A 118,858-nucleotide genomic window follows, 5' to 3' on the forward strand; every position below is an offset into this window, starting at 1 on the left:
TTTTGCCTGGAGCATAGAGGATGTTAGGTGAAGTTAGCGGTTGTAGATGCAGGTTTTCCTCTTTAACCATCTGGTTTGTGAATTGATGGCAGTTTTTGTTGTTTGGAAGGAAATCTCACGCATTCTGGGATTTTGTTTTGGTCTCTCTCATACTGCAAGCACTCTTCAGAGCTATTAAGTTGAACAGCCACTAGTTAAGCACTTAAAGATGGGCTCTGACAGGTTTCCCAAGCTGCTTCTGAAATGTATTTGGCAAATAAATTCCTCCTCATCTGCTAATTTCAGATTTTTAAAATAATTTAGCTCTCAAGTACATAACATAATGTTATTATCTTGTTCTTTACAATCTGAGGGCAGAATCTATTTAGAACGTGAGCAGGCTGGCTATGTGCAAGTGACAAGCTTTAGATAAAATTCACTTGCCAACCCAGAGCAGTGAAACAAATTCACCCTCCACTCTCCACACCTGTCACACTAGCCACATCCAGCCACATCCCACATACACATTCACAAACACACCTGAAGCTGAATCCAAAGTTGTGACCTGACAGGGAGTTTTCCTGGGTCTCACTGGGTTTGCATCAGGCCCCATAGGTGTAAAGCATGAAAACTACCAAGTCCCCATCAAAGGAGTTTCCACTGCCTGTTTCATGTCTTACCCACAGCCACCCCCATAACAGCTGATTCACACAGACAGCCTGCTTATTCTATACAGGAATGTACATTTGCAGCTTATATACATGTGCCTCAATCCACAAAACACTACCAAAATAGCAGAAAAGAAAGAAATTGACACACTCCAGACTGCTCCTTAAAACAATTCTGCAAGGTGCATTGCTGCTCTCAGTACAGAGCAGAGTATCGTGTCCCCAAATAGCTATGCCTTTATCAGGTTTAAAAAGGAGCATCTGCATTACAGCAAAAAACATCCAGTCAATAAAAAAATACCAAAAACATTCCCATGACATTTTTTCCTTAATAGAATCTATAAAAGCACTTACGAAAACACAGCAGAAGCTCACATAAAGAGAAATACAATCACGTTTCAGAAGAAAACCGAGATTATTCTCCTGAACATTTTCTCAGGAAATTCTCAAAGAAGTGGTCTGATGCTTACAAGGCCTGTCAAAAACCAAGGCTTCATGTCCCATTCTTCCCAGTTCAGACTGCAATTTAGAATTTCCATTGCACCAGGTGAATGTCTTAAATGACAACTTCTGGAGTATTTCTTATCTGAGGATTATAAGAACCTCACTGGATCAGCCCAGAACCTATGTCTCCCATAACCTAGAAAACTGATTTAATTAGGGCTAAAATCACCTCAGTTTACCTCACAAGTTGTCCTAACAGGAGACAGAAATACAAGAAACTTCTTCAGAAGCATTCACTTTCTGGATAGTGTTGCTTATTTTAGCTTGACATTTCAAATGAAAGAAATCTAAATTGATGAAGAAATCTGAAACTTGAATTCTCCCTCTCCTGTTCCCCTTTAATCCTTAGACTTCCTTGTTCATGCTCCAAGTCCTCATCCAGCTGTGACTGGTACTTTCTCTGGTCTCTGGCAGTCACACTACTGTCACTGTACTACCATGTGATTTCCCAGCTGGAGAGCAGGAGGTGGAATCTCTCTTTGTGCCCTGAAAAGCTGGAAAGGACACCAGAATGCCCCTCATTACTTCTGCTACCCCAGAATCTTTTCTGATTATATTATATTATATTATATTATATTATATTATATTATATTATATTATATTATATTATATTATATTATTATATCTTTTATTAGAATATATTCTGTACTACCCCCAAAAGGGATATTTCCTTTTCAAGAACAAGAAGAAAAAAGAAAAAGAAAAAGAAAAAGAAAAAGAAAAAGAAAAAGAAAAAGAAAAAGAAAAAGAAAAAGAAAAAGAAAAAGAAAAAGAAAAAGAAAAAGAAAAAGAAAAAGAAAAAGGGGAAAAAAGAAAAAAAGAAGAAAAAAAAAAAAGAAGAAGAAGCTGTTATCTTTAAACCAATGGTACTATGTGAAGCAGCTGGTCAGAAAATGTACTGGCTACTAACTCTAGTTCTGTCTGCCAAGCTTGTGATCGATGGAATCTGTTACTTCAAGCAGTGTTTTCATCATAATTTAGATCTTGAAGGACAATTCCCATTGGATTAATGACTTCCCATGTGATAAACAGTCTCCTGACACAGGCCTGCTCTAAACGACTTGTCCATCATCTCACATAAAAAACTTTGTTGCAGAGACATGGATTAAGTCCTCCAGAACATAATTCAGCTGTTTTAAGGATCATCTTCCTTCTTCTACAACAACTGAGGTAAGGCTTCCACAGAAAGCAACCTCCCTCACCATGTCAGCCCCATCTATGCCACAAAGGAATTTGAAGCTCTGCTGCTGTAGATTGCACAGCTAACAACAGGCAAGAAATGCACAAAACTTACACCTACGAGCATCTAGCCTAGAGGTTACACACTGTAGACTGCAAACCCCAGCACTCCACCAAACCACAGTCAGAAAAGCTTCTTGGTCTAAGTCTATCAGCCACTGCTCATTCTTCTAAATGCTTTAAAACGTGTCAAGTCTCGCACACAAACACAAAACAAAACAAAAAAACAAACACAAAACAAAACAAACAAACAAACAAAAAAGGAAAAAAGGAAAAAAACAAACCAACAAACAAACAAAAAAACCAAAGTGGAGAATTGTCAAGAAAGTCTGAGAACCAACCCTGACATGGGACATCCACATCAAGGCCTCAGAAATCAAGAGAGTATCAAGGATAGAGTTAGGCTCTCAGACTTCTGTATTAGGTAGAAATAAGTCATCACAGAAGCAACAATTTTCTCAATTGTCTGTAAACTGAGTCTTTAAAGACAGGCTTAGATGCAGATATCAACCAGACACATGCCGTAAATCAAGTGAGGTGAATCCCATCTCTGGAACCAAGAGACCTGTGAAAGGGAATAAGGAACACAAAACTATCGCTAATGAAGTGAAAACAAGCAGAGTGATAAAGCAGGGAAAAAAGAAACTGCTTAAAGTCCAAATTCTGATTGTTCAACAGAAAGCAGCTGAGATGCTCAGCTAGGTATAAATGAGCTGTTTTGTTCTGGCTCAAAGCATTTCAACAAGTTTGTGCATCCTTTTAATATTTTCAAATCGCTTGTCTCCGCTGTAAACAATAGCTCGAGGCCTTAAATAATTTAATTTTAGTCCATTCCAAATTATTTTTATGTTGCCAAATTTAGACATATATCCTGTGTATTTTGATAAAAGAAGTAGAAGTGTTTCTCAACCATGTGTTTTGGAATAGTTGAAGGCATTCAGCTTTATGAGTGATTGACATGAACAACATGGTGGCGTCATCTCCAATTGTATTCATAGCTAAAAACCCATCAGGAGAACACATTACTGCAATTTTGCCAAACTGGACACTTATTTTCCACAATTGTTTCTACAATCTAAAATTTGCAAAATGACTGGACAATAAGCTTTTGGTGACCTTTAACTAAAACTGTCTTTCCCTGGAATCATCATTTGCAACGAATATGTGTGCACCAAACTCAAACCAGCACAGAAAACACTTGCACTCCAGTAATCAGACAAGAAAGCTGGGTGACTTTTGCTGATCTCTGGTGAAACAATTAAGTACATCGTTGGGATTTATGCTGCAGTACACCACAGCACTATTCCACATTATCAAAAAATGCAAAAACTATAGGTTTTTGAAACTGAAAATTACAGACTCATCTCTTCAGAGCTAGTATTAAAAGTGATATTTTTAAAGGCATCCAACCTCCAGTTTTAGAAGTCAGAGACAGATTTTTCTGGGTATTCAAGTGCATCAAATGCAGTAGACACTTAGTCCATTTTCCATAGTACTTCACTTTCTTTTCCTGGAGAAAAGGAGACTCAGAGGTGACCTTATCACTCTCTACAACTTCCTAAAGGGTGACTGTAGTCAGCTGGGGGTTGGTCTCTTTCTTCAGGCAACAACAGACAGAACAAGAGGACACAGTCTCAAGCTGTGCCAAGGGAAATATAGGTTAGATATTAGGAAAAAGTTTTTCACAGAAAGAGCGATAAAGTACTGGAATAATCTGCCTGGGGAGGTGGTGGAGTCACCATCCCTGGACATGTTTAAAAAAAGACTGGATGTGGCACTCAATGCCATGATCTAGCTGAGGTGTTAGGGCATGGGTTGGATTCAATGAACTTGAAGGTCTCTTCCAACCTAGACATTCTGTGATTCTGTGATTTAAATATGGAGCCTTTCAGCTTTCTGAAAATCCCAACTGTAGCCTTGTAATATCTTCAAACAATTTTTATGCATATTCTACACATCTAGCTCCTCCCTTAGAAGCAGTACGTAGTGCCTCGAGTCAATCAGCCCATTCACAAAAGAAGTGAGCAAAATGACATGGAATAGTTCCACACTTACATTTCAGACACCTGGCACCAGGATCCACGAGGGCAGACGAGGGATACACGTGGCCACATGGCCTTTAGGCTCCACAAGCTCAGCAATACTTCATCCCAAGACATTTCACCCCAGCTACCCAGGGGAAGGAATGACCATAATACAGAGACAGAACTCAACTAACTTTGACTACATAACCAAATTTTAAAGACTAAATTCGGGTACGATGAATCAGAAAAATTAGTCATTCACAGTGGAATACACCTCGCTTGGCATCTCTAAGTCAGGCTTCTGGCTGAAATTGGTTGTCTGGCTCCTGCTGAGAACTGATGGCGAGCAACGGCCCCCAGCAAGGAGATTCACTCCATCCTGAGAGAGGTGTCAGATGGGCACAGAATGAATCACTCTCTGCAGGTGTCTCTTGTTCTCTCTTCCCACTGACTGTAGAGAGATGAGACATAAAACCTCTAAATAGCTAAGATAAGGTGAGATGAACCTCACCCTCAAGAATGGGTGCGTCTGCCAGGCCAGCAGGCCCAGACTTCAGGCTTCTTGACATCCAGGAGATGCCTTTACCCCTGAGCTACAGTGTTAGGCTCCCTCTTGTTTATAATGCCTCTGGCCCTCTGAAATTTGCATCTGTTTCTTTACTGTGGCAAGCTTGAACAGGATGGGTGGGTGTCCTCCACCTTAGCCTTATCTCTGGTCGTTAGGGTTGCTTTGCAAGCAGAAGGGAGTTTATATCACCTCTGATGAGGAGAACATTGAATCTGCATCACTCACTTCCAGGACAAGTGCTCTCATGAGAAAAATTGCTTATGAGAAAGCAGCAGTTCTTTTCCTTCTTTGCCCCTGAACTTTGCTGCAGCTCCAGCTGCTGCGCCTTGTGCTAAGCTCCATGCTGTCAGTGTGCATTTAACCATGATCCTGCGCACACCTCCTGGACCGGGCCTCTCCAGAGATTCAGGCACACACCGATTTTGTGTGTCCCAGGTGGGTTTATGCAGGCAACAGTCACTAAGAAAGTCAGCTTAACCTAGATAATGCTCGTTCTGGGCCAATAAAGACGTAAGGTTTTAACAGCCCAGGAAACTTCACTAGAACTCTTGTGGTTCAACAGGACTCATGAGGGTGCATACGCATTTGGGATGCTGCGCACATATTGTGTTAAACTGCACTTCCAGTACCCAAACCCCGAGTGGAATTAGGCTTTCCAGACCAGATAAAATTTTTTCTGTACATTAGTCAAAAAGGACTGAGAATGCTGTGGGTCCTGCGTTGACAGAACCTATAACAATAGCTTTGGAACAGTTAAATTAGTACTGCCTGCTTAATATTACAAAGCTTTCCTCCATGGAACTGAAGTATTCTTCCTGAAGACAACAGGAAGGCCGGCTTGGCCAAAAATTAGATGCCAGTTGCAGAACAGACTCAATTCTCCTCTTTGTTCATGAAACATTATTATTATTGAGGAAAAACAAAACACACAGAGCATACTACATAAACACACTTATACTTGAAATTATCATAATTTTACAGTTTGGGGGGTGGAGTGGGGTGTGCGTGCGTAAAACCATACCCTGAACAGATTTGCAAAATCTTCTCCAATTCCCAATCCCTCCTTTTTTTTCAGTGAAATTAAGCCAAGTGTTTTGTGATCTTATTCCCACAGGCCAGAACCAAAAGATCAAAATTGGGCCAAAGTGGGAGACTGAGGGGAGCTGGACCAGCCAGCCAGATAATATAAAAAAACAAGCCCACTTTTTACTCCTTGGTTTATTCCTTATTGCATGTGAGGTACTGTCAGTAATCTGCCGCCTGGCCCCTTCTCCCTTTTCTATCCTGAACAGATTTTCCAGAGAAATGGCGGGGAGTGCAAAATCTGCAACATTTTAGACCTACATTAATTTAAAGGTATCACTAGAAAAGCTACACTAGATGAAAACCATCTGCTACATAAGCCATGCACTAATAAGTGAACTTGCTTGATCCCAGATTTTAGCACAACCACGCTAAGTTATAGAGCCACCTAAATGGTTCACTATAAGCACTTACAGAGGATGATATGCAACTTAATTAAAACATAGATGTTGCGTTAATAAAATAGTTAAGGATTTTTTTAAAAGAAATGTATTTGGCTTTGAGTAAAAACATAAGAGTTAATACATGGATCTAATACCCCTTATACCAGTAGAACTTACTATGCCAGAGAGATGCTGCTCACAGAAAGATTTCACGGCAATTTTCTTCAAGCAGAATCAGGTAAGCAATAGCCCTTTGCAGATAGCAGTTTATGTAGCAAAGCCTTCAGGGCACTGGTCCTACTTAAAAAAAAAAAAAAAAAAAAAAAAAACCTACAAAACAGAAATGAACATTAGAACTAAAGCATCTGGATTTGGGTTTGATATAAATGTTGCAGCAAAACCATGCAATTCACATGGAAACACCCCTCTTTGCAGGGTGGTGCTGGAAAACACACTTTGAGTAAAAGTCACTTTACCGCACAGCAGCAGTTTAGGAATATGATCATAAAATGATACACATGTCAAAACAGAATCCAAACAAAGGCCTGGCCTTCCTATAGTCCAACACTTCTAGTCAAAATGGAGATGTCTCAAAAGAATGAAAAAACATTTATGTTTTGCCAAAATACTTCCAAAGCATCCCAACAACACACGGCTCGGGATTACCAGAGCCAGATGAGAGATGCTTAAAAGCCGGGATGAAGGGAATGATACTGTGCGAAAGCAACATTATTCAAAAGCTCAACGAGGAAAAGAGGTCTAAAAGGTTGGCGGATATGTGGCATTTGCAAATACGGCCCGGAAAAGAATGTAGTTTGGAAATGGGTCTCGGAGAAGGTGTATGCATACGTTCCTCGAAGCAGCAGCCGGCGGGGTTCGGAGCGGGGCGGGTGGAAACGGTGGGCAGGGCATTCTCGTGCCTAGTGAAGGACCTGGAGGCGAGGGAGCTGCGGTGCCAGCCCCGCTGCCCGAAAGCCGCTGCCGGCAGAGCGGGAGGCGAAGAGCCCCGGGAGGAGCAGCAGGGGTGCCGGGAAGCAGAACTCCTGCTCCCAACAGCACAGCTGTTCGCAGACCGCCGCGGGAGCAGGGAGATGACACCCTGCCGCTGCCGCTGCGGGGCTGCCCACGCAGACGGAGCGCTCCGGGGCCCCGCTCGGCGGCCGGGGGGGCACAGCGGCGCTGTCCCACGCACGGCAGCCGCGCTCCGCCGGGCCCGGCCCGGGTGACAGCGACTGCGGTCGCACACGCACGACACGCGAGGCGTGGGACGGTGGCCGCAGCCTGCCCCTGCCAGCCCGGTCTGCGGCGCTGGGGCCGGGGGCACGAGGAGGGCTGCTGCCGGCACGGCGACGAGGGGGGAACTGGGAAAAGTAGAAGGGGAAAAAAAAGAAAAAGTCCCTTCCCCCAAGGCAGCTGCGGAGTGTGCTGAAACCCCCTTTTAGGCACAATCAGCCCCGAGCATCTGGGCAAGGATGAGGTGGGTGCAAAGTGCACGGGGAGGAAATGTGTCAGCTGCAGCATCCGAGAGCAGCGGAGCAAGCTCAGACGGGAAATGAGCTTGCGAAGTGCACCCGACAAGATGATCGCGGGGATAAGTTGCTTCTATGGAAACTGCAGCCCGATGAACCAAAAAAACAGTTTGATGGCAAAGTTTTAGCAGGAGCCGGCTCATGCCTGGTTTCAGCCACATTCCCCACCCCCTGAAGAAAAAAAAAAAAATGAAGAAAAAGCTGCACAATATGTTTCTTGTTATGGACAAGGGAAAAAAAAAAAAAAAAAAAAAGGGTGGGGGGGACGACGACACAGGTTTTTTTCCTGTATGGGCTACATCATATTAAGCTGTAAGTTTAGTTCTGGACAAACAATCTCTTGTTGCATCTCTGGGATGGAGGTTAATGAATTCCCACAGATGATGTTGGCCAAACAGTGGTCGGCTTGTGACTTGATTTCCAGCATCATGATGTGAGGGGATCAGTATAGAAAAGCACTTTGAAGGGAAGAGGCTGCCTACAGCAGGATTGTTTCTACAAGCTAATTGTACTGAGTGCAGCTGCACAAAGCTGGATCAACAGTAATAGAAGGCGGCGCAGACTTCCTGACGCCAGCCCCGCAGAGCTCCCACCAACAGCCTGGCAATTCCAGATTGTTTTCCAGACCTTATCTCTCCCCCAAGTTTTTTTTGGTTTGTTGGGTTTTTGGTTTTCTTTTTCCCTTCTTCTTCTTTCGTCTTTTTTTTTTCTTTAATTTTGTGACCGGAACAAAAGTAACAGGAAAATCCTTTGTGAAAGTAGAAAATGCTGTTACAGATCGGTGCCTTTCGCAGAAGTTGTAACTAAATATTTTGCATGCATTACTCTCCCTCCCGCTCAAAAGAAAGAAAGAAAGAAGGAAAGAGGGGGGAAAGAAAAAAAAAAAAAAAAAAAAAAAGCCAACCCCCAAACTTCTACAACTTTGAATGAATTGGAACCGTGAGGCAAACAAAAGGGAGCGGGTAGTTAAAAGCGGCCGGGTTTAGCGAAATATTTTACCTGGTACATTGAAAAGTCCTGTATCAAAACATATTTGGACACCTCGCTTAGACAGGCTGGATGGTGTCAATGACTTGGAACCGGGCCAATTTTAACAGTTTTTTTTGTTTGGTTTTGGTTTTTTTTTTTTTTTTTAGTCTGGTTTGATGGTTTACGCGGCAATTAAAGCTATTTACATTATTACTGAACGTTTTAGATAGATTTCATTAGAGGCAGGGGACGGGGCCGCGGAGGAACGCCCTGGTCCCCAAGGGGGGCGGCAGCGCCATCCCGCAGGTTCTGCCTGGAGCCGCTCGCCCCGCACATGCACCGGGGGGAGCCTGGCCGGGGGGTGACTCTGTGACCCTGGGGCTGGGCTGAGAAGACCTTCAGAGGCGAAAGACCCTTCAAAAAACAAACAAAAACGTGAAAACACACTTTATTTTTTTTTTTGGGGGGGGGGAAACGGAGGGCGAAGGGGTGAGGCAGGAACGAACCCCCCACTCTCCACTCCACATCGGAGCCTGGGCAGCGCGGCCCAATCCTTCCCACCCGGGTCGCGGCAATCCGGCCCCGCAGGGCAGCCCGGCTGGGGGGCGAGCGGCGCCGGCACCTTCCCCCCCCCCCGTCGTCCATCCGCGACTTTGCCCGTTTTACACTCTCCTCTCTCCTTTCTGCGGGCGTCCCCCCCCCCCCCCCCCCGCCTTCCCACATTCCCTCGTCCTCCCCCCGCGGCATGGCGGGGCGTCCGGCGGCGGCCCCCGCTGCAGGTGCGCCCGGGAGGGGGAAGCGGGGCCGGGCCGCCGCCGCGGGCGCAGCCCCGGTCGCCATGGCAGCCGCCTGAGCGGCGCCGCCGGGCCCGGGCGGCGCGGGCGGGGGGGGCGGCGGCGAGGGGCTGATGTCACGGGGCTGGCGCCGCGCAGTCCGGGCCGGCCCCGGGCGCGGGGCGGGGCGCGGGGGCGCGGGGGGGGACGGCGCCCCCGGGGCGGCCGCGCTGCCGTCGGCGCTCCGCGCACCCAGAGCGGCCCCGGGCCGGCGCCGGCCGCGGGGGAACCCGCGGGGGAACCTGCGGAGCGCAGCCCCGGGTTTGTGATCCCGGCGGTTCGGAGGCGAAAGCGGCGCTTTGTGGCGGAGATTCCTCACAGATGTTGGCGGCGGCGGCGTTTCGGGGCCGGGGACCGACCGTAAAAGTCCCGGCTGAAAACTAAGAGGCGGACGCACCGCTCCCGAGGCACTCGGAGCTGCTTGGGACGGGTCCTGGAAAAGCCCCCGAGGAGTAGCTCGCAGCTCCCCCACCCCGCTGGTTTCGGGCTGCCTCCCTGCCCCGCAGCCCCCCCCCCGGCTCTCCGGGCAGCGCGACCGCCGCAGCTGCGACGCCGCTCGTGGGGCCCGTGTCAGAGCGCAGGAGCTCCCAAAGCTGGCCAGCCGCTGCCAAAGCTCAGTGTAAAACAGCAGAATTGAGGGAATGAAATGTTAGGGAAAGCCACTTCAGCCGCTCTCCTGGGGGAAGCGGAGCCTGGCTGCTCGCCGGCTCTACTTCGCGTGCAGAAAGCACACATGACAGTCATTTGATGACAGAGCAAAGAGCCAGGTTAGCCTCTCCACGCAACTTCCCGGGGTTCCAAAAAGCGTGCTAAACCCTTGGTGCGGAAAACCGAAAGCAATAATACGGGGTCTTCTGCAGCCCCCGGCCGGCCGGTGCTGCTGCGCTGTCCAAGAACGACCAACAATGATGGGAGAAGCATGAGCATATTTTCGTTGGCTACTATTACACCAAAACCACTCAGCATTTCTTCCACTGGTGCCTTCATTAGACAGAAACGCAAGCATGTTGCAGGACCAAAACCTGTGGCCGCAGGTCAGGTACCACCACCAATTGATACCTTAGAGATGTAAGGGTTGAAGTCGCCTTACGTCGTGATTTTAAGTCGTTAATTGGCAGGGTGTTTTTTATTATTATTTACTCTCTGTAACTGCACTTGAACAGTGACTTGTCTTCCTATCAGATTGCATGTCTGGATTCACTTTCACCCTTCGCGTTTCAAAACGCGTTGAATTGTGCTCCTGTCAGCCTCGGCACCGCCTCCAGTCCACCCTGGAGAACAGCCCCGGGACGAACACCCTGGTGTGACAGTCACCAAAGTGCCCTGTTAAAAGAATAGCCAACCACCAGCTCAGGAATGCCACGTTAATTGGGATAAAAAAAAAAAAAAAAAAAAAAAAAAAAAAAAAATAAAAAAAAAAAGCGCCCCACACCCTGATGTGGCTCTTCGCAGCTTTGTTTCCAAGTGTCCGTAATGTTCCTCTCTCACAGCCCCGACCCCCTTCGTGTAGCTATGCTGTTGTTGCGCAGATAAATCCAATATTTGTCTGCTTTTCATATTTATGATTGGCAGCACAATCCTCACTGATTTTATGGATGTATGCGTTTACTACGGGTTTTGTTTGCAATGAACACTAACGTGCTTTAATCTGCCATACAGATGCTCATCTGTATGGTTTTACAATTAGAAAATTGCTGCGATTTGCGCAGAAACTCATTTATATTGTTTGTGTATATACGTTCACGCTTTTCTAAGTTGAACTTTCCTTAGGTAGTGTGTGGAAAGGAAAGTGGAAGCTGTGTCCATTTGTTATACAGCCGGTAGGATAAGCAAAATATAGGAAAATACAATGGAACTAAACTTAAAAAAAAAAAAAAAAAAAAAAAAGCCACTTCTCCAACTCAACAAAACAAAACAGAAAAACCCCGAAAACTTTTTCCTCTGGAATGTTTCTGGAAGATGTTTCATTGGCTGCAACCAAAAGCTGCTAAAAGTACATCGTGTAGTAAGCATTTGCATTTGTCACCAGAAACAATCTATGCATAATTAATGGCAGTACTGTGTCAGGAGCACTGATAGGGCGCAGATGAGCAGCCTTTCAAGGGTAATACATGTAAATGCACTTCCAGTATGCAGATTTGCTTAATGATCTCCAATTAATAGCATCATCTGAAGTAGCCCTGTTCTCAGGAAGCAGGGTGCTACGAGTGACGCCTGCCTGGCTGGTGGGGTGCTCAGCGTCCCGTTCTCACCAGGATGGAAAGTTGCCGTGGGGTTTATAAGGCTTATTTTATCTTTAAACTTGCTTTATTTCACTCCTGCTTACAGCCGCAGCCTACAGCGCTGGCTGCAAACCCGGCCGTTGACTTTGGCTGCCGTGCGCTAAGTGGGGACATGCGAACACCGCCGGGACGCTCCAATTCACGGTGACCTGGGGAAGGCTCAGCCCTCGCCACCTCTCGCTGCAGCGGGAACTGCGCATCCCGCACCGCGCTCCCGGCGCGCCGCCAGCCCCGCACACCGGTGCGAGCCCGCGCAGAAATGGGGGAGCGGGCTGGGAGGAGAGGAGGCACGGGGGGAAGCCTGAGGGCCGGGGACGATGCCTGAGGGCCAGGCAGGAGCGCGGAGCTGCCGCCCCGGGCCCCGCACAACCCCGTGCACTATTTACTCCCTCAGCTGTGCGCGCGACCCCGCCCCCCGCTGCCATTGGCTGGCCGGGCGGAAGGCCCCACCACTGAGGGCGCCCCGCGGTGATGGACGTGCCGGCGGCCGCCAATGGCAGCGAGCGCGGGCCGGGCCCGGCGGCGGCCGCCGTATAAGAGCGACGGCGCAGCGCCGGCTTTCAGTGCGAGCTCCGGCAGCGCCAGAGCGGTAACGCAGCGCTCCGTAGGCTCCAGCCCGTCCGCCGGTATCGCGCTCTCCGTCCGCTTGCCAGCATGAAAGCCTTCAGCCCGGTGCGGTCCGTCAGGAAAACCGGCCTCTCGGAGCACAACCTGGGCATCTCCCGGAGCAAAACCCCCGTGGATGATCCCATGAGCCTGCTGTATAACATGAACGACTGCTACTCCAAGCTGAAGGAGCTGGTGCCCAGCATCCCGCAGAACAAGAAAGTGAGCAAGATGGAAATCTTGCAGCACGTCATCGACTACATCCTGGACCTGCAGATCGCCCTGGACTCGCACCCTAGCATCGTCAGCCTGCACCACCAGAGACCCGGGCAGAACCCTTCCTCCAGAACTCCTCTGACCACCCTCAACACAGACATCAGCATCCTCTCGCTACAGGTAAGTGCCGGCTCGCCGCCGAGCCTGGCTCGGGAGCTGGGCGGCGTTAGCGGTGTCCCCAGTGCGGGTGGCGGCTGACAGACAGCGCGCCCTCTCCCGCGGCGGGGCTGGAGCCGGGCGCGCCACGGGGGAAGCGCTGCGGGAGCCGGGACAATCCACTCCCGCCTCCCTGGGAGTGCTCGGCCACCTCGCCCTTACCCTGCTCTTGTTCTCTCGCAGGCGTCCGAGTTCCCCTCAGAGCTCATGTCAAGCGATAGCAAAGCACTTTGTGGCTGAATCAAACGGTGAGTGCAGTGCGCCTTTTCCCTAAACTTCGGGTAAAAGCTCCCTCCCCGGGGAATGGGAGGCCTGATGGCATGTGCTAAAAATAGCTCCTAGAAGTTGATTAGGAGATGCCTTTGTAATCAGTAAGAAATGAGACTAACAACTGAGTCTTGAGGTCCTAAGCGTGTGTGTGTGTGTGTCGCTAAGGTTCACCCAGCAGCACAGGCTCCTCTGATCCTCTCTCTGCTTAATGCATATTCTTATCTGTTCTTGGAGCCTTAACTTCCCGGGCCAAAGTGACTGATTAGGTTGGGAATCTTGGCACAATTCCTTGAATTCTGTGATGTGGGATTGTCTGCGCTATCAGTTAAATAAGCGACTGCTTTTAATCAAATAATTGCTCTAAGAGGCAGACTGGCGCCTCTGAACATTGCGTTTACAGAGATCTAAATAAAGATTGGACTGAGAATCCTCTTTCTAGCCTTTCCCTGGAGTGTATGTTATTTTTATGTTCAATTTGTGCTCTTGAGAGCGAGTGTGTGAGCGTGTATGTGTTGCATCTGGACGCCAGGGTTTGCCCAATCTCTGAGTGTTTGGTTAAATGTTCAAACTGTGGCTTCCTCTCTGGCGCCAGTCTGTCCGGATCTCTGCCCTGTTAGCATTCTCCTAAATATGCCTCTTTTCAATCTCTTGCAGGTGTTCCACTGATGAGATTTTTTTTTTCTTTTGCACAAGAAAATGTCTACAGGATTTTTTTTTTTTTTTTGAGGTGCTGAATTTATTTTTCAGCTGTATCTGGAGGGGGAAATCCACGTTCAAGAAAAAGGACCTTTTAAAATAATTAAAGAAGAAAAAAAAATCAAGTTTGATCTTTATCCCCACCCCATTTTTCAACTTGGACTGAACCTAGTTATTTATGAAGAGACTCTTAAATACCCTTTCCCTAGTTGGAAGGCTTCCTTTATATACTATTCCCAACGTGGGGAGCGAAACAAAAATCTCACAAGGAGTTGCCCATTTTAAAGCAGACTTTGCCTTTTTTCCAAAGGTGGAGCGTGAGTACCAGAAGGATCCAGTGTTCAGTTTTTTAGGAAAGTCTGTGGTCAGAAATTACCTTTTTGACACAAACCTAGGACTGAATGCTGTGTATATATTTATATATAAATATATATATATGAGTGAAACCTTGTGAACTCTTTAATTAGAGTTTTCTTGTATAGTGGCAGAAATATACATTTCTGCAAAAAATGTAATGATGTACTTAATCATGCTAAACTTTTTATAAAAGTTTAGTTGTAAACTTAACCCTTTTTATACAAAATAAATCAAGTGTGTTTCTTGAACTGATTGCTTGCTTTATTCTTTGGGGACCAACTGTTTGCTGGCTTTGATTTGTGTTGTTTTTGTTGTTGTTCTTGGGTTTTGGTTTTTTTTTTTCTTAAGTACTTATACATTGTTATGAATTTATCAAGTAAAAATTCAAATATGTAGAGACTATAAAGAATAAAATTACCTGAAGTGAATAATTCTTGTAACTTGGAAAATCTTATTTGAGTGTATATTGCAATCTTGTAAGTCATCTGCCTGTAAACAGTGTGAAAGGAACTAGAAAAGGAATTTATTTCACAAGGGATGCTATTGACAAAAGTGCTTGGAAATGTACAAAAGCAGTTAATCCTGAGGCATTCCCGTGGAGTATCGCCTTTTTTCTTCCCTCCCACCCCTCTGAATGATTCAGTTCGAGGTAGTAATGGCCCAGATCTGTTAATTTGTGCTTAGAATAATCACTCAGAATTAAGGGTTGTGGGTGGTTATTAGTGCCCCAACTATTAAATTTCTCTAAAAAGGCTTTGAATGTGAGAGTTGGTGATGCGTTAACATGGGATCTAGAATGATGAAGTGACTGTTGCCTTTCCTCACTGGAATTTTCATGCTTCCATGCAGTATTTCAATGAAATGGGCTTTCTAATCAGTTGCAGCAGCTTCTCCATATGACTAAGATACTGCGAATTGAGTTAAATCGCTGTTGTGTTACTGATTAAACTTTGGCTGCTCCTACAGGGACTCTCTCCATAAGAATTAAATTAAATTTGAAATAGGAGTCTAAATTCCTGTAAACCAGAAACGGTTTATTTCTTCTTTCTCTTGTGCCCTCAGAAGTGATGCGGTGTCCTTTATTATTCCAGGGACACTGACTGTACCCTATGGAACCACTGTTCATTAAATATGTGTAGCTGTCATAAGACAGTGGATGTGGGAACTGCGCCTTATCAGATGACATTCTAATTTAAGCACACGCATAAACTTCCCCGAAATGAGAAGTTAAGTTGTGGCTCCTACTTGGGATTTTTAAGAGAGTCACTTGTAATCTGAAAGAAAGAAACTTCACTGGTGCTCAGGGTGAGTACAGCTCTGGCAGGCGCTACACTTGGGGCCCCAGGGAGCGTGTTTAGGGTTTCTGAGCTCCGGGGACTCTTAGTGTGAAAGGCCGCAGCCTCACCTGGGGCCAGTAACACTTTCCCTAGCGAACAGGTGGGTGGGTGGTGCTCTGGGGCAGCAGCAGCTGCCTTTCCTTGCCCTTGACACCAAATCCATTCACGTAGGCTGGGAGAAAGCCAGCCCTGATCTCTTAATACTGACGCTGCCCTGCCCGAGCAGAAGCGCGCCCTCTCAGAGGATCAATGCAATCAGAAGACAAGGAGGGTTAGCAAAAGCTGGGACGGGCCGGGGGGTGGGGAGGGAAGGACGCGGCCCGGAGCTGATCTGCATCTCCCCGTGGCCAGCCCGCAGGGATTAGGGAAAGCTCCGCGCGGCGCGCACCGGCTGTGCCTCCTGTGGCCGAACCTCGCTACTGTCTCAGCGCCCGGAGCGCAGGGCTTGCTCCAGCTTCGTGCCATCGGCCTTTACCCCTGACAGCCCAGTAGTGAAATACTTCATTGCCGCAAATCAGCACCCCTCGGTCCCTAAAACACTCTTTTTCCTGTATGTTTTACCCAACTCTTAACAGCGGCACATTCGGGGTTGTAATCAGTGTTGAGATCTTCCAAACCATTAACAATCCAATGCGATCACCACCAAATTTCACCGTCAAAACTAATTTTTCACCCTGCTGCACATTTCATTACTGTGAAACAACAGTAAGTCACTTTAAACCCATAGTTCATTCTATAAAATTAAAGAGCTGCAACGGTCAGATCACTGTAGTTATTTAAGATCAACCCCTTTAGAAACTACGGCGTTTACGCTTTGGTATTTTTAAGCTCAGGATGATTAATACACTTGTAGAATGAAACCGTTTTGCTTATCGTACATAGCCAAAAGAGAAATTCACAATTTACAAGGCGTGAGGAGCTGAGCAGGAAAACAAACAAACATGTTTTTAAAAATGTAAATTCAGAAAGGAACACATTTTTCCTCTTCCAGAATTAACTAATCCCGCAACTTGACAATGCGATCCTACGATGAGAACTGGGGGCTTGAACTAGGTCCTCCCTTAGAGATTTGTTTTTGTTCTTAAGATTTTGTCATTCAAAGATAAACAGCAAGGTCAAAGCTGAGTGCCCAAAGCCTTAATATTAATTCCTTAAGTTTCCTTGAAGAAGTGGGATTTCTTTACTCCATACCATTGTCATTGTCCCTCCAGAACACATCAGAAGAATCTGACATTTTTAGCACTTTCCCTGGCCCATTTACTGTTTCTGTACACAGCTGTTGTCCATAGTCCTGTTAACTGAGTAGCTGAACACAACAGATCAAGACGACCTGCAGTCAAGTACGTGACAGCAAAATAGTTTTGGTGGCAATCATATTTAAACTCTGCATCTTGTTTTTGAGTAGGCTATGCATGAAAGTTGCAAATGCACCTACAGACAATTCCACACGGCGGTGGGGGGAGAAACAGAGATACAAGAGGATTCTCTCATCTGGAAGAGAGGCTTACAAACCTGGCTTTTCTTGTGTATCGCCCTTAATAACACATGGCCCAGCTCCCAATCTTATCCCAGTCAGAAATCGATGGGCTCACACCCACGGGCGGTGGGAGTCCCTCCAGCCCATCTGCAGGTAAGGGAAACGCAGAGAGCAGGCTGGGGTTTGTTTACTCACCCCCGGGCAAACAGCATTGTGTCTACCGCACCGAAACAATTCGGGAACCAGTCGCAGAACCGGTGCCAATATTTTGACAAAAACATGACCGAGGGCGCTGCCTCGGAGCGCGGGCAGGACGCACCCTCGGCCGCGGGGCTGGGGCGGGCGGTGCGTGGAGGGCCAGTGCCACCCTCCGGGCTGGCCGCGCACGGCACCGCGCTCCCGGCTCCGCGCTCCCGGCTCCGCGCTCCCGGCGCCGCGCTCCCGGCTCCCCGCTCCCGGCACCGCGCTCCCGGCTCCCCGCTCCCGGCTCCGCGCTCCTCACACCGCGCTCCCCGCGCCGCGCTCCCGGCTCCGCGCTCCCGGCACCGCGCTCCCCGCACCGCGCTCCTCACACCGCGCTCCCCGCGCCGCGCTCCCGGCTCCGCGCTCCCCGCACCGCGCTCCCGGCTCCGCGCTCCTCACACCGCGCTCCCCGCGCCGCGCTCCCGGCTCCGCGCTCCCCGCACCGCGCTCCCGGCACCGCGCTCCCCGCGCCGCGCTCCTCACACCGCGCTCCTCACACCGCGCTCTCGGCACCGCGCTCTCGGCACCGCGCTCCCCGCACCGCGCTCCTCACACCGCGCTCCCGGCACCGCGCTCCCCGCACCGCGCTCTCCGCACCGCGCTCCTCACACCGCGCTCTCGGCACCGCGCTCCCCGCACCGCGCTCCTCACACCGCGCTCCCGGCACCGCGCTCCCCGCACCGCGCTCCCCGCGCCGCGCTCCCCGCGCCGCGCTCCCCGCGCCGCGCTCTCGGCACCGCGCTCCCCGCACCGCGCTCCCGGCGCCGCGCTCCCGGCTCCCCGCTCCCGGCACCGCGCTCCTCACACCGCGCTCCCGGCTCCGCGCTCCTCACACCGCGCTCCCCGCGCCGCGCTCCCGGCTCCGCGCTCCCGGCACCGCGCTCCCGGCACCGCGCTCCTCACACCGCGCTCCCGGCTCCGCGCTCCCGGCACCGCGCTCCCCGCACCGCGCTCCTCACACCGCGCTCCCCGCGCCGCGCTCCCGGCTCCGCGCTCCCCGCACCGCGCTCTCGGCACCGCGCTCCCCGCACCGCGCTCCCGGCTCCGCGCTCCCCGCACCGCGCTCCTCACACCGCGCTCCCGGCTCCGCGCTCCCCGCGCCGCGCTCCCCGCACCGCCGCCGCTGCGGAGCGGCATCGCCGCCTCTGCGCGCTCCGGGAAATCCCGCTCCGGCCAGCTCGGCTCTGATGGCTGCGGACTTCATTCCCAAGTAGTGACACAGTTTGTAAAAACCTGCAGGGAAATCAGCTTCGAAACACCAAACACTTTGCCCGTAACACAATGAGAAAAGCACCGTTTGACAGAACTAATTTGTATTTGACTCTGGAAAGTGAAACACCTTCTCTAAACAGTCTAGTGTGTGTTAAGGATTCTTTTGTAGAACACTTTACAGTCTGGATCAATTAATGCAATATGGGAAACGGATAAAAATACGATTTTCTATTGAGAATTAGCTGCGACTAAGAATCTCTTCCTGTGTTTACCACTGCCCTTGCTTACATACAAGAAACGATTTACAGCTTTTACTGGAAGCTGTAAAGCAGAGGGATAGCATAATGCAACTGTTGCGTGGCAAAAGGAAACACCGGCATTAAATTTTGCTCAGAAAACGGTTTTCACAAAGGTACTCTGTAAAACTACATCGGATCTGTATTTTTCGATTCTACAGATAAATTAAGATGTTGGATCCTTGAAATCAAATTTGTTTTACCCACGTTAGCATATTCTTCTCTAAAGCAGCCATTAAGTTATCATAATTCTAAAGTGTATGAGCCAAATGCAAACAGTATTTCAATAAAACAAGCTGATATTGCAACCACCACTATTGTGTGAGCTACTAGCTAAGGTATATTGAAGGAGAAAAAGGACAAAACAAACAAATGCAATTACTTTTGGAGTCAAGTTATCTTGAAAAAAAAATTTTAAAGGGCTGTCACTGCACTGGGCAAGAACTATAAATAGGGCCAAACTGAGAAAAATTAATTGCACAGGAAGCGCTGCAGTGGACTTACTGCTGTTCGCTGCCTTACAAGACAGCACTTTACTTGCTATTTCACAAGAACACGATGAATGGATAGATAAAATGACATTACGTGAAGCAACAAGGCCTATCCAGATTTGAAACAATTAAACTAACTGTATTATCTGCCAAAAAGAATACGTTTTTATAATTTCTAGTAAGTATCACCACAAATTACACCCTGTCTGTGACTAACAGTTTTATGAATAGATCAGGTATTTCTCCTTAAAACTAACAGCCTGAAACAGCTCTTCAGTTTTACTGCTGATGGCAGAACTTCAAAAGCTCACACATAGTTGTTTGTGGGGTTGGGGTTTTTTGTGGTGGTTTTTTTGTTTGTTTGTTTGTTGTTTTGTTGTTTTTTGGGGTTTTTTTCAGAACTAAACTGTAAACCTGATGAATTTCTCTTTCATTTGGGCAAGAACAAATTATTTGGATACTTACCCTCTTGCATCTGGGCAGACACAGGACCAGCAATATTGCCTCTCTTAAGCCCACCTCTTGCTAGCAGCTGCAGTGTCTGATGCTGATGGAAGCGTGCAAGATCAGCTTTGGGTGGTACATCCTCCATATACTCTCATCATCTCACAGGCTCCAGGATCAGCTTTCCTCATATTTTTGGCATGGAGGTTCACTTTGATGCACTGTTTCTCAATATAGAACTTGCATACGCTATTGGAGTTATACCTGTCACCTTGCTTTTCTCTTGTCCTGAGAAGAGATGTAGTGCTCTGAAGGGAGAGAGAGAGGCAGGAAGAAAAAAGGACAGAAGTAACATAAGACTAAGTACCTCCTGCATAATAGACTGTAAAAGATCAAAGGAGCGTATCTGGCCTTTAAAAAACAATGAGGTTGAAATTTGAGTTGTGTTTTCAGTTTTGTGCAAGTTTCTTTCACCCGGAGTAGAGACCCGAACCTCCATCCCAGACAGACCCACTCACTCAGGCACCCCACAGAACTGAGCTATACCAGCACCCCAGGGAAATTCAGTGTCTCAGAAAACCTCTAGCAGTGCCCTTCAGCCAGATTTTCTGTTAACCTCATTGCCCTTTGTGACCTTTTAGAATTTGTGCAGTACTTGAGGAGAAGGGATGTGATAACAGTCTACCAATGTAGAGAGCAGAGAACAGAGACCTGGTGCTCAATGACAGATGCTGCTGCTGCGGAGATTTCTGCCTTGTTCAGACCAGTAGCTTCACACCATATTAATGTCTCTAGAAAAGTCTCACACAGCATCAGAAAGACACACAGACTTACCTCGGTGGAACTGGAAGGAAATGTTTCTCATGGACATCGTTATGCAGGAGGTTAACGACTAGAGATTCTTATTTTCCATTCATTAAGGGCAGGAGAGGTTTGCTTCAAGAACAAGAGTAAACAAAACAAAACAAACTCCCACAAATATCAAAACAAGTAAAAAACCCAAACAAAACAGAAACAAACGAACAGAAAAACCCAAACGAAAAACAAAACCAAACCAAGAATATTAATATGTAAGTATTTTTTTAAGGTCAGATTCAGTGTCTACCTGAGTTAATATACAGGAATGAAGTGATGGGCAGGCTATTTCAGGGAGACTGGTCAAGGTACATAACCACATTTCACAACTTCTTGGAAAAGTATCTTCCAAATGCTTTTGTATTTCTTTCCATAAGTATATGAGAACACAGTGCCACTACAAGGGGTTTGCTTCTTTGAGTTAAAAAAGTTTCTGTAAATTGCATTAAGTAAATCTTCCATTAGTACTTTTCAAAAGACCTAACAGTTAGAAGCTGAGTAAATCACATGCCAAATCTATAAACTCAGTCTAGCTCTTGTTAGAAAGCTGGTTTACAGCACATAGGTATTTCCACCCAGCAGATGTGAAGGTGCTACATGTGGACACATTTTTTGCTAATCTTTATTAATTCTGATTTTGCTCTCATTATCACATCATTGCATTTACCACTCTTTCAGAAAAAGCAGGGAGTGTTGGTTGGACCTCATCCTGTAAGTATCAAGACATCACAATACCTATAAAATTAAATTCTAAATTCCACTGTAAATCTGATTCCTCAGTCATTCAAATGTTAAGAGTTCACTGGGGATTTAATTTTTTGACTGAATTACTTTAATTCATGCACCTATCTAAGTTTTAAAGGTTTAATTTAGAAGAAAAAGCTATGCTTAGGGTTTAAAAAGGGTAAAAGTTTGGACCCTAGTAGTATACATATACATAAAAACTGTGTGTTATATACACACCACATCCAAAATGCAATTCACAGTTTATTGACAGCATGAAAACAATTTTCCTAATCTGAATATCTGACACAGAGTATCACTAATATTTAATGGTATGTTGGTTTTTTTGCAGCTTTGAATACTTACTAATATTTTTATTTCTATTTTACAGGGTTTTGAGGTAAGCAGTATTTCCAAAAAAGATAAAAGAAATGTGGCTGAACAGTACTTGTAAGGGGAAAGAGAGCACTTCTGGAGAGATATCCAAAGGCAGAACCTTCCTGGACCATGGCAGTCCTGCAAGGAAGCATATTTGTTGGTTATGAGCCTAAAAATAACCAAATTTTTTCAAATAGAAAAAGAAACTCAGAAGCCAGGCATCAAAGTGAGAAAACAAAGCGAGTACTTTAGGATTTATTGGTCTTCCACTGAAAAATATGATGTAACAACACCCTGCTACAAAACAATGGAAATGTGCCTACAAGTGGAAGAATGAGACGAGAGGGATATGCAGAACAAAAAGAATAAGTGATATCATGTACACACACACAAGAAAATGCTGAAGAAAATTATTCTGCCAGAGGAAGAGAGGAGAAGTAGGTTTTATGCAAAGAATCCCAGGTAATGAAAACATGGAAAACACAATGAATGGGGTAAAAAAGTAGTGTCCATGTAAGAAAGAGGCAGAACAGAAGAAAGTTTATTTGCAATGGAGAAAGTGAATGCAGTCACAAATTCTACAAGAAAAAAAAAAAAAAAAAAGAACAAAACAACGACAACAACAGCAGCAACAAAAACTAAACACAGAGCTATTAGAAAAAAAGTATGTAAAACTTACTTGTCTTGTGAACTCAGGAAGGACATGGACAGGTTTATTCTTTAGCCTCTCTGAAGAGTTTTAAGAAACAGCTAAAAATCTCTCTTCTAATTTCACAGTATTTACAAATATTAAATGCTAGTTCCAGCCAGCCTTGTGCCTCAATCAGAATATAGATGTGGGGATTTGGGGGTTTTGGTGTTTTTGTTTGGGTTTTGTGGGGGTTTTTGGTTTGTTTTTGGTGGTGGTGGGGGGGGGTATTATTCACACTGCATAATAATTTCCACTGCATGGAAAATAAAGGATTTTAGTGCTTAATAACTGTACCTCCCATAACAGACTAAATTTAACATTTTCCATGGAAAAATAAGATCACTAGCTGTAGAAGTATTTCTTTAAAACTTCCTTTTGCAGGTTCAATTGCTAGGAAAATTATGAATGAATCACCTTCAGTAACACAATTCCTGCCAAGCATACAGTAACACCAAAATATTATCATAGGAAGCGTGTAATTCACTAAAAGTAGGGAGAACAAAAAAGTAGGTCAGCTTTGAGAGCTTATTTTTTTTTGATTCCATGTTGGGGTTTATTAGATAGTGTTATTTCTTATTAAATGCCATGTATATATAATATTTATGACCTCACATATGATTTCAGGGGCTTACCAATAAATATGTAAATAAATAATGAGCATTTTTTAATATTGTTTACATTAGGAATAAAATGTGGTTTCTCCTTCAGAACTATATGCAGGAAAGGATAAAAAGGACTATGATTATGTCAAAACTAACATGGTGAAGAGAGTTTAATAAATGACAAAGGAAAGGAGGACTGACACTAAAACCAAGAGTTCTGTGATCTGAATTTCTCCATCAATCGGATTTTCCAATGAAAGTCATTCACTAAGAAAAAATAACAGCAGGTTCTTCTGAGATACAAGTTTCAGGCTTACACAGGAAAAGCATCTCTGTAAGTGCTAATTTTGAGGGCATTAATTCATGCAGTAACTCAAAGAGAGGGAGTGGATGTTGTCCTGGGGTGATCCAGCATTTTTCCGGTAGTACAAGTGGGAAGCGTGACTGCAGTATGTGAGCAAGACCAAAGCAAACTTCCATGCTCTTAAGTTAGGTACCAACACCAAGGAAGATTGCCCAGTACAGACTTCAGTGTTGAAGACAGCCGTGGAAGATACACTCGGCTCTACTGACACCTAAATCTTTGCAACCTGACTGCTCCTGATGCTTCAAACACCTTTTTCAGTCATCCCCATCATCTGCCTGAACTGACCTAAAGGCATCAGACTGAAACACAGACATACCCCAAAACAAATGCCTAAGGGCTTCAGTGAAGGTATACCTGGAATTATTACATGGCATAATCAATTACTGGATATCTGTCCTTATCTTTGAGACAGTGTCACATGGGACCTAAAGGGAACTGTGTGGCAATTTGATGTAATCATCACACAAAAAGGTCTCAAAAGAAGTGCACTTCCAAAAAGATCTTCAGAGAGAGATGCCTCTAAGCAGCTGAATGTTTTGCTGTAGAGTTATTTATAGATATTATTCTGTTTCCTGGAGAGAAAGGAAAAAAAAAAAAAAAAAGCGCTTTATAAATGTAATCAGTTTAAAGTATTTAAAAAGTAGTTTACTATCTCTTAGTCTCTGAACTATTTCTGAAATGTACTTCTAATTTTTTGATCAACTGATGGCTTCCACAGCTTTCTTAAGCACTTAATTACAAGTCAGGAAAGAAAGTTAATTTCATTAGTTAGTGAATGATTTAAGGTGTCCATGAAAACACTTATAAGCCACAAAAACTTCTTACCTTTCCCTTCAAAGTTCTGGCATTTCAGCAGCTCAAACCAGTAATTTATCAGCTGTTGAAGGTGATGAAACAGGGCTTCACTGATGTGGGGGGAAATACGATCTTGTGGTTAAGATCTTGAACTGGGAGCTATAAGACAGCTCTTAGCCCAAATTTCCCACAGACTTTGTATGCAACCTCTGCAAGTCATTTCACTCCTTCAGGTTTCTATCCATCTGTAAAAATGGGGAAAAAAAATCCTCCCACTCAGGAATTCTTATGAACTAGCATGTCTCATGCTGGGCTACCTTTGTAATACTATCAATGGGAGCATCTTGGGCACTAAAATTGGTCATTTATCATGTGAAATTGTACCTGCCACACACTCAAACAATTGCCAGTCACAAACTGGGAGTTATAAGGCCCAGCAGTCCTCCCAGAGTAGCATTATGTTTTACAGAGTATCAGTATCAATATCAACAGGAGAGATTCCATTGCAGTAAGTCAAAGAATGGTCCTTATGATGCCTTAAGTTTTAGATTTCATATTTTCCAGGTTATGTACTGCATTCGTATATAACTCTGAACTTCATATAAAGTGTTGGCAAGTTCTCCTCACAGGGTAGTTGGACAAAAGAATCCTTTTCTGGCCTGAGAACCAAGGACACCGTTGCAGCTTCAGGCCCAAAAATACAAACAGCAAATTGAGGAGAGCAAACTGGGAGGATGGGACTTCATAACCTGAAGCTGTAATTGGGCAATTAACCCCAATATGTAACTGAACCAAAACTTATAAAAGTGTGAAAACTCGTGATCCATTGTCCATCTTGGGTGTAGCCTCAGCCAGGCTCTTGTACTGCCCAAGATGTGTCCTTTGGAGGCCTTTTAATAAATACCTACTTTATTCCTTTAACACTGTCTACCCTCTGTTCTGGGTAGCCTCTTAAGGCATCACTTATCCTGGTGGAAGCATTAATGTAGGTTTGAGCCTTGGGTTTGTTTATATCATTAAGAAAAAAGAGCCGGGGAGAAAGCATAAACACTGGGCAGCCACAGATCTCTGGGTGAAGTAAAAGCAGTTTCTTTGGCCTGAATGCAAATCAGGTAACATGGTTTTATGTCAAGTACTCAAATTCTTCCACGAATACATTTAATTATCAATGTTAATAGCATTGTAACACGAATGCAAACACCCAGCATGACAGTAGGCTGGGCATGATGCCAGCGTGCAAAATCCAGGAGTCATCCTTGTGACCGAAGTCTGCCCATCAAGCCATGAACAAGGAGCCACTAAGCTGACATGTACAATGTACTGGTTTGCTCCTCCATTTGAACTGACAGCCACTGTATCCCAGACAACTAAAAGGGGTTCCTCTTGTCTTTGCCTCCAACCAGTTTTGCCTTGCCTGGCTCTTTCTATTTCAAAGCAGGACCTTCTGCATTTGGACTTCTGTTCATGGACCTGCTCCAAGGGGACTTTGGCAACTTTTCTCTTTCACGGGTATTTACACTGAGGCCTACTTCATCAGTGAATTTCCCAGGAACACATATCGTTTGGCTCATGCTGGTTTTCCTTTGGGAGTCCCATTGGTGCTGAACGCAGTCACAGCTGATGTTTGAAACAGATTTCTGTGCATTTTGCAAAATAAAACCAAAAAGCGCAAACCAGAGTGGCAGGATGTCATCTTATGATCCATTCATTTATACTACTCTAAAACACGCCCAGTGAATGAAATTCCACAACTTAGCATCACTGATACTGCTTTAGTAGAAAGCTTTTATTTTCAGAATACTGGGGAGGGGTTTTCACCACAAATTAGAAGCAGATTACTTTGTGCTTGACTGATGGAGCTTATAATGTTTTTGTAACAATATTTTACATCTGAAGAAATCACGTCCATTCAACCTTCCTCTAAATCCAGCTTTTCCAATATTACATACCTGTAAAGTCATATTTTCTGTATGTTTTTGCCATTCTCCTCCATTGCTTAATGAAGTTGCTCAGGTCTGGACACAGTACACCTTCAGCAGCAGGATGTACCTCTCCTGGATTAGATAATACTCCAATTAATACACCCATCAGACATTTCCCTTCTTCCCTCTCACTTCCACTGTATCATTTATCTTAGCTTATTACTGCTTTAGTAGCCACACTAAAACCCTGTTGTCCTCTGCAGTATTTCAGTGGCTTATAATCAATTTTATATTAAATTTGATTTCACTTTCATAAGTGCAATACTTTATACTTGCCTTTACTGAATGTTAATTTACAGTCTTCTGTGTATCAATAATTCTGTCCTTTGAGATAAGGCAGGTTCAGACAATAGTCAGCTCTGAGATTCCACCAATAAGGCTGCCAATTGAGGTACTGAAAAGGAATGGACCAAACAGACCCGCAGGTGACCCTAGTGTGACATGAGGTAACTGATGTTCACTCCAGGTTTACCTTTTCCAGCAGTCTGCTTTCACTCCATTGTATGATTTATTCTAGCTTCCATGATAAAAGTCTTAACTGCAGTCAAACATATCACATCTGCTGTATCCATCTTCGGCAGGTTGGTTACTCAGACACAGGAGGAAATTGGAGCAATTTGATAAGGGTCATTCCTGAAAACTTAATATTAACTTTCAAACTTGCAGTTTAAACACCTGATGAATAATAAAAGCTTGATAAATAAAGTTCTTCCAGATGTCAAAGTAAAGATAGTTCCCCAGGCCCTCCCTTTTTGCCTTGAATATGATTCCAGACACTCCTCTCCTATCTTGTAGTAGCTCTATCTCCATGATACAGCTGTCTCCCCACTTCTCCAAGAAAATTGATCATGGTTTATACACTGTTTTGACTGGAACCATAATTTCAACAGGAAGCACAGCTTGGCCATACTGATTTGAGGCAGTCACTGAAAGAAAAATAAGTATGCTTAAGCTACTATCTGCACAAAAATTCCTGGTATGTGAGATAGGTCTAAATGTTCAGAACCTCCCATTTCTGATCTCAAAAGTTTGGTTGGTTGGTTTTTAATAATTATTGATTTCTTAGTATTGCAGAAATCCCCGTAATAATTTAGCTTTGTAAGATAACTGGAGACAAGAAAAATACACAAGCCAAACAATTATGTGGAGTCAATTTATCTTGGATTTTTTTTTTCTGTTTCTGCTTGTTTCTCTTCGGAAAGCATTAAAAAGGTTGTACAACAGATAAACATGAATTAAATTTGAAGATATTTTCTTACGAATTTTCAAATCCAGATAATTCTAAGATATCTGAATCAAACACATTTCAGTGCTACATAGCATCAACATGGAAGATTTTAATGACCATCCTCAGTAACTTTTTCCTGAAATCTCTCTTCTTTAGCAGTGATTTACTTTCTTAGAAGTGTTGTTCATTTACATATTTATATTGTAATTGCACATGTTCCCAGGCAGTTAAGAATTTTCAACCTTTGCACTACCCACGGCGTGTGTTCACACCACATCCTCACACATACTGCAGATACAGGTGCTGTGTCATCTCAGTCCTGGCTCCGCTACAGAACTCAGAGTTCTCAGAAAGACTTGCCCTTTGGTGCAACCTATGAATATTTTTTCTCCATTTTTAAATGTATATTTAAACATCTCTGTGCATTTCCCTCAGTGACCTGGAAAGAGGTGTCACAGTCCTCATTTTAAGGCTGACAGATCAATCTCAGAAGCTCAGCGGCAACCCCCAGATTCCTGTGTGATGCCACAACTCTGGCTGAATATCAGCTCAAACTCTGCTCTCAGCAGAGGAGAGCTTCACAACTATCTGCAGTGGAGACTCTCAAGGGTTGCCAGAGCTCTGATGAATTGCACCACTCTGGGCAAGTTCCACTATAGACATGTCATAAATCATCATCCTGTTCAGCACCCTTTACAGAAAGCATTGCTTTGCTACTAACATGGTCCTGACTTGATCCTGTGAAGACAAAATCATCCCCTCTTATCATCCTGGTCATGAAAGAATGGTCTGGGAATGCGAGGCTATACAAAACTGCATTCCCTAGTTAAAACAGAATTGTTTGGGAAGAGGGAAAGCTATAGGACTTCAGTTTATCCAGAAAAGTGACAGTGACAATGACAGTCCTAAGTGTGAATTTCACCTGCTCTCCAAACAATGTTACAATCTGAAGAGACATTATCATGAATGACGACGCTGTAAGCTCCACTGAGGTTCTGTCCTGCAGCCCTAGCCCTGGTCATTGCCTGGTTTGCTTCTGTTGGTCTTCTACACTGGAAACAATTTAATTGAACCTAGAGAACCTTTGAGAACACAGAATGGAACATCTGTGGCTGGTGCACCAAGGTAACGCTGCCAAGTGAGTGTGGAGCACACAACAGGAATAGTTGAGCTTCTTCAGCTCCAACAGAAAGTCCAAAGTCTGGACACTCAGCCTAGAGAGAAGAAACAGAAGGCTTTTTAGAGCATTCTCTCAGAGACGTTTATGCTCTTGATAAAGATCGCTCCCATAGCACAGGAACATCAGTACCCTAACCCTGACAGACACCCAGTATTCACACTGAAATAGGAACAGTGAGTGGACTAGAATAGGTAAAAATTTCTTCATCAGATCAGACATCAGATAGAGATGTTATTATAAGATTTGTTACTGACAGATAGATATTAAATATATATATAAACTGAAGGCTACTTTTCCAGAACTACTAGAAAGGGAGCTCATCACAGTAGGAAGATCACTGTCTAAGTACTCTGTCCAACTTTCCACAGCCTGAAAAGATTCCTGAAGAGAAAAAGCTCTAATAGGTTTCTGCCCTCCCCTGAACTCCAGGGGCTATTTAAATATAGGTGATTTTTTTTTTATTTCTTTTCATCTACTGTTCCTGAAACAAAACAAAACAAACTTTGAAGAACCATAAAGGAGTTGACAGAACCTGAGCCAAGTGATCTTATGTCTTAGGAGGAAACTGATCTTATGTTTTAAAAGCCAGTTACTCAAGCAAAAGAGTCATGGTCCATCTCAGATGAACATTGGCAGGTCTCTGCTAAAAGACAACTAGTCCCAACAAAAGTAATCTGCATTTCTTTCTGAAAGTTCAAATAATTTCAAGGATGAGAATAAAATCACTGTCCTCTTCTTATACTGGAAAATTACAGAAGGGGAACTACTTTCCTGAATTTGAATTTTAAGCATAAATACCTTCTCTTGCAAATCTAGGATGAATCACCATTGTATTTTTTGCTTGAGAGTAAAGGGTCTAGGCAGATAAATTAGTTCTGTGGATCTCCGTTTTGCAAAGTACCACCAGGTGCTTAAAGAAATTACTGTACAAAGAGACCTGAAATTTGATGTGAAGACAAAAAATGAAAAATAAGAACTACTGAACACCGTAGCCATGGACAACAAAATTAAAGACTCTGGTTCATATTAGCATATAAAAAGATCTGATGAAGCTGAGCTAGCCTGTCATCAGATGGAAGAGAGGCAGAAGGTAGCACAGATGGTGAAAACAGAGGAAATTATTCATGGTTCCTCGTCACACCTTGAAAGAAGCTACTGAAAAGATGATGTTGAAAATTAAGACCAGAAGGCATCCTGGAACAACAAAACCTCTAAACCCTCCTTTATATTCCAAAGGTGTGTAAATATGTCCTGAGGTTAAATAGGCTTATGGTTTGATGATTTGTCTGTTACAGAAAATGGGGAAAAAAATAAAAAAAATAAAAAATCAAGATTTCTTTTTATCTTTCAGAGTAAAAATATCTGAACACCAAAGGTTGACTCTTGAGTCTTTAAACGAATGTAGAACCTTTCAGATTCTTCAAATTACTTGAAAGCAAGTGCTAAAATGTCCTGCACATTTGCAGGACACTATCTGCAGTGCCACTCAGACCTGCATCATCAAGCATAATTTAAAGAACCATGAGGAAAATTAACCCTTCCTGAGTGCGACTATAAAGTTCTTCTGGAATTTTAACAGACTACTTAGAATGCAGATGAGCTGACAACTGTCCTTATCTTATGAGCAATCATTTCCTGATTATTTACCAGGAACAGATGCAAGGAAACAAAGAAGCAGATTTCCCCCCGACTAAATAAAGTTTGAAGGTTTATTCCATTGACAGATATAAATTAGTGCACTTTTTTTCAGATGTGTCCACAGTGCAGGTATCAGATAAAATGTATTCTAAAATCAGCTTTGTGGACTGTGAATATATATATATATATATCCTGTGAATTTTCCAAGACCTGAGGAAGAGGATGGAGAGAAGTGAGAGAAAAATTTATTGTAGAACTTAGAACCTACTTAGGCTGTAAAACCTTCCTTGGGTAAAAAAAAAAACCCACCAATTAAATATCCTCACCCAAGCAAAAAACCACCAGCACCACTGCAGTGCAACAGCATTTTCTGCCACTGTTGAAGTGGAAAAAATTGCAGAGTACAGCAGTTCTAAGGTTATCATGAAAAAGTTTGGGAAGGTATGTCACACTGTCCGCAAACAAAGCCTCAACTACCAGTCAGGTGTTGAGGCAGAACTGAAACCGTTCCAAGGACACGATGTTCCCGTGCACCGAACACAGACAGGAGCATGTCCAGCAACAAGGGAAAGCAAATACATACCCAGTCCCAAATGACAATATTCATGCCTAAAGCTAGAATCACTCAAAGCTAGAATCTTAGGTTTTGCCAAAAGGAGAGGATCATAAACAGTCTGCAATGTTTATAGTCAAACAGGGAACATAAGGAGGATAGGAGGAAAAATGCTGGGTAATGAGAAAAAGTCAACTTAATAGGAGTCTTCAGTTTAGGCTTCAGGACTTCTTATTGTTTCAATGAACATAAAATAAAGGTGGTCTCTCAAGAAAAGTCCATTTTGACTGGCAGATGAAGGCTCAGGACTCTCCTAAAAAATACATGTAATTCTGTATTCTATCACTGTTGAGGTGGAAAAGGATTTTTGGTGTCTAAAATGAACCTAGGGAAGTTTTGCTGCCTCTCAAAAGTACTACAACAAATGAGGAAGATTTGACGGTACTGCAATATCTAAACATATTCAAGAATATGGATTGCTTTTAGCCAAGCACAAGCCATCACATTCTTTCAGAAGAAATATTCAAAACCAAAAAAGTTAAATCTCTGCTGATTGCTTCCCTGTGGTTTAATTAGTGAGGCAAGGCAGTAAGGCATCACAAAATTTCCATTTTAGTTTAACTGTTCCCTACAGTCAATATTTTATGCCTTTGTTTTTATTTCTAGGTTCCAGGGACATATACAAACTATTCAAACTTTTCCTTTTGTTTTCTACCATGAGAAATCCTAGAGACAAAGAAAAAATCTTATAATGGACCACTAGCATTCCTTTCCTCCCCTTCTCTTTCATAAACAATAAACTTATTGTACTCCAGTAATGATATACAGACACTCCGGTTTACTCACAAAGATAATTCTGCAAGCCAGGTTACTTCAGGATATGCAATTTCAGTACTCAGATCTGAAACGTGAAAGAACCCTGAACCCTGCTGTGTAATGGCAGCTCTAAGAATTCACGTAACAAAAAGTACGCTCCGTTACTGGAATGCCATCTTTACAAGAAATATACACCAACTCTCCGTGAGAGACTGAAATGGTTAATGGCTTAAACACTGTAAAAACCATCGGAGGACTTCTGCCCGCTCTAGCAAACTGCAAAGAAGCTGATCATCAGAAACCAGCGCAGCCCACCCCACCCCGATTATGCCTACAGACAGGAGTTTGGAAAGTGACAGGCACTTGAGATAAGATAAATGAGCGCTATTGTCCAATCAGCCCAGGTCTGGGAGAATTTATCCACAAGCGATCCTGGAGGGAGACCGGAATGCTGATAGCTCCAACATTCCGGATACCCGCCCAGGTGCAGAGGGCGAGCGCGCTCCTCCAGGCTACAGCTGGTGTTGAAGCAGATAAGGAAAGCTCGGGGAACTCTTGTCCCCACCCAAGTGAACCCGGCTGCGGTAGCTCCCTTGCCGGGGAACTACTGCGACACCCGCGCTCAGCCTGAAGGTTTTCATCTCTGCTGATGGGCCACAATGGACTGACACACAGACAGCTAACAGACAGCTCTGAGGTCTTAGAAGGTTTCAAAGGCTTCCGAAGTGTCCCGTGAACCACATTAATTCACAATCATCACCCAGTGTGAAACTCCCCACCCCAGGAGAGTTACCTGGGCGTTCCCATTCCCACCCGAACCGGCGCAGATAAAAACTCAATAGGTGCAATGTTGTAGGGGATTCTGTGTGACTTCTCCCACCACCTGATGGTCTGCAACCGCCACTTTGACCAACAGACATTGTAATTGCAACTACCAACTGTTGTAAGGATGCCTTTTGGTGATGAGAATTTTCTACGTTTGTCCCTTCCTTATACATTTTTAAAGCATGTATTGTCATATTAATATAGATAATAATAACCAAAATGGCTACATACCTCTTTCCATTGCAACCAAATTGTTCTGCAATAAACCCTACATAGATTTAGAAACACCAACCACTCAGTGTCTCTCTCACTCTAAGCTACCCCAAGGCATCCATTAACAAGAATCTGCATTACCCTGGACTTTCTAGGGGTGAGTTGTAACATTCTCAGTTATAACCTTTTACTATATAAAATGTCACACACTCTCTCTTTGTCTTTTGTTTCCTCCAAAAGATTTTGTTTGTCTGAAATATCCCAGGGATTTTTTTTTTTTCCTTCCCCTTAGAAGAAGGTGACCCAAAGATAAACTAAGTGAAGGAAATTGGCCAACAGAATTTCCTTTAGAAGTTTATCCACTGCCATCATCACAACAATTTGGGGGGAAGAACACCAGCTGTTAATGCATTTTAGTACCCAAATATTTTGTGTTGTCAGTATCAATCTTCTTGAAGAACTACAATCACTTGTGATTGCAAAAACCATTGCTAAGAACCCTGTAGCTCTGAGTCTTACTTCATGGAAGACAGGGCATGAATTTCTAAAACAAAACTTCACCAAAATATTAAACATATCATGTGAGTCAAGACCCCCACATGAAAATATAAATGGCAGACTCAAAGCTTGGAAACATAGTGTGGTATTATTAATACTAAGAATTTTTTTCAAGCACCTATTTTCCCTTTTTTTTCCCTTCGTTAAAATTCAGAAACCTGTGAGAATATGTCAATCTTGTGAAACTGTTCTGTATTCCCAAGGAAAAAGATTCTAAGTAAAATTTTTGCCCACCCTGCCCTTAATCTAATGAAATGGGCCTTAAGAAAGATAACTGAAACCTAGAAAATACAATGCACAAGGCTGCCAGAAAAGTGTGTAAGTTGAGCACAGTCTTCCAGTCTTCTCTGCTAACTGGAATTAGAATTTTGCTCTAAGTTCTCCTCACTACAGCTCCTAAACAGCACAGAAAAGACCAAAATCCCAAAAGCAATCTATCTCACACTAATTACTACAACATTTTTCCCTGATGTGTCTGAAAATTCACTAATTGGTATGAACACTTCTATTTTACTACTACTGTAGTTTTCATTTATGAGACCTCAAATATTCAGGTATTATTTTTCTTTAGCAATTTCTTAGTAATGTGTTTAGAAACTTAAATAAACCTCTAACAGATGATAAAGCTGATCAAAATGATCAAACCCACAGGCTGAACTGTGGCTCCTCTGCTTGTGTTATCTTGTAGCTGTACAAAGAACTTCCCATATTCTTACAGTGAGGTCCAGAAAGTTTCCCATGAGAGCTGCACATGTAAAAAAGGGGCTTTGTGGACTCTGTTGACAGAAGTGAGCAGTTGAGCCCCAGACCACAAAAGAAACCACCTACACTCAGCATTCTGTATAAACCCATGCAAAGTGTCTCTCAGGAAAATTTCCCAAAGATTACATAAATAAAAAAGGGGAAGAAACAACAACAACAACAACAACAAATTAACAGTATTTTAAAAGAAAGTTAGGGTCTGAAATCTTACCAACATCCCATACCTATTCTGCTGTGTGGGCAAAGTCAAACAGGGTGATCAGATATCCCAGGATGACCAGGACAGGCACAAACGAGAAACTTTTTTTCCAGATCTCCAAGAAGTTTACCAGGCCATCATTTTGTTTCAAGTTTTACAAGTGAAATATAAGAATTTCCCTCTCTCACTTCCTCAGAAACTGCAACCCTGGGAAAGGCTGGCAAATAGCCACAAGAGTCTCATATAAAACCTGGAATGTTACTTGCATCCAATTTCTCCTTCCAAAAGCAGTTTATTTTCACCCTACCATGCAATCTTATCCAGGCATCATAACATGAGCACAAGTCAAACTGTGCTCTTAAGATTCAGTTAGACAAAGTAGTCATGGTTTCAAGTTCCTGTATGTTCAGCCATCCAAAATTAGAGTGGATACATAAACTATAATTACAAGAGTTCTGGAAAGAGGTGAGTACCAGAAATAAGTTTGCAGTTGTCTTATTGTTTTATACTTTTCATTCATTTCCATTTTCCATGGAACTCTTAGGTTCCATGATTCCCAAAAGTCACAGAGCTAACATTAAGTATTTCAACACTGGAAAATGTTTATGGTGGTTTCTTAACTTGAAAAATTGTGCAACTATGCAAGCAAGTAGCCATAGAAACTGTGGTAGAGAAAAAAAAAAAAAAAATCAGCTAGGAAACTGCAGTGTATTTTTAATTCTTGCAAATGTTATTCCATTATATTCTACATGTGAAAAAAACATTAAACATTTACAGTAACTAACATATATTTCTGTTATGTACTAAAGGACACTTCCTACTCTGTTGAATTAAGTATTCCATTTCCTTCTTTGTTTTCATCTCTCTCCCTTTATCATACTACCACAGTTTCTTCTGTTAGCTTACGAACATCTGTATTAAAAAAAAAAAAAAAAAAATCACTCTGTCTAGTTATTTTTATACAAGTAGATTCTGAGAGTCAGTTATATTTACTGTCCTGTTAAAAGCCAGGTTTATGGCATGCTGTTCTTAAAGGGGCTATGAAGCATTCGTATCTCCCAATTCTAGGAACTTTGCTAGGAAAGCATTAAATAAAAAGTCCATGAACACATTTGATGATACAAACTAGAGCCTGCATTACTATACATTACTATATAATGCAGTTGAAGAAGTCCATGAAACTGGACAGAACCACTGTTTGGAACTGAAATGACTTGAGGTACCCACGTCCCATGTGCAGCATGGATCAACATACCCAAAGGGAGAATTGCATTAAGTCCTGTGACATCTTACACAGAAACTTTCCCTTGCTTCTTAGTGGTGGTAAGCAATTCCACTGGTATTAGTGAACACAAGACAAACACTGAAAAGTTTTCCACTCAGCCACCTCTTTCATCCCAATGTTGGTATTTTATGAAGACTTGAGGGATAAAACTTTCAGGAAGAATAATATCTCAAAACCATATGACAATTTGTCATTCATCTATTTGGAGGACTTAAGATAAAATGATTCAAAATAATTGGTATCTTCTGTCAATACTCTATGTCTAAATGAAGAAGGCTACACTTGTCTTCTCTTACAAAACAATTATGTTTCTGTCAAAAGCTTTTACATCCCAAAAATGTCTGACAGCATGTCTGTCTCTTATTTTTAAGAGAAGAACCCAACCAAAAGAACTGTTTCCCAAAGCCTTGGCAAAGTATTATGAAGCTACACAGGCATTGGGGGCTTCTTATTTTGTTTTGGGAGGCTTTGGCTGAACTACTATTTCAATAGTGCACACAAGTTTCCAGTACTTCTGTAACACCCTGATAAGTAAAGTCTAATTCAACCAAATAACACACCAACCAAATCCAGAAACACAGAGATCACATCTCCAGTCCTGTAAGTGTAAGTCATCCATGGAATGAAAAAAGAGAAAGCCTAGATAAAGGCAGAAATAGTTCTGTTGACTCTGGCATAGAAATGCATCCTTTAGATTTGGAAAACAAAGGCCTAAGACCACAAGGTCTCTTGGGAAGCATGTGGTTGGAGATGCACTGACACACAAGCAAAGCTGTGCAGTTACCAGCACATGTGACTGCCAAAACAGCAGGAATACTGCTCTGGACTAGTGAGAGGTGTCCACTTCCCTGCAGCTCAAAGCACTTCATTTGGAAATGTCTGCTTTGACAATTTCATTTCTCAAATGTATTTTTTTACTTATTTAGTATTATATTAAAAATTACATTGTTTTAATGCATTTTAAAACATTGAATCTGTGAAGTACTTTAACCATAACAATATGCATTTAACATTTTTTTATCAAGCGAAGAAACAAAATACTGCAAATAAAAAGAAATTGGACACAAGCTCAACATGCCAAATTATTTTTTTATTTTCTTTCTACTAGCAGACTCTAGCTTAAACAATTCTTCCTCAAAACCATGCAGATTTCACTGGACAGCACAAGTATTTCCTATAACACCATTCAGGTACATTACCTAGATGATAAAAAATATCTTCAAACACTGTACTTCAGAAATAAAGAAGCTGAAGTACAGCTTTGACAAGATTTCAAAAGGTATTCACTAGTTTTAAAATGGCAAACACTGCTAATTTTTCTTTCCAGAACCAAATTATAAACACTGTACCAAGGAAAAACCACCCACGGCCACAAATGCTTCATAAACTCAAATATTATATTCATACTTCATCCTTACAATATTTTTATGTGGTGGTTGCATCTACTGAGACCATCTATTCAGTGACTGCAAAACTGCGTACCTATAATAAATAACGGATCCACTGTCAATGACAAGGTATTACCTTATAAATAACTGCCAATTCCAGTGACACATCAAGACAACGTTCCTTACAAACCTCATCACCGCTCCACCCAAAGTTCACAAATTCAACAGTAACTACTGAACGTACAGAGATCAAAAGCATACTTATAGCCAAACAAGTACCTTAACACTCAAATTTCCACATATATAATTTATGTTGCACACATTAATTCATAAATTAATGCAAAGTTTGGTAAGGGTGTCACAGGCTGTAATATTTAATGTTCTGTCATCTTGTACATCAAATGACAAGGATGGACAGTAATAATTTCACTTGCAAATATGGAGAATTAACTGAATGCTTAGACAGGATAAGTAATACATATCCCAAGAGAAAAGCAAAACACATTGTACTTTTCATAATTAAAACACACTTCTGTAAAATCTGCCCCTGACCAAACCTTTGCATAGTGTTTTAACAAAGAACTGATTTTCCATGCTGACAACTACTGCTTTTATATGTGGGGAAGGTCTAAAGTAGTTTGCTTCTTGTAAAAATGGCTCCTCCTTTCCGAGAAAATGACTGAAAATAATCTAGGCCTTCCTTTACAATATTGAAAGCTTGAACTACAGAGATCAATATAACCACAGACTGACAAAGAATTCCAAGCTACAATTCATGAACATACTCCTTTTAACCTGGCTGCTTTTCACAGGATACTCTCTCTCTCTTCTCCAAAACCAGCCCCCTCTGAGGCTGCAACGGTGTGCAGCTCTGAGGAATCTTTTGAAAGCCTGGTATAACTTGAACGCTGGCCTCGCTTGTGAGCAGCCGTCTTCAGGTTCTCATTCTGAACTGCAGTTGAATTGGAACCCGAGCCAGGGTGCAGGATAATTTGAGATGGATCTCTGATACCTTGTATTTCTTCAAAATTTTGATTAGCTCGATTGCTTGGAGCACTGTTGTTGTTTAAGGTGACTGTACTAGGGGTTCTGTTTAAATTGTAGGCTTTCTGGCAGGCTGGCCAGCTCTCTTCAGGGCTACTTGCTATCAGGCTGCTTTCAGAAGGGCTCTTCTTATCTTCTGAGCAAATGGACATGCGAACCACAGCTGGATCTTGAAGGCCACTAAGGCTGTGTGGAATCCCTCTTTTTGCACTGTGACTGTCATCTTCAAGCTCAATGAGATTCGCCTTTTCAAGCTGTGAATCATCTGCTCCTTCATTGTGGAGGGAATGATTTGGAGAACTTTCGTTGGATCTTACACCAGAGTCGGACGAATCTTTCTTATCCAAAAGGGCATCTGTCAAATACTCCTTTGCTTTGATGAAGGTTCTAATAGGTTCAGAACCATGTTCTGGAGATTTGGGCTGCTTCTCTATTTTGATATCTGTTTTCTTATCTTTACCTTCCTTAAGAAGTGGAGTATTATCTGATTCTTCAGTTCCTGACTCATCTTCGTCACTGGGAAGTTTCTGATATCGGAGAGTAACTCCCTTAAGCTTTAAATCTGCAGCCTGGAAAATACTTGCTCTTTCCAAAGACTTCTTTCCTGGGAGAAGCTTGGAACCAGACTGATCAGATTTTTCATCTTCTTCAGTAATAGGATCCAAAGGAGATGCATCATTAGTAGAAACACCTGAAGTACTGTAATCAACATCATTCCTCTTCAGCAAAAAGGACTTTCTCCCATCATCTTGCTTCTGTTCATCTTTTCCTTTTTCCTGTTCTGCACTGGAGTGCAGAGAGCCCCCTGACGTGCTCTGGCCCATATAGAAAGCACTTGAGCTATGAGGGGAGGACCTCCCACTTACTGTGGTGGAACTGGCACCTCCTTCCAACTGTGACATTTGAGCAATATACTCTCTATATGCATCTCTGTACTCTGCCTGCACCTTGTCTGTAAGCTTTGATATTTCAATACTAGAATCTTGAGAGTTAAGGCTTGAAAGACTTGGAGTTCTACGAGTTTGTGACTGGAAAAAAAAAAGAAGAGAGAAAGGTAGCAGTTAAATGAATTACTTATTTTTACTTTTATTGATCTTCTTAAATGAAATAACTCAGTGTATTAAATATGTGCTAAAATTATTCTTTTCCTTGCTGCAAATAAGATTATGCAAGTGAAACTGTAAACACTATAATTAAAATATGCTTACTATAAACACATATATGGAATCACACACACAAACTAAACTTAGAAAATATTCTTATTGTTGGTTCCATAATGGAAAAATTCCACAAAATAAGCATCTTATCCAGCACATTTGAGACTAACTCTTTTGAGTATATAATTATAAAAACTGTATTTGTATGTCAAGATGGGCTTTTCTAATACATTTCATACATTTACAACATTTGCATTTTATATTAGAAAGACAGCAAGAATTCATCTACATGTTGAACATCTCTCAAAAGACTCCTGCCACACATACTTCAATATATCCTGGCAAAATTCCATTGCATATATCTGATTTCAGAAAAATCAGTTTTTTAGACAAACATAACCCTCTTTGCCCCTGTGTCTGCTTTTAGAATTCGGTTTTATTTCTCGCTACCCTAATCTGATTTGATTGGTAACAAATTAAACTAATTTCCCCAAGTGCAGTCTGTTTTGCCAATGATGGTCCCTGGTGAGTGCTCTCTCCCTGCCCTTATCTCGTCCCATGTATTTCCTAATTGTCCATAATATTTCCTCTCCCCTGCCCCGCTGACGAGGGCAGTGATAAAGAAGCTTTAGTGAGCACCTGGCATCCAACCAGGGTCAACTCACCGCAACAGAGAAGCTACAATAGTAATCACTATTGACTTAAATAATTCCAACAGGTGAATTCTACTGTTTTTCTTACGGACAAACTACCTTTCTCATTACTTGATTCAACTTCAGATAACTATATAAGTATCAGAAACACTGTTTATTCAAATACATCAAATGTGTGTAATGTCCATTTGGTCTAGAAAAAACATACATTGATACTCCATGGCAAGGGGCAGTAAGAATAATCAGTATACTACACACAAACATACACAAGCATGCATGCAAACACTCAAAAGTATCTGGGATAGAAACCTATCTCTGGGATAAATATGCCAAATCCACTTTCACAATGTTGATTATTAAAAATCTCACCTATAGTTAGGAATTTGGGGTGTCTTTTTACTTTGTTGCACCTTCAGGATTTTATAATTTACTTTTAGAAATTAAAAGGGTGCACCCCACTGGGTTTGCTGTTTTGTTTTTTGTTGGGTTTTTTTTGTGGGTTTTTTTTTTTTTTTTTTTAAATTCTAACCACTACTTAGCCACCAACTGATTTGTCTCATTTCTTAAGGACAGACAAATGAAAATCCAACACTTCAGGTGGTCTCACAAGAAGCAGAAGAAAACTAATCACAACCTATGGCAGAAACCACAGCTGGAGAAGGATGTCAGTTCTGGAATCTAGGAGCAGGTTATGCATTGTAAGGACAAGGTTTTGATGTCATGGAGCACCGTAGTTGTCTGTTTTCAAAAACCTAACAAATATATTTGTTGAATGGGCTAACCTCTGGTTAAGCGCATAGCTAAAATATTTTATACACAAAGCTTGAATAATACAGAAATACAGAAGCCTTGGAAGACACCACCCTAAGCTAGATGAGAAAAGCATGATAGCTTTAGGTTTTTTTGTCATGAAGAGCGATTACTGGAACAGATGGATAGGTTTCGGATGGCGAAGACCAAAGACTTCAACTCAGAGTATCGTCAGAGTTTACATCACTGAAGAACCAGGCTTTATCAAGACTGAGAACTGTAAGCATCTGAACTGTCCTAGAGACTTATTTCTTGACTTGTCTATATCCAAGACTGGGAAGAAACCTCTTTTTCATACAGGCAAGCAAGCAGAACATATTTCTCTATTAAATACCTGCCAACTTAAGTTACTATGGCGTGGAGGAGCTTCATCAAGTCCAATTGTGTTGAGTTCTTCAAAGCTGAAGTTCAGTGTGTAGGGAGCTTGACCAGCAAGACCTGTCAGCTCAGTGTGGGGCAGCTCGGTGCTATGGCCGGGACGGCGAGTAAGCTCACTGTGAGGAATCGCACTTGTGCCGTGCTCCGTTGCTCCACGAGCATCTTCCTGAGCAGCCTGATTTTCTGAATTTCTCATTTCAAGTATCTTAACATGCAAAAAGAGACAGTTTAAATGTAATTACATAAATAGAAGAAGTTCTCGAAACTGATAAACAAGAATTCCATTAAAAATAGGGACGAGGAATCCACAGCTGTAAAAGTGTACCTGTATATGCAGTTTTGACCACGGAAAAGTACAAAGAAAAATCATTTAATAATTCATTGTATTTACAAATTATTCTTATTACTGCTCAAACCCTTGAAAGAACTCATATGCCACAAAAATACTTAAATTTTTGTACAACTAGTAAGTGATAAATTACACATTTTAAAGCAAAACCAAATACTTTGTATCTAACAATAAATTTCATCATGCAGTGTTTTCAAGACTGACTTACAGTTGAAAGACATACTGTTATTTCAAGAAAGAAAACTGGCAACAGTCTAAAAATACTTTAGAGAAAGCTCAGTTCTCTGCAATGTGTAATCCTCACTGTAACAGCTTGACTGCCCAATTCCTTGCACTTATCAATACACATGCTTTGAATTCCCTGACTAACTTCAACAGTAGGACAGAGATTTAGAAGAGTTCAGTTCTGAACACTTTATTAAAATAGGCTAATTTGAAAAGGGAACCCACACAGGAAAAACTAGATGCCCCCAAAAAAGGAGGCAAAACTTCAGAGTTCACAATCAAGATGCAAATCCATAGGCAAATAGTTATTCATTACTGCTGAAGACAAAAAGACAAAGTAACAAAATAGCAGATGCGTTCATGCTTTAAGACAATACTTACAAACTTAAAGATGATGACAACAAGAAAGAAAAAAAAGATTCATATTGAAAAAGACTAATTTGTCATGACCTGAACACTGAACAGAAGGTCTTACCATGCTCCTGAACAGGTGCCAGTCACCAAAATTCATATTCATTTCTTTTTTCAGTTCATCAATGTTGCACTGAGCCAAGACACGGCCATTTATATTTGCCTAAAACAATAAAACTAAATAATGTAAATGATGGATACAAGACTTATGGCATGGCAGTAACAGACTTAAAAGGAAGAGGTAAAGCTGGATGCAGACTACTAGTGAAATTTCCCAAAGTCACTATTAAGTCCAGTTCTGTATCCTAACCATGTGTTTTTATAGAAGTATATTTAGTGATGATTGCTGATGTACAAGAAACACCTATGTGTCATGGAAAAAATGGAAATATTAAACCCATTAAAAATGTGTATATGAAAGGCAATATGATTGTGTCCTATATACAGACATAAGGAAACAACACATAAGTGGTGGAAAATTTCAGGGACAATAAGCCACATTATTCTGCTTAAATTTCCCCAACTCAGAACACAAATGGACTGCAGATACCCAGGCATTTGAAGATAATCTGACAGTGAAGTCCCAGGCAGCATCTGACCCCTGGCTTGAGGCATCTAAGATCAAGTACTACCTCCATTAAGTTACCTCTCTACATAAAATAGGCTTACATTCCTCCCATCATGAGAACTATCCAGGGACAGAAGATTAGACTTCTTTCCAATGTTCATCATCAATCAGCAATCAACACAGAAGTGTTTAAAAAACATCTATATTTTAGAAAGGTGATTCCTTACATTTGGCACGTTTATATAGTGTTTAACTTCCAAAAGCACCAAATTCAACACAGAACCATATTCATTACATAACAACAAGATACATATACCATGTATCAGTGCATGGACAGAATGTAAAAGAGGAATCATGTCTTAGGAGAGCATCCAGAAAATGAAGACCCAAGATGAGAGCTCTGCTTATACTGAGGGATCTCACTGGTTTTGTTCCCATATCCCAGCAGATGGTCTTAGTCAAACCAGAAAAAAGACCAGGCTGAGCCATTTTCATCCTTCTTTTTTACATTATATCCCTTGTAAGAAATGCAAGTATATAAATAAGAGGAATCTCATTAGAGATAACTAATGAGCACATTCTTTTTGCACTCTAGAGCAATGGAAGTAACTAAAATTTCTTGCAGCTTCACTTAATGACCTGCAATCTAACATCCTACTTCTTGCTTTAAGTAACTTTGCTGAAGCTTCCTATGATAAGCCTGTCATAATAATCCTTGAATCAACACCCTTCCCATATTATTTATACGATAGATTCCAGGACAAAGCGAGCTCAGCAAAAACACTGACTAATGACCACAGAATAGTGATAAAAAAGTTAAAGAGCAAAAAATAATTCTGTATTTATGTATCTATCAGAGAAAAGAGGAGAGGCAGAAAAGCATACAGTGACCCTTTTCTGAAGCAAATATATGTGGACTGTGATAAAGAAAAGGAACCATTTTCACCACTTATTTACAACAGGAGACATGTGCCAAATTTTCACAGAGAAAAAAGAAAGCAATATTGCTACCTAGATATAGAACAAATTTGCAACCTTTTTTTTTTTTTATTACACATGGCAATTTTGAAAACATTTTTCTTGCTTCTTTTCTCAGAATAGCCAGTCTTATCAGCATTTATATTTCTGACTGTACTTTTCAACAGCGAGCACTTTCTCTGAAAAATGAATGCTCGTATTAAAATGTCCTCCAAACTTGTCATGCACAGAACTTAGGATGTTACTTTAACATCTGATGTGTTTAAATAAACATTTTCAAGAAAAGAGGCAACTAAATATTTTCCTTTCCTTGTGTATCTCCATGTTTAGGAACTAAACACAATAACTAAATTCAGCTGGTACCTTTTTTATAGTTGCAGAGTACTGAGGTAGCATGCTCTGGTCCAGACCATCTATCTGCTTTAGCTTCTCACACACAGCTTCCACACTCATTGTGCTCAGAGACACATATGATACTCCTGTGGCTGACCCTGTGCCTGCTCCTGCTCCCTGTAAGTGAGAAAATGTGCACATAAGACTTGTTCCAGTACTCAGTACATCCAGAAATTCACAATACACACTAACACAAATCAAGCTGTGTTCAACTACATTTTAAAATTAAGAGATGAGAATAAGAATGCACAGGCATTTTTAATTACTATGAGAATATCTATATATTTGGAAACATTCATTATACGTATTTATAGGAGAAAAAAACCCAGCATCTTGAGTTCTGCCTTTGTGACAAAATAACCCTCTTACGTAATTTTAAGAAACATAAAAATCAGAAGTATTAAGTACAGGTTAATCAATTTACAATGCAATTTCACACACAAGTTTCCCCCTAACTCTAGAAGTTAGTTTGGTTTGCGGATGTTTGGGGTTTTTGCTCAAATAATGCAGATACAATTTAGATTTTTTCTGTCTTAAAAACTCCTGGTTTATTATCGGACAAAGATGAACTAAAACTCAAAGACACTCAAAACAAAGATAACTCCTCAACTACTTCAATTAATTGGGTAATTTTAACAGTATCTGTTGATTTTCCAAAGGTTCCTTCAGCTCTATTTATGCAAAATCAGCCAACACACTGTGTACCACAATACTGAAACAGCAGCACTGCAAATGCCTTATGAGATACTATAAGGAAGCTTCATGTACCTCAGACTGAGGCAAGATTTAGGTAGAAATTATTTATAATTCCGCTCTGTAACACAAGAATTGTCCTGTTCATGCTGCTAGCTTTGGGGAATTTCAAAGAAAGGGTGGAAAACAAATGCATCTGCAGGCAGACAGAATATTAGGGCAGTATGTCCTTTAAAAAAAACCCAAAAAACGTTCCCCCTGGATGGGAACCTGTGCACGGTTACACTAGTGATTCCAAATTCCTAAAAGCAAAATCAGAATCAGTTCTATCAGTTAGAAAATATTTGTATGCTCTCTACTTGTGAGGGAGGTTGCACCCTCCCTTTTTTCTGAACATGAAGTCTTTGGTTCAGCATTGTAGACTGTGCACCAAATAACTCATTTTGGGAGGATGCAAAAGAGCTTCTAAGCTTCAGAGGTAATCATCACATACACAAGCCCTGGGATGTAAAAGTGCATTTTGACTATCCAGTTAATCAAGTTTTATTATATCCCTCAAATCACCAATGAAGATCGATTCAGGAGTTGTAATATTGTCTCCAATTTTTATTTAATTACTTTGAAGGTGTTTAATCTTTCAGAATTAATATAAATTACTAGATCCCAATATATTGCTTATGAAAACCAAGAGTTTCACAAAGAATGCCATTAACCTTATCTGAATTATCTAGACCAGGATATTTACAAAGAATTTATTCAACTAGTAACTCCAAGGCAGCAATCCGAAACCCCATTATCAACTACCTCAGAGTTATTTCTGACTTACTATTATCAAAGATATCCTGATCTGGGGAGCTTGGCACACCCCCTACCCAAGCTACTCTGAGTTTCAAAGTTGAGATGATATTACATGTAATCCCCGCAAAGTTCTCCACCAGATGTCCTTGAAATGGTCTTTAAACTGTGTAACTATCAGCTTCATTTGAGAACACTACTGGGGGTTGTGGGGAATTTGAATCTGGCAGCTCACACGCCCTGAAATAGCTGTGGCACCAATCTTTGTTTCTTTAACTGTTCCTAATTTTTTTAATGTCATTTCAACTGGATAATAAACAAGCAAAAGATATATCCCACTTTCTGGGAAGGCAATCCACCTAAACTACTGCAGAAAAATTAAACATTTTAATTCCACTTGAGTCTAGGCACTCATCTAGTGCTTGGTATTCCTTTAGAGGACATGCCAGCTACTCTTCAGATTCTGCAATGTCTCCCTAATTAGGTGCCTACAATACCTAATTAGTTATCATATAGGCACATAAAGGACAAATTTTAGGTCTTGATTTAGTCTGCTTTTTAGCACATCTAAAATCTGCATCATGTCAAGGACATAAGTCAATCATCAAAACTGTGAAAATGACAGAATGAAGTTTCACCCATAATCTAGTTATCATATACCTATTTTATGTACATTTTTAATTTTCCTCATTAAGAAATCACTGTGGGTCTTTCTTCAGAATACCAGCTTTATCCATTACTTTCTCATAAACACACTATTTACTATTGGCATGAGTTAGGTAATACATCAACAAAGACAACATATTAAGTTAATTCAAATCTTAATTATTTCTTGAAAGAAGGCTTATCAATTAAAATAAAAGAAACTGTTATAGCCAAAATTACATTGTGGCACCACTAAAATAAATGATCCCTAAGCAACATGTGTTAGCAATTGCCTTTGTTCTCAGAATCTATTAAATACATTATCTATGATATACCCAAAAATACACGAAGAAAAGTTTTAAACACTTCTAATTTGACAGATTCTCATTCAGATCAAAATATTTTTCTAACAGTCAATTTTTCTAACAAGTAATTTTTTCTGCATGCATTAACACCTAGTTTAAAAACTTTCCTTTGATTGTATAAAAAAGATACATGAAAACTGAAATATTTAGACTATTTTTGTTAAAGTGTGAACTGTTTGAAATACATGCACATTAATCCAAATCATTCTTTATGAAAAGGGCTCTCTGAAGAATAAGTAATGTAATAGCTTTAGGGATATTGTCATCATGTAAGTGAATTAAAACTGTACTTAAACTGACACATTTTTCAGCCTTAGTGGTTTTGTTAGGGATGCTTAGAGAACATTAGTCTGAAAAGTATTTGCCATGCAAAAGCTAAAAAGCAGCTTGTCAAAACAAACCTCAAGGCTAGTAATGAGCATTAGTTTACAGACAGCCCAGCATGAAGCACCAGTATGATAGCTTCTGGAATGACTCTGAAACGAGTGAATGTGAATTCAGAGAAAGTGCCTGTACCTGTCTGCTTTTGTTTAACTCAGACTTACACAGCTTTGAGAAAAGGACAAAACAGAATTAAAATAAACAACAGCTTAAAGTGATATCACAAAGGTTGAACAAACAGAGAACATGCTTTGAAGTAAACAGAGGAAATCAGGGTTAGGATAGACACAGGATATTTTCATAAAGTGATGAAACTGTTAAAATAGGTCTTCAAAATGTACATTTAGGATATGCTATACAAATGCTATTTTTATGAGCAGACTATTCTGTTTTGCATTTGTAAAAAAACCACTTGCTATATTCTGTTTTGCATAAAGGTTTTAGATTATGCTTCTGACAGAAAATCCTCCTTTTAATGAAAAACATTCTCCTGCCATTTCAAGATCACATTATACTACCAATGTGCCTCAAATAACTTTTCAAACTTCTGTCTAACCAAATCTGCCAACTCCCCTCACCCCCACCCCCCTGAAAAAGCCTCAGAAACAAACCAGCACCACCCACAGAATAGAAAAGTTATTTCTTGTTAGCAAAAATATTCAAAGCACAAAAATGCTACACAAAAGCATTGGAAAATCCATAAGAAAACTTCCAGGCCATACATTTTCATTCATGCACAAACTTTTGAAAAGTACTTCCAGTTTCTTAAGAAGTAGTCTATGTTTATCTATACTACATGCTCTGGGCCACGTTAGTCATCATTCAAAGCACACACACTACATCTTAAGAGATTATATATTCAGTGCAGTATGAAAAAATGTACTTAAACAAAGTAATTACATTGGAACAAGCTACTTCCTAAGAAGTCAAAATTAACAATGCAAACTAAAGCACAAAATTAAGTTTATTTTTTGCATAAGCACTGCTAATGCTAGCTTGATTCCTAATATAAAAAGTGATTCTGTGAACCATTCCATGTTAACATTTCATGACTGGTAACGCTGCAATCTACCTACAAACTCTTCAAAACGGCACTCTGGAAGTTTTTGAAGTTATTCAGAAATAAGCTTTTGTACAATAAAACCAGCAGAAATGCACACTTGTCTCCATCACAGATGTCAAAGACATCTTAAGACTATTTTCATTAGTGATTCAAGCTGATAACCCAAAATTTGCAATGCACCTTCATGCTGATACAGCCAAATAGGTGGTATTTGGTCAACTTACCCGTTTGACATCTATGTTTTGATCCATTCAGCAAAGAACAGTAAAATATGGTCTGAGATAGACAAGTTTTATCATCAGGAACAGAATCGAAGTACAGAAAGTGACTGAAGTAAAATTCTTGATACAGGATGACTACTCTCAAAATATTCCTGATTTCTATTAAGCTAACCTAGACTTATACAGATGTTATGAGACTAATGATCATGGTCTGTAATTTCAGAACTTGGTCACTCCAACATCCGACTGACAAGAACAGCAGAGCCATAACTAGATCACATAACAGCCTCCACACAGCTCTGTCAACTCATGCAATAAACAGAAATTACGATCTGTATGAAAAAGAAAAATTTTACTCCCGAGGAATCCTGTTTTTTCGCCCTGTTATGACTCAAACATTCAAAACAATGATTATTCTTTATTTTACACAGGAGTTGCAACATTCCTGGCTCCTTGCCAATTTAGCATGAAAGACAATTTTGATTCTACATGCTCCTCTTGTTTTCAATCACCAAACCAATTACACATCTTGGCGTTCATTAACTACTTTGTGGAGATTTTTTTTAGTTTATTTAATTACTCTGCGTGCACCAAACCATTTAATAAGTTGGATCACTTATACAGTAGCAACGACCCATCAATTAAGATCTACCTAAATAGCTGGATGAAATTATTGTAACCATCATCTACAGATAATTGTAGCACATAACACAAATATAATATTGTTTCCTTTCATAGAAAATTCAATAAAGTTGACAAAAGAAGTGGATTTAGAGTAGATGAAACCCTGATAAGACATCGTGTATCATATCCTGACTAACAACTTTCTAGTCAACCTCCCAAGAGACTTTAAAAAAAATTCGAAGTTTTAGATTTACACCATCTGTTAAACATTGCTAAGTCTTAGAAAAGTATATGATCTGATACGCTGCATTATAGACTCACAATAGTAAAAATTAAATAAAAGAAACAGATCTAACAAAATCTTCCATTATCATTATCCCAAAGGAAGTTTCTTTTTAATGTTTTAATTCCTGTATTTTCTTACCTAAAGGCAATAGGTTACTTAACTTATAGGAGTCTTAAACTGCTGTTTGAAGCTGCACCTAAATGTGCATTAAGATACACTCAGCAGCAAGCAGAAGAGCACCAGTTCCAGTTCTGCTGCAGAAACTCATTCACTACTTTCCCCCAAGACTAAATCCCACTTTTCCAGGCTTGTGTCCCTTCTCACACTCACAGGGACACACACTCTTCAGCCAACACACCAATACTTTTGAGAAAGTCCTTAATTTTCCTTGCACTGACAAGTCTCAAAGGTCTGGGAAACAAATGGGATACTGAGATAAGGAATCAAACATAAGGATGGCATTTCCAAAGGAAAAATTACTCTAAAGTCATCCCTTCACACAAGGTAGCAAATTACTTGGCAGAGAGAAATTTAGTGTACCTTTTCCATTGCACTGTACATACATGGTTTCTCATTGAAAGTTATGTACAGTTTGGAATTTGTGTGGGGTTTGATTTTTGTCATTGCACAATAGTAGAAAGACATTTTTTCAATGATATACTAAAAGAAAAAGTAAATGCAATCAAACTATAACAATTGCCAACAACTATTGGCAGCAAATATTAAGAGAATCATGACAGTCACACTAAACCCTTTGTTTTGGCATAAATCATGATTACCATAATTACAGTTAAAACATATACCATAAAGGTCACATCCTACATATGAATACATAGGATAAAACAAAACAAGACATAGAAAAGGTAACTGTTAACGTTCTGACTCAAAAATAAACTTATGACCAGCAATGTTTTGTTTTTCCATTTTTATCAGAGCTGCCTTATACTGTGTTACCTGCAATAGCTTTATGTCACCAACTAAAGAAGTCGGGTTCGGGCGAGAGAGTTGACTGAAGCAGAAAAACACAATTACTTCTAAAACTTAAGCACTCAATGACCAGCTGTCATTCTACACTCTGTTTAGCTGCCACGACACTTACTGAAAGCTCACCACAGCTACTGAGAAAGGCAAGGGGAAAACTACAGGGAAAACAGAGTATGTCTTACAAGTGAAATATTAGCTTTTAAATTCATTCACGAACTACATTAGTTTTCAACTACTCTATTTGCTCACCAAAGCCACTGATGCAGTGTTAGTGAACTGCAGTTATGATTAATGCAGACTCATTACTGCTGAAAAAGCAATGAGATGCTAAAATTTCCACACCACATGACTACTCATTTACCATTGAGGGGTCTGTGGGTGAAGGAAGCCCCTCATCAGCATCCTCCTTGATAACATCCTAACAACAACAAAATATTATGGTTTGGGTAAAAATGATCAAGGCCTCAACAAAAATTATGAAGTAAACAGTGAATGAGAATGATCTCATAATAATGCATAATTCAATAGAAACACATTTGTTTTTTATAAGTGATTAAACCTTTCACCACCTTTTAACAGCCTTGCTCATTGTATCAATACCCTAGAATTAAAGCAACCAACAAGTGAGGCTTTTACTTTTTTATCTTCCCTTAGTTCATAATTCCATTTGAACAGCCATCTGCCAGTAAAATAAATACCGTCAAACAGGAAATTTATTATTCTATAGGAAGCTAGAAAAGTCTGCTAGTTTTGCCCTTCTAATGGGTAAAGTTAAATTATATATACTTCCAAAAACACTTAAGATAAATGTATTTTGTTTTATTTAAATATTAAAAGTATTTCTTTTAACGTTCTTCCAGATCTTCCAGTTTCTAGCATTCTTTACAACATTAAAGGATGTAATTTTAACTTCTCCACATACAAAGAATTTGTATTATTAAAAAAAAAATTGAACATAAATTTACAAGTAGCACTCATTTTCTTATATCACTACATCTCTTTTGGTACTATAGTACAGTTGGCATTTTCATTAATATATCTTTTGCCAGTATCACAGGTCATTCTCCTCTAATCTTTATACATGGATGCTAGAATTGGTTTTCCTCTGTAAGGAATTTCTAAAGTTAAAACAAAATACATTTACATTACATGTTAATAACATCTTTGCTTAAAATATTTATAATATAAAGCTTATACTTGTCTAAAAGAGAATCATCATTAATAATCCTCATTTTCATTACTCACTATATTTATTGTCTAGGTTAGTATTTGAATTACCCTTCAAAATACTTACTAGGCCATTGTTCTGATCTCTGGACAAACTCGTTTTTAGTGGTGGACGTGAGATGAGATGAGAACTGCCAGGGTAATACCTTGGCATGTAAAGATATGGGGCAAAGAATGGCTATGGGAAAAAAAAAAGGTGTAACAAAAAAGGGACAAACAATTACACAAATCAAGGTGTAATAATAAAATAAAAATCATTACAACAAAACACATTCTCTAGTTGAGTTTCATAAAGTAAAAAAGAGCAATTACTAATAGCTTTCTTTACTTTTTGCATTGAACCATTGAACAGAAGTCAATCAAAAGTTCTGGAGTGAGTTCTTCAAAATCCCTCAGTAAATGACCCTTTTTTTTTCCTCTGAGCCAATGGGTGCTCTGGTATAGTTTTCTGGAGGAACAAAGTCAGAATGGTTTTGGTAGCTACACTCTAACATCTGTTTATCTGTTCCAAATATGGAAAAAGGATAATTTAACAACAATTCTGGCAATTTCACTCTCTGACCTTCTAACCTAAAAATCAGATGCTCAGTAAAACTTTGAGCCATTCATAACAGCCGAGACAATTGTACCAAATAAAGAAAGTGTGATACATAATTGCATCACTAGAATTTCCCATATTTGTGGCACCCATCCTGGGGAGTTCCACAAACACTAGATTTTATAAACATATGAATAGATGCTTATAGCAGACACTATTGGAGCTTTGTTTTGCCGGAAATATATTAATGCATTTTGTTCATACTATTTTAAGGGACAGTGTTAATTTAGACTTTAGGAAAAGCAGAATTACAGCACTAATTGCTTTCAACTCATTGCACAGTTCTTAAAAAAACTCCCAAAATAAAATAAATAAAAAAAACCAACAAACCAACAAGTAAAAAACAACAAAACACCATAAAAACCTAAAAAAAATCTCAAAACAATGGCTGTATTACCGATTTCTGATGTTTCTATGTGTAGCATTTTCAAAATTGCACTATCCAGATACTTTAGAAGAGAACATATTATCTGATTTGTGTTTCTGCACATGACAAGATTCTGATTAGTCTATAGCACCATATTCAGCATAGAGTAAATCATTCTATGACTCAAGGGAGAATCTATGAGGAAGGAGAAAAATTTGTTGAAATATTCCACTTTAGATCTGGCAATAAGACTTAAAAACTTCTGCATTCAGAAGCAGCTCTAAATGAACTGAGAAATTCAAGTTTAGTTTCTGAGTATATCATTTATGTAGACAGCATATGCTACAATTTCAAGCTCTTTATGGAAAATAAAAATGGTTCCATATTCTTAGCTGCTAGAGGTAGATTCTGAGCACTTTCACAACTATCACAAAAATTTCATACGCTTTTCCAGCATAAGAAGTTACACAATATTTATTGTAGCCATTAGTCTAAATGGGGAAGTTTGGTTACCTAGCCCTCGCCTTATATTATCTGGCTAGTATAGAATGATGCAGGAAAGTTCACTGAATTAAAACCATTCCACTGTCATAAGGCACATTCTACAAATAATACAAACCTTTTTTTAAAGAGAGATTAATTTCCAGAAAATACCACAGAATAATTTAATGCCTCAGTTTTCCACTAACAGCTTAAACCATGTGGAAAACCCCCAAGCATGAAATGCTTAACGATCAAACTGCATTCAAGTGCCCGGCTCTCACTGCAGAGCCTCTCCTCTGAAACACACAGGGAGCTTGCTGGTTGCATGATATCAAACTACAAAGCAATGGAAAAAATCTGTCCACTAAGACAATTATCCCACAATCCTCTCATAACTTCTAATCAACCCCTGAGACCATTTCAGCTACTCCACTGTTTCCCAACTGCAGGATTAATTCTCCCTTAGAGGCCAAGCACTACTTCATCTGAAGTACAATACAGGTATCCTGAAAACATGAGATCAATATAAATATATATTGGGCATAAACCAGTGCAGAGTTGCTCTTCAAGTCTGCAGATAGCGTACAAAGCTTAATGGATGTAGCAAAACATCGTTTTTCAAGATAGCAAAGAATTTTTCTCCTCTTTTGTGAAAAAAAAAAAAAAAAAAAAAAAAAAAAAAGTATTCACCTACCATAATTTCTTGCTCCCACCCAGGAAATCCCAATTAGACTTGCCTACTGCTCTGGCCTTCCCTGTAAGAAACATCCTCTCCCCAATGATCCATGGGAGCAGCAATTTTGAGAAGCTGAACTTGAATTCAGCTTTCAGCCAGGCCCATTAGACAGTGGCAAACAGTACATGTCCAGCTTAGTCCTATACTGAGCCAGAGTGCTAAATTGAAGAGCTTCTAAATGGGACCATAATCTTCCCTTTACAGCTAACCAGAGGGAGAACTGGGTTTTAAACCAAAAGTTAAAGGATTACATCACTGGAAGTTCAAGGTCCGTATCATAGGAGAATCTAAAGAAAAAGAAGAAACATACATAATAAAAAAAATATGTATTTTCCAAAAATAGTGTTTTCCCCAAGAGCTCAAGGGGGGTTTTCTTAAGCATAAATGAATGCTTAAACTCAACAAGGTACCATTTACTGGTCAGAATATGGCACATATCCCCAGAACTGAGGGTGTTTTTGAATAAAATCCAGCCATTTCGACAGAAGTATTTGAATCCACTGTGTTGTGTCATACCAGTATGCAAGACATCTCTCAGAAACTTCTACTGGGGAGAGTCTATTCTTCAGCTGCTATTCTATTTTTTAAACACTACTTCAACAAAAAACCTGAGAAATTAAATATGATTGAAAATGCTGAAGGAAACAGATTTTCAGGATGACTTTTATACTTTTAAAAGCTTCTCATCACTTATCTCAGTATGTGGTGTACATGACAGTACCTTTATGAGTTCAAAGTAATGAATACAGTTCTCTGACAATATTTATTAAGTGACACACTAAAAACAATTATACTTTAGAAGGCCAGTATAAAATTCCAGTGAGAAAGGTCAAAATTGAAGCATTTTAGTCTTCAGCAGGCAGAAAATGACACACACCTGTAAACCTTAACACAAATGAACAAATAAGCTCTTTGTCAGAACAGCTTATGACTCACCAATAATTGTTTCTCTAATGTTTATTGGAGCCAAAAACCCCCACACAGGTTTCAACAGTTTATCACCCCTGGCTTTAAACCTTGTCATGTACAGTAACACAAAACAGGGTAAAACAACAAAAACAGGGCTTCCGTGAATGAAAGCTGCCAATGAAACAGCTACTTGGACTAATCCGAGTTAGTATCAGCACAAATATTCATGTGTCAAGCATTTATCAGTGTTGGAGTACTTCAAAATATGTTATTTTACGTTATTTTCAACAAAACAACATACTGTCACTGTCTTTAAGGCATATAAGAATAATTTTAGAATAGATAAAAAGTTCTGGCCTACATATACTTTTTTTGCCTTGGTTAACAAACACTGATTTAGGAATAACTCAATTTACTTTTCACCTTACTAGGTTATATGTTTATCTACAGTCAAATCTACTTAATGTTGAGGCTATTTCCTGTATGTAGAAGTAAGCTATGACTTATATCAGCTCTCTGTGTTTTTTTCATTATAATATTGCAGAAAAAAAAAATGAAAAATAAAGATTAAAAATACTGAACACATCCCACAAAACCAGAAAGCTTAGACTCTCTCTGACTCTACAGTGAAGCCTGCCAATTTTCACGTGAGCCATTGCCAGGACTACTTTCTGAGGCCCACAAATAGCTCAAAAATGTATGTTTTATGCAATTCATGTTAATTCCTTTAAACTAGTACAAGCTTAGGTAAAAACTACTAGCTCAAGTAAAAGATCAGGGAATAACTTTAAAAAGAGACAAAGGGAAGACAGACATACATTCTTATAATCTATCTCCCCGCTTGAGTTTCTGTATGTTTTACCAAAAGTCACCGAAAAATACAGGATCCCTTCCAATGTCTGTGAGCATGTGAATAACTCAGCACAGTTTACCCCCCACCCCCACCAAAAAAAGAAATAAGAATAACAAACAAAAACCCCTGCAATACCAAACAACTGAGCGGTTTCTCAAAATTATTCTTTCCCCTTTGTGACTTGTTTTTCTGATGCTGTTGACCATGTTTCTTCCCCAGACAACAGTGACTGAACATTACTGCAAAATTTGTCAGCTCTTGGACTTTTCTCCACTCCTAAATAAAACTTGCATAGGTATTTTAATATTTAATAGATGACATCTGCAGTATTACCAGACTAAATCAGAAGAATGTTAACTGGATCTCGATTATTTACCCGATTGTAGAATGGATGCTGAGGTCCTGTCATACCACTGTAGTAACTGCTGTGAGGCTGTGGGGATAAAACTCCGCTATTGAAAGGCCCATTGAAAGAGGTTGTAGAAGAGCAAGCTGAGGAAGGCTGACTGAACAGAGATGTTGCTCTAGCAGGTGCCTCATGTAAAGGCAAGGTGGGATAAGGAAGTCCTCCAATATTCATCTGATCTCTTGCAGCACGAACATCTGAAAAATAAATTTTTCAGAAAGAAAAGATTTTACTTGCAGTATTTGGATTTTTTTTATTTGTTTGCCAATTCACTACAGTACATTTTTGTATATTTAACTCCAATCAGAATTAAGTAGAACATCAAGAAGGTCAAATTTCAGCTGGATTTCATTGATTTTTCTTGATCAGATCTACACAGGAGTCTTTAGGAAAGTTAGCATGGCTTATTACATAAACCATAGCATATGGTAGCATATTAAATTTCTCTAAACATCTAGATTTTTTTTAAAAATGTGGCATAAAGGAACCTAACAGTCACTCTCCAAGAGAAGCTGCTCCAAGGCTGCTCTGTACCATGGCAGAGTGACAAATCCCAGCACACAGGGGCCACTTCTGATCCACCAGGGGCTGTCAGCGCTCTCACAGCAGGTGCTAGAGAGATCTGGGAGTTGCCAAAGAAACAAAGGTCCCCAACAAGCCTCAGCCCAGGCAGTTTGTGCCTCCAGGGGTGCAGGAAGGGTGTAGACACCCTCCTCAAAAGGTAAGCTCCCTTGGTAGTCATCATCCTCTCAAAAGGAGCTCAGACATGACGTCCACAAGGCACAAACCTATACTCCTCTGCACTCACCAGAAATGTGACAATGCAGACAGAGCTCCCATCCAGATCTCAAGCTGCTGGGAGGGGCCAGAGCCTGTCACCAGCATCAGATGGCAGTAGAGACAACAGCTGTGTGAGACATGACCAGGCAGACAACCCTGGTCCAGCCTGGTGGCAGAGTTAAGTAAGTAAGCAGAAAGATTAAGAAGCATGAGAGAGTCAGAGGACAGAGACTGCTGGAAACATGCTCCAGCCTCCCTGAGACAGAACAGCCACCAGAGAAAAGCCAAGATCCAGGGGACCCTGTATTCTCCCCATAACAGGCAAAAGGCACCCATGTCAGGGGACATTCATGTTGGACATCAGCAAAAATTTCTCCAATAAAAGTGATATGGAGATCAGCCAGGAACTCCAGAGGTAACAGAAGCCAACAGGAAAACACCACTGAAAATACTTCAAAGAAATTAAAGGGTGCTCCTCCAAGAAGGTGACACAGCTGACAGCCCAGCTGAGGTGCCTCTACCCAGTGTACACAGAGTGGGCAACCAGCAGGAGGAACTGGAAGCCACCGTGCTGCCGGAAAGCTATGACCTAGCTGCCATTCTAGAAACCTGGTGGATGAATCCCGTGACTGGATTGCAACTATTGATAGCTTCAGGCTGTTCAAAAGGGGCAGGAGAGGAAGGAGGGGAGGAGAAGCTGCCCTCTATATCAAGAGATGGAGAGATTGCAAATTCTTAAAAACAGTAGCAAGGAAGACTCCAGGAACTAGGAGACTGTCAGCCTCACCTCAGTGTGTCTGAAGATCATGGATCAGATCCTCTGAGAAGTTTTGCTAAGGCACATGGAGGACAGAGGTGATTCAAGACAGCCAGCAACAGCTTCACCACAGTGAAGTCCTGTCTGATCAACCCCGTGGCCTCCTGTGATGGAGTGACTGCATCAGTGGACAAAGGCTACAGATATCATTTATCTGGACTTCTACAAAGCTTTTCATGTCGTCGCCCACAATATCCTTCTTTCTACATTGGAGATGCATCTGATGATAGGCTGTTACACAGACAAGAAATTGGGTGTGGACAATTGCATCCCAAGGGTAGTGGTCAATGGCTCAGAGTCCCAGCAGACATCAGTGAACAGTCCCTCCGGTCCGTACTGGGGCCAGTGTTACTTAATATCTACATTAATAACATGAATGAAGGGATGAGTACATCCTCAGCCAGTCTGCAGATGACACCAAGCTGAGTGGTGCAGTTGACAGACCTGAGGGATGGGATACCACCCAGAGGGACCTGAACAAGCTCAAGACGTGGATCTATGGGAATCTTATGAGGTTTAATAAAATCACCTGGGTTAGGTCAACCCTCAGTAACACTACACACTGGGGGATGAACAGATGGAGAGGAGCCCTGCTGAAAAGGACTTGGGGGTGCTGGTAGATGAGAATCTGGACTTGGCCAAGCCATGTGCCCTTGCGGCCCAGAAAGCCGAATGTGTCCTGGGCTGCATCCACAGCAGCGTGGGACGCAGGTGAGGGAGGGGATTCTGCCCCTCTGCTGTGCCCTGGTGAGACCCCACCTGCAGGGCTGCATCCATCTCTGGGGTCCCCAGCACAGGAAAGACATCAATGTATTTGAGCAAGTCCAGAGGAGGCCACAAAGATGACTGATGAAGGATGAAACAATTCTCCTAAAAGGAAATGCTGAGAGAACTGGGATTTTTCAGAGAGAAGGCTTTGGGGTGACCTATTTGCAGTCTTCTAGCACCCGGAGAGGCCTATAAGAAAGGTGGAGAAAGACTATTTACAGGGACAAGAGAAGGGGGAAGGGCTTCAAACTGAGAATAGGTTTAGGTTAGATGTCAGGAAGAAATTCTTTACCATGAAGGTGGTAAGGTACTGGAGGTTGACCTTATGGACAAGAACTTATGGATGCCCCAACACCGCAGGTGTTCGAGATCAGGTTGGATGGGGTTCTGAATAATCTGGTCTAGTGAAAGGTGTCCCTGCACATGACGGGGGGTTGGAACTAGATCACCTTTAAGGTGCCTTCTGACCTATGCCATTATAAGATTCTAAGCAATAACTCTCCTAAGAGGAAAGGCTGACAGAATTGGGGTTCTTCAGCCTAGAGAAGACTTTGTTTCACTGACTTAATTTCTACAGAGTTTTAGATATATTTTCAAAACCATTAATGAAGATCTGAAGTCAGCTTGCATCTCTTCCACTAAAATATCATGTGTATTGGTTTCCTTCATCTCCTAAAGCACTCTGCAAAGAACAGTGGACTTCACCCTCCAAAAAAGAAATTTTAGTCTAGGATGGTCTGGCTGTTACAGCACAACTATTAAGTGAAACTGAATGGCCTCTTACTGAAGTCAAATCAGACAATCTGAAGGTATGATTTCATGAACAAATGAGTGTTCTTGTGTGACATGCCAAGTAGCTCTATTTACAATAAATAAGACATTTGTCATTTTCCATTTATTTGAAAGCGCACTTGCCTGCGATGATTTCTCGTAGCTTGGGATCCAAGTTCACTGTACAAGGCAAAAAGGTTCTTACATCACGTGCAACAAGGACAGGTGTTCGTGAGGATAAAAATACTTCAAAGTTCCGTATATCTGCATCAATTTCAAGTAGAGGTTCAACATCTTTAGTTGTAGGAATATTCTTTGAAATTCTGGGGGGTAAAATTACATACATCATAAACCATATTTATTAGAGTATGACTTCACTTTACTAAGTAATATTCTCGGGTGAAATACTAGTACAGTTGCAACCATCCTCCCTATTCTCTGAAAAATAAGAGAACCCATAAAGTACTGCACTGTCTGCAGAAAGATCAATTTCTAATATGCAAAAACCTCAAACTGCTGAACAATATGACCTAATAGTATGCTTCAGAGAAATGTCAAAGAAGCCATACATCAGTAATGTCAAATCCAAAGTAAGGGGAAGTTAATGCTTGTGAACTTTAACCCCAGATATCTATTCAAATTCCTATACCCAATTCAGAAATTCCACAGGAAAAACAATCTTGTTTTTAAACTAACTTTTTGTAACAGGAACAGGCATCTTAAAAGTTGATCAAAATCTAACAGTGCATCCATTGTAAAAAGTGGGAAAACAAACACCTGCTTTCAAGCAATTCACCTTCTAAGAAAAAGCCACAAACAAATGAAAACAACAAAACCATGAGACATGATCAATGTAAGGGACTGTTCATGCATTATGACTATTGTCAAGCAACAGTGGGGGTTTTGTGAGCTCTAGTATAAAGGGGAGTTTCAGGAAGGGACAAGTAGAAGGATTAAATGTTAGTCTTGTGAAAGTTTATGAAAAGCTCCTACCAAGCAAGTGGTGGAGGCTGACATTGTGGTTCAGATGGACCTATCTTATTTGATGTTTCATCTCATAATACTGCTATCTCATATCAAATGAGGAATGATAATCTAAATTAAAGATTGCTAAAATGAAAAAGCATTTGTCACACCCAGCATAATAAAAATGAAAACAGTGAAAGAATGCACTGATAATGGTGGACATAGTTACAGTAATGGCTATAAAGTGATACCACTCTATATGGATACCAGTGAAGTAACCACACTGTACATAAAGTAAAAAGAGAAATAAAATTATGAGGAGGAAAAAAAATATATATATTAATGTAAAATTAATTGTGATTTTTAAATGTTTTTTTTCAAAGACATGTTAAGACTACAACTCCATGATAAAGGGGAAAAGCACAAATATGTTGGCTGCTCTGTGAGCTGCTGCAACTTGCTTAAAAGAAGAATGTACAACAGAACAAAGAAAGTGTAAGCAACTTCCTGACTACTGGACAACTTCTCTGACTACTGGACAATTAAAAGAGCTAAGGTACCTACCAATGCTGTCATGGGGGAAATGAGTACACTGGTACATGGATGGGAAGGGAGACAGGAGACTCATGCACACTCAGCAAATCATCAGTACACCAGGAATCTCTTACATTAAATAAATTTGAACTCACATTGTGTCTTTGAAAAAAAAAACAACAAACACTTAAAAGAAACCCCCAACTGGTTGTAATTGAATTGCATTTTTAATAGAGCTAATGAACTAAGTCTACCATTAGCTGAACAATCGTATCCTATTTCACAATTTGTCTGCTTCTTAAAAGCAACAATCTTTTTTAATCTTTATTTTTAGATCCTCCATAGAGAGTAGAATTTTATGTACCATGGGATTATTCCAGAGACAAAAGTGGCAGATTTACACAGAATACTTAGCATTTAATGTTAAGAAAGATAAAAGAACTGAGAGTCAATGCTACATGCTTGAAGTAAGTGCAACTCTATTGCATTAAAAATGTATTTCAGCTGTGTTAATCTTTTAATCTGATCTTTTATGACATTCTTGCCATATACTAAGAGTAGAATTAACAAATTTCTATAAATTTTACTGGAAAATAATGGACCATGAACCTAACAGATGAAGGATACTGCCATACCACGCTGTCATAAACAGCGTCTGTGAATAACTTCATTCACAGAGGTTACTTTATAGCACAGGAAAAATGTAACAAATATAAAGCATAAAAGCAAGTGTAGGCTATTCTAACAAAGGTTCTGATTCTGCAAATCATTATGAGACATTGTCCAGATGGCGGCTGGATTATCCACTTTAGGGAAGCTCAGTGTATGTAATACTTCAGAGACTCCAGCCTTAAGAGAATAAAAGGTGGTGCTTCTGTGAGAAGACAAACTCAACACTCAAAGGTTGCAATTTCAAATAATGGGAACAGTTCATTCTTTGGCAGAGTTTAAACAAATCCAGTAGAAGCTGAAAGTAGTCCTAACCTCAAGGAGAGTACAGCCCAAAGGAAAAATAAGAACACTGGCAGTATGAAAATAAATCTTGTATACTCCACAGAATCTGAGAAAATAATATTTTACACTAATATTTAGCTACTACCTTAGGTTGTTCTATTTAGCCTTATATAAAACTACAAGTAAACTGACTGTAAATGTGTATGCCATCTGATGTTAATCAAATATCAGATGGTAAAAAAACCACAAGATCCTTAATGCACGCTTTACTTATATATATTTCTTATATATATCTACTGTCAGTATTTTAGACAGGAGTTCAACAGTGGAAAAGTAAAAATTAAGTCACTTTTCAAGTCAGGAATTGAAGAGTTAAAGAGTGGCCTACTTCAACACTTCAATCTACAAAATAAAAAGCCAAAAGGGAATGTGACATAGATTTAAATAAAACACACAGCTGATGAATCACATGAAACAAATTAGCTGATTTTTAATGCCAGCTCTACTTAAGTCTGAATGCGAACAGTGTTCTGAATACGATGAACAAAGCTACTGTTCAGAAGCCAATAGCCCACTGCTGGTGTGCAGATTGAAGTCTCTATTCTAACCTCCTGAGCTCAATGTCTTAAACTACGCCTTTGAAAGAAATATTTATGTAAATGATAATCTTTTGGCGAAGAGCCACCAAAACCATACGTGCCTGCACTTCTCAGATAAAAAAAATAAAAGGTTAGCATTTAAAGCACTTTAGGAGTTACTTTTTCTAAAAAATAAGCATTCAGATCTAAAAATAAAGCACTGTGAACACACTATTCTCATTTTGAAGCTAGATTCCTAAGGCAAAATAATTATTTTTTAAACCAAAAAACATCAAAAAGTGTCAGTGTTACAGACTGTCTGTTTCCAGGAGAAACTATTTGAATTTAGAAGGAATGAAGCTAAAACAAAACATTTCATTGATTGAAATGAACCTTAAAAATTCATTCCACTACTCTTCACAACTCTTTCCCATGAGCAGCTGAAATTAAGAAGTGCTTTCATTGTGAAGGAAGTTATATTGCAACAATGATGAATTATTTCTAGCTTTCTCCTCAAATAAAGATAACTTACTGCAAGTACACAGAGGCACATCATCTCATCTTTCATTCAAGAAACTGTAAATTAAGACTCAAATGTGTTCTAATTACGTTCACCTTGTACTTCACGTCAGACTTAGAAAATAACCACCACGGTCTGACAGTGTGTCCAGCACTGAATGTTGCCAGCATAGCTCAGAGGAAGGTGCTAAGCTGTTGCATCTATTGACCATTTCCTTCACTAACCGGCTAGGTGGTGGCAAAACGGCAACAGCCAAAATCAACCACCCCCATCTGCACTGGAGATGCCCACATTGCCTATGCCATTGGCTACGTCAGGCCCTGGAACATGCCAGCAGGATTTACCCACGTCTTCCCCCAGCCAGGGGTTTTGGGACAGGCGCTCAAGGCTGGCTCTGGCACGGTGCAGCCGAGTAACCAGGCCGTGGTGACAGAGCTGTGAGAAGCCTCACTGCAGGGCTCTCACGCCTGAGTTAAGAACAGCTTTTAAGCTCGGACCTTTGCCCTTGGTCCTCCTCCAAGCTACATCTGTGCACCTTCGGTCTTGACCTTGACCACTGGCTTAACTTCCTGCCTTGATCTGGGCCTTGTGGCTACACACCACAGGCCTGTTTGCTGTCCCCGGTTACCGCTCTTCCCGTCTGACTCCTGAGGGACTGCTCGCCCTGCTCCCAACGCCCTGCCTGCCGTGCTGCCCTCCTCGGCTCCCGGCTCCCGCTCTCACGGAGCAGCCTACTCCGCTGTTCCCGCGCTGGTGGGAGCTTGACTTCTTTACGTGTCCTCATACTGCCAAGGGCCACTCTCCCAGCTCCTTCCAAACCTCTCTCCCTGAAGCTGAAAACAAACAAATGCTTCAAATGAATCTTTGCACACCTAATTTTTTTTCTCATGTGTTTTACAGGAGCAAGCAACTGCAAGGACAACAGTCATTTAACTTTTTCACTTCATAAAAAGCAAATTAATTAATTGCTATTAAATAATGGAACAACAGAAGGCATGAGCACGAAGGCATGTCATGTTTTATCTATCATGCACTTTTTAATTTTTTCCTCTCAATACAGTACAAGTCAAAAATGTTGCTTAAAATAATGAAATAATTTGTCATTAAAAATGAGAAAAAAACTTTCTAGAGGTTTGATACTGAGAAACACAAAACTAGAAAATCTTGTCCACTATGGAATGCAATATAAAATTTTGATGTGTAACAGTCTGCGAATTAGACGTCTGATCTCTAATACCTAATAATCAAATCCTACCAACGCCATGCTTTGCACTGAAGTTACTTATCCTACTCCTCTCATGTTTGCTCCATATAGTGACAGTGTTAAAGGCTCCCACACAAATCTCTCCAGGAACTTTGCAGTACTATCAACATATCAGCAACTGCGCTGCAAATATTCTCTCAATTTGAGAATTGCAACAGGTCATTTGGACACTGAAAAAGAACATTCGCTTATACGCCCATTTGGATAAAGACAGGATAAAAAGTCATCACACACTCAATAACATAACATAAGGGAATAAATGCTTAATCTTAATAAAGACCAAAAAAAGAGAAAGCTGTAGTTTGATATATCTATGTGGACAAAAATTCAAGTCCCCACAGCACACATTAAGCAGAAGAGACTTCACTGAACTATCAGATGCAACAGCTATTTAAAAACTTCTATTACCACAGGTATTCAGGAAAGCTCGCTTTGCAAAACTGACTATTCAAGTACCAGCAGATAAACCACATCTCCTCAGTGTTCCTGCTTTTGATCATTTCAGAAAGCAAAAAACATTCTGATGCTTAAAAGATTGATATATATTAAACTAATCTCCTGCACCCAGTATCACATACTGTCACTGAGCCATATTAAAAAGTTCTGTTCTTTAAAAAACTCTCTGGCATAGTTTATGATTAAAATAAAGTGTTAAAGCAGTTACAAATGCCCAGATTCATTCACAGCTTTGCAGCGCTATTTGAATTACAAAAGGAAAAGAATTTTGAAAAAAGGTGGGCATCAACCACCTACTACTCAACTGGTACATTGCCTTTTAACACTGAGACCGCACTATTAGAACAGTAAGAAACATAATAACTTTATGTGCCCTGCATTTTAAGTAAGAGACAATAAAAGGAAACGGAAAAACAAAAAGCAGGTTAAATACTTTAAAAGTAATGCCTCACTGTGAGGTCTACAAGAATACTAAATTGTCTGCTTAAAGGAAGTGATTTATTTAAACCTGGCCTGGGCAAAGATGATTGCAGAGAACATTATAATCAGAGTAATGAATGTGGCACCTTCCATGGCTTTTTCATTTTTAATTTCTATAATCACTAAATAGCTACACTTCTTAAATTAATACATCAATAGGCATTAAGCAACTCACAAATCCCTCGAAAGTTCATTTCACCCTTTTTCTTAAAACATATTTTAACAGTGTCAAAACTAGAATTAACATAATCACCTTCCAGAAAAGTTACAATTCAACGATCTCACTCAATTTTAACATTTAAAGTATCTACAGATTTGCTGAAAGCACGTAACATACTTTTCTAAAAGAATAATTCAATAGATACTTGTCTAAAGCACTGTAATGAAAAAGTAAACAGATAATGCTTATCTTCCGTTTTTATTTTACTTCTTTTCTTCTTACTTATGTATATTAACAAAAAAACCCTCAAATGATTTAAACAAAAGCTTTTAGCTCAACACATAATTGCAACAAAATTACAATAATTGTACCAATTAAAATAATCCTGAATGAACAGTTTGTCATCTTAATGTTCCAATGGTTTATAGAAGGATCTACTTAATTAGCTGAAATTGCTTTCCAATGTTAGTATCAAATGTCATTTGTTAAAAGTTGAACGATTTTGAAAATAATTTAACAAAGCAATTTTACAAAACACCAAGAACCAACATTTTCTTTTCAGCTGAATAAAGCAAGCAGATGTGTCATCAAATTGCTATAAAAATAAATGAGCCTTTATATAGAGAAAAATAAATTTTACTACTAGTGCTACAGAATACTATTTTTTTATGAAATCAAATTCTTTAATGAAATAATTTCATATCATTTATATCTTGGTGGTATTTTTAGTATGCTATAAATATACTTTCTTAAATTGAAGTAGTAAACAATCTAGGAAAAATATTCCACCATACATGAAACAGAAAAATGTTTTAACCTGACTAAGTGATTTCTTAATTTGATTACCATGGGTGTATCACACAAGAGATCCGAATCTCTCAGGAAAACATGGCACCAATGAAACCACGTTATAGAACTCCAAATCTATAGTAATGAACTGCTGTTTCACTTATAACTAAACTAGTTTTTACCAGTTTAATTTCAAGAAAAAAATGAAAAAATAGAAAATAGAAGAAAAACAGTTCTGTGGTTGATTTCAAGAAGGGGTAACTTCAGTAAAGACTGAGAAAAAACCCAAGCAAAATCATATACCAGTGCTGAAACTGGACTAGAACTGAAGAAATTAAGAAACATTCTTTCTATTATTGATAAATTCTTTCTATATTGATAAATTAGACAAAGCATGTTGTCCTAGGGTGACTTTATGATGTCAGGGATACTTCTCTGCCTTAGCTAGCTGAAACTAACTAAAAGCAAAAAAATCTCTCTCCTGCAGTCTCTCCAAGCCTCCGCCAAACACCCCGTCCAGAGAACAATGTGCAGGAGTCAGACAGTGCTCTCAAAACAAACTCTGCGCTTCTCCTTGCTCTTAGAACCAGTCTTAAAGGCACAGGACTCAATATACAGCACAAACAGAACAGACGACTGGGGATACAAGTATCATAAAGTCACCCTAGAACACATGTATATTCCAAGATTCATCTCTTTGGTTCCCTTCACCTCCTGCAAACCACCCCCCCCGCCCGTCCGGCCGCGAACCAACCAACCAAAAAAAAAAAAAAAGGCTGAATTAAAGAAAGAGCTGTTATGCTGTTCTTCTAAATTTGGTGCATTCTGCCTCGGCATGTTGTATTGCCATCCAATTTGCCATCCATCATAGGTAGGCATGCACACATATGTGCACAAAGACTTTATCACAGAGGTTAAATTAAGCTCAAGTGATGGATGAATTACACGTTGCTAAGTTTTAAATAATGGTTACCTACAACCATTATTTAAAGTATAACCATTTTCTTGTCCTGAAAAATCTCTTTTTCAAAAATCAAAGAGTTCTTGATTTCCAAGTTTCCTTCAGCTTCCCAAAACGCATATTTTCAAGGAGATTAAGGAAGGGTGGAGATCATAATCTGAACAGATGGCTCATGAGAGTTTCTTCTATCCTGAGCCAAGCTCTTCTGTTCTAATATTTTTAATAAATATATAAAAATAGTCACAGAAATTTAGGGACCATCAGCTATTTGCAAATACCCTGATAAAAAATCAGGAAGTTCTGTCTTAATACTCTGGTTTGGTTAAAGTCTCTGTCTTAACACCCCAATTTAGTCAAAGTCTGGGCAAAGAATGACAGGGAGCACTGTCCCTTGTGACATCAAGCCAAACAAGCAGATTAACATCAAAAGCAGCCAGTAGGACACACTTGAATAGAAGGCTGTGCAAATATCTGAATTCTATAGTGTTAAATAAATTGTATATTCAGTCATATGGGACAAGTACCCTCTCCTTCCCAGCATCTTTAAGCACTGATGTCATGGTCTCTCTTAGGACTATCTCCTTAGATACACCAGCCCTACATTTCTCCCAGTTTCAGCAGGTAATAGCTAGAATTATATTCAGAAATATATAGAACCGAGATCCTAACCCCATAAGAGAAAGGACAATATTTACCACACATCTACCTAATGCCTGGATGAATGTTCTACCTATGTCTGGGATCTGAGCATGACCATGAGGAAATTCTCATGGACTGTCATGAACTTCATACTGACTTTTTCCTTTCCAAAGGCTCATTGTAGAATACTAAATTGCTCTGGTTAGCCTGCAGTGCATTCCCTGCCACCTTCTTTGCAAAGACCAACTGGAACTTTTCTACAGTGGCCTTGCCTGCCTGGACAACACATCTTGTTCACCAGCACCAGGTTTCTGCAGCTTGTCACACAGCCTGTCCCAGCACTTCATACAACTAATTTAGACACATTTATCTTAGAATTAAAGTAGCCTTTGCTGCTGTGCTTTGTGCTGGACCTCATTTTTCCCTCCTGCTGCAAATATGCTCAAACCGCTTTTTTTTTTGTCCTTCACTTGGCTTTTTAAGGGCTTCAGTTACTGACTAAATAGGTTCTAGGTGCAAGGTAGCCTTGCTTTACCAATTCTGTGCATTCACAACAGCAGAATTAACAGCAGAACCGTTAACTTCACAGGAACTTCAGGGGTAAAAATTCAGACTATCCAAAGTTTCTCAAGTGTCTAGAAATTTATAGTAATTTTATGAAATGCCATACAAGACATTCTTGAACTCAAGAGACACATGCGTGCCTGAGTTTCACTTTTAATTGTATAGATCTTACAGTCCAGCTACTAACAGCTCTAAGAAGTGGCAGACTGGTCAATCTGCCATATACAGTCTGGTTAGCTCATAGATACAGAAACTCCCTAATGCCTCTGGAAGAACAAAAGCCTCCAGAAGGACAGGCAACAGAGTTACAAAATTACTTCAGTGATTTCTAGGAACATTTTCGAATTGACAAAGTACTGCAGAGTTTGATTTCTGCCATGATAAGAAGGATACAAGAGGTAAAATGTGTTCAACAGATTATCTTATTTAGCAAGGCAATTTAATGAGGACAGGGACTAGAAACACATTTCTTCCCATCCAATCAGCTGTAATAGCATCATTTTTGTTGAGAAAGGTGATAAGATCAATCCCTGACATCTTTAATCTTAAGACGCAAAAAATACCAAGAAACAAAGATGACCAAGACTCAAGAGGCTCAAACCAAAATGAAAAAAATTAGGACTTTTGGGGAAAAGAAATAAATTAATCAAATGTCTTAAGAATGAGGAGAACTGGAGAAGAAAGGAGAAAGCAGTCCAGCAAAACTGGGAGTTGTCACTGCTTGATGTAAGACTACAGTTTCCTCAGCCCCTTAAATATATCTGCTTTGGTACAACCATTTTGAAATGTGATGATCAGAAACTCAGTCTTTAGAACTTAGAAAATCACAGACTTGTACAATACAATACATTCTGCCCTTCCATTGATTTGTTAGGAACTCCTAAAGACACTGTTTCATTTTCTGACGGAAGTGGGGCACAGAACATTTTTCAGAGAAATCGGCAACAATTTATTAATTCCTTCCCTTAGTGTAGATTTACCCTCACTACTGCGCTAGCAGGATTAGAGATGAGATTATTTTCCCCAGTAGGGTATGATACCTATATCCACAATGACTTTGATCTGTAACTTACTCATAGCTACTTCCACAACCCTCTGTGAAACAGTTATCCTGGTTATACGCCCACATGACATCTCCTCCCTCTGTCAGAATCATTCACAGGAATGTCAAATAGCACAAGAATTATCCTTGGAAACCTCACCTACAAGTTTCTCATGAGACACATACTCCTAACTTTTGCTTCCTTCTTTTGTTTTCCTGGGGCAATCCTGCCTGTTATTATCTAAGATTTTAATACATTTAGATATTTCTAGATTAAGATCTTGCTTAAAATGTCTTAAATTTCAAAATACTTCCTTATCTTCTTCCTATGTTCATTGACTCTGTTGAGAATTCAGTTTCTTGAAATGTATCTTTCTACAAAAGGCACAGTGACTTTTCCCAAGATATCATTTATTTAGATCTGGCACTGTCATTTATTCTGGTGTCATGGATGCTTTACTTGCCTTCACAAGAGAGCACATTCCCATAGCTGGCTAATTTACAAGTCTGAGAAGTCTCAGTTGGAAACATTCAACAGAAACTTGCTTTAATCTGACAACTTAATTCTCTTAGAAATTTATTTGCAGAAAGTCCACATATTTTATTCTACTTCAGGGCTTTAAAAATTTGCCTTTTGCAACTTCTGAAAACCACTTTGGCATAACACAAAATTGACTTTAGGAAGACTCTTAGTAGCATGGAAGAGAATGCAGCACAACATAAATATAGATTCTATGTCATAGCTGTAAGTAAAATTGTAAAGATAATTAAATTAGACCAAGATGGAGTGATGGGTAATGACAACAGTGAGCTTGACCACTGACTAACCTAAACACAAAAGGGGAAGGAGAGACAAAATCATAATTAAGACCTTAACCTGGTAAGGAGAGAGACTACACGAAAATCCTGATGATGAGAAAAGGCAACACATAACCTGAAGGAGTAAATACTACTACAAATAAATATACCAGATGGAAAGCAAGACCAACCAGACCAGCACAGAGAGAAAGGCTGAAATGAGAGGACAGAAGTGAGATGATACAGCAGGTCAGCTTAAGGAAGTAAAAAGAGTAAAGACATTTTTCTCAAGTATATAGACTGAAAGCCAACAAAGCAGATTCAGTATTTTCTTTTCAAAATTTGCCACAGGGACAAAGCATGGGCTTGTTCCCCTCTATAAAAGATTGAGAGCATAGAGCCTCTACCTGTTACTGTAAGAGCGACTCCAGATCATAAAGATTCTTCACAGAGGTGTACCTGTGTTGTAAACTGAAGCCTAATTTTGTTTAGGGGGTTGTGGAAGGTTTTTAGCTGTTTTGGATTGGGTTTTCTGTGTTTTTTAAATTGGTTTTATGGTTTGTTGTCATTTGTTTTTTTGTGCAGCTGTTTTCTTGTGGTTGGTTTTGGTTGTTGTTTTGGCAGGGGGAGTCTGCATTCTTTTGGTTTTGGTGGATTTTTTTGGTGAGGATGTTTTTTTCATTTGTTTGTTGGGTTTTTTGTTATAGACCCAAGACAAAAGTTTCCAGTATAATATTCAGCAGGTTTTTCATCTTTGCATAGTATATATAGAAAGATACATTTCTCCTTACAGACCTAGTTTCACACTCATCAATACGGTTTTTGACATTCTTCACAATATCTATAGAAAAAGACAAATTTACTTTCCCCAACAAGCCTTCATAATAAGAATATATTAGTTAACTTTATTTTTAATGACAAACTGAAGCACAGAGATATAAGTATACTTATTTAGTTACGAAATTGAGGTATCCCTTTTTTTCATAATACTCCACCAACTGAAAACAGAGCTCTCGGGAGCTCCATATACAGCTCTGAACATTGAGTACTTAGCAATGTCAGCCTACATAAGCTGTGCACCACCTCCCCATGGAGGCACGAATACTATCCAAGTACAAGGTACTATAGAGGCGACTAGTCCAGCATCACACAAACTAATAGCTGTGAAACAGCTTTACTTGTCCTACTTTGGTTATTGCATTCTTTTCATCTCCAACAGATAGCGCTGCAATGTGACAGAAAATGGCCCTCTCCTTTACCAGAGTTTGCAAAATTAAATTCTGGACATTATCATAAAGACAAAATAGCATATAATCACGGAAATCATATATCATTGTGCCTGCATAGACGGGAATTAGCTAAAGACTATATTTATTCTTTCGCTTCTTAGCGCTTGACTACTCGATTCTTTTTATTTTCCTGAGCTTTGTAAGTTGTGAAAGTATCGCTCTCTCCCGGAAACACGGAAGGCCAAGGCTCTGGCGCCAGCGCGGCCCGCGGCTGCGCCGGGCAGGGAGCGCCACCTGCCGGCACCGCGCCGCGCTGCACAGTCCCTGCGCCACCCACGCTGCCGGAGGGGACAGCCCGCCCCGGGGACACAGGAGGGGACAGCCCGCCCCGGGGACACAGCTGGGGACAGCCCGCCCCGGGGACACAGCTGGGGACAGCCCGCCCCGGGGACACAGCTGGGGACAGCCCGCCCCGGGGACACAGGAGGGGACAGCCCGCCCCGGGGACACAGGAGGGGACAGCCCGCCCCGGGGACACAGCTGGGGACAGCCCGCCCCGGGGACACAGGAGGGGACAGCCCGCCCCGGGGACACAGGAGGGGACAGCCCGCCCCGGGGACACAGGAGGGGACAGCCCGCCCCGGGGACACAGCTGGGGACAGCCCGCCCCGGGGACACAGCTGCGGACAGCCCGCCCCGGGGACACAGCTGGGGACAGCCCGCCCCGGGGACACAGGAGGGGACAGCCCGCCCCGGGGACACAGGAGAGGACAGCCCGGCCCGGGGACACAGCTGGGGACAGCCCGCCCCGGGGACACAGGAGAGGACAGCCCGCCCCGGGGACACAGGAGGGGACAGCCCGCCCCGGGGACACAGGAGGGGACAGCCCGCCCCGGGGACACAGCTGGGGACAGCCGCCCCGGGGACACAGCTGGGGACAGCCCGCCCCGGGGACACAGGAGGGGACAGCCCGCCCTGGGGACACAGGAGGGGACAGCCCGCCCCGGGGACACAGGAGGGGACAGCCCGCCCTGGGGACACAGGAGGGGACAGCCCGCCCCGGGGACACAGGAGGGGACAGCCCGCCCCGGGGACACAGCTGGGGACAGCCCGCCCCGGGGACACAGGAGGGGACAGCCCGCCCCGGGGACACAGGAGGGGACAGCCCGCCCCGGGGACACAGCTGCAGGGCAACACGGGGTTAATGCCCGGCCACACCCTCGGCGCACACAGCGATCATCGCTCACAACTCTCCCGCTGGCGGCGGCTGCAATGATCAGCTCAGGGTGGTCACCCTCTGCTCCGCACGTCTGCAGCGGAGGGGAAAGGAATGGAGTTCTCACTGTAAGGGAATCCTGGTGATTCAAAAGCTTTTTAACACATGATATTTAAACATTTGGAAAATGAACTGTAATATCAAAGTATTCTCCTTACACAGAGAATGTGATCAACTGTGAAACTCTCATATTTAACACAGAACCTAGAAGATTCCTTTCAGCAAAGAGAGAGTCCAAGCAGCAACTCAAAGGCTGCAGTGTCACAATAAAATGGAGCTTGACACGAACTATTCAATACTAGGAAAATCACATTCTTGATTCTGATCTAAAATATCAATATATTTTTAAAACCCCTTGAAGAATAAAAAGCAGACAACAAGTAACAAACTCAGTACAGGAACAAGGTACATAATTATCAAAATATGGTATCTACTTATGAGACTCCAAATGGGAAAACTGCTCTACAAACTAATAAAACTTAGAAAACTGAAACTGAAGTTTTTAAAAGAGGAACTAACTATGATACTGAAACAGTTATTTAAGCCAAGTTACTTTAAACAGTTGCAGATAAAAAGAAAAGCAATGACGCAGAAAGGATTACTTTGGATGAAACAGAATTTTTAGAGCTCTAGATAATCCCAGAGAAGAGTTCACAGACCTTTACACACTCAGCATATGGTAAAGACAATCACCCAAATCACCAGACAGATGAGAACTCAGCTTTGTCAATACTTCAGGGGTGTTTTATATTTAGCTCCTTATACAGGTTCAACAGAAGGGGCTGAGAGACATCAATTCTCTTCCTGAGCACACAACATTATTGTTATGAACCTTTTTTTTTTTTTTTTTAATTGTTATGGTCTTTTAGCTTTATCATTTTTATACCAAATAATCCCATTTGTATTTTCTTGCTAAAGAGAAAATCCTGAATATTGGTCTTGTTTTCCTTTTCCTTGTTTTTTTGGTATTGCAGGTAGAATATAAACAGCTTTCTTTAAAAGATTATGATCATCTTCCCTTTTCCAAAACATTGTACAGGGTTCTTTATTACTTCTTCCCATTATGTACTCTGGTTTTAAAAACAAAAAATTACCTATATACTTGTAATTGTCAGTATGAACCAGCAGTCTACTCCAAGTGGCTCTCTATCACTTCCAAACAACCTGCATAGCAAGAGGTACAACATAGCAGCAATCATGAATCTCCTCCACACCTTAACTAATAAACCATGACACGCTCCACCTGGCACTGAGCATCCACAGCTTAAGTGTTTCTGCTAACAACAAATAATCCGTAACCCAAAGTCATTCACATTCAGTTGTCAGTGTCATTTTCTTTTATTCATGATGGTTTACTACAATTTAACATCCGTTAATACTGCAATTGCGAGCATCCATTTGTGAGAATAAATCAGGTCTCCAATACCTCCTCTGGTTTATCATAAAACATTGTTATGTCTTGAAGACAGCTTTGGACTTCAATCACTCCGAAGTGATTTATTACTGTAAATGCCAATAATCAGAAAACTGTAATGAGTTTGTTGGACAAATACTGGACATACAAAATTGTGAAACATGCCATACAGAAATCTAAATAAGGAGAAGTTTGAATGAAAAGTATGACAGGAAAGGGAATTCCTTTCATGATTCTGAATTACTGTACTTAGCCAATCGCATAAACATTTGTGACACTTAGTTGGGTGAATGCACAGTGGAAAGATGGGTTTTACCCAGGGCTTTACCTTTGATTTCACAGGTATATTATACTCACAGAGGAAATGCAAAACCCAAAAACTGGGTCTGTACTCTAGAGGAGAGTGTTTTCTAACCATGCACTTAATTTACCTGTGAAGTCTGGTATCTCTAAAACCATCTTCTAGCTCAAAGCCACTTCAGTCTACTACTTGCCCTCTTCATCTCTCCTCAGTCCTCCACCTCATTATGCCCAATCTACCACTGTCCCTTTACCTTCTGGGATTTCTGTGTTCAGATCTTAACTGCACTTCAACTTTTCTTTCCTAATAAAACTCATTCAATCTTTCCCGAACAATCCTAATTCCATTCTCAACACTTCAACCATTTTCAGCACACCCCAGACCCTTGCACAGTTCATCTCCTATTCCTTGACTTCCAGTGCAGGACACACTTCCAATACTTTCTCCCCAAGTTCATTCCCCCGGACCCTGCAAAAAACCTCTAGATTTTCTGGTAACTTATTCAATCAGTCACCATCTTCTCTCTTTACCTCAGCTATACTTTTCATCTGATCTCAATTATATTTTATCCAAGTCAAACCTTTCTTTCTTCTCCTTGACTCTGATTCTCAGATTCTGCTTTTCTTCTATAGGCCCCACTGTCAGTCACATTCTCTCTCTTCCATTCCTACCACTGTCATCGGGTCACAACCCACAGATCCTTTCTTTCAAGCAGAAGGTTCTGGAGAGAGATGTTCACTGGCAACATGGGGCAATTTGCTCTCAGTAGCAATACCTAGACAGCTCCATTGGACAGCAACTTGTAGCAGAAATGAAGAAAGTCATGCCTCTTTTTCACATCCCTTAACTGCAACACACAGCATTGCCATAGCACACCTGCTAAGCACAAAACCTTCAGAGATTTTTATCGGTAAAGGCCAGCTTCTGCTGGGCTTATTTCAGATTAACAAAGAAATGGAAAAAATACCCAACTTGTAGCTTGGCCAAGGTAAAAATGAAAAGGATATCAAGAGATAAAAGTACAGCTAGCTGCCTGTGAAATAATTCCTGTACGGTTCTCTTTGGTTTAAGTACAAAGCATTTATTCATACATGGTGCATCAAATAGCAATGAAACTTCATTTAGAAGTTTTCAAAAGTTAGCAGAAGAGGGTAAGACTGTGGGAATTTTAGATTACAACCTGATAAATGTTTGAAAGCCATGTTATTCTACTGATCATTAATAATGGTCATTATTTTAACCACTGAAAGTACACACTATTACCAGAATAATGACTACCTCTCATAGATGGTTTTTAAAGTCAGGTGATCTGGAACACCTTCAGTCTCTTCAAGATGCAGGATGAGCCATGATGTTCTATATGGCCACTGCTCTGTGAGATTGATCCAACTTGCCAGTCTGTCCCAATTGAACGTGATCTGATTAGCTCTCAATAAACGACCTAAGAGAGTAAGGAAGGAGAAAACAAAACACAGAAGATATTTTTTCTACCTTTTGAAAGACACCTTTTTCCCCTCAAAGTAACAGCTATGTTACTTTCTTATTATCTGATCTGTGAACTTATATTTTTAGCTCAGTAAATTCAAAATCATCACAAATTGCATCTAAAAATATCATTTTACAATCTAATAAAAACCTAGTCATTTTACAATCTATAAGACCTATCTCAAAATTTGCAAACCCTGGTCAAAATATGAAACTCTCCAAAACTGTCAACTTCAGCCACAGATTAAACACTAATTACTATCATCCTGCTACTGGTGAATCTTACCTTCAACAAAATTCAATAAAGCATTTCATACAGCATTAATTTCTCCATCTAACATAGAATTTCACATTAATACTTTGATAGATTTCCTACACATTGGCATATGAAATGTGGTCAAAACAAGTTAAACATACAACTGCCAATTTCAATAGCCAATATAGTAAAATTCAAAGCTATGAAAAAGAGTGCTTTAAGTTAGTAAGGCAAAGTGTAAATTACAAATTAAGTTACTTTAAAAAACAGGAAAAGATATTGCTACAATTTATGCATTTGAAGTCTCAGCAAATTTTCTGTAATTCCTTTATTAATATCAGTAATGACATGTAACCTACAGCCTGAAGGCTCTATTCATAAAGCTGTTTATGAAATCATGTCTAACCATAGATTATACTACACTAAATGTCCTTGCAAGGCCTTCTATTTTTAGTTTAATTTTACAACTAACATTTTGCGATTTTGTTATACTTTCATAACTGCTCTATAACTTACCAAAACAAGATAGGTAACACGCTACAAATTGCAGTGACAAGCTAAGAGACAGCACACTTATTTAAAACATTAGCCCAGAACTTGAGGTCTGTTTCAGATTTAGGCTCTTAACTATATCCAGTGTGAAAAGTAACTCAATTTCTTTGTTCTGGGCAGCTGTAGGGCTACTCAGTGCCTTCTAGTGTCTGGAATAGCAAAGACAGTACATAATCATTCCCCATTCACTTACTACGTGAAACATGTTTTTATTAAACCTCCATAAGCCCCTTTCCAGTTATTTCTAGTTTTTAAACTTCAGAGATACCAATGTCTTGAGTGCGTTTTTCTGAAGAAAATCAAGTGAGAAAATCCTTTCATCAGCTTCACACAATCACTTAGGGAAAAAGGACTCCAAATATTCATAGCAAAAATGAACATGATATATACCTGGTTTTCCCCTCACAGCCTACCTTTTCAAATGTCATCACTGCAATCTTTGTTCACACCACTGGAAAACAGCATTTTCTTATCCCGTGTCAAAATCAAAAAATACAAAATTTCATAAAAATGTAGACTGGAACCATTTGCCTCCCAACTGAAGTCAATGAAACAACAAATATTATGTATCTTTCAAATTCTACATAGAATGGCCTATAATTTTGTCCTGCATTCTGGAAGAGTTTGCTTCAGAAGGATTTTTAAAAGCAACACATGGACTGACTTGTTTGATTTAGTTTACAGACTAAAAAGTCAGCAGCCAAAACACACTCCTGTTTATTGCACACGAGCATATCACGCTTACCCGTCACTGAAACAATATTTAGCAACCTCCTCATGGTCTGAGGGCTGATATCACTGAACCAATCCTCTGTAACCAACAGCTTGGTCAAATCAAAAGACATTTGGCGGGTAATGGTTCTCTGCATCTGGCGTCTTCGGTAAGTATCCTGATAATGAAACAAAAACCCAAGGAATACTGATGAGTATCAAAAGCTTTTATGTATTTTCAGCTTTACTTGATGATCAAGTTAAAGCCTTTGTAAGTCTGTGAGGCTGACAGGTAATATCAAACATAAAATAATTTAATTCTGATTTAGCTGTGTAAAAGCTGAATATTATTTCCACAGAAGCCAAGAAGTGGTAAGAGTTACACATTTTACTTCCACATCAATTCTGACAGGGCAAAATAGAGTGACATAGCAAAATATTTTGTAAGATTACTACTTTCAGCATTTCCATCATCGCTTCCTACTGTCTCCCCCAAGGGTTGATACAATCCATTTATTAATTACATGTAAAAATTAAGTGACCATCAGGTTCCTCTGCTACAAAACTTCCAAAGTCTCTACCAACGGCAGCTCAAAAACCTCAGAATCCTCAGACTGTGTCACTTTTCACAACTTTCTAGATACTTTTTATTCAACCAGATGAAAGAAAAAGCAGGAAAAATGTGGTAGACATTGCAGTACAAGTCTAGTACTTAATACTTGAAATTCTTTGATTTACTCAATTACTGCCCCTTGTTGCAACATCCTGCAACAAACTGGTACCATGCTTACACAAAAAACCCCACAAAATATACACATATACACACACATCATAGCTCCTACCAGATTTGCTGCATCATCTCAGCATTCATAGAGAGCTGTATTTATTTTTTTGTGGAAAAGAATACTTTGGCGAGCAAGCAAACTTCTTCCTCTCTGACGGAGCATCAGTCTACTGATTTAAAAATGGACTTTTCCTACATGGATCATTTTACCAGTATCTCTATTTAGACTAAAAATCCTTCTCACCCGCCTGTTGAGAGCAGTTTTGCTACCAAGTTTGGTCATGTCTCCAAGACTGTTCTGAGAAACTCTCCTGTCAACCTCCTCATGCAATCCTATTGAAAGGAAAACAAAGAGGCATTTTCTCCAGTCATATATATTTGCCTGACCTATAAAAATAATATTAATAATCTGTCAATTATTTAAACAGTTTCTTCCAAAACCCAGATTTTGGATCATCAGTTTTGTAATGTGTGCGAGAGAGAGAGTGGGGATGACGATGAAAGATCTCTGGAGTCCAGGGCAGCTCTTGAAACGTGGTTTATTGCATAGTTCATTGGTGCAAGAGCTTTACTTAAGCTGCCAGCCACAGCTAAAAGCATGCCTGAGCAAAAAAGCTCAGTTCTTGTTACAATACGTTATATCTCCTTCTGTGTTGAATATTCTAGTTTACACTAACCAACCAGTACAAGACATAAATGCTACAGAATTTACATACAGCCTATAGGAACTACTACATTACCATACTGTGCCACATTCCAAACCCTAAAAGCTAGTTTCTAGACTCCTTTTCCCTGCCACCTTGGCAGGGCCCCTCCCCCTCAGACCCTTGGCATCCTTTTGTCTGTTAGGGGTATTGCTCAATCAACAGGGATCTTGGCCTTCAGCTAACGCAATCACTGTCTTCAAGCCTGGCATCCTACAACTCAAAGCTTGCTTTCATTTCTATTTCACTCATAGGTTTCATGCTGTTAGGATCTTTTGCCAAGCAATCATATTTGTAAAGTTTTCTTCTTTCATCCTCTCCAACAGTAATGCTCTTATCACCCTCCTGCATAACCTTACCTGCATTATCTGCATAAGGAATATCCCCATTGGTTGTTGAAGCTACCATCAGTTTTTTTGCATTACTAAGCCCTCGGCTGTTCAGAAAAACAGGCAAATGGACAATATTTCGCATGTAATCATGGCCATTTATGTTTGAATCACGTAGAACACTGTTGAGATTTTGGTTAATTGCCTTTATAATGATGTGTGGGTCACTTGCAAAAATTGCAATGAATGGGCCTTTTGAAAACAGGACTCGCACCTGTAAAAAAACAGATAGTACACCTTGTTAGTAACAACTAACTGTAGCTGCAGATCATTTGAACATTTGGATCCACATTTTATATTCATTCTGTTCAAGGAATAAACCTGACAGGCCAAGAGATGTATAGAGATGTCAGCTTCTTCTGTATGAGCTCTCTACCATTAGGAACTTATCCACAGTTAGAAACAAGCACACTCGACAATTTAACAGCAGAATTTACAGGTGGAGTCATCACCAAGGATGTATCATGCAGTAATGTCCCAGCCCCCCACAAATATCCAACATTTAGGTATTTTTCCTCTAAACTACTCCAAGGGTAAATATGAAAAACTCTCCAAACATTTTAAGTTTGTCTCACCAGAATAATTATTTTCCATAATTTATATTTGATAATTTCAAACCTTTTCAGAAGTACTAAGATGCAATTTAATTTTTAACTTTTAAAACCCATCACTCTTAGCATTATGCCACTGTACACAAATATTAATTACTACAACACAGCCTTCTTTTTACAGAGAACACACGATAACTGTATGTATCTGAGTTCATCTGTGGAAGAGATCGTGCATATAATCCAGTGGTTATCTTTATAAAATGATTCAACTCACAGTATCAAGCATCTGTAAAACCTTGTCCTGTTCACAAGCATCCAACCCATCAATAATTACAACAAGCCTTGTCTGATTCTGAGTGAAGCTGTCAATGGTTTTTGCCATTTTGGCCATCAGTTCCACTTCACATTTCAAAACCTATAAAAATAAAAAATAAAGAAGGAATCAGTATTATCTCTATAATACTTAAAACTGATAAAAATACATATATTTCCTTTTTGCAGATTGCTATTTTTCCCAAAAGTACTTCAGTAAGATTACAAGAATAAATTTACAAGTACTCGAAATGAAAAGTCCTAAAATATCACTTCCAACATATTAATATCCCATTTGAACAAAAATGTACAGCAGAAACATATATGCAACTTTGATGTAACAAACAATCCTTATTTAAAATCCATTACAATGTTATTTATGAAAATAATAATTATGCACAGTAAAACATTATTTCAGAAGTAAATAAAAAAGCATTTGTAGCTTCACCTAGTCCTCCAAAAATTGCTTTGCATAAAATGTACAGCAAAATTTTCCATCTGCCTTCCAGCCAAGCACATTATGCTATTACTCTAATGCTCAGTCATTGCTATTCAAGATACACAAGTCAAGATTTGTTAAGCTTTTCAACATTGTTACACATGTAAGAACCACCCATAACATAGAAACTAAGGTGGAATTTGCCTGCCCTAACATCGGCAGCCAACAGGCAGACATAAAAATCAGACCTCTTAACCAGTAGATTCATTAGAATGCACACAATGAGATGACATAAAACAGATGAACAACTCTCCCGAAATACAAACTTCTCTTCTTTGATTACAAAAAGTGAACCTAACTACTAAAAGGCTGAAGTTATGTCAGATAAATACCACTCAACAAACAACTGTCAAGAAGCACAGTGTCAAGACATAATCAGGTCTTCTGTGCTGTAAAAACATGGCACCAGGCACACTGGCATCAGAAGGGATTCATCTTTCTCAAAGGGCAAAGACAGCCTTTGACCAGGAGCCAGCAGGTTTAACTGCTGTCATGTCTTTCAACAAGACATGACAGGGGAGAGGGATACTACCAGGCTTGCCCATAGCAAACTATGGCATGATGCACCAAGGTTAGAGGGGTACAGTGCCAGATACATGAGCACCCTCATCTGACATGTGCTGGCCACACCAGAGCACACTTGAAAGTCTTATGGAGATCAGCCAGGAACTCCAGAGGTAACAGAAGCCAACAGGAAAACACCACTGAAAATACTTCAAAGAAATTAAAGGGTGCTCCTCTAAGAAGGTGACACAGCTGACAGCCCAGCTGAGGTGCCTCTACCCAGTGCACACAGAGTGGGCAACCAGCAGGAGGAACTGGAAGCCACCATGCTGCTGGAAAGCTATGACCTAGCTGCCATTCTAGAAACCTGGTGGATGAATCCCGTGACTGGATTGCAACTATTGATAGCTTCAGGCTGTTCAAAAGGGGCAGGAGAGGAAGGAGGGGAGGAGAGGCTGCCCTCTGCATCAAGAGATGGAGAGATCATAAAAAGATGTCTCTGAGAAGCAGCCACAAACTGGCGCAGTCAGTGTGTAAAAATTTGCATGGACCAGACCAATAAATGACACCTTGGGGTTTGTGTCTGTAATAGGCCAGATCAAGGGGAGCCTATTGATGAAGCTTTTGTGTCCCAGCTACAGGAGGCATCACGCTCATGGGCTTGCATCCTCCTGCAGAACTTTGATGACCCCACCATCTGGAAATACGGCCTCATGAGCTGTCAGCAATCCAGGACACTGCTGGAATACATGGAGATAACTTCTTCAGCTAGGTAACAGGCAAGCCCTACCAGAAGGGGAGCAACACTGGACCTGATGGTCACTAATGTCAGGGAGCTGACTGGGGATGTCAAGCTCAGAGGCAGCCTGGGCTGCAGCGATTACACACTGGAGAAGCTTGCAGTCCTGAGGGATATGGGTCAGGAAAGGAGTAGTCAGCATACCGCATTTTAGGAAAACAAACTTTTAGCTCACCAGACCCCTGGAAAACTGCAAAGGGACAACAGAGCTGGCAGATCATTTAACGATGCTTCCCATGGAACACAAAAGCCTGTAATCCCCAGGTACAAGAAAACTGGCAAGGAAGACTAAAAGCTGGCTGTGCTGAGTAGAGACCCGCTGGTCAGACCTAAGACCAAGAAGTAAATGCACAGGCAGTGGAAGCAAGCACAGGTATGGTAGGGAGAGTATAGGGAGACAGTCTGGTTGTGAGGGGAGGTGGTAAGGAAGGCCAAGGCACAGCTGAAGCTGAACTCGTCAAGAGATGCAAAAAATAAAAAAAGGGGCCATGGCTCAGTGTCCCAATGGACATCAGTGACAAGTGCTATCCCTCAGAGGTCTGCATGGGGCCAGTGTTATTTAATAGCTGCATTAATGATATGAATGAAGGGATCGAGTGCATCCTCAGCAAGTTTGCAGATGACACCAAGATAAGTGGTGCAGTTGACACACCTGAGGGACAGGATACCATCCAGAGGGACTTGAACAACCTCAGGATGTGTGTTCATGAGATTCAAGGCCAAGTGCAAGGCCCTGCACCTGTGTACTGAATCCCTGGTATCAATCCAGGCTGGGCGATGAACAGATGCAGAGCTCTGCCAAGAAGGACTTGGGGGTGCTGTGGGTGAGATGTTGGACGTGACCAAGCCATGTGCCCTCACAGCCCAGAAAGCCAAACGTGCTCTGGGCTGCATCCAAAGCTCCGTGGGCAGCAGGTGAGGGAGGGGATTCTGCCCCTCTGCTGTGCCCTGGTGAGACCCCACCTGCAGGGCTGCATCCAGCTCTGCACTCACCAGCACAGGAACAACACCAACATATTGGAGCAAGTTCAGAGGGGTCCACAAAGATGATTAGAGAGATAGAGTATGTCTGCTGTGATGAAAGGCTGAGAGAATTGTGATTATTCAGCCTGAAGAAGATTCTAGGGAGATGTTTACTGTAGCTTTCCAGTACCTAAAGAGGTCTCTAAGTAACACATGGACAAACTTTCTAGCAGAGCCTTTTGCAAGGACAAGGGGGAATGGTTTTAAAAACTTTGCAGGGAGATTGGACTGGCTGACCTTTAAAAGGTCCCTCTCAACTCAAACTATTTTATGACTGTACGAAAAATATTTGTACAACAGATTTTTATACAATACAATGGCTGTAATCTACAAAGTGAATAATCATGATGCTACATTTTACTTTCAAATAAGACCATATAGCATATCTGATGACAGCCTGAGCGTATATTTATCAGTTTATAGATACAGGACAGCAAAACAATAGTATTTTCTACCATTTTTCATTAAATATGTGGAGTGTTTTGGAATGCTCTTTCAGTGCTACACTTACTTTCCTAGCAAAGAGGTCTTGCACACAGACCAAGTTAGGCTTGTTTTTACACCTTTAGAAGATTCTCAAAATCATTCTTTCTAATCTTATGATATAAAGTAAGCTTTTACTAAATAACGGTATTTGAAAATTGTTTTCCAAGTACCTTCTTCCCAGCAAAAATAAAATCAGAAAACTGAAACCCCAAACTTAACATTCATGATTAAGCAGACAGATCTCATATACTAAGCATTATTACCATGGGCACAGAAGTGTTCCATGCAGTAAAAGCTCACCAAGTCTCATTCTTCTGTTGTGACACTTGGACTGATTAAGTTAATGGTGCCCCAACTTAGTAATGCTCCATGTTTGGGCGGTTATTTAATTCCTTTTAAGGGCCAATTCATAAAAATGCTCACCTTCATGAACCCCTCGCTTTTCAACTTGTGAAGCTTGGAGGCAGCACTGTGAAGGCGTTTCCTCTGAGAATTCAAAACTGAATCCATCACCTGCCACCACGTGCGGCAATTCAAGAAAAAGGCCAAACCAACAATACAGGTCACTGTTATGAGAATAACATTCACTGTCATGTTGGCTGATTCCACATTAAAAATCGCCAACAGGGCGATCGCAGAAACAACGCAAGACAAGATGAACAGGAAAATCACAAAGGATGGGAGGCAGCAAGTTTTCTTCCATTTCTTTTTACCTAGGAAACAAGTATTGCCATTAGTGTACAGGTGAGTGAAGAATCTATTCACTTAATCTATACTTCTCATAAAACACTAACTGGCACAAAAGCTTACTGCAGTGTTACCACCCAGTCACAAACCAGTGGAAAGAAAATCTATTATTTGCCAAAATTCTTGGAAATGACGAAGCAGAGATGTTCTTTTAATCTTCAGTTTATTTCCATCATTTCAAGAAAACCACACTGGATGGAAATTGTAGTTTTGTATCAGTGCTATCATCCCTTTTGTGGCATCTCTGTGTATTTATGTAAATAAACTGTAGGACAACAGTAGAGGAACTACCCAGTTTTTAACTGGAACCTGGTACTTACATAATCTAATAGTAATGGTACCATTGAAGAACTAAACCAAAATTGCAAGCTGCAACCTGAGGCCATCCTTTCTTGCAGGCTAAAACACACATGAACAGGAAAACTGCAGCAAATATGGTTTGGTCAGTTCACAAGGGCCCCAGAGGAGAGTACAGAACTCCTAACTTCAAGAGGACTGATAATAAAGAAGCAAATATTGCATCTGGAGCTTAGCACATCTAAATCTGTGACCAAAGAAACACCATTTTCCAAGGCAGCAGTCTCTGTCCTTAGGACCTGTACAGATCCAGATCCACTGGTAGATCTAGATGATTGCTATCCTCTGGACACATTTGTTAATAACAACAGAATAGCAATCAACTGAAGCAAAATTATGACAGCTAAAAATCAGTATTTGAACTGCAGGGGGAAAATCAAAATTTTAATATGCTAAGTAGAAAGAATACCCAAAGTTGATACGTGGCCCCTATTATTCTCTACACCAAGGTATGAGCTGCAAAGGTTTTTCACATTGCTGGCCTAAGTGATTCATAGGATTGTGCCGCAGGACAAAGCAACAGAAATGCATAATGACAGAAGTGAGGGGCAAGAAATAAAGGGGAACAGCTCAGATAACTAGATTCAGTTCTAGACATAAGTAGAAATGTAAGCATCCTCTTACTAGAAAGAGACAGAACTGGATTAGAGAGACATTTAAATACCCTGAGCAATGAAATGATAGTGTAAAGAGGTGGTGAGTCTGCAAGTTTACAGACATAAAAGAAATTAACATACAGAAGGTTAAAAATAAACCTCTGGAATTTCTGTGAACATCTACAGGTAGTAAACCTATGACCCTGGACCTGTAAGCAACTGGAGAAAAGGAGAGAATATGCAAAATAATCAAATAGATAAAACAGATAATTAGGCAAAGATAGATAATAGATAGATAGATAGATTAGATAAAAGGAAGGCAACGGAGCAAAGAATACAAGTGAATGTAAGATTACAAATGAAAGGGAAAAGACAATGACTGCAAATAATCACAAGAAGCCCACACTTCCCAAGCACTGCTATTCCCAAGACAACTTCAGGAGAAATTACAGCATCATGAAAACTGTTTCACTGAGATTAAGGAGAGGAACTGCAGAACCTAACATGGAAAAAAAGGGTGAAAAAATCCACACATCCCTTCCATAAAGAACACTTAGTGAATTTGAAAAGGAACAATGAGGAGTAAGCTGTGTTCAGCACACAGCTGAACATAGCAAACATAGCATGTCTTTTCCACCCTCTGCAGGACAGACAAGTCTAAACATTTTACTTCGTGAGAGGTGACAGATTCCTCAATTTGTAGACAAAAAGAAAGGAGAAGTAACTGACACATACTAAATCTAAAGTACAAGTCCTCAATTAACTGAAAATTAAGCTCAAGAACTCCTCAATATCATACTCTATTCTGTGTATTCATTTTTCTAGAAATCTACAGATGAAACAGAACAAAAAAGCTTGTTCTGTTTGGATCAAGTTGGTGTATTTCATCCCATCTTATTAGAACTAATCACAGCAACTTATAGGATTGGACCAACATGTTCCACACATTTATTATTTCCAAGAATAAGTAGCGGTCACTTACATAAGCTCTAAATTAAAATCTAATAAACTAAACAGACCTCTTGTAGCAATACACAAAAACATCCATTTCCCTTTATCAGACTCAGACACAATGACTTAATTGCTATGGAAATATGCTGCATCTATGAGGATGTTATGTAAATATACATTTCTTTTGATATTTTTGAAAACTATACTTCACAGTATTATTATATTAATAAAATCAAGATTACCAAATAAAATAGGGCACTTTTTCTCTTCCAAACAAAGAGTTTCCCCTTCTTTATGAATTTTTGCATGGCTACAACGATTTCTAAAAAGAGCTTATAATGCAAAAAACAGAAGCCCTGGTAACAGTGCACTGAAATGGAATAATTGTAAATGTCATTCAGGTAAAAAAAAAACAAAAAAAAACCAAAAAAAACCTTGTGTATCTTCTGTCTTGAAAACTCGAAATAGCCTTGTTGCTAGGAAACCAAATTCCCTTTCACATGCATCAGAGAGGGTAGCAATCATCTCAGCCAGTGAAGTCTCTCCACCTACACTGGACAGTCTATTGTAGTCTGTAAACAAAAATCTGAAAGAAAAAAAAAAAACATGTATTTTGTATACTTCAGAAAACTTTAAATATTTTCTGGCAACTAAAACAAAGTCTTGCTGCATCTCTGCAGTTAAAAGTTTTTTAAGTGGTACAAAATGTAAAACATTAATTTCTAAAAAAATCTACAATGACTTTAACTACTTCTCCATTTATCAACCTTTTCTTTGTCCCACTTTCTATTCTAAAACTTGATTTCTTAAAAAGATAAAAATTCTCACATCACTAATAGTACCTCAGATGACAGTAAAAACATGAAAATATCTTTATTATATCATCTTTATAATATCTTATGCCAAAATGTAATATTGACAAACATTTTCAAACTGCATTCTGATCTATTTTTAAATATTTACAGAGGATTAAAAAAATTACAGAAACACAAGATCACATAAAAGTACCATGAGGCCAAAACAGAAGTCTTTAAACAATAGAAGTAAATTAAATTTTGAAACACACAGCATAAATTTTCTTGTTTTCAGGTAAACTAGAAGCTTTGATGCTCTACCGATGCTCTGCTTACAGGGAGGAAAAAAAACCCCAAACCTTACAGAATCACAGAATTTTTAGGTTGGAAGAGACCTTCAAGATCATCAAGTCCAACCCATCTCTAATACCTCAACTAGACCATGACACCAAGTGCCACATCCAGCCTTTTATTAAACACTTCTAGGGATGGTGACTCCACCACCGCCCCGGGCAAGCCATTCCAGTACTTTATCACTCTTTCAGTGAAAAACTTTTTCCTAATATCCAGCCTATATCTCCCTTGTCGCAGCTTGAGACTGTGTCCTCTTGTTCTGTCTGTTGTTGCCTGGAGAAAGAGACCAACCCTCAGCTGACCACAGCCACCCTTCAGGAAGTTGTAGAGAATGATAAGGTCACCTCTGAGTCTCCTTTTCTCCAGCCTAAACAACCCCAGCTCCCTCAGTCGTTCCTCACAGGGTTTGTGTTCCAAGCCCCTCACCAGCCTCGTTGCCTCCTCTGGACGTGCTCAAGCATCTCAACGTCCTTCCTAAACTGAGGGGCCCAGAACTGGACACAGCACTCAAGGTGTGGCCTCACCAGCGCCGAGTATAGGGGAAGAATGACCTCCCTGCTCCTGCTGGCCACACCATTCCTGATCCAGGCCAGGATGCCATTGGCCCTCTTGGCCACCTGGGCACACTGCTGGCTCATGTTCAGCTGCTGGCACTAGCACCCCCAGGTCCCTTTACTCCTGGGCACTGTCCAGCCACACCGTCCCCAGCCCATAGTGCTGCAGGGGGTTATTGCGGCCAAAGTGCGGGACTCAGCACTTGGACTTATTAAACTTCATCTTGTTAGACTCTGCCCATCTGTCCAACCGTTCCAGGTCTTTCTGCAAGGCCCTTTGTCCTTCCAACAGGTCGACGCACACTCCCAGCTTAGTGTCATCTGCAAATTTACTAATGAAAGGCTCCATGCCTTCTTCCATGTCATCAATAAAAATATTAATCATAACTGGCCCCAGCAGACCCCTGAGGGACACCACTGGTGACTGGCCCCAGCTGGATGCAGCACCGTTCACCACCACTCTCTGGGCCCGGCCATCCAGCCAATTCCTAACCCAGCAAAGAGTGCTCCTGTCCAAGCCATGAGCTGCCAGCTTATTTAACAGAAGTAATCAGTGGAACAGGCATTAAACATACATAATACACAACAAGCTATACCAGAAAATTCTTATTTTATCTGGTATGAATTTTCATTACTACAATAACCAAAATCCCTAATTTTAAAAAGCACCAACTTTGGCAGATAGTTTTTCTTGAAAACACTACTATCTTCTTCACACTGAAAAGTTTATGATCTTCTAGGGCTACTGTTTTTCAAAAAGGAATCTCAAAAACTTTTCATATGAATCTAAACGTGTACATTAATACGCACAGTTTGAGAAGTATCAGAGTGAGCCTGACTGATTTATTCAAGAGTAAATAAATGAAATAACTAACCTGACAGGTAAAGCTTTAGTGGTTTGCTCTGGTAGTTCAGGCGGGTTCACAAACATGAGTTTGAGAAGCAATTCTAAATATCCAACATGTCTTGCCAACCTTGTACTTAATACCCAGGCCCAGTTCCATCTCTCCCCTTCTCGCCGGCCACCAAAGTAAATTACAGCTAAAATATTAAAAAGTTGTTATGGTTTTAATTCAATCAACATTGACAGCTGAAAGAATCATGAAGTTTGAACAGATAAAGCATGGAGTTCTGTAAAAAAAGTTATGAACTTTCAGCAGTTAGAATAAAAATGAGAATGGTAAGAGTAACACAAAGAAATTAAAAAACAAAATCCTTCTTTGTTCTCAAGAATGCCCTCTCACAAATTATACACAAAATGAAGGGTCTTTACTGTCTACAAAACCCTTTAGTATTTTTCTGAATGGCAAAGTATATCTACAGAGCAATATTTAATTCCCAAAATAGATAAAAACCTTCATGAATTGCCCATAAGACTTACTAAAGAAAATGTAGAGAACAGCTAATAAGCTGAGTGACACTGCTATTCCAAGCTTTGCATCCACTGTGAAAGCAAGCAATAAACCCAAACCTCCACACAGCAAAAGTGTGAGGAATACAATAAGCCAGGAGAACTGAAACAGGGGTTCTATCTGCTGTCCTGCAAAAGTCTTCATTTCATCTGAAACAAAAAGACAAAGACCAGTTAACACATGAAGTCACTCAAGAACAGATCATTTTTGAAAGGAACTTTTTCAGCAGACTGTATAACTTATCCCAATAATTGATCCAAAAAAGACAATGATGCTTGAATTCTTCTTCAAACATTAGTGCAAAACCCTAAGTTTTCATCAATGCAAGGAATGAAAACATTTAAATATACAATACTCACATTCTTTGCTGCAGATTTTCTACATTTGAAAGCATATTAAAAGTCATGCCATTTCCTATCCTCCTTCAAAAGTGTAAAACATATTTTATAACACTAAGAAAAATAAATTCACCATACCTGTCAAAAAAACCACCCAACCCCCAAAATCTCAATCACTGAAGCATGGACTGTGTTCCTCAAATAGTCAGATATAAGAGTGGCATGTGAAGGCTGCAGTATTATTTCTGTTTGTTGATTCTTATTTACTACAACAGGAATTCCTGAAGGAACTTACTTAGGTTCTACTAAATAAGAAATAATAGATACACAATCCAGGATGAAAACAGGAATGAGGAACAGGAAGAAAACACTGAGAAAGTGTTTCAGAAATGTAAGAGCTCATCAGTAATAAATATCACAGTCAAAATACGCTTTTTGTTTATGACATGGACTAAAAGGTGAAAATAATGAATGCAGAGATCTCATTTTGGCTAACAGAAAAAATCACAGAAAGTAAGAAACACAAAGACTGGTAGAACTACTTTGAATTATATTGAAAAATCTCAGAAAAACACTCTTTATAAGAAAACGCTAAAACTAAGTAAGATGCCTATTTCCACCAGGAAAAATATTGATTCATTTCATATACTGCATCTGTCTTCCTGTCATTTCAGAAAGTTCAAAAAACTCAAAGTAAGAAAGAGGAAAGGGGAAAAAAACTAGATGCAAAGAACACACACTACAGAGAGTAAAATATTGATAGCCTGATAATTGTTCTTAAGCATTAAAAAGACACATAAGATGCACTATAAATAAATACTGCAGTAGAAGTGGTCGGAACCTGATGTGACACACAAACAGGCCCAGAAAGGCATACTTTGGCAGCCAGACTTTCTGCAGCACCTAAAGGGTAGATTCACTGCTGCAAATAACTCACAGGAAAATAGACAGAAACACTTAAAGGCTGGCTTGTCATTGCATAAATGAACAAAGCAATCTACAGATGATCTGACCACAGTAAAATATAAATCCTTTCATCATAGAAACAGAGACCAGATACAACACTACATGGACCAACAACCCCCACAAAAACTAGTTACTCAAATGTGATGCTTTTCATAGATAGATTGGAAGTACTGAAAAGACTAAATCAAGTTTTTACCTTCCAGTTTCTTAAGCAGGAAAGATTTTCCACTTCCCCACTGAGCATACAAGCCTACACAGATGGGTGGCTGCATGGTTGGTTCACTCAGAATATCAGCCAAAGCGCTGCTGTACAGATCATAGCCCAGCATGTCACCATCAGATTCCGTGGGAGACAAGTGTCCTGCAACATAAATACTGTGATACACAACTTAGCTCTATGAAAGCTCTTCAATATGGCAATTTTCATACATAAAGTCGTGACACATTCACCCATATTTGTATATATACTTCTGCCATATGTAAGAGCTGTTGTTATTTGTACGTTCCTGTTCAAAGAGATTTTAAATCATCCACATAAGTGATGCATAATTATCACAACTATTAAAGCCTACTACAAGACTCAAGATCACAAACCACAGAAAGTCAAAGAAAGTAATCCCTACACAAGCAAGATCCAAATAAAAACAAAATGATCAACAGAAGTCACGGAGTAGCCAACATCTAAAGCCAAAAAAAAGGTATATTTGCCAGGCTTTTAGAGTGATGGGGTTTTTTGCCAACTGATTATTTTTAATGCCTTCCCATTAGGTGCAACATTAAAACATCAAAAAAATCTGTAGCCACTTTTCAATACATGTTGAATAAAGTGGATTGTCAATATACGATTTAAAAAAACCCAAACAACTTATACTTACTGGCACCAAATATTTGTGTTAAAATACTCTTCTGGTGGCTACAGTCGATGTTGTAAGGGGTTTCTCCTGTCTTGTTGGGTCTGTAAAGCAACCGACCATCTTTTGGATTTCTTAAGAGTAATTCAGCAAGTTTACGGCTTCGTCCACGAATTGCAATGTGAAGTGGAGTATCTCCTTTCTGCAATTAAGTGAAAAGCTAGTAATAACTAACATGAATTCCTAAGATTATGGACAGACCAGATGTTCAACACTGTTTCAGAAGCATTATTTCCTTGAAATAAGTCTTAGGGTACTTTCAAAAGCATCAGTGCCTTATAGCAAGTATTTTTCCCCTTGAAAAAAGCCTTACAAATATTTCAGAGAAGACAAGTGAAAAAGCAGTTCTTAGAATACTAAACCTCAGACACTGCCTTCTTTCTTAAATGCTTACAGTAATATTCTAAAGTTCATGAAAGCTGTAGTCTCTGTGTAGACACAAATGTCTACAGGCAAACTCAGAGACTTGTTTGGAACAAGAGATAGTGTTTGTTAGAATTGTTTCAATGTCTGCTCAGACTTCCCCAAAAACTTACCAGTAAAAGTTTTCTTACTGCATCAAATCAATAGTATTACTTCTTCACCGTAAATATAATAGTAAGAGATTTTAAAAACACCAAATAAATGTTCCTGTATTTAAAAGATTTGCAGTGAAAGTAGGCAATGCATAAGAAAACAGCAATAAACAGTTGTATTTGTCCTTGGCATCCTTTAATTTAACGTCTATTAATCAAAAACTAACATTAGTGACAAATAACAACCATTCTCTATGCTCTTCTTCGAACAAACTAAGAATTAGTTGTTATATTTGTCGAAGTTTTATTCCTTGCTTGGATTATTTATTTCAAGTTAAGAGCACTCTAATGCACAACAAATCAAAACCCAACAATATGCTCATGATTGAAACAAATTTACACTTAAATGTCTGATCTATTTAATTATTAAACATATGGGAGACTAACCATATAAGTCTTATGGTCTATTTAATTATTATGGAAAGCTAAGATCTCTTTCTGTATTAGCCTCGACAGCTCACTCCAAAATCCTGCTGCAAAACTAAAATGATTAAATACACCCAAGTAAACAAACAAATGTTCTTTACCTTGTCTACAGCAGAGACCTTAGCTCCTTTATCCAGAAGAAGCTCTACTATTTCAATATTTCTCATCTTGGTTGCCTTGATAAGCGGTGTTTCTCCATCCTAAAATGGAAAAGTAGGACTAACATAAAGATCTCTGTATACCAAAACCAAGAAAAAAATAGTGATTGGGTAACAAATTAAAACAATTATTTTTAAGATAATTAAAATTAAATATGTTGCTGTGCAAACAACAACACCTTAGCACCTATATCTGTGAAAAAGTATCCCAGACCCAGCTTTCTAGATTGATTAGAATCAAAGAACAAAATACATTTCTGTCAATAACAGCGTCAGATAGAGAAAGACAAAATTCAGATAAAATACAAAATATCTGAAAAGATTTCAATGCTGTGCCAACTACTTCCCTTATTTTTCCCTTACTGCTGCACATGCCTGAACTCCTGCCTAGTAATACAGGAAACCTCCTTCCTCAGTTTCCAGTAGCACCTGCTCTTTACTCCTTATTGCTGGTCATGTCAAAGATGCTGAGGTAAAGAACCCACATGTTCCCTGCTATCAAGGATTTAACAGCATATATTTATCAACAGAGGGAACATTACTATTGCTGAGAAGCCTTATTTCAGGAAAAAAAAAATTAACAGTGTTCAAGGTACCAATACTTCACAAAAACTGAATTTGGTCTGATCTTCACATCACATAGGAACTAAGAAATTAACAGATGTTTAAAAAAGCAATTCAATTAAAATTTCAATTGTTACCTTGGTACATGTCTCAGTATCAGGATTGCATTGCAAGATATCCCTCACCATTGTAGCATTTCCTTTCTCAACTGCCCAATATAAAGCAGTTTTATTATCCTAAAAAAAATATATATATATAGTATTAAACACTAACAGTTATTTTCATATAGTTGCATTAATTTCAAACACAGTATTGAAAGTACAACCACTATATACTGAAAATTGCATATAATACAGCAATTTTTAGCACAGCTCAAGGCAAAGGGAAAGGTCAACAAATCTAATTGGCACAGCAGTAGAATGTAGAGGGGAGGATACAAATTTGGCTAGGGAATATAAATCTATTTTGAAAACATTTGTGAAATATATTAAGAGCTTTAACAATCCAAGCAGACTCAACCTATCTTGTAAAAGTTTCCAAAACAATGTGTAAGTATTCAGTTCTAACTCAAATATAGAAATTACCTAATGAAATAAAACACTTTTTTTTCAGAGGCTATGAAGCTGTAAAAGTAGATGAAAGAAAGTCAACACAAAGTACCAGAATGCTGATCAGCCCCCCAGTAAACCTGGGGGAAGGTTCATAGCTGCAAATCTGCTTCTGTCATCTTTTTTTCCCCCCCTGTGATGTGTGGATGTGTGCTACTCCAAGAAGTCTTCACACATGCAATCTTTCTGTAGCCTAGTGACTGCACCGTGGCTCGCTCTGATGCATATTTTTGTAGAGACATTTAAGAAAAGCCTCTGAACACACACCTGCTTCTAAGCAGGAATGCCCAAGTGTTCCTTGCAGCCTTCTACCTTGCCTGCTTCTTTCATTTGCAGCTCTTTCTCTTCTGCACGTGGGCTTCACAGCAAACTGAGTTTAAAGCCTTTCTCAACAGTTTAACAAGTCCAGTCATAAGATTTCTTTCCTCTCCAATCACTTGGGTGTCATCTTCTCCATCCTTCAGTGAGCTGGCTTCCAAGACATCAGCCTGAGCTGTACATCAGCTACACAGCCAGGCCCACATCTGCCAGGTGTTCCCAGCTGGGTCCTTCCTCCTCCTGAAGTGGTGAAAACACCACCAGAGCCCTCACCTGCCCCAACACTTATCTCAAGGGCAGGTGCTGCAATGCCAAACAGCAGGGAAGTAGCACTCATCTCCAATTTTGACACTGCTGGTCCTAAACTATCATCTGAAAGTGCAAAGCCAGAACATTGCTCTGATGGTACTGACTGCCTCCTGTAAGGCTGCAAAAGCATTCTCTAGCTCAGCCACTGCAAACTGCCACTCAAGCAACCTCACACTGCCAGAAGTCATAAGCTTCCCTGCTACCAAAGACGCTGCATCCTCTTGCTGTTTCTGTATTGCTTCAGTCATAGCAAGATGCTGAAAAGCTTCAGATTTTCAAATCCATGTCACAGCCAGAAGCTGAGACACACACATTGCCAATGGCAGGTTAGAGGAAGAGATCCAAATGCTACTTTTTCTTGAAAATAAAAACTTTTTGGCTTCTCAGAGAGGCTCTGCAGCAGGAGCAGGCACTGAACCTTTGCAGCTCTCAGTGACTACTTAGTTTTGTGTTCAAACTTGGCAGAACATGTGTGCTGACAAAGCAGAGTGATTGGAATAGCTTCAAGCAAAAGAATGCAAGTTGAATGTAACAAAAACAAGTACCACACTGAGTGAGAGAGCTTCCAGCAGAAGAGTAAAACTAGTACCTTAATCAAAGGACAAAAAAGAAAGAAGGGCTAGGTAGAAAACACAGACATCACCGTGTTTAACAGAAAGCAACACAGAAAGTTGGTAGAGACAAGAACCAACCAAGCACAATGACAGAACTGCTCTGACAACAGATACAATTTCAGGTGCATCACATTTCATTGATATTCTATTGAAAATATTACTAAAATCATTATATTAAGTGTCTTTTAAAGTATGTCATTATTTTAAATTTGTTCAATAGTGCAGATGAAGTAAGTTCAGTTTACATCTTTGCTTTTCAACCATTACACACAACTGAAAAAACTGTGCTTAACAAGCCATTACAATTACATATATCTTTTATCTTAAAACCTGCACAGCAACGGGATATATTTTACTGTTTGATGGAATTTGAGTTTCCCAGAGAGTAGATGGAGTAAATTTTAAAGCCCCGTTTTCAGGAACACAGTGTAATTGTTTGGTATACAAATTCACATCTATTTAAGAAGTACTCTGTCATTTACACTGTTGTACTTACCTGACCTCTGATATCTATATCAGCGTATTTATGGAGCAGGGCCCTCACAATTTCCACGTGACCACCTCTAACAGCCCCAATCAACACTGTATCTCCACTCTAAAAAATTGTGAAAGAATATTGAACATGAATTAATATTATTTACCAATAAGAAGTGCAACAGAGAATGAATTAAAGCTTCCAAATATACATTATGCCTATTAACATTAAGAAACTTCCACTCATTTTTAAAAAAGAAGATACAAAAAATAGAACTATCTCTGAAAAAATGGGTATATAATAGAAAAAATTCTGGACACTTTTTCTTCAATTGTTCAGGAAAACAAACACTCCATAAATAGGTCTAGCTTAAACCACTATCCTAAAAAAACCCCAGCATAAATTAATAATAAATATGAAAAGCCAGTCGTTTTCTGTCTATAGGAAGACAAAACATTCATAGTAATAACCTACTTACAATCAGACAAGAATACTGCCTGTCTCCTTGAGATGCTTCGGAGTGACAAAATCTCCTCAAGAATTTTGAATAAATTTATGCCTTTTTTTTTTTTTGTGCAGATTTGACTGCTAACTTGTTTACATACACTATGTTATTATAGAGAAAAAAAAGCAAAAGGCTGATTTCATCTCAGATCAAAAAAAAAAATTACGGTGTGGTAAATGGAGTTGTATATACATAAAACAAAGTTACAATTGTACTTAAGGCTTCTGATTTTAGCACACTTAAGGACATGCCAGAATTTCAGAAATTACCTTTTATTCAAGAAACTGCCTAGTACTCCTTTTATGATGGAACAGGAAAAATAAGTAAAAGTACAGCAAAATCACAGGTGTGGAACTCAGTTCAGCAGTAGGAAATGCTCTATTAATCAGTCATTACATACTTGGCTGCAAACCAAGACATTTTCTTTATCAAAACCTACTCTAGCATTTGAAAGTAAGAGTACTCATTGTTAGGTGTATTTTTGGAATGCAATGAGCTGTGCTGAAAGCTGTAATTTCTCCTTCCTGAAAGCACAGAAATGCAGACCGTTGTAGAACATTGTGGCAGAAGAGCTGCGAAGAGGGCCTGCAATGTATTTTCTTAAATATTTTTAAAGTTTGCTTTGATATGTGCCTGAGGTCAAATTTGTTGTGAAATGCAATACTGTAGCTCAGTACACTGCCATCTGAGAAATGCACTGACACTTGAAATACAGGAAAAGGCATCCAAGAATCCTTTTAAATTTATGAGGCAAATATTAGGAAGATTTCCTCTCTGCAACCCCAAGCAATCCAACTTAGGGATTGGGAATGCAGCCTCAAAAATGTATTACTGCTCTGAACTAAGTCACTGATCTTGATAGACACATCTAAGTTTACGTATCTAACCAACTACAGCCTCAAGGCTGCAGTGTTTGACCTGCCTCTGACACTTCAGAAATACCTGACTATCAAGAGGTCATGCAGACAGTCCAAAGCACCTGTATAAGTAACTGAATAAAATCCTGAGCTGCCAGCAAGCAGATTCACTGGGCACTGTTCATATCACATCTCTGCTGAGTAATGCAGGTATAGGTCAGGTACACAGCATTACATTTACATCTCTTAACCCAGAGCTGAAGTCTCCCTCTCATACATGCAAGTTTTCTAGTAAAAAGTTTCATTGTAAAAGATAAAGGTACACGCTGAATTAAATACATTCTCTTATACAGAATCCAAGGTTCACAGTTTTAGCAGCACTGCCCCACCCCAAACCTACAGATTTGTTCAGTATTAGTCTTATGCTACAGATTTGTCATATGCACTATGTTCTCAATTCAAGCATCTCAAAGAAAAAGAGTAGTTTCAGTAGTTTATCAGTTACCTTCTCATAGTAACGTTTACCTCATAATGTACTTGTAAAAGAGCAATACACAAAAATACCCCTAGATGGCAGAAAAATTAGAAAGCCAGAAAAATCACATATTTACAAATCTGCATACACCGGTATTTAAAAATAAACCACATATATACATAAAACAACAATTATGATGACAATTGACTCACTCTGTCAGGAATGTTCACGTAAGTTCCAGCATCAAGAAGATCCTGCACAATTTCAGTATGTCCCTCTTTTGATGCAATCATCAAAGCCGTATTTCCATCTTTATCTGTTAGGTTTACATTTGGGTTCCTTTTCAGTATTTCTTTTACTGAGTCAGTATAGCCACCCTTCACTGCTACAATAAGTGCAGTCATAGAATTCTTTGAATAAAACCAAAAGATTTTATTGGATAGTGGATATAGCAATCATTTTACCAGCAGTTCAAATAAGAAGAGAACACTCACTGACATTACTCTCTCAATCATCCAAACGCTACTTCAGTTTTGTGTTTTAAAGTGCACCAAAATCCATGCTTTTTAAAATCAAAAAAATAAACTAAGCACAATAGTACAGAACACTTCAAATGTTAAAAGTAAAGTCCAGATCAGTTTATTCTATCTTCTGAATGCCACACACATGATAAAATAATTTTATTGTCATATGGGAACATAGTACTATCAGACCACCCAGGTCTATCAATACTGTCCACAAAGAGGATTTCTGAAGAACTGCAGAAATAATCATATGAATCCCAAAAGATTTCCTAATCTTCCACTTAACTTTTAATACTTCTTTTTTGTTTTGACAACCAGTTAAAATGTAATCTGTCTTATTTAAAAACAACATGCAGCTGAAACTTCTGAAAAAAAATTCAGTTTCTGAAAAGTTGCAGTCACCATTATTATTTCCAAAAGATTATTTGTGTTTGGTTTATTTTTCAAATGGCACTGAGGAATAAGATATTTGATGTATCAGGCTTGGATACTGAATGAATTTTGATAGCATGAACCTTCAGATAACAATTACCTAAATTAATTTATGCTCATTAAAACTTACACTTACCAGTGTGCCTACTGTTGATACAACTCCCTAGTTACATCATAGTTTTATTAAAAGACAAGAAGAAATTTCAGTAACTCTCACTTGCAGTCAGCAAATAGGTGGAAAGCAAAACACTCCAACGCAAACATTTCATCTTGTTTCATGTATTTCTTGATATATGTTTTATTAAAAAACTCAAACAGGACGCACAGATGTACTTATCACTGAAAAATGCAGTTACGTACAGCTCCTTCTTGATCAACATCAGCTCCCATCTGCAGCAGATATTTCACACACTCCAAATGACCTTTCCTTGCTGCCCAAACCAGTGGGGTGGTTCCATACTGGAAAAACATTCACAGCATCTTATCATATTGATTTCTGTATTTAGTATCCCATACAATCTAGTATTTATCCTGCACTTTATTGCTCTAGTTTTTACAAAAATATAATTAGGTCTTGTGAATTAACACAAGCATTTGAAAAGCCACTTCAACTTTTCTTTTGTGTACAGCTCTAAGAATTATTTTTCTATAGAACCTAGGATAGCAAGGTTTCCAATAGCTCAGAAAATAAAAATACGTTCACAACCATCTTGAGCATACTATAGAAAAACCTCTTTCAAGCATAACAACTTACTCTAGCACTCTAATTCTAATCTCATAGACTTCCTTTTACAAGAAATTTATCAAACATTATAGAAATTAAATGTTATACAGGTAAAACTCACTTTGTCAGAGCAGTTCACTTTAGCTCCATGCTGCAGTAAAAGATGGACTATATCTGAGTGGCCACGTCCTGCTGCCCAAATAATTGGATACACACTGTATTGCTTAGAATTAAAAAAAAAAAAATTATAGTCTTATGCATTTTAATTATTTTACATCAACAAAACAAGTCCCAAGAGAAGTTAAACCCACAGAAGAATGAATATACAGAAATAAATCCAACTACATTATCAACAATTGTTATCTAGTACATTACCTAGATGATATCTAGGAAGATGTCCACTGTTTCGAATTAGTCTTGATTTATAACTCTTTAAACAAGGTTTCTAAATTCACAACTTAATAGGAATATTTGTAAGGTAGAAAGGAAGCAACAGACAGCTATGTAATATCCCTGAGTAATGAGGACTGCAGAGGAGTTGTGCCATGCACACAGACACTGCACATGCAAACCAGAGAAAATCAACCATCACAAAGGTTGTCTGGTCACTGGGGGTCTCCCTTCATTGTTCACTGCCTCAAGCAGCAGAGAACTGACAGTATAAACAAATTGTTCAGCGCCTACACCTTTGAAGAAAACGCTTACGAATGAACTAAATCTTAAAACCTTAGAGTTTTTTTATTCTCCAACATGAATGGTGTATGTTCATGTAATCTAAGCTATTATGAAACAATTAAAGCAAATTATGGTTTCTAAATTGTACACATTAGTTACACCATTAACTTCTACAGATGCAGAAAAATGACAGTTGTTATACAAGTAACATTAGATACACTGCTTATCTTTTCTATTATTTCTTCTCCTAATAATTTGAATCTTAGTATGAGCTATGCAACCATTTGCTTCAATTAAAAAAAATTTTGATATTATTAAAAAAGCCAGTGGCAATCACACAGATTATTAAAGCAAGCCCTTTATAAAGTACATTGCTTAATGTCATACTGCAAAAAATGCAAAATGCTTAATCAAGATAAGAAGATGAGTGTACAATTCAGGACTTCAATCACTTGGGAGGAGGAGATGCTTAAAACTAAAACTTACCATGCCTGTGATGTTTGGATTTGCTCCTTTCTCCAGCAGCAGTTTAGCCACTTCAGTACGGCCTTTGTATGATGCCCACATCAGGGCAGTCCATCCTCCCTAGCAAAGATAATTCAAAGAAATGTAAAAACTAAAAAATACTTAGAAATGTAACTAATGACTTTTATTTCATTTTGTATTTGCTCTAAGACTATTCTGCAAATTCAAAATACAGTAATGATTGACCACACAATGTCATAATCCTACTTATTTAGAATAAATAAAAAGCTCCTGTATGGAAGTACTAATTTTCTGCTTTATGCAAAACTCAGTGTTGAGGTTTGAGTCTCCTGTAGAATTTTTTCCCCCCTCCCAAGTTGCTAGGAGACTAAGTGCTGAGTGCTTAACGTGGACAAAAGAACTGATAACTTAGTTTTGGGGGAGGGAAAAAAGCTCCCGGAGAGAGCGGAGGGTGGGGGGATCTTGGGGCTTTTCTTTTCTTCTTTCCGGGGGGGAGCACCGAGCGGGCCACGGCTGCTGGAGTCCATGGTTAACGAAGGAGTCTGGTCCTGGGAATTCTATCATCTGTTGGAGTGCCCAGGAATTCGGAGTTTCTTCGCTGTCCTGCTGGATTTTGGGTGAGCCCGGGTCCCGCCGCTGCGGCTTCTCCGGCACTGCCACCTCTGCCTGCCGAGGACACCCCCTGCCTGCGGAGGACAGTCCACCGCGCCCGGCTTCCAGCCATCAGCGCCGGAGCTTCCACCGTGTGCCCTCGGGGTTCTTGGTTCTGTTCTACTATTGTTATAATTGCTGTTGTTTTTTGTCTGTCCTGTTATATTTACTAATAAAGGACTGTTATTCCTTTTCCCCATAGCTCTGACTGAAAAGTTTTATTTTTTAATCTTCCAAATTATAATAACACAGAGGGAAGGATTCAAATTCCTCATTTCCTAGAGAGGCCTACCTCTCCTTAGCAGACACCTGTCTTTTCAAAACCGAGACACTCAGGAAAACATTATGTCCTTAATGTTGCTGAACACTGAATTCAGATTTCAAATGCATACATATCCAGCCACTGGATTAAAAAAAAACAAACAAGAGACACTCCACTATCTTAAAACAAAGCCTAGATTCCAAATCAATGAACACGGAAAGTTTATTTTTTATTTCTGTAGCAAGAAGTAATAAGAACAATTTCAAATTACACTGGTGTGTTCATTTAAGTTTGTAAGCCAGGAGACAATGAGGTTTCATTGCCTAAGGCATTTGACAGGTCAAGTAAACAAATTTCATTTTAAAATAACAGTATGCTCCAATAACTGTAAGCACAATTTTTATTTATTTCTTTATAATACACTTCTGGAGATGTGAAAGATCCCTCTGACTGACAGAGGTCTAGAAATCAAGCACTTGACCATGTGAATGTGCTTAACATTAAACAAAAAATCTTGGCTAGTGAAGATGTCTCAGCTTTCAGACAGTGGCACTTCAATTAAAGGAAGCACTTGAACTCACCCCTAGTGGTTTTCCACATTTTAACTTAAGCAGAACAAAATTAGTCCTTGCAGGTACCTAATTCCATTTTCTGTCAATGCAGACAGTTTATAGCCCTTCAGGGCCATCTACCTTAGACTCATGGCAGCAGCTTTTGTAACTCTTTTGATGGGCTGGACTGTAGTGCCCACTTTCCCATATAAAAATTTGGCAAGATGAATGAAAGCAAGTGTTAGGAGACTGAAAACAGGGACTGCTGTAGGAACAATCACAGCTGCCCAGAGTAAAACTAAATAAAGACAGGTATCTTCTGGGAAAGATAATGTTAATTTTACCAGAATACTTTTTTAAAAAGCCACTACCACCCAAAAAAAACACTCCAACAAAAAAAAAAACCCCACAAACCAGCCCTCCTCCCACAAAAAACTCTCACCTACACAAAACACACCCAAAAATCAAATTGTTCTTTAATTTAGCTTTTTACCAAAGCAAATTAAAGGGAGAAAAGCAGCCCTAGTAAACCAGCTGCCATTATTAACACTAAAGCAATCATTTTGCAGGTGTAAAAAGCAGTATTTAACTATATGTTCTTTCTCATTTCAGCAGCACTGAGTACACAATGTAAAAATGAAAGATCTTTCCTTAGTTTTATGGAATTGAAAATCTCCAACTCACAAAACTGCTTTCCTATTTTATTTTTACACTAAGACAACACATACCAAGTCCCGATGCTCCAAATTGACATTATAATTGAGTAGCTCTGCTACAATAGCTGCATGTCCTTCTTTAGCTGCTGAAATAAGAGCTGTCCAGTTATCCTAGAAAAAAAAGGAAAAAATGTTATAAAGTAATATTCAATATTTCAATACAAGTAACCATGTCTTTCAAATGTTTAATCCACAACAGGAAATACAGAAGACCTTAAAATAGCTGTCCTTTAAAAAAAAATAAGGAAAGTACTAATAAACTCACAGTATGCCAGTTACACACATGGAAATTCAGAGCAACTACTCCAAATCTCCCATCTAATCATGTGCTCTCCTACCCAATATCTAGCCCTTTCCACTCCTCAGTTCACTGTAGGTTATCTTAATAAATGTATGGAGGAAGCAGCACCTACAAAGGATTAGAAAATGAGGTGAAGACATTAAAAACTGCTGAGAGGGAATGAGATGCTAACCAGGACCACAGGAAACAGTGGCAGTGGGTCTCCACATATAGTGTGTGACAGCACTCAAGTGATTGATATGCAGGGTAATCTGGACCACAGCTTTTCACATTTCTGATCACTTCAGAAAGAAACATTTCCCCTTGCATTATGCTTACCTCTCCCCCCGCCTCCACTGCTAAAAGCATCCAGGTGTGGATTGATTTTTTATATGCCACACACTTATGAAATACAGCAACAGTTTATAAAGTACCTGTCCTTCCTAGAAGTACAGAAATTGTAGCATTTATAGCAAGCATAATGAATAGAGACTTGGCTGGTAGGTTTTGTTCTGGATTTTTTTGGTGACAGATTGCACAGAAGACCTGGATGTCCATACTGCTACACCTAAACTAAGTGCAGAAGTAAAAAAAAAACAAGTGATATCCTTTTCCTGTTTATCACTCTTCACTGGGATGTACAGACCTTTCAAAACTTTCTAACAATATCTCTGTTCTATTCACCCCTTTTGGGCATCTTCCATCTGGAGTCAACCTCTTTTGCTGAGGCATGAAGACAATTCCTAAATTTGAAACCCCTCTCTGCCACTGTTCCGCTTTTCATCTGAAATAATCCTTTAACCTAAATTCTCTCTAGGTATTTACTGGAAAAACACCAAAACCAAATAAAAATTCAACCCAAAGAAATAAAAATTCAACCCACTGACATACCTCAACAGCACTGAGACGAGCAAAATCACTTGGACCTCATCTCTGATACTGTATTTCTCTATTCTGATTTCCCAGAAGAAACACCAGCAAATTCAGCAGAGATCAAGATATTTTAAACATCTGAGGAATATCCTAACTCTTCATGAGAACTTGGAGAAATACAAAAGCCAAGCAATTTTGTATAAAATTCCTCTTATCATCATTTCCCACCTGTTTTTTTCCCCCCCTGAGCTCAACACTAACTTAAACACCCTTCTTTACCTGCCCCTTGAAATTTCTTGTTCCTCCACCGCTAGGTGCCATCACAATAAAGCACTAATACTTACTGCATCTTCCAAGTTGCAATTAGCTCCCTTCTTGAGAAGCTCCTGGACGATTTCTAAATTGCCTTGCTCAGCAGCTAACATAAGCGGAGTCTGGCCATTCTGTGAAATCAAAGTGACAGGAAAATAGATACATTGGGAAGTGATGAAAATGACATACATACCCAGACAATAAAAACCCAGAGACTACAGAGCAACACTGTTTCTATATTTAATTTCAACTCAGAAATAGTAAGAAGGACTGGTATTGAAACCACAAAGCATACTTGCAATAAAAATGGGAAATATGGTATTAAACTCTGTCCAATAGAAGATTTAAAAAACAAAGACAAAAACCCCCCAAACATTTCAGACATTAAAAAGAGCTACTAAAAGGAAAAAAAGTTACATTATAAAATATCTACCTTTCTGAATAATTTGCTTGCTGAAGACATCTCCAATACATGTTATGCCTTTACAACTTGGAGCAACTCAGCCACATTGTTAAAAAATTAATAAAGAAATATATCTACCTTAGGAGCCACAACAGCCATTAAAACATGCACATTGATTCAGAGGTATATTTCCTAAAGCTTTGGATATATACCCCACTTTTATCCCCCTGCATAGGAAATGCAAACATCACTCCTGTCCTCTGCAACATGGCTTCTTAGCAGACAGTCTCATCTCAGGGAAGATGAAAGACAGAAAAGCTGGTTTATTTGCCTTCAGAAGTATTTTAAAAGTCAGTTAGAACCTGTCACCCTTCCATCAGCCTACTTTTGTGTCAGCAAATTCCTGAGATACATGTGCTCTGCATGCTGAAAAGTAAAAACTTGCTAAATTTTACAGTAAATTTTATAAATTAAAAAATTTAAGAAATTAAGAGAATTTTTCTTGACCTCATTTCTGTTTTTTTTCTATCCGCCATACAAAAAACTCAAATTATCTAGTCTCTAAATAATGCAAAAGCTACATGTTAGGAGCTATATACCAGCAATTTCCCTGGAAAAAAAAAATCCATGCAGAATCAAAATACAGTAACATCACTAATCTTCATAATTGAAACTATTAACAATATGAGTAATGAAGACACTTGATGACTCTGCTCTTTACACACACAGAATCACAGAAATGCAGGGAGTCTTTCCAAAATGCTTTCTGGCCCAACAGCTGTTCCCCATGGAATTACACCTATAAGGTAATTTTTCACAAAGAAAAATTATGCTCTCATGTAAATTTATGTTTTTATAACAGTACATTGTATACATTCAAAAGGACACCATTGCTTTTACATCCTAAAGTATATTTTGTATCAACAAGAAGTAGTTTTAGGTCTGGTCATTAAAAAAAAAAAAAAAAAAAAATTAAAATGCTCAAAAAAGAAAATGCTACTTTTCAGAAAGGAACAGCTCCCTTTGGAGGAGAAAACAGTCATAATTTCTGCTCTTTAAGATATGCAAGTTAATCAGTTGGGAATACCCATGCCAAGTGATTCAAGTGATTTCAGAAATCCTGACTGACCGCTCTGCCTTCTGTGATGGCATCACTGGTCAGTGGATGCAGAGCTGAGACATTGTTTTTTCCATATCTAGCAAGGATTTCAACACTGTCTCCCACAACAACCAGGGACACTAATGAAGTACAAGCTAGACAAATGGACAGTGAGGTGGACTGAAACTGGCTGCAGTGCTGGGCTCTGAGCACTGGGATCGGCAGTACAAAGTCCAGCTGGAGGCCAGTCACTGGTGCAGGGAATCAATACTGGGACCCTATTTAACCCTTTCATTATGGACTGGGGCAATGACACGGCGTGGACAAAGTCGGGAGGAGTGGCTGATGCTTGTGCTGCTATCCAGAGGGCACTGACAGGCTGGGCAGACAGGAACCTTGCTCTACTGAGTCCAGGTGTCTGGTTGGGATGTCCAGAGGGAACAGCACCAAATCTTTGTGCAGGGAGGCTGGGACTGTCCTGTGTCAGACACAGGCAATTCCAGCTGGCTCCAACCAACCCACCTCGGGACACAGGAAGGGATCTCCAAGGATCCCTTCCAAGCAGTGCTTCAGCAAAACACACAGAATCCCCCATTTTAGCCTGACCATTCTTCTCACCTCCTTCTGAACAGTTATTATTGTTATCACTCTGATTATCTTCCACAAGTGGATAACGCAAAACAATAATATATTCCAAATAAAAGTACGCCTGGGCAAGAAGAGGCTGTGGATGGTAAAATCATTCCCTCCTGTAAGAAGTGCCATACAGCTGCAGACTGGCTTTGGTTTTGTCAGACAGATGTAGAGTTTTCTATAGGGGTACTGAAAACATCCTTCCCTTTTTGTTAGAAGACTCTCAACTGTAAGTATAATGTTATAATGTTTTAGCAACCATCACAAAGATTTCACCAACACAGAAACAAAAGACAATTACTACATCTGTGACCTCCAGATTCATTCTCAAAAGCTGTCCAAGAGTCTAGACACTCCACAACTAAATGCCCATATTTCTCACACACACATCAAGTACTGTCTATCTGTACATCACAGCTCAGTTAAGTATTGGAATAACCAAATTATAAAGGAGCACACCTGTATCATTTTAGGGGAATCAATTAGTGCTGCAACCTTACAGGTTAGTGCTCTCGCAGTCCGTGAGAGAACAGAAGATTCAGAATTGAACATACAGAAGCTCCTTCAGTACCAAGAGCAGAAAGAAAGGCACAGTAAGAGAAAGTGGAAGCTGTTAGGATCAAAGTGTATCACACAAAGCAAGCATCTATCATTAGCTGTTAATTCATGTGTCTGGTATGAGAGAGAAAAAAATAACATAAGTGGAAGGATGCGCAGAGAAAGGCAGAGAGGCAGAGACTTGCCCCACTTAACTGAAACTGTCAATGTTTTCTGGCAACTGACCACAGTCAAGATAAAAAGAGATGGTATAAAGGGTTGGTAATAATGTGGGTGATCCTAACATTGGAGAAGTCACTGCAGCCTGGGAGGTCCTGGCATTAGCAAACCTTAGCTTGCCAGCCATCTTTTTAGATCTCCTAAGGCACTCTCCTTTTGATATTTCCTTTTACCCAAGAGGAAAAGATGTCTTGGCAAGTCCAAAACTGGAAACTAAACTGCACTCAAAGCCACTAAATTCCAAGGAAGAGCTACCATTTAAACAAAACTCCCATCATACATGCGGATCGTCCCCACAAGGGGCTTAAAACTGACACAAACCACACACATCTGTCTGCAGAAATCACCTTCTCCAATGCAATAGATAAGAAGACAGAAAACAATAGGTATCAGGGAAATTATCTCTGCAAAAAAGGCAGTTAATGAAACCCAGGACTACATTTAGTCCCACCAATAAGTGAAGAAAAATTTAGAAAAGAAGGTGAAGGCAGTGACACTTAATAACACCAACACGATCTGTCTGATTTCAGCCATGCTGTTAAAAGGAATTGCCAGCAGAGGGAACAGACATTCCCTTTCTCAGATACGCTACATGCCAGGTGGTGAGGTTCATATGTATGCTCTGAAATTTTAAAATCCTCCCATCTGAAATAACTCAGCATATGTGCATACACAGCATGGAATGAATGTGTCAACAATGAAAGAAAACTGTATTAATTGAAACCAGATCTAATAACTACAGTAAGGCTGAATTCTGTACATTGATTTCACATTTGCATGATGTTCTTTGTGTTTGAGTAATATATGCCACTGGACTTCTTTCCAAAACACATTCTTTCCATCTTATGCAGATTTGAAAAATGGATCAATATAACAGATTCTAAATAATTCTCATATAAACTCCCTACTGTGTATCAAGATTTTTGTGAACTCCTGGTAAACTTCAGACACACCTCTTGGATACATGTTTTTTCATCTAGATGAGCATATGCTCATTTAAGTTGTAATATATGTTTTTATTTGGACTGTATAACAAAGTTATCTCTTGACTGAAAACCAGGATGTGAGGCAAGGGTTATCATCATACCAGGTTTCACCACAAAATGAACAGGGAATATGCAGTTGGATCTGTGAACTAAGAAACAACTCTTAGCCACAGAAATTCCACTCACAAAGTAAGGATAGAGCTACATTTTCCAGCTCAGAACACTCTAGAAATACTATGAAAGATGCTTGAGGTGCTGTCAGGGACTGAACACACAGTGTTCAGGTTATGCAAAGGTAAGCAATCACTTAAAAACAAAACTGAAATTTCTATATTAAATAACCAGTGTACCTCACTACTTATTAATTCTGTAATGAATAAGCTGCAATGTGAAACTGACCTTTTCAAAAATCATCTTACCTCATTTCTCTCATCAACATCCCTGCATTTCTCAAGAAGAGCTTTCAGAGCAGGAACATTTCCTTCTTCTACGTAGGTTAACAGGCTCTGACTCATCAGACTTGCCATCTTCACACACTATTTAAAATGCTTTTCGATAACAAAGCTTACCTGTATTTCAGGAAAGAAAAAAAAAAACAGCAAAGCATAAGTAACAGCTATAACATTTGACATTAGAAAGCATGAATTGTATATACTAATAAGCTATTGGATGGGTATAAACACCTGCCATTCTCCTCAACAAATTACTCTGGAGATGTGCATTAAAAGGCACTACATTTCCATGAGAAGTCTTAACTCTCTCTAGTTCTTAGGTGTGAAAAACGCCAATCACTTGTTTTAAAATTTTGAAAGTTTAATAGTAAATAAGATGGTTATAAAAATAGAATTAGAGTAAAAAAATTGAACAATTAGGGTTAGGACAATACGAGACGATAAAAACAAAGTTACAGATGTCTGGGTGCCTCCCTGAGCAAAAAAGCTCCGGAGAAGGACCCCTGTTAACAAAGGATTATCTCTTAAAAGCAATAGCCTGTTGAATATTCATACATTTCATACATGATGCATAAATTCCATTCAAACAAAGAATTGTCTCTGGTTAGTATCACTTTTTTTCCTTTAATCTCTATGGCGTCCTCAGGGCTGAGCAAGGCAGGAGAAGTTGGTCTCTTCTGATAAGGAAGTAGTAAATTTTTTTTTTTCTCTGAAAGATTTAGGTTTCCCTGTGGTTGGTATATAAAAACTGCATTTTAACTAAAAAACTACATTTACCATACTATCAAAATATTAATACAACATTAACAATCAATACAAACATAATACATATAGTAAATATCTTGCGTAGAGCCATATAATATGCACTTTTCACATGAGGAAAATTACAGAAATTATTCTAACTGTTGTATGTTGTCTAAATAAATATTTTGAATGGAATGCATATACCTATACGCAGCATTATAAGAATATCGGTGTATGTTACATACTTTATATATACTAGTTAGATTTACAATATAACCCTTATCCTTTATGTGTATAAGCAGAGCATTGAGACTAATCAGCATTACAAAATAAAGTGATTCTAGCTAAACTGCAGCCATATGGGACTCTGAGAAACATGATTTACTAAATCACTTAGCACCAACTTCATGCAGACATGCCTGCATGTGATGGCACGTTGTTAACTTGCTAGTCAAACATAACATGGCTTCTGCTAACTGATGATGTTTTTAAACTCTAATATGCAAGAGAGCAAAGGTTTTTCTTTCCTAAGGCAGACCACTAAGAACCATTTCAGACTTCCTAAAAAGCTGTGCCCAGTATGTTCAGAGCACCAGCAGTACTACTGTGTTAAATTCACACACACACAGCGACAGAAGCTGAGTCGCTTGCTGCAACTAAATTAAGTTTCACTGGATGCAGAACAGGTCATAGGGCTAAACACAAGAGTCCACCAGCCCTTCACACCTTTCTCCTCATCAGTGGCTGACATGATCATGCTCTCTGGCTTTTTCTTGTAACAGCAGAGGAAATTCTTCAGTTTAGTGTCAGCTAAAGCCTACTGCTTAGGCTATTCTCACCCAGGGAGAAGCCAGACTAGTGGCTTTCCCAGGCAAAAATTCTTACTTTTATTCTGAAATCAAAGCAGACAATTAATTTTTCCGTGCTTCCAACTGAAGTGTAACAAAAGAGATGAGAGGAAGCCAGCAAGAACTTAGCAGAGAGAAGTTAATTTAGATTTGGAGATTTAAATCAAATAATCCAGCTCCACTTTAAATTGCTTACATAGTCTGTAACACCATCCTTTTTCCTTTACCAAGTAAGCATATGTAGTCATACACACTGTTGTCAAGATATGGTAGATACTACCTGCGCTCACCTACAGCAATGCAGCCATCAGATGACCCACATAGAGAAATGCCTTGTTCAAAATAATGCCAGTTAACACCCCAGTTAATATGACTGCAGCTCTGAGCATGTGCAAATGAAATTCAGGTGCACGTGAATGTCTAGAGACAAAAGAAACAACAGACATTGTTTAAAACCCACACCTAAAACCAGTCCCAAAAAAAAAAAAAATCAATCTAGATTTGACACGTAGAGCCCAGTAGCAGTTTTCCTAGGCACTGCCCAAACAGCCAGTCTGCCCCACAAGAAAGCTATAAATAAACTAAGAACACAAAAAATGTGTCACGTTTATCGTACAGAATTACCATCAAAGGGGGTGAGCAGCACAACAGTGGTGGTATATATTTGTCTCCATTTTTTTCAGTAGGAGAAAGAGCCAATTGAGAGGCTGCAAACTTAAAAACAAAAAAAACACTAAACCACACAAAATACGAAAGCTTTGAAAAGAAACAGCAATTTTACTGACTCAGTGTGGACACATTGGCTCCTACTGCTATTTCAGACATAAAAAATACCAGGAAAGTTACCACCTTACCTGGCATCCAGCTGCCAGTCCAGAACAGCCCACCTGCCTTACAGCCTACAGCAGTGTCTTACAGACCTATGCATGCGTCTCAGATACTCTCAGGCATTCAAAATGACATTACATATTCACATACACCTGTATTCCTCCCATTGTTTTTTACATATGCCAACAGAAATCCATGAAGAGTGATTTGCTGCTACCTCCACTGCCACCACAGGCATTTTCTGCTTTTCCTGTGCTATCTCCCACCTTCTCTCCTGTAGCTGCAGCTTCAATGCCTGCACTGTTTTCCATACCAAATACTAAATTGAAAACTGTATTAAGAATATCCCCAAAACATCACTAAATATATCTCACTAAATGAATTATACTCCGCAGTTGCTATCAAAATTTCACCAATTAATTTTTAGCTAGTGTGAAAAGAAAGAAAGTATTCAGCATTGCTTTTTCCTCAAAGTAAGATTCCTCTCTTGATGTTCCCTATGGGCCTATTTCCAAAAGGCAGAGGCAGGCCTGCTGCACTGGAGATAAGCATCCTGCTTCAGAAATCCCAGTTGGCAACAGTGCAGCTTCTGCCTTCATGCAGAGCTGAATCCTTAGAGACAGCTTAAACCTCTGACTACCAGCAAAACACCTGATGCAAATAAACACATTTAGAGATGTGTTTATAAACTCCATGTTAAAATTACTTTTATAAAATGATAAAAAAATTGTACTGGTAAAACACCTCCAAGAATATTAATATGTCTTGTCCCTTATGCTTCACTGTCACATAATATCCCCTTCTTAGAATTAATAAGAGTCTAGTTTATAAAAACAATAATCACAAAATCAAATACTATAATTACACATTTTATATCCTCATGCTTTATTTGCCCTTTTTCAGGCAAGCTTCTTAGAGCATCCAAAAAAACATCTCTGGAGGGCTTTAGGAAAGCACAGTTTAGGGACAACAACCACCAAACAAACAAAAATCTCCCCACCACTCCAGAAACAAAGATAAATTTTAAAATGGTGGTATTAAGATTTTTGGAAGTTTTGCTTTATTTCTTTCCCACCAAGAACAAAGAACATGCCCGAAATAAGTCTGAATGGGTCTGTTCACGATACTTTCACTCATGACAGCAACTCAACATCAACTGAATACACCCACAGTCCACCTTTTATTAAACAAAATGTTATTATGTTATGAAAATTAGGCACTGCACTCAAAGTCCATATGGGTGCTGGTCATTAAAGTGCGATTTCTTCCTATGCTTCAGATTTCTTTTAAATAGTCATAAAAAACTGAAGCAAGACTCTGAGGAACAGTCCCTGGCGGGAGAAGTAATTCTGCGCTGGTCCCACTAATGAAAAAAGCTCCTGAAATAGATATTCATATAGTTTTCAAACAACCCCGGTATAAAAAGAAAACTCTAAGGTTTATCCTTGACCAAATTAAAGGATGAGAACTTAATCCCTGCCAAATTTCATAAACACAGTGCAAACCAGTATCATTCAAGAATATCCTATACATAAATGATCCTTAATTGCCCAACTTACACATTTACTTTCTTTGACACAGCAGAAGTATTTTCACAACTTATAACAAAAATTTCAATTCAAAACAGGATTCTATTTGGAAACCAATCACCTTTCCAATAAGGATTAAAGCCATTTTTTTTCTCTCCCACCTAAGTGAGGTAATTTCCAGTGCAAAAACCTGCTCTTCATTCACAATCCAAGCGTTCAATCTTGGAAATCTCACAATGCCCTTGGGCAGCAAATCCTGGTATTTTACAAAATTAACAACATACCAAGAACTATGAAAACATATAAAGTGCACTAATGCTCAGGTGAAGGCAATGTTTGCATTGGGATTAACCTGTTTTTGCAGGGCTCTCTCATCCTGACTTGAAGCAGACGAACATTATCACTGTTTCTGAAAGACTGAAAAAAAATGCCAATTTAAAAAAAACCAAACATTTCTCTCAACAGCACCAGTATTGACAGCAGAGGTCCTGGTAACTCAAATCTGCAGGTATTTTATGTATTCTCAAAACCTCTTACCAGTTCCTAACTATATAAGAAACAGTATTACTCACTAAATTTTCCAACAATCTTAATTTTTACATAGATCTTCTGCATGTTTTTTAATTGTGGAAACAGTGATCTTTTATGAATAAGTATCAAAACTGGTCAACAACTCTAGCATTATTGAGAATACCTACTGAAAACAAAAAAAAAAGAAAAGAAAGTCAAGACAGTAATGACATTAAATTCGTACTTTTCATCATACAGTGAAAAGACTGTCGCCTTCCTTTTTATGCCTCCTTCCTTTTCCAGACACAAAAGCCACCTTCCCAAAATGCAACACTGTGGCAGATCTTTCAGCTAACTATAAAAGGAAATAATTACTGTGCTGCTGAAATCTGAGCACATACAACTCAAATGTGTAAACGCACAGCATTTCACCCTTAAGAACTGGAAACACCATCTTTTCAAAATGGAATTTTAAAAATGTGAAACATAAGAATCATACACATGAAATTTGTTATAAAAAACTAACAGAAGTCAGTTTCGTATTCTCACACATTTTTATGCTTTATGATGGCATAAAGAAATGAAAAACATGCTGAAAACATCACCTTGACTTACACCACATAGAATCTTATCAACACAGGCATTGCCAGCCTTTACAACACCCTATTGTAATCCCTTTCTAAATGGAGATACTTCCTAAACATGAAGGGATCACAAGTCAAGCAACACATGAAGTAGCAAACACTTTAAAATATTCTTTCTGTTGGGACTGAGTCAACCAGGATTCTGTTTAAAGAACAAATTTTCAGAATAGCTGAAATGAGTCTCTAAAAATATTAATTTCTGGTATTCAGAGGCAGAGAAATAACAAACCTAAGTTTCCATAAGTAGTCTACACCCATACTTCTTCTCCAGTGTCTGAAATTCCAGTATGACTAATGACCTTATGCTGCATTTCTGCTTTTCCCTATTTATATGGGAACATTCATTCTACTTCTCTTAACCACATTTCTGTTATACAAGTGAGAAAATTTTTTTTAAAAATTATCTTACTTTTTGTTATTTTATCACAAAGAACAAAACTGCATAACTCTAAAATATCAAAAGACACAAAAAGTGAACTACAGCTAGACACACATTCTTCTTTCAAAATCCAAAACCAATATAACTGAAAAAAATTGCACAAAAGAAGGTCTCTATTGTAACCATCATAACTGCACACAGTAAGAAGCAGGGGAAATTGGAAATACACAAGTCCTTCTTTTTCACCTTACGCACTCAAGGCAACAGCTATTTCCAAATATTGTAGTGATGGATTTTTTGTTAGTTTTAATAAAACGAAGGAGGCTGGGGATTACATATAAAAGAATGGAAATACGTAAAACTATATTTAAAATGCCGGGCTAGTTGTCAGGCGATAGGAACTATCAGACATGCCTGTGTTCCACTCTGGTTAAAAAAATCAGGTAAAAAATCAGTTAAAATAAAGTGTGAAGTATCTGATACAGGATTTATACTTCATCAGATAAATGTGTCCCCCTTCAAGACAAAATTTAAATATGGTCAATGAACAGCAACATATTGTTAAGAACATCTGAATTCAAAGACAAAATTCAATTCCTAAACAAAATACAAGATGCCCAGTCCTACAAACCACTGTTTCAGGCTTTAAATACATCAAAGAAAGCAACCAGAAACAGTTACTGATATTAAGGGGTTTCTTTAAATTATTACAACCAACACAAATCAATTGTAAAAACCTGTACAAAATACTCAAAAGCTCAAGAAAGTCTGCAATATCATCTGACACAGACTCATAAGGCCAACACATTTCTCTGTATCATAAAATCAAGGGTGTGTTAGTCACAGGCACAAGTTATATGACAAAAAAAATCTAACTTTTTGAGTGTTTCCACTTCAAAAGAGTGAATGTGTAGAAGTTAAAAAAATACAGCACCATTTCATAAGCTGTGATCACACAGAATTTCAAGCAGATTTTAATTTCAAAACAACTAATTCATTTTAAATAAACACTGTGGCAGAACAAAGAATAGATGCTTATCCAGTAGACAAAATGATTGGTTTTCTTATGCATTCTGATCTCAGAAAATGATCTTCTCTTTTTCTGTCCATTTCTTTACTATTTGATCAGGAGAAGGAGTGTCAGGTAATTGACGATTCAAACACTTTTCCAGCAAAAGACATATTACTGTATTAGTCCCCCATTAATCCTTTACCAAAAGTTATAGAGAAGAAATCACTTTTCCAACCTATTTTTAAGCATATATGTGAAGTGGCAAAGCCGCACTACCTTTCAGACATATTGCTACTCTTTCAGTGATGTCCTGTGGCAAGACCTAAGGCAATCGGCAGACGCTGAAACAGAGAATCAAATAATCTGGAAAAGAGCTCTGAGAGATCATTAAATCTAACCTGCGATGGAACACCACTATGTCAACTAGACCAAGGCACTAAGTGGTCTTTCCCTAAATACCTCCAGGGTCAGTGACCCCAGCACCTCCCTGGGCAGTCCACTGCAATGTCAAACCACTCTTTCTGAGAAGAAATTCTTCCTAATATCCAACCTAAATGTCCCCTGGCACACCTTGAGGATACATTCTCTTGTCCTATCAATTGCTGCCTGGGAGAAGAGGCTGATCCCCACTTGGCGACAACCTCCTTGCAGGTATTTGTAGAGAGTGATAAGGTCACCCCCGAGCCTCTTGCAGGCCAAACACCCCCAGCACCTCCTCGGCCGGTCCGCATAGGACTTGTGCTGCAGACCCTCCACCAGCTTCGCTGCCTCCTCTGCATTCAAAGGAGTCTCTGAACATTAGGAAGCACTCTTACCGTGAGGGCGACCCGGCACTGGCACAGTGACCCGGAGAGGTTGCAGTCTCCGTGCTTGGACACACACCAAAGCCCTCTGGGCACGGTCCGGGAGATCCACTCTTGTTGTCCCTACTCGAGAACGGTTGGACCCTATGACCTGCGGAGGTCCCTCCCATCCTCAACCGTCCTGTTATTCTTCAGCTTGGAAATTAGATGCCAAAAGCTTCCCGGAAGGGGCGAACCCTCATCTACCTTTCCGAGTCAGCGAGGAGACACAGGATACAAGAGGCTCCTCCACCCCCGGGACAGGGGTGACAGGGACCCCCGGCCGCGCCCGAGAGACGCTTCACCCACGGTGCGCTGCCCTCGACTCCCGCACACCGAGCCCGGTCCGCCCCGCACACGGAGCCCCGCGATGCCCGAGGCAGAGCGGGACGGGCGCGCCGACCCGCGGCCCTGCACGGAGAGGCGTGAGAGGACCGGGCCCCCGAGCCACGGCGGCCACGAACCGCCCGAGCCCAGCGCTCCCCCCGGGCCCCACCGGGAGCGGCCCCGCCGCGCCCTTTGTTTGGCAGCGGGAGCGCCGCCACCCCCACAGCCCGTGCCCTTCCCCTGCCCTTCCGCGGGCGACCCGCGCCCCCGCCTTCCCGCCGCTACTCACCCCACGGTCGGGAGCGCTCGGCCCCTGCGGCGCCTGCCCGGGCCCAGCCGGAGCCTGACACTGACACAGAGGAAGGCGGCGGGCCTGAGCGCCGCTCAGCTCGGCCCAGCGGCGCCCGCCATCTTCCGCCGCTGCACTCCGCTCGCCCGGGCCGTGACGCGCGGGGGCGGCTCCGCCCGGCTCGGCCGCGCCCATCGCCGCGGGCGGCGGCAACGGCGGGCGCAAGAGCGGTCCTGCCCCGGAGCGCCGCGGCGCCGCCGGCCCGGCGCGCAGCGCTGGGCAGCGCAGAGGGTGGCACCGTCCTGGACAGTCATCAGCAGTCGCCCCCCTCCGCTGCTTTGTGATAGGAAAGAAGAGGGGAAAGGGTAGTGAACAATTGCCGCCTGGAGTACGGACAGAATGGGGAACGAGAGGCTGGAAAACACACCGCGGAGAGAGACCTCACCTCGAGCCCTGGGGGCAGTTTGGGGCACTACAATATAAGAAAGACATTAAGCTGTTAGAGAGCGTCCAAAGGAGGGCAACGAAGATTGTGAAGGGCCTTGAGCCGAGGAAATATGAGGAGTGGCCGAGGTCACTTGTCTTGGTCAGTCTGAGGAGAGTGAGTAGAGGCCTCATTACAGTTTCAACTTCCTCGTGTGGGGAAGAGGAGGGGCAGGCAGGCACTGATTTCTTTCTTCTCTGTGGTGAGCAGTGACAGGACCTGAGGGAACAGCATGAAGGTGAGTGGGGAAGTTGAATGGTAGAAAAAGGTTCTTCATCCAGAGCACTGGAATAGGCGCTCCAGGGAATTTGTCAGCACCAAGGCTGACAGCGTTCAAGGAGCGCTTGGACAATGCTGTCAGGCCCATGGTGTAATTCTTGGGGTTGTCCTGTGTATGCCCAGGAGTTGGAGTTGGACTTTATGATTCCAGTGGGTCCCTTGCAACTCAGAATATTGTATGTTTCTGTGGTTTATACACAGAAGCTGTGTCAGTAACCTCCCACGCAGCTTCTCCTTTATGGCTGGGTTGTAATTTCCATACAAGCTACATAACCTCAGCTGACTTCTATGAATGCTCACAGGAAGGGTCTTCACCTGGGCAGGGTCTTTTTGACCTGTAGGAGTGATTTTTAGTATAATAATGAAGATAGACCAACTATGGGATACATGGACCTTGAGTCTTTTTCCAAGTTGGTAACATAAATATACACATATGTCAACATCTTTCTTCATTTACTGCATCCTGATGCCATTCCCAGCATTTTCTTCAGTTCTTCTATCAGTGCTTTCAGTGATGATAAAACACACCCAGTGACTGTGAAATGTTATTTACATCTTTGGCACAGTCCAAATCCATGATAATGGATGTGTTTAATTCATCTGCAACTGGATGAGAGATGATCTCTGATGACTACAGCAATAACATCTACCAGATCACAGAACCTTGCCTAAACCGAAGATGGCAACAAACCAGCAAGGGAAAGGAGCACAGTCCCCGCAGTACTGCTTATTTCTAAGGCTACTGAGTTTCAAGGGTCAAAGCATTGATATAATTCTTTCCAACACTGAGATCTTCAGTCTCAGCAAAGAGCTATGACTGTTTCCTTCTTAAAGAAACATCTGAATACTTATAAACCAGAAACCATGCAGCAAGGGCTTTGCTCACTTTTGAAAGCATGAATTCTTGAATGACCATCACACCCTGATAAAATATACAGCTTCCTTACATGCTCTAAAGTTGTTAATACAAAGCAAAGACACAAGCTGTCAAATTCAAAAGCTAAATCCACTTAATCGTGCACCAAAACATTGGTTCAGCTGAAAAACTGGGAAAAATTAAGTACATAAAGCACATTCTCCTTCATTACACTTATTTGCAGAAATGAAAAGCGAACAAATGGAGGCTGAGTCCTTGCAGTTAATGTGGGGCTGAAAAGGGTTCTCTGCACCACCTGAACATATGCATAACAGGCCGCTACTCAAGGAAGAGTGGTCCTGATGCTTCAGGTACCCATATAATCTTGTGTACCTAAGAGAAACCACAGTCTGACAAGACTGCCTGTGTTAGCCTCTTAAGGTTTATAGATTTTGAAACACTTCCAAGATATTACTCTTTTTTCACACTTTATACAAAAATCTATATTAGTAACTCACTTGATACTCTCCCATCACCCAAATCCTTATTCCCATATCATAGTGTTCCCACCCGTCAGGTGTTAGCTGTGTTCTCACCATGTAGTTACAAATTTCAGACAGAAACAGTAGTTCCTTCCTTGTTACATAAAAAGGAACTGTACAAACACTGTGAATATAGAGGCAGAAAAGGCATTTTTCTGTATGGGTTGTTCACTATCACCCACTTTTGCTACAGATGGATCCAGCTCCTGACATCCTTGTGCTCTTCTAACATTTACGCTGTGCTTAGTTAGGAGCAACACTTCCCCACCAGTGACTAATTCACATTGGCATCAAAACATGGTGCAATTGTGGGTTATTCAGTTTGGAAAGATCATGTGCAGCCCCCATGGAGAAATAACTCCTTTGGTACTATATATGACCACCCTAGGAAGAGCTGTAAGATGTACTGCCAAACTCTGGACAGATCTCCAACTCTCATCTAGTAAATAGGTTGAAGACATCTCCCCCTAGAACTACTTCTGTATTCAATACTGAAACATCCTGAATATTATCAGGAAGTTACCCAGATGGAACCAAGTTAATCATTGGGACAGGAAAATATCTGCTGGCTCCAGGATGCTCTTAATCATGACTCTTTCTGTGCAGCAACTTAACAATTTACAACTCTTAGTAGGAGAAAGCTGTGTTTTATTTTAATCTCTTCAAATGAGTTTCTCAATAAATGCAGCAATGCTTAGTTCATGAGGGCACTTCATACTCCTGACTGACTCTGTTATGAATGCGTATTTGAGAAGGCAATTTCCATTGCAGTCTAACTTCTGGTTAAAATGACATTCACCAGAGTTTCTAAAATTGCATCTGTAGTCCTTTGTGGTGGAATGGCAAGTATTTTCATCTCCTGTGATACAGCTTGCTAAAGGAGAATTCTAAACACACAAGGCTCAAAAATACCATTGGTCCAGTAGGGCCTCTGAAGGGAACATCACACATTCCACATTCCTCTACAGTGGTATCCCTGGGAGAAAGAGATCTGGATAAAGATGTCTTCAAAAGGTTACACTGTCTTTACAAAGTTTGTACTGAAATGGAATTAATACCAGATCAAAAGAAGAGAGAAAATGATTCAGTGTGAGACAGGAAGTGATGGAAACAGCCCCTCCAACAATCTAAGCTCACACAGTAAAAACCTGCAGGTCCAGGAGTCTCAGCCAGCTTTGACAGACCCACCAGCCAACAGAAACTGCCGAATCAGTTCTGGTAGCTGAGTTTCAAAAAGAAAAATAAAAGTGCATGTACGGTACACATTTAGCCCTGCTTCTTTGGAACCAGCAATTAAAGCAACAGCTTCTTAAAAGCACCAAATTTGATTTCTCAGTTTTGAGGTTTCCATTTATCAAGCTAAAAAC

General features: G+C 40.0%; 2 protein-coding genes across 8 annotated transcripts; one reads left to right on the top strand and one right to left on the bottom strand.

The window, feature by feature from the left end:
• The first annotated feature begins 12,629 nt into the window (after positions 1 to 12,629).
• Positions 12,630 to 14,850, top strand: ID2 (inhibitor of DNA binding 2). Its single transcript, XM_040060591.2, has 3 exons — positions 12,630 to 13,063; positions 13,283 to 13,347; positions 14,024 to 14,850. Exons 1-2 carry the CDS (start codon positions 12,716 to 12,718, stop codon positions 13,337 to 13,339), a joined length of 405 nt encoding a protein of 134 aa, XP_039916525.1. The 5' UTR covers positions 12,630 to 12,715; the 3' UTR covers positions 13,340 to 13,347; positions 14,024 to 14,850.
• Positions 14,851 to 36,641: 21,791 nt separating this feature from the next.
• On the bottom strand, positions 36,642 to 115,478 carry KIDINS220 (kinase D interacting substrate 220). Of its 7 annotated transcripts, none has more exons than XM_040057650.2 (31): positions 115,331 to 115,464; positions 109,261 to 109,390; positions 107,346 to 107,495; positions 103,061 to 103,159; positions 101,576 to 101,674; positions 99,384 to 99,482; positions 98,344 to 98,445; positions 97,859 to 97,957; positions 96,755 to 96,952; positions 94,727 to 94,825; positions 92,519 to 92,617; positions 91,761 to 91,859; positions 90,623 to 90,800; positions 89,944 to 90,108; positions 88,413 to 88,592; positions 87,907 to 88,072; positions 85,764 to 85,915; positions 83,102 to 83,391; positions 79,330 to 79,470; positions 78,475 to 78,718; positions 77,656 to 77,744; positions 76,662 to 76,806; positions 74,902 to 75,064; positions 58,843 to 59,021; positions 55,533 to 55,759; positions 51,278 to 51,388; positions 50,345 to 50,401; positions 43,897 to 44,043; positions 42,052 to 42,150; positions 40,959 to 41,207; positions 36,642 to 39,032 (listed from the first exon to the last, which is right to left on the bottom strand). In XM_040057650.2, exons 3-31 carry the CDS (start codon positions 107,451 to 107,453, stop codon positions 37,767 to 37,769), a joined length of 5,349 nt encoding a protein of 1,782 aa, XP_039913584.1. In that variant the 5' UTR covers positions 107,454 to 107,495; positions 109,261 to 109,390; positions 115,331 to 115,464; the 3' UTR covers positions 36,642 to 37,766. The 7 variants fall into 7 exon arrangements, with proteins under 7 accessions (XP_039913584.1, XP_058275611.1, XP_039913587.1 ...); XM_058419628.1 differs by having other exon boundaries at positions 109,251 to 109,390; XM_040057653.2 differs by lacking the exon at positions 50,345 to 50,401 and having other exon boundaries at positions 115,331 to 115,474.
• Positions 115,479 to 118,858: the final 3,380 nt, after the last annotated feature.

The sequence above is a fragment of the Hirundo rustica genome, chromosome 3 (genome assembly GCF_015227805.2).
Source record: "Hirundo rustica isolate bHirRus1 chromosome 3, bHirRus1.pri.v3, whole genome shotgun sequence".
In the NCBI taxonomy this organism is placed as follows: domain Eukaryota; kingdom Metazoa; phylum Chordata; class Aves; order Passeriformes; family Hirundinidae; genus Hirundo; species Hirundo rustica.

What these genes read in the sequence shown, in the direction of transcription:
- ID2 (XM_040060591.2), top strand. Translation starts at nt 12,716, where the DNA reads ATGAAAGCCTTCAGCCCGGTGCGGTCCGTCAGGAAAACCGGCCTCTCG. An exon ending in TCAGCATCCTCTCGCTACAG is followed by an intron (nt 13,064 to 13,282) that starts GTAAGTGCCGGC and finishes GTTCTCTCGCAG; the next exon opens with GCGTCCGAGTTCCCCTCAGA.
- KIDINS220 (XM_040057649.2), bottom strand. Translation starts at nt 107,453, where the DNA reads ATGGCAAGTCTGATGAGTCAGAGCCTGTTAACCTACGTAGAAGAAGGA. An exon ending in ATATAGATATCAGAGGTCAG is followed by an intron (nt 92,618 to 94,726) that starts GTAAGTACAACA and finishes TATTTTTTTTAG; the next exon opens with GATAATAAAACTGCTTTATA. An exon ending in AAAGCGAGGGGTTCATGAAG is followed by an intron (nt 79,471 to 83,101) that starts GTGAGCATTTTT and finishes TTATTTTTATAG; the next exon opens with GTTTTGAAATGTGAAGTGGA.